Here is a 144179-nt window from a genome sequence, read left to right as displayed (position 1 = left end):
AAAAGACCATGCAGTTGACAGTGTAAACACAGAGAACAAATCACTCACTTTGGGGGTAGGCAGTACATAGGAGACTTTTGGCCTGAAGTTCACATGGAAGACTTAGAAGTTAAGGGTCCCAAAGAGGGAGTGATGGCTTTGTTTCCAACTTTTCTGTCGGACCCTGTTGCAGGGTCAGGCTTATTGCTGACATTTCACCCCCATAAGTTCTTGAATAAACGGAGACATATACTGTGAAAAGTATGAGGTGAACTGGAAAAATCTTTAAAAATAATTCTTAGAACAAAAGTGGCCTTCGTGACCATTTGGTTAGGGTACTTATTACTTTAATGACTTAAATCCTAAAATTAGGCTACATTTTTAGAATGTAGAGGTAGAAACAAGTACCAAAAGTGTACCGTTTGGCCACCCCGCCTTGCTTTTGGCCAACCTCGGATCTCTACACTTCTCACTTCTCATTCTCCCATTAGAACTCTTAGTACTACTACGATTTACTATCTAAAGTGACAGACCTGGAGCTGCCAAGAAAAAGCTTTCTTAAGAAGCAGCCGCATAGCACAGGGAGATTAGCTCGGTGCTTTGTGACCGCCTGGAGGGGTGGGATAGGGAGGGTGGGAGGGAGGGAGACGCAAGAGGGAAGGGATATGGGAACAGATGTACATGTATGAGTGATCCTCTTTGTTATAAAGCAGAAACTAATAAAAAATTAAAAAACAAACAAAAAAAAGAAGTTTTGCTTTTAAGCCACTGATTGTATCTAACACTCAGGTATCAATCGAGAACATTTTATACCTCTCTAGTAGATTAATTCACTTAAGAAAACATGCCAACATAAAAAAAAACACCTACATTACTTAACATAAAAAGACTACTGAACATCTCTACATGCCATTCTAGTATGTCAGAGTACTTATGTAAACCTAAATTAGTAATGTGTTCATTGAACTGATTTGAAAAAGCCTCATATTTAAACTGCATTACCAGTGTTTACCAAAAATAGGTACATGTTGTACTACAAAATTAGCCTAATAAAAAAAAAAACACTCCAGCTTCCTCGCAGAGAGTTACATTGTGCTGATATCCCATAGACAGTACTATAAAAGGATTTCATTTTTGCAATACACTGGGCTCACAGTGAGTATATTAGTACAGAGACCATGGGTTTAATGTTACTGTAAGAATGTCATTAGTGAAACGTATATAAGGCATGTAGAAAACTAACATTAAAGCTCTTAAGGGCAATGATCTAAACTGGCAGCTGCTAGAAAAGGTGCCGCTAGGAATAAAAAATATTAAAGAAATTTAGTTTCAGCACATATTAGTTTTTAATGCTTCCACAATGCAATGAACTACTTCTTATAAGTTTCTACTGCTGGAACTAATGGACCAAAAGAGAATGGACTTTTGCCCCCTTTAGCAACTAGCCCAATCTTGAAAACGGAAGCAGTCGCTTACAATCTTCCACACGGTATTGTTAGGAGTAGACTGAGCAGTCAGCAGGAAGTTCTGGTTGAAGTAGTGTTGTCTGTTTCCATCAAACTTCACAGTTCCACTGGTCACCACAAGAACTGTAGCCTGGGCCTGAGTAGCTTGCTCTTCACCCACACAAAAAAAGAGAAGAGGTTGGATTCTCTCTCTAAGTAAGCAGATTTTCAGGTTTAAACTACACTGCCTAAAATTTAACACTAAAAAAAGTTTCATCAACTTCCTTTACTTTGCACATTATCTTGAGCATGTGCACCCAAAGCCAGAAAACTCAATCATCATTTCAAAGATATTAACATTATTTTCAGTCCAGAAAGATTTTGGGTGCTCTAAAGTTTAAAAATAAAAAGCTTATATCTAGAATAGGACCATCTGGTTGCTGTATTTATAATTATTTCATTGGGTTTCTAAAAGAGTTTTGTCGTATTTCGCTTCTTAAGCTTTCTTTTCAAGAACCATAAAGGAAAAAAAAAATCACACTCAACTACTACTTAAGATGCTTAGGACCCCACCTAGAGGTTAATCTTATAAACTGCATCAATCTACTACCTTGAATCAAATTGTGTCTTGCCAAAAGTCATCCTTTCACATAACAGAGTGAATTTCTATGAAATTTTAATAGGTTGTGAGATAATAAAACACATTAATCAGAGATAAGGTATAATTTTTCTCTGGAGACATTTCAAGGTACAGAAGGCAACAATTTATTTAGGGAAAATAGTCGTTCCTCTCCATTAACAAAAATCATATTAAGGCTCAGTTTGTCACATGACTTTTACTAAGCCATAATCACTCAATCCACCAAAACCTACTAGTGGTCCTCTGGAGAGAGATACATCTAAAGGAAGACCAAAAGTTTGATTTGACAGCTAAATTCTTCATATTTAATTTGCTCAAAAAAGTAATTATTTCTACCACTGAAAGTCGCTAGCTGCTTTTGGTGTTAAAGTTCACTGCTCACTAAAGGAAAACAAAGGAAGTATCTTAAAAGACCATGATCTTACCATGAACTGGCTGGCAATCTAGCATATTGACCTGAAACTCACTAGAAGGCAATGAGTCAAAAAACTTAGTCAGGGCTTCCAGCCCTGTTACAACATTTCCATTCCATACTAAAGTGGCCTTGTCCAGATACAGCCTGTTTAGTGCCTAAAAAGAAAGAAAAAAGAAAAAAAGGGAAAGTTTTTTGTTTCTGGGTAAGTATTTTATAGAAATGGATTGAAAGGTTACAGGTAGTATCTAAACATTTTTATTGTTATTCCTCCATCTCTCCTTCCCTTGCCCCCTCTCATGGGAAGACAGTGTCAACAAGGTATGTGCCTTATAACGTTGGCCTTAAATAGACATTATCCTGCTTTTAATAAACTAGGCAGCTAGCTAAATACTTTTTTTTTCATATTTCACTTTAGCCACACTGAGAAAACTGTGTATCAAACTGGAAGATAGTTTTTTTTTAAAGTTTTGCTCTCTGTATTAAAATAAATTAAATGATCACACGTTTCAAGCTCATGCAGCCCCGAACCAGTTTTAATCTCCCTCCCTTTTCTAATCCTGTGAATTAACAAACTTGTCAATCAGGCCCTACCTGTACACTTCAATCCTAGTGTTTATATACATGTGAGTTATTTAATGTTTGAACCATTTCATGTTGTATGTGTTAGGAAGCATTCGTTTCTCTTACCACTATGGAAATAGCATATTTAGTTCAAAAGAATCAGGAGTACTTGCTAAAGCAGTGTCTTTGATAAGTCAAGTAAGTTAAAGCTCAAATAAGGCAGAATTCAAGAGTTAACTTTTTAGTCCCAGGAGTCAGTCACAAGAATTTAGTGTGTCACAGGACACATTTGCTTAGCTCTAAAATTTAACTTTGATTAAAGGGCCAACACACATCTGGACTCTGGAAATGAACTATGTTTCCTTTTTTTTTGGGGGGGGGCTACTTTGTCTTTGAAGGCACCAAGGCACAATAAACGTCCATTGTTACATCACTTGCCCCTGTCCCTTGTCATCAAACGTCAGTATCAAGAACTTTTTAATCTTCTGCCTTAACAAAATAGTTTTTAGAGATACTAACTTCTGTGCCTACAGCGTAGACAAAGTTCTCTAAAACACAGTCCTATTCTGATAAGAGACCTAGGCAAGGCTCTCGAGCACATACTGAAATAGTTACTTAGAAGATATGGCTCAGGGATAAATCACAATGAAAAAAAGCTGATGAAGCCAGAACTTGCTCTGCTGAAGACTAAAAGTATCCAAGCCATGCAGATTCTGTTTGTGAGTGCCAGCTACAGCTGTGAGCTTTAATTGAAAATTATCAATTAATATATGAATTTAAAGGGGCAAATCAGGGAACAGTCCCTGTAATGCAGACCCCCTTCACTAGCATTAATACTATTTGAACCATATTGTTATACAAGGAAAGGAACAAAATGTAACATATTTAAGTAAATATACGTTGGGTCCCATGATAAGTGCAGTAGTTAAATTAATTCCCATTTACCACCCTAAAAAAAAATGAGGTTAAGAGAGGTTAGCAACTTGCCCAAGGTCACAGAGCTTGGCAAACACAAAGCTGGGGTATGATTCCAGAGTCCACACTTCCATAATGCCATACCAACCCTTCCTTAAGCAATGTGCTTTTAAAGAACACAGCTATCACTTATGCAAGTCAGATGAATGGCTGGATCAGAAAAAAAAAAGAAAGAAAGAACTGGTATTTAATAAAGAGTAGTAGTCTATAACACTCACCTGTCTTCTCTTGTCCATTGTCTCATAGTAAATATTGACAAATTCCTCAGCAGTTTTGCATGCCTGATCTACATAAGTTTTAAAATCCTACAAGAAAAATTTCATTAAAGTGTACATTACCACCCCTCCAATCCCTCACAAACACAAAATCACCAACAAAAGCTGATGATTTATTTCAATCACTTTGTAGCTCCATACACAGTCCACATTTTTCCACATAAATTTGAACATTTTTAACGTTAGGGCTCAAGTTTCCAATTTTCATTCTTTTTAAGGAGGTAACTTTAGGACATATTCATCCTTGATTAGTCAATTTCACTTTTTTTCTTACTTTAAATATAAATTTATAATCTTTGCTTGGCAACTGGTACTTTAGGCTTCCAGTATTTTACAAAACATTTACCTTAATAAAAATTATGCGGTCTGAACCTTAAAAAAAAAAAAGAGACACGGGGCGGGGGGCGGGCGCGGATTGCCACTGAATAAATTAGGAAACAAGCGAGAAGTTATTCAAAAGTAGTTGAATGGGAAAAAAAATAGAATAAGTTCAATGAACTTGTTTGAAAAGCTAGGTACTTAGGAAACGTCCTCACATTACGTAAAAATTCACCGGCGTTTGTACAGGATTTTAAAACCGAAGCAAATAAATGCTGTTGCGGTTTTCTCCTTCAGGAAGATTAAGTACTTTCTTCCCCAGCCATTTACTAGCCCAGCCTATTATTTGAATGAAGAACTAGTTTCGTTTCTGTCTCAGGCAACTGAAAGTTATTTAGATCGAGAAAAGATTAGATTACAAGCCATAAGCAACAGACCCCAACATTCCGGACTCTCGCTAGTTCCCATCTCAGGGTCCTTTCCAGGATCGGAAAAGCGACTTCACGGCCCTGGAGGTGGGGGGTCGGGGGACAGTGGGGGCTGCAGAGAGCGGGCCCCGCCCCCGGCGCCTGGCGGGCCGGACCCTGATTCGCCGCTTGGCCACGTGACCAGCAGCCAGCCCGCCCCAGAACCCCTCCCCTCAGCCGCCCGCGCCCGGGCACCCTGCCGCGGCCGGGGCACTCACCATGGGCGTGGCCATTGGGTAATTGAAAGCAGCGTGTTCCCCCGGGGACGGATTCTCAGCGTCCTGTCCTGTACAGCTCTGTTGGCTGCGGGATGATCAAATACTTAGGAAGACAGAGAAACCCGCCAAACCCACAGAATTCTCTGCCCGCCCATTCTCTCCCGGAAGCAACTCGGTCCGCTGTTAAAAGCACCCCGATGTACCAACCTTAAGTTCAATTCTCTTCAGTTCCGACCCTACCCTCCCGTCCGCTTTAGGTATTCACTCGTTTGATACTTATTAACTTAGTTTGGAAGAAAAAAACACTCTGCTTTTGTAGCTGGACAATTTAAACAAAGTATCCATTTCTCCAACGTGCCCAAGGACAGCAAAAAAAGACCTATTTAAGGCGTCCAATGGGGAGACTTCTTTGCTCCAGGAGGTGGGGCCAGGGCTAGGTGAACACCAGCGAGGAACGCTAGGAGACCTGCCTGACCTGTAGCTAACAGGGAAAAAGGGTGGAGCTTGAGGAAAAGCGTGCAACCTTACTGCGCATGCCTGGTAGACAAAGGGCTTAGAGTTCTGGAACCTTCTGGAAAAATCAATCTTCACCGAATTAAACCCCAGCATCTCAGTCGTAGTCCTAAAATCATTCGCAATTTTGATTTGGCACTATTCTGTGGAAAAGGTTCGTTTAGTTCTATTCTGAAAGGTCTTGCAGACCTCAAATGAAGATTAGTCTCTAGGGCTATTCACCACCTTCCTCAACGCACCCTCTAAAAATATTTAAAATTTTACCGAGTGGTGACCGCAAGCAAGATACTTTTCTAAGCATTTGAACCCCATATTCACTTCTTACAATAACGCTATGAGGTAATCATCTCTGTTATATAGTTAAGACACAGAATGATTAAGTAACCTGCTTAGGGTCACAAACTGGGATTCAAGCTCAAGCAGTTTAACTACCACTACAACCGGACTCGACTCCCCAACGTCCTTCAAAACGGCTCATCTCAAAGTCCCCAACAAATCTGATATCTCGATACTCCTACTACCTGTGGCTGGTGTGTGGCTGCTCACAATTAGGACCATCACCACTTTGTTGGTGTTCTCTTCTGGCTTCTTGAGACAAGTCACTCCTCGATCGTTTCATACCTGAATCTGAATTTTCTGCAGCGGCCTCTCCTCCCGTTTCCCCTGGCTCTAGGCAGCAGCTTCCCAGCATGCCCTGCGCCTTGCTCTGAGCCCCGTTTACTGCGTCACTTCCGGTGGTGTCTTCCGCTTGAAACCTGACTCCTCTGAGGTGGTCTCACTCGCTACTTGTTTGCTACTGAGTCTCAATGCATCGCCGGCACCGCCCTCCACATCTTCTCTGGCCTCCAATTCTAAGTGTTGAATTACCCTAAGCATGTACACCGGAATGCACTACAGGCTTCTCAAACTCGGGGAGTCCAAAATTTAAACGCATTATTTCCTCTGCACTTCCAATCTTCTGTAATCTTTCAGTCATCTATGCTAGAATTCTTGGAATATTTTTTGGTGTCCCCCACCCCCCATCATCATAATTCATTCCTTCATTCAACAAAATATTTATTGAACGCATACTATGGGCCAGGCATTGTGCAAGGTTCTGGATATACAGTGGTGAGCAAAATAGACATGATCTATACCCTCATGAATCTCACGATGTAATTGGGTGTCATAGACAATAAACAAAACAGTGAATTACAGAGGAGTTCCAAGTAACTTGCCCAATTCTGCCCATTCTTTTTTTTTTTTTTTTTTTTTTGCGGTATGTGGGCCTCTCACTGCTGTGGCCTCTCCCATTGCGGAGCACAGGCTCTGGACGCGCAGGCTCAGCGGCCATGGCTCACGGGCCCAGCCTCTCCGTGGCATGTGGGATCCTCCCGGACCAGGGCACGAACCCGTGTCCCCTGCATCGGCAGGCGGACTCTCAACCACTGCGCCACCAGGGAAGCCCTCTGCCCATTCTTTAAAGAAATTCTCTCTCTCTCACTCCCCTCTTTCTCTCTCTCCTCTATACACAAACTTTGACTTTGATTGCTCTATTCTCATTTTTCCAAAATTCTCCTAATCTTCTAAAGACCTATCTTGGTCTGGTCTCAGTTTACCCTTACAGACTTCTCTCCCATTATTCACCAACACTGGCAAAGCTAACTGCTGTTAAACTACTGTTTACCAAAAGTGACTCATGTTTATTGCTTTATAGGTAATTGCCTTTCTTGATTGAGAGCTTAGAATGTGTCTGGATTTATTATGATTTCATTCAATCCTCACAACCCCTGGAGAGGGAAATATTATCTACATTTCTAAGAATTTAAACTGAAGTTCACAGAGGTTAAGTAAGTTGCCCAAGATGACGCAGCTAGTGGAGCTGGGATTTTAACTCACAACTGTCTGACCCCAGAATCTTTGTTCTTAGACACTTTGCTATTCATGCATTTGCTTATACTATGTTTATTTTGGAATGTTTATTCCTTCCATTTACAACTGCCTTTCAGGGACCAGGGCAGGTACAGCCTCCTCCATGAAGCCTTCCCTCATTTCGTGTCCGCAGAATCCCAGAAGATGTGACCTGTTCTTTGGCTATGAGGAGTGGCTATTGGTGTGGGGCAATAGTGCTGGGGGCTAGAGGAGCATTGGGAACACTGCAAAGGGACAACTGAGCTAGAGGTAAAGGGAAGGCTTAGAGTTTTGCACTGAATGTTTGCACAGAATTTTGTTCACTTTTTTTGATGTGCTACAAGGATGGGAGGTTGGGTAAACTGATAACATGAAACCAAGCAGGACCCTGAGGGGCTTTCCTGGGGACAGAACATCCTATGTCTCCTGCCTCTTGTTTGTAGAACAGCTTTAGCATCCTAGGCCTTCCCTGAGTTATTTTTTTAAATATTTATTTATTTGGCCGCATCGGGTCTTAGTTGCGACACGTGGGCTTCTCTCTAGTTGTGGCATGTGGGTTTTCTCACTCTAGTCGTGGCGTGCGGGCTCCAGGGCACGTGGGCTCTGTAGTTGTGGCACATGGGCTCCAGAGCACATGGGCTCTGTAGTTTGCGGCAGGCAGGCTCTCTCACTGAGGTGTGTGAGCTCACTATTTGTGGCGCATGGGCTTAGTTGCCCTGCAGCATGTGGGATCTCAGTTCCCCAACCAGGGATTGAATCTGCGTCCCCTGCATTGGAAGGCGGATTCTTTACCACTGGACCACCAGGGAAGTCCCCCTTCCCTGTGTTCTAAAGAGCAAATTTAATCAGAGAAGTAAAGAAACAAAGGAAAACAGGTAAGACAAAATAATAAGAATGTAGCCATAAAACAAAGTCAAAGACCTTTAGTTCCTCCTTAGGGGCTATAGATAATATCCTGAGTTGTTTTGCAGATACTAAAACCCCCATAAGCTAGAAGAAGTTAACTGCTGACCACAAACATGTAGGCCCCAGACCAGTTGGAACCAGAAGTTTGATGATGTTGGTGTTGACTTCCAAAATACCACTGAGTTACCTCACCACCAACCAATCAGAAGAACGTCCATGAGCTGATCAGGCACCCTGAGACCCTCTCCCTTACCTTGCCTTTAAAAACCCTTCCCTGAAACCTATCCAGCAGCTCGGGCCTTTTGAGCATGAGCTACCCATTGCTGCTTGACCCTGCAGTAAACACTGTACTTTCCTTCACCATGACCTAGTGTCAGTAGATTGACTTTGCTGCATGTCGGGCAAATGGACCCATGTTTGGTTTGGCAACAAACACAAAACGTACTGTTGGGCTCTGGTTGGTCAGAGCAATGAATTTAAACCATATGAAAACTATGTTTGGGGGGACAAATGGGAACCAGGTGAATAAGACACAGAATTGGTCTTCACTAAATAACTGCACATGTGCAAAAAGTGGGGAGAGTGATTAGGAAGGGTGTGAAAGGGCTTTTTTTGGAACATAGAATGGCATCTTGGTTAAATAAGTTGTTGTTGGCACCAGTTGGGTTTAGATCCTGGCCATGCCACTGAGCAGCTCTGTGACCTTGGCCAAATTACTTAACCTCAGTCTCCCAATCTATAAAATGGAAATAATAATATTAATACATATTTCATAACATTGTTGTGAGAATTAGATGAGTCAGTGCCTGGTGTACTTGCCTTGCTCTTGACTGGAGAAGGACTAGTCTAGACCAATCAGGGAAGTGATCTGAGCAGTCAGTCTCTTCTTCTCAGGTCTCTAACTGGCAACCAGACTGTTCACATTAAGTCCCCTGCTCTACCGACTAAGTTAGCCAGGTACCATTGGCCTGTTCACATTAAATAGTGCTTTTAAAAACAACTTTATCGAGATACAATGCATATCGACCATTTAAGGTGTAGAATTTGGTGGTTTTTAGTATATTCACAGAATTGTACAAGCATCACCATGAAATTTTAGAACATTTTCAATGCCCTGAAAAGAAATCACTTTCCCATTAGCAGTCATTTCCCATTCCTCTTTCACCCTAGCTCCTGGCACCACCAATGTACTTTTTACTTCAATAGATTTGCCTATTCTGGATATTTCGTATAAATGGAATCATACGATATGTGGTTCTCTGTGTCGCAGCATAATGTTTTCAAAGTTCATCCATGTTGTAGCATGTACCAGTACTCCATTCCTTTTAATTGCAGAATAATATTCCACTGTTTGGCTATAACATATTTTATTTATTCATTAATCCGTTGATGGGCATTTGGGTGGTTTCCATTTTGGGGATATTATGAATAATTCTTCCATAAACATTTTGTGTGGACATGTTTTCAATTCTCTTGGGTATATACCTAGGAGTGGACTTTCTGGATCATATTGTAATTTATATGTTAGAAAACTAAATTCAACTGAGTAAAATTTTGAAGATCTTGCTGGCTTTATTCAACAATTCATGAATTGTGCAGCATCCAATCCAGCAGATAGAAACAAATTCCGAAGAGCTATATGAAAGGAAAGACTTTTATAGTCGGAAGGGAGCAGGATTAAGGAAGTTATACTAGGTAAAAAAATGAGTTGGTTATTGCAAGGTTACTTTCCTTTAGGGGATGGTAGAGGTCTATCAGGCAGATTACCTAACTAGTGATGATCAGGTGATTCTTGATTGATTGGTTTAATATTCCATTTTTTGGGAGAGCCCAAACTGTAATTAAGTCTTGGCCTGGTGACATGAGGCTTAGCATAAGCAACTCCATTTTGGTCCTGTTGTCTCATTTTTAAACATATGTTTAACGTTTTAAGGAACTGCCAGATTGTTTTCCACAGTGGCTGAATCATATTACAATCCCGCCAGCAATGCATGAGGGTTCCAGTTTCTCCACATCCTCACCAACACTTGTTATTGTCTATCTTTTTAATTACAGACATCCTAGTGAGTTCGAAGTGGTATCTCACTGTGGTTTTGATTTGCATCTCCCTGATGCCTAATGATGCTGAGCATCTTTTCATGAGCTTATTGGTCATTAGTATATCTTCTTTGGTATCTGTACATTCAGATCCTTTGTCTATTTTAAAAATTAGGTTGTTTGTCTTTTTATTATTGAGTTTTAAATATCTTTATATATTCTAGATACAAGTCCCTGATCATATATATGATTTGCAAGTATTTTTTCTCATTCTGTGGATTGTCTTTTCACTACTGTGGAGCTGTAGAGAGGGGTATGGGAATAGGTGAGTAGGTCAAGTTATAACACTACAAACCCTGCTGTCTTTATGGGTGTTCAGCAGGTTTTCTTGAATAAGTATTCCTCAGATTTTGCAAGAGTTTGCTTAATTTCTAGAGTTCTGAAAAATTAATTTTGACAATTTTTGCTAGTGTTTTCATTGCTTTTATGGAGGGGTGGATTTACAGAGATCCTCACGCTGCCATTCCAGAAACCCTGCCTAGAGAGCCTAGATAGCCCTTATGCATATCTTTTTGAAGACATTAATAATAAATAATAAATAAATAAATAATAAAAGTCTGCCTTTTATTATTTATATATTTATATTCTTTACAAGGTTTTAAGTTCCTGTGGCTAACCTTACATGTTTTCCATACATTAAACACTCACTCATACCACTGGTATTGAGTAAAAACCTTACATGGAGTAGGTGGTAAAAAGTGAATGACCAAATGAACTTTCATCCTTTTTTATCCCCATTCTGAATCCATTCCGAAGGAAGTGAAGATGTGACCTAATTTCTTATAAAGGGAACTTTTTCTTCCTGTCATGACAGAAGTGAGAGAATAATCCATTTTCATCTCATTACTTTTCAGTTGCCTCCTTTACGGGACATTCACAAGTCTTATCTTCAGGAGAGAACAAGTCTTTCAACTCTGCTGGAAACTTCTTTTTCTTCAAGTAAGTATTTTCAGAAGCAAAACGTACAATAAGCCTTTTGTATTGGTTGAGCTCTCAGGTTTTGGGAAGTCCCACTATCATTCTGGCTCAACCAGTCTGAAAATTTCTTAGAAAAATGTGAATTATCATTGTCAAGACATCATAATGTAAGCTTCAGACAGGGGCATATGTTTAATTAACAAGATAAGAAACTAAGATCTGCGAGTTTTCTTATCTTACTTGGCTCTATCTGAGAAGTCTCCTTCATACTAAACACCTATGTTTTTTTTCTTACCTTCTCCCTCCCATCTAGTTCCAACCTTTTTTCTGCTCCCATGTATTCAGTAAAAATAAACAAAACAAAAAGTTCTCCCCCTGCCGCAGAAAAAAGGAAAGGAAAGAAAATGTTGCTAGGGGCTTAATGCAGTCACTCAATTTTTCTCTATTCATTTTACCTTTAAGTATATGTTTTCCTGATAACAATATAGATCTACAAAAATTTTTGTTAGTATTTGCTTGACAAAACTTTTTCTCATTATTTTCTTTTCAACCTTTTGGGTCCTTATGTTGAGGTGTGTCTTTTGTAAATTGCATATGGCTGGATATTTTTTTTTGGCTTGATAATCTGTCTTTTAAAATGATGTATATGTCCATGCCACTCTCTCACTTTGTCACAGCTTACCCTTCCCCCTCCCCATATCCTCAAGTCCGCTACCAAATGTAAAATAGATAGCTAGTGGGAAGCAGCCGCATAGCACAGGGAGATCAGCTCGGTGCTTTGTGACCACCTAGAGGGGTGGGATAGGGAGTGTGGGAGGGAGATGCAGAGGGAGGGGATATGGGCATATATGTATATGTATAACTGATTCACTTTGTTATAAAGCAGAAACTAACACACCATTGTAAAGCAATTATACTCCAGTAAAGATGTTAAACAAAAATCTACAAAATAAATAAATAAAAAAAAATAAAATGATGTATAATTTACCTACAGTAATGTTCATAAAGTTTAAGTGTACTGCTTAATGGATTTTACAAAAGTATCCACCCACATAACTAACCACTAACTACATCAAAACAGAATATTTCCAGTGTCCCAGAAGGCTCCTTTCTGTCCCCTCTCAGTCAATATTCCCCAAAGGTAACCACTGTAATGACTTTTATGATTATAGATCATTTTTTCAGTTATTTAACTTCATATAAATTGATTTATATAGCATGTACTCTTTAACATCTGGCTTCTTTCACTCAACATTAGTGTGAGAGCATCCAAGTTCTTTCATTTTAGCAGTAGTTCATTCGTTATTTATAAGAGCTTCAAAATGGAAACAACACAAATATCAGTCAATGGGAGAATGGACAAGTAAACTGATCCGAGGGGAAAAGAGTTCAATATTTCATCATTAAATAATATGCTAGCTTTTAAAAAATGCCCCAATTTAGAGAAGTCCCTTTATATTCTTAGTTTGGTGTGTATGTTTTTTTTTTCTTAAAATAATGATCAGGTGTTGAGTTTTATCAAATACCTGTCCTGCAAGTATTGGCAGCTTTCTCCTTTATTCAGCTAATATAATAAATTGCATTGGTTGACTTTCAAATACTTAAGCAAGATTCATTATTGAGATACACCTCACTTAGTCATGATTCATTTCATACATTGCTGGATTCCTTTTGTTAATATTTTGTTTAGGATTTTTTCATCTATCTTCATGACAGATATTGGCCTGCATTTTTCCTTTCTTGTATCCTTGTTAGGTTTTGGTATCAGTGTTCTGCTGGCCTCATTAAATACAACTGCTTTGGCTTTCTCTTTTGGTGTTTGCATTGTATATATTCCCACCCTTTATACTTTTAACTTTTCTGTATCTGTTATTTAATCTGAGTCTCTTTTAAGCAGCATGTAGTTGCGTTTTTTCTATAAAAGAAAAAGCAGTCTGATAATCTTTGTATTTTAATTGAAGTGTTTAGTCTATTTACATTTAAAGTAATTATTGAAGATAGTTGGGCTTATAGCTACCATAATGCTATTTGTTTTTTATTTGTTCTATCTATTCTTTATTTAGTTTTTCTTTCTTGCCTTTTTATTATTAAAATATTTTTATTACCCTATTTTATCCTTTATTACTTTTTAGTTGTATATTCTTTTATAATTCCTTTCGTGGTTACCCTGCAGATTATAATATGCATCCTTGACTTATTCCAGTCCATCTTAAATTAGTATTTTTACCATCTGCTGAACATGTAAGAACCATATAACAGTTTCACTCCATTTATTGGCCTCTCATCCTTTGTGCTATCTTTGTTACATGTTTCATTTCTATGTATGTAAAAACCCTATGCGAGTTAATTTTTACATAATGTATATTTTATCACAATACAAAACTCCCTACAGGACATTATTAAACAGTTTGTGCTCTTTGCACCTTCCTGAAGTTTCATGCTCCCATCTGTGATCATTTTCGTTCCACCTGAAGTGTCTCCTTTCATATTTCTTGTAGTGTGCATCTGCTGGCAAAAAATCAACTTTTATTTGAAAATCTCTCTTTTTTACTGAGGTGAAATTCTTTTAACACAAAATTAACCATTTAAGAGTGAGCAGTACGGTCACTAGTGTTAACAATACTGTATTATATTCTTAAAAGTTGCTATGAGAGGAGAGCTTTAATGTTTTCACCACCAGCACCACCACAACAAAATAGTAATTACATGAAGTAAAGGATGTGTTAGCTAACCTTATTGTAGTAAACATTTCACAATATACACCTGTATCGAGTCCTCACATTGTACACCGTAAACTTATGCAATGTAATATGTCAATATATCTCAATAAAGCTGAGGGGAAAAGTGAACAATTCAGTGGCATTTAGTATATTCACGATGTTGTGCAACCACCACTTCTATCAGATTTCAAAACATTTTCATCACTCCCAAAAGAAACCTTGTACCCATTAAGTAGTTACTCCTAATTTCCCCCTGTTCCTAGCCCCAAGTAACCACCAGTCTGTTTTCTGTCTCTATGGATTTAAGCTATTCTGGATATTTCATATAAATAAAATCATATAATATTATACAGGACTTTTTGTGTCTGACTTCTTTCACTCAGTATAATGTTTTTGAGGTTCATCCATGTTGTAGCTCTGCTTTTGCTGCATCCCATAAGTTTTGGTATGTTTTGTTTCAACCATATGTGCATCCCATATTTAAGGAGTGTAGCATATAAGGTCCTGCTTGTATTGTTTGCTTGTCAACATCTCCAAGCACTTTTAAAAATATGTATTTTGTGTAATTTTTATAATTATTTCCAGTGGGAAAGTTAGTCTGCTAAAAGCTACTCCCTTACTGCTGTAATTGGAAGTCTTTTTTCCCAGCCAGCTTTTGACTTCAACTGAAGAGGTTAGTCTATTATGTTTATTATGGCTACTGATATATTTGGATTTAATTATACATTCTAACCTCTTACTTTTTACCCAAATCTACAGCTCAGTGTCATCCAGGCCTCAATCTCAAAGTCATATCTGACTCACAACTCTGTCCCACTCCTACCTCCATCCACTGCTACCAAATCAGTTGCTGTTACGTCTATTTTACCTCTTAAATGTTTCTTCCATCCACTCTCCCCTCTCTAGTCTCCTGGCTATTATAGTGTGCAGCATGGTGATGAAGAGCATGGACACTGGCCTCAGTCAGACCTGGGTTTGAATTCTATATCTGCCACTTTCTTGGATGAGTTCATTCCCTCATTCAGTAAATATTTACTGAGCATCGACTCTGTGCCAGGTACTGTTCTAGACTCTAGGGATTCAGCAATGAACAAGACTAACTCCTGCTTTCCTGAAGCTTACATTCCAGTGTGAGGCAGATTATAACTACATGAACAAAACAATAAAAAAGATAATTTCAGATCGTACCCTGATGAAAACAAAACAGTGTAATGGAAAATAAGTGTCATAGGAGGAAGAAATCTTAGAGTCATAAGGGAAGTGTGGCTAGAAAATAGAAGAGGCTCTTGGACTAAGCTCTGGGGCATGCCAAGATTTGGAGGTTTGCAAAAAGAAGAGCAAATGTGTTTATGTTCTTTACTAAATGCCAGGCACTGTCCTAAGTGCATTATGTACAGTAATCCATTCAATCCTGGCCAGAACCCTAGAGGGTATCATTTTGATCTCACCATCATTTTGCTAAAAAGCAAACTGAGGCACAGAGAAGTTAAGTAACTTGCCCAAGGTCATATAGAAAGCAAATGGTAAAACTGGTATTTGGACTTACAGCAGGGGTAGGCTAATGTTTTAGGTAAAAGGCCAGATAGTAAGTATTCTTAGGCTTTGTGGGCTATGCCTTCTCCATTGTCACTACTTATCCTTGCCATTTTATAGTGAAAGCATTCATAGAAAGTACATAACACAATGTGTGTGGATGTGTTCCAATAAAACTTTACTTACAAAGCCAAGCCTGGGGAGGGCTGGATTTGGCCCACAGGCCAGAGTTTGTCAACCCTTGGCCTACAGAATTAATTTGGCATTCAGGTCCCTACCTGCCTCTTTCAACCTTGCCTCCCACTTGCTCTCAATTGTTGGTTCACAGACTGACCCCTGTACACAGAGGGCAAAAAGACATCAAACAAGCGGCAGAGCACTCCAGATTGGTAGATGACAGATGTAATGAGCAAAGGGAACTTACATACTAGGCTTATCTTTGTGGGGGGGGGGGGAGTCCGCAAGATGAGTAGATCTCTGCATCCATCCTCCAGAATCTAAAAAGTTTTTATACAGGCCTTAACTGGGTTTAGTCACGTATACGCTCCAGATGGTCTCAACACATTACTATCTCAAGGCTGTGTCCTTGGGATAGCTTGTAGCGTGGGGAAAGCAAGCAGAATGCACATTCCAAGGATAAGGGCGGGGGTGAGGAGCCTCCAGTTGCCCGAGTCCAGCTTGCAGGTCAACTGGTGATCACATCCTCTCCATGAACTCCTCCAACACCAATCATCCATTTAACACTCCAGCCAAACCAGATGATGCTCTGTTCTCTTTGTTTACGCTAGTTCCTATATCTTAATTGCCCCCCTCTTCAAGTTTTGTCTGTTAAAGCCCTATGTATCTGTATTGATTAGGGTCCTTTGCAAGCATTAGAACTAACTTTGGCTGTGGTATAGACTGCAGGTGCTCATCAATATCAGTGTTCTTTTCTTTCTGGATGCCCATCTAGATTACATTTCCCAGCCCACCTTGCAGTGAAGTGTGGCCATGTAACTGAGTTCTGGCCAATGGAATATGAACAGAATTGACATGTGCTATTTTCCATAAAATCCTCCCATATTTGATCCTGCCAGCTGAATGCAGAGGATGCCTATTTTAGTCAACTCAAGCTGCTATAACAAAATACCATAAACTGAGTGATGTAAACAACAGAAATTTATTTCTCACAGTTCTGGAGCTGGGAAGTCCAAGATCAAGGTGCTGGCTGATTCAGTTCCTGGTGATGTCCCTCTTCCTGGTCTGCAGATGGCCACCTTCTTGCTGTATTCTCACATGGTGGAGAGAGATCATCTCTTTTGTGTCTCTTCTTATAAGGGCACTAATCCCATTCATGAGGGTTCTGCCTTCATGATCTAATTACCTCCCAAAGGCTCCAACTCCAAATACCATCACATTGATGATTAGGGCTTCAACACATGATTTTTAGGGGAGACACAACAATTCAGTCATAGCAACTCCTAAGACCTAGAGGAGAGCAGAACCAAAGAATGGAAGGAGCCTAGGTCCCTGAGTAGCATGGAGAATAGTCCTTCTGCTAACCCACTTTGGATTGGACATGAATAAGAAATAGACTTTTTTTTAAGCCACAAAGATTTAGGAGTTTGTTTATTACTTACCCAAATGAATATACTGGCTAATCAAGGAATATACCTGGAAGGCAATGATTTAGCTCACAGAAGGAAAAAGTAAACAACCAGGTATCAGAAACAAGGCATCTTGCAGGATCTAGATAGAGGGAAATAATGGACCACTTTTCTAGGCACCATTGGCACTATGAATCAGCTCCAACTCTTTCCCATCTTTGCATTGCTCAGCTCAAAATTTAAATTCCTAGGAGGATCCAATTGATTTGGCTTGGACCTCATGCCCACCTCTTGACCAGAGAAGCACAGGATATATTGGTTGGCCGTCCTTCAAATGCTACACACAATGGGGGAAGGGAGTCTTCCAAAGGGAATAACATAGCTGGCGCTTGTAATATCCTGAAAAGTAGCAGTAAACATTAGTCTTTATGTGGGTCATGGAGAATTCTTCATTTCATTTATTGTATTTTTCAATTTCATATTTTTCATTTGATTATTTTTTATAGATTCTAGCTTTCAGGTGAAATTCACTATGTTGTCATTTATTTTCTTGAGTATTTATAGTCCCTGTCATACAACTGCAATAACTGGATCACTATGAGTCTGTTTCCATTGCTTGGGTTTTTTATTTCTCTTCTTGGGCTCATTTCTTGGTATGTCAGTTAACTTTTTACTGACTGCAAGACTTTGTGCCTGCAAAGGTATACTGGCTCTAGATGATCGTGTGTCCCTCCAAAGAGGTTTCACCCCATTTTCTGCGAGGCAGCAGAAGGGCAAATTACCTTAATCCAATCAGCCACTGAAGTGACTTGAGGCTGTTTTACAGCGTTTTCTAGACTCAGCCTACCTCTAGTTTGCCCCATTGCAAGGATGTAGCTCTTTACGGGGTCCCAAATGAGAGCCAGGGGGTGGATGTTTCCTAGGGACCTTCCTCCATGAGAAGTCCTGGACTCCGACCTTTATTTCCTCAGCTCTCTGAAACTTCCCCAAACTCCACTCTACTTTTTGGCCACTCTTCTTGACTTCTAATTTTTTGCCCTGTGCAACTTAATTGGCAATGTCCTGAAAGGAAAAACCTGGGCTGAGTGTCAGGCTCACTTTCCTGTGCTTCTCCTCCCTCCAGATTGTGGCCACTCAAATCCTAGTTGGCTTTGGCAGAACTTAAACTCCAATTTTTGTTGCTTCGGTCCTGTGATATTACCTAAAGCTCTGGTGGCCTCTCTGCCTCTTCAGAGTCATCCTCTACCCAGTGTCTGGTCCAAGAATTGACAAATATCCTAAAGGAAAAAACAACATGTAGGAAGTTGGGCTTGCTTTGAATGAGTTTCCCTTCTTTCTAGAATCTCCCTTGTCAAGTCCTGGTTCTCTGATAGTTTCAAAAAGGATTTTGTTTTTTGGAATTTTACCTGATTTTTCTAGTTACTCTCAGCAACAACATTGGTCTGCTACAAGTTACTCCATCTTGAAGCAGAAGTCCCTTGTATGGTACAATATTTTAATAAGTATTGGGCCTCCAAGAAATTTCTTGTATATTTATCTCATTTATGTGGCCCATAATTGGAAACCAGATGTTTACAACACCTTAAATATGTAATGTTTAATGATGGTGACAATGTTACAGTGTGTGTATCAGTCAGATTTTAGTGCAGGAAAAAAAGCCACTCTAAGTTTAAGCAGGAAGTGATGTCCCTACCTCTTTATTACAAAAATAGAATTATACAGCCTGTTGTATTGAATACATCATATATCATGACATACATACACATGTCAATACACACACAACATTTTTTTCAGTTTGGTCTAAAATATCTCATAGTGAGATGTACTGTATGAATTTAGCCATTCCCCTATTGATGGAAATTCAGGATTTTTTTCACCAGGATTTTTTTTTTTGCCACTAAAAATAACACTGCAATAAATGTCTTTGTGGCAATGGACCCTGATGCTCTTATTTCTGTACAATAGAATTTTCCAAATAAGACTGCCGGGTCAAAGGGTACAAATATTTTAAAACTATAATAGATAGTTAGACTACATTCCAGAAAGTTCATAACAACTTACAGCAATGAATTTAAAACAGAGAATTGAGTACTTACAAAATTGCTGGAAGGTCTAAAGGAGTGGGGTGTAGGCTGGATTTAAAAGAATAGTTACAAAAAAATACTGAACTGAAACCTCAAGGGAGCTCTTACTTCTGAGGTCACCTCTAGAGCCCTGCCAGAATCAAGGACCTGCCATTGTCACCTCTGCAGCTGCTGCAGCTCTCTCTGAATACCCAGGGAGCTTGACAAAGAGCATCCATAACTGCGATCCAGTGATTAGAAACCACATCAAGAAACTGCTGTTACTGCCTTTGCTGGGGGTAACCCCTCTGTTCCTCTTGATATCCAGGAAGCTGGAGAAGAAACACTGCAGAAAATCATTTCTACAGGCAGGACTGCAATTTCTAGCTTGTCAGCAGATTTCCATCTGCCAGACTTTCACATAAGTGCATCTACTGGGTGATATCTAATTCACATGCAAAGCCCTAGCTGGATGGGACTCTGGGGTGGAATGCAAGTGGAATAAACCAATGCATACTGTTAGCCACAGTCTGTAGTTATTATATAGCATTACTAACTAACCAATTCTGCATAATGCTGGGCAAGACACCAATTTGGGCTATTCTCTGTCTACCACTGGACCTTAGAAGTGGGGGAAGATACAAAGAGACACTTTACAAAACAGGAAATGCATTTGACTTACAAAATTATGGCAAAAGAATGTTTAAACAACTCACCAGTAATCCAAAAATGCATATTAAAACTAGATTTTTTTTTGGCCTGTGGAATTAACAAGTATAAATTTGAGACAAGCTGGAGCTGGTGACAGAGTGATAAAAAGAACACTTTATTTTATTCACTATTAGAAAGAGCATAAATTGGCCCAAATATTTTGGAAAATGAATACCATACATGTCAAAAATCATTACTGATATTCATATACTCTGACCCAGTAATTTCACTTCCGGGAATCTATTCTAAGGTAATAATCCTAATATACTGAAAAGAAGTTTATATTATAAGATATTCGTTATAATATCACTTATAATAGAAAAAAATTGGAAACAACCTAAATATATAATAATAGGGGAATGGTTGAGTGAATTTTGGATCGTACACAAAATTAAGCATTCCACAGCCATAAAATAATGTGTAAGTGTAATGATAATAATGTTAGCCAGAAACTTTTATTTTAATCCATCAAGCACTATAGGCACAATGTCTAAGGTCTATGAACTTTTCTAAGACCTGAAAATGTGTTTGACGCGTGATGAATATTATTGGCTTCAAAATATGTAGGTAACTGCAAAATTAAAGTCAATAAATGTTTAAGTAAATGTCAAAAAATGTAACGCATCGATTTTATAAATTACTTCTTTTTGTACTCAGAAACATTTCAATACATTGGGAAAATTGTTGGTTAGATTGCATCAGTTTGTAAGAGTTCCTGAGTATATATAATCTCTGCTAAGAAGTCATAACTAATACATTTCAAAAGCAAAATTAAAAAAAATTACTTCAATTTAGCAAAAAATATATTTAATGTAGGATGTGGGTACATGTTAAAGTATAAATGGAAAGATTTGGGTGAGGCCACCTAAAGCAAGAGTACACGGGGTTTAGCATGGTCTTAAAATGCTCTGCCTAAGAAATGCCATGTTTTGAGTACCTACTGTGTTCCGGGCACTTTATATGCATCATCTTTAATCCCCACAGCAGTGCTGGGTTGTAGCTCTGTTTAATCATCGTTTCTTTCATAGGAGGAAACCTAGGCTTTAGGGAACTTATGCAAGTAGCCCAAAGTCACATGGCTAGGAAAGTCAGAGCTGGAATTTGAAGACAGGTTGGCTTGAGTCCAAATCCTGAGCCCTTAAATTTATGTATGTTATGGCATCAATTTTTTTTAAAAAGCTTACAAAATTGTATATGTGGTTTGATTGTGTTTTTTAGAAAAAAATATAGTATTCATTAAAAACAAAATTTTTCTGATTTTTACTGCTCTGCATTTTCTAAAATATGTTTACAAGTCATGCAACACTTTAATTTAAAAAAAAAAATTGAGGAGTTTGAGAATACTTGTATAATAGTGACATCCTGTGGCTATGTGTGGGTTCACTACAGTCTCAGTTTTAATTTCAGTTTGGGACCTGACTACTAGAGGGCAGCACTGAGCTTCATTCTGGTCAAGATTTCTGGGCTGAATGTGGCCAAAAACTAGGTCAGGATTCTACCTTTCCTCTCAAAACTGGAGAAAAATAAACCCATTTATAATGTCATTTTTTGGCAATTGTACTTAAATATAGTTTAATGTAATTTTATTATATTTAAAAATATTATTCTGGGAAGGGTCTGTAAGCTTCACAAAATTGCCAGGAGTCCACAGCAGGAAAAAGGTCACTAATGACTTTATCTGGCATATTCCAGACAGGCCGCTCCACCAGCTGGGTCCTGGAGAGAAGACCACAAGAAGCGGAGCTGCCACTGACTCATAAAGAAATAGATAGATGGATAAATAAATAGATAAATGAAACACCCTCTAATAGCTTCTCTGTATCCTGAAGCAATATAGCAAAGTTATTAAGCTCGCAGCCCTGGAGCCATGCTACCTGAATTTGAGGCCTGACTCCACCATTTCCTAGCTATGTGATCTTGGCCAAGTCACATAACTTCTCTGGACTTATCTTTTTCTCCATCTCTGAAGTGAGGATAAGAATTGTCTCCCACATCTTAGGGTTCTGAGAGAAATAAATGAAATAATACACTTATAGTGTTAGTTGGGGGGGTGCTTAATAATTAGTAATTATTATATTGCCTGCTACCCAAAGCTATCCTTCCTTTAAGAACCAATATGTATCTTGTTGAGCATCATAAGCAGAGAGAACTTTGTTATCGCTACTGAATTCACAAAAGAACTTTCAGTGGGTTAGGGTTTATATGAAACATTTAAAGAGAGGTGGAAAATTGCACTTCAGAGCTTGCACTGGAATCAGGCAGATCTGGCTTTGAATCTGGCTTAAGCCTGCAAGGTACCTGCTCTGTCTAAGCCTCATTTGTCAAAGATGGAGAAAATAATATTACATGCGTCATAGAGTTTTTGTGATGATTGAAACAAGAGAGCGTCTTTCATGATTGTAGCACAGTGACTGGCATGTAGAGCTCACAGCAACTGTTAAATTTTATTTTCCTCCTTATCTTCAGCAGGGTTATATGTGACATGGCAGCCCTTGTGGCAAAATGTGGACGTTTGCAGTCAGGAAGTCACGTGAGAACCTAGGGAGCAAGGGAGGTGGGGGAAGATGACAGAGAGTGGGAGATTAACTAGGAACATACCATTCTGGACCTATTTTTATAGCCCAGGCCCCAGCCCTGCAGAATTATTCATCCTGTGCCTCAGTCTCAAAAAGAATACATAGATCCCAGGCTAATGTCATGGAAATCCTTTCCCACTTTCCCATGATGTATATAATTGGGGGTTTCCTGTAGTATTTAGTAGAAAAAAAATTATTAAATATTAAAGGGCTGTGTTTCTGTCTTTGCAGCTAAAGTTAAGAGGGAACCTGGACACATGTGTCTGGCTTCACAATCAGTCTTATGGAGAGAGAGGGTGCCATTTTGGATCCTTGTTCTATGGCTCCTTAGGAAGTAAAGATCATCCAGAGATGCTTGAATTCTATAAATTGTTAGGCTTTGATATAGGCAACATAGAATGGGAACTGATATAAGTTTCAATAAAATCCAGTAGAATCCCACTAATATTCTCCAACCAGACAGTGTAGCTGATGTCTCTGACACAGCGATTCTAAAAGGTCCATAGGAATGATCCCTAAGATTGTACTCGTGAATGAACTTAAGGTTTTTGTAAATTTTTAGACTCACAAGGAACCCTAGTGGTTTTGAATCATTATCATTTATCATCATTAATTACACTGTCACTGAAGTCTAGAGATCCAATGAGTATTTTTGAGCCTATGGATAAATCCAATGGCTCCACCCTACAATTTCTTTTTTTTTTAAATTGATTAATTTATTTATTTTTGGCTGCATAGGGTCTTCATTGCTGCGCGTGGGCCCTCTCTAGTTGCGGTGAGTGGGGGCCACTCCTAGCCGTGGTGCGCGGGCCCCTCACCACGGTGGCCTCTCCTGCCTCGGAGCACGGGCTCCAGGCACACAGGCTTTAGCAGTTGCAGCACTTGGGCCCAGTAGTTGTGGCTCGTGGGCTCTAGAGCACAGGCTTAGTAGTTGTGCATGGGCTTAACTGCTCCGCAGCACGTGGGATCCTCCTGGAGCAGGGCTCGAACCCGTGTCGCCAGCATTGGCAGGTGGACTCTGAACCACTGCACCACCAGGGAAGCCCTACAGTTTCTTTTAAGAGGCAGTCGTTAAGGACCTTGACTCTAAAACTAGACCATTTGTTTTCACAATCTGGCTCCACCACATACTAGTTGTATATCCTTGGGCAAGTTACTTGACTTTTCTCTGCCTCCGTTTCCTCATCTATTAAATGTGGATGATAATAATACAAACCCTATAGGACTATTGTGATGATTCAACGATTTAGTATATGTAAAGCCCATAGAGCAGTGACTAACACATAGTGAGCCTCCAATAACTGTTAGCTATAATTATTAACATAGAGAGAGACAAATGTTTGTGGAAGTCAATTAAAAAATATCACTTTAGACGTTTTATCTATATGTTAATTTTCAGCTACTCCTACCTATAAATTTGGAACCTCATGTCTCTTCAGGATTTTGAAGAATTCCTTGAAAGTGGCCCCTTGAGCATCTTAGCCCTTACCAGAACTCTCCTGTGAAGAATCTGCTGTCCCCGTAGGTAGAGAAGGCTAGAGGGCCCTCACTTGCATGAACATTTCTATCACGTCACCTAACATTCCACAACTGGGGATTGTTTCCTTTGGGTAGTCACTAGGATTTCCTGGACCCCCTGTTAAAATGCAAGCAGCCTTGGACGTATAGCACAAGAGATGCATTAGTGGAATGTGGCAAGGATAAGAATGGGTTTTGTTGGAGACAAATGGCCTTGGGTTTGAATTCTGACTCCACCACTTATTCAGAATCCGACTGTCTGGGCTTAAATTCTGGCTCCACTGATTAGTGGCTGTGTGACTTTGGGTCAGTCACTTTAACCTCTCTTTACTTCTGCAATTCAAACAGTACCTATCTTATGGGATCATTGTGCAGATTAAAGGAGATATAGGGATTCCAAGAATGCCTACCATATCATCAGTACTCAATAAATATTATTATTGCCTAACTTATCTGAGTCTTGGTATCCTCATTTACAAAATGGGGGGAATAATAGCTACTTTCATGGTTGTTGTGAATATAAAATGAGATAATGTACATGTAAAAAGGCTTCCCATACTAAAAAACGGCAGCGAAATAATGACCATTGGCAAGAACAGGAGGAGAAACAAGAATTCTCGTATATTGATGGTGGGAATGTAAAGTGGTACAGCCTCTTTGGAAAACAGTTTGACAGTTCCTCAAAAAGCTAAACATAGAGTTATCACATGTCCCAGCAATTCCACGTTTAGGTATATACCCCAAAGAATTGAAAATGTATGTCCACACAAAAACTTGTACACAATGTTCATAGAAGCATTATTCATAATAGCTGAAAAGTGGAAATTACCCAAATGTCTATCCATTCATAAATGAGTGAACAAAATGTGATATATGCAATAAAGCAGAAAATTATTCAGCCATAAAAAGGAATGAAGTAGTGATGCATGCTACAAGATACATGACCTCTGAAAACATTGTGCTAAGTCACAGATTACTACATATTGTGCATGGGCATTTATATGAAATGTCCAGAATAGGCAAATCCATAGAGACAGAAAGTAGATTGGTGGGTGACAAGGGCTGGGAGGAGGGGAAGAATAGGGAATGACAGCTAACTGGATACAGGATTTCTTTGTGGCAGGTCATAAAAATGCTCTGGAATTGGATAGTAGTGATGGTTATACAACCTTGTGATTACATATATCAAAACCCACCAAATTGTACACTTTAAAAGAGTGAATTTTATGGTATGTAAATTATGTCTCAATAAAGCTGTTAGCTTTTTAAATGTCTGCCATATGGTAACCATAATTTAACAGAAATCATTTTTAGCCACCAACCCCTCAGCTCTTACCTTAGGAATACAGAACAGGTCCCTGAATGAATGATGCTCGTGACACAGAGGATTGCTAAGGGGAAGGGGATAGATTTAAAGTATGGGCGTGTGTGCAGAGTTGGGGGGAGGGAGTTGGGAGTCTCTCTTGGAAGGAAAGGCAGTGAAGGCATTTAAGGAGAACAGAAGGAGACAAACTTCACCTACTTCAAATTTTGCAGGGAGTCAGCCTGGATCATCTTTCATATCCTGGACTGGAATCACAACTGATGAATGTTCTGGCATTTAAAGCCGTCCTGGGAAAAGGGTGATGTGTGATTATTGGAGAGAAGAGAAAAAGGAAGAACACAGAGGCAAAATCCGAGGGTATGTGAGTCCAACTTTGAAAGGTAGAAGTAGGCAGTAGTCCGTGGAGGATGCATTTATCCAGAGGACTCTGTTAATCTCTGGGTCAATGCATTTAGGTCAGCACGAACTCTGCTACAGGTGGGATCAATTTAAAGGATTAGAAGTGTCTCTCTAAATCCTAATCCTGGTCTTGGGCTGGGGATGCTGAAGAGTGATTTACAAAAAGGTTTACTCTCCCTCTCAATTATTTACCCCATTAATGGAATTTATCAACAGACTGGAGTCCTTGGCAGGATTATGAACGCATAGAGGATGCCCTGAAATGGACACACAGGGTAACCATGCCAGAGATTTGCAGGTGCAGATGGTCAATTGAAGACATTTGAGTGGTGAATTACATGGTGAGTAGTTGACAGCTCTTGTTTATTAGAAAGATTGTAGAGGGGAAAAAAACATAGCCCACTTGGGAGCTCAATCTTCTGACTGAGATATATCAGTTTCACTGCAATACGTGGCGGGAGAAAAGAAACAAAATAAAAAAAGAAAGAGAGAAAGAAAGAATGAGAGAAAGGGGGAAAAAGAGCTTTCAAGACACTTTAAATAAAGATTTGGGCTCAAAGTTTCTCATCCAATCTTTCATTTAGTTTCTCTCATGATTCTTTTTTATTTCATCCTGATGTTGTCTTACACAGGCTGTTAACTTGATTCAGGCTGTAACTGAAAAGATCTATCATCCATAGAAGTCCTCAGCTTGACAAGCTAGGATGAGGAACCATTTTCCTCAGAGCTATTTGTCATAGTCTTTCTTTGTACATGTTTAAAGAACAGTCATTTCCCTTTTGAAATCAGGCTTCGCATCACATTGTGAAAGCTACCTGAAATAAAATGATGCATCCCTATGCTCCTTTCCATGGAAGCCCGATTCCATGCAGGTGTTCAAACCTGAGTTACCTAGGCAATGGCCCCAGAAGAGCTGTGGGTCAGTAGTATTCTATTTTCAAAATTTCATACCTTCAAACTTTTAGTTATGTCCACATTTCCCATTAATCCCAAAGAAGGCTTCAGCAGGCTTGTTGCGAAGACAGTGTCTTTTACACAAGAGCTTTATAATTTTGTTTTTAAACCCAAATCAGCAGGAAAAAAGAAGGCTTAGGGCATCCTCTCTCCCCCCTCCCTCCCTCACTCCCTCCCTCATTCTCCCTTTCTTTTTCCCTTCCTTCTTTCCTCCCTTCCTCCCTTCCTTCCTTCATCTTCCTCTCTTCTCTGTCTCCTTACTTTATTTTTCAGACTAAGTTTCCTTCTGCAAAATCCTGGGATCAGGGATCAAGACTACATTCTAGAGCAACACAGAACTTTCTGGTTCTCAAGGGAGTCCTAGCAGAGTTAGAAACACCACCCAATGCATGAAATAGAGCCCAGGAAGAATGGAGAGACAAATCTTCAGCTTGGGAGTTGTTTAACAAAGGGCAACAACAACCTAGACAAATAGCAAGAGGTACTCTCTGACGTGTGGCTTGAGGAAGGACCCATGTTGTAAATGTGTAAACCTGAAAAATGCTACACAAAAGGAGCAAAATTTGAATTTGAATTTTTTATTATGATAAGAACACTTAACATGAGATTTGCCCTCTTAACAAATTTTTAAGTGCAAAATACAATATTGTTAAGTATAGGCACTATGTTGTACAGTAAATCTCTAGATCTTTTTCAGCTTGCTGAGCTAAAACTCTATGCTCATTGAACTTGCCATTTCCCTCTCTCCATAGCCCTCAGCAGCCACTAGTCTATTCTCTGCTTCAATGCATTTGACTACGTTAGACATCTCATATAAGCAGAATTACACAATATTTGTCCTGGCTTTTTCACTTAGCATAATATCCTCCAGGTTCATCCATGTAATTGCATATGGCAGGATTTCCTTCTTTTCAAAGGCTTAATAATATTCCATTTTATGTATTTATGACATTTTCTTTTCCATTCATCCATCGACAGACATTTATGTTGTTTCCATATCTTGGCTATCGTGAATAATGCTGCAGTGAACATAGGAGTGCAGATATCTCTTTGAGAGCCTGATTTCAATTCTTTTAGATATGTATATCCAGAAGTCGGATTACTAGATTATATGGTAGTTCTATTCTTAAGGTTTCAAGGAATGTCCATACTGTTTTCCATAGCTGCTACACCATTTTACATTCCCATTAAGAGTTTGCAAGGCCTAAAACAAAAGCCTGTTCAAGAACATGGTAATAGGGCTTCCCTGGTGGCGCAGTGGTTGAGAGTCTGCCTGCCGATGCAGGTGACACGGGTTCATGCCCCGGTACGGGAAAATCCCACGTGCCGTGGAGCGGCTGGGCCCGTGAGCCGTGGCCGCTGAGCCTGCGTGTCCAGAGCCTGTGCTCTGCAACGGGAGAGGCCACAACAGTGAGAGGCCCACGTACTGCAAAAAAACAAACAAAAAAACAAAAACAAAACAAAAAAAAGAACATAGTAATAAAACCTTTCACTTGTGCTCCATGTCTCCTCTTCACTATTTATTCAACAAACACTTGCTGAGTACCTATTATGTTTCAGGCCCTGTGCAGGGCCCTGGAGATACCATGGTGAGCAAAAGCAACCAGGGAACTTACAAGTTTGACCTTACATATGAGCCATGTTGGTGGATATTATTGCTCTCTTCCTCCTGATGTACACAGTTGCTTTTCCTGATAAGATTTCTTGGCCAGGCCCTATAGTCCCCCACTTTTTATTTTGTAGCTACAGGCCTAGCACAGACCAGGTTCTCAATGTATCCTTGCTCATAATGATAAGATAGTGAATGGTTTTAGGAATCCAGATTTTCAGTATAGTATAACTACAGCATGGGAGTGGCACTTCACATTGTAGGTACTTGATAGAGGATTCTAGACCAAAATTTAAAATGATCAGGAACTGGATCTGCCAGATGGAAGTAAGTGCAAACCACTCCAGCAAAATCTGATTAGAACAGCAGAGCCTAGGGAATGTTGAATGAATTCAGAAAGCAGTTTCATAGCGCAGAGGTTTAGAAAAGTCACTGCTTGGAGGAAGTACAGAATCCCAGGATCAATGTACATCAGAGAAGAAAGGGACTTGAAGATCCTCTAGTTCAGCTGAGGGAGAAAAAGAGAGACCTAGAAGGGGGAACAATATCTTCAGAGTCACATGGTGAGTTAGTGGCAGATCTGGGTTCAAGATCCAGGCCTTCCGATTCCCAAAGCAGTCCTCTTTCCAAACAGCAAGGAAGAACTAGTATTTACTGAAGGACAACTGCGTGCTCAGCATTCTATCTTATTTAATCCCTTACCTCAAAAGCATTAAATTATATTTGCCTCCATCTTGCAGATGAAGCAGTTAAGAAGCAGAACTAACGGGCCAAAGGTCGTACTCCCGACTTCTGCTCTCAAAGACTAGGATTAGCTTCATATAGAGTACAATGTGATTGGAGGCCCACACCCCCAGTTGTGCAATACTGCACCCTCAGTGAGGGGTCCCCAGGTTTGGCTGGAACACTGGTGGCAAATTTCTTCTAGTTGGATAATAAATTTCTGTTTGTTCCTCCTAGTTTACTCCATCCCTCCCCCTCATTACTTAATTTATTATTTCATAGGGAACAAAGGGATTTTTTAAAAAACACCAATGAATCATTCAAGCTCTATCTGGGTAGCATAGAAGGTATAATAAGGATGGTCTCAGTGACTTCATAGATTAGGGGCTGTTGGCAGGCAGTGCTTGATCAACTGGGATACAAATCCCCATCCTCCTACTATGTGCCCTCAGGCAAATTACTTACCCTTTCTGAGCCTCAGTTTCATCATCTGTAAATGAGGGTAATAATAGTATCTACCTCAAAGGGCTGCGACGAGTCAAATTTATTTATTTATTTATATTTATTTTACTTAGTTATTACTATCATTAGTTTCTTTTCTTTTCTTTTTTTATTGAAGTATAGTTGATTTACAGTGTTGCACCAATCTCTGCTGTACAGCAAAGTGACTCAGTTATACACATATATTCTTTTTTTATATTCTTTTCCATTATGGTTTACCATAGGAGACTGAATATAGTTCCCTGTGCTATACAGTAGGACCTTGTTGTTTATCCATCCTATATATAATAGTTTGCATCTGCTAATCCCAAACTCCCAGTCCTTCCCTCCCCCATCCCCCTCCCCCTCGGCAACCAGAAGTCTGTTCTCTATGTCTGTGAGTCTGTTTCTGTTTTGCAGATAGGTTCATTTGTACCATATTTTAGATTCCACATATAAGTGATATCATATGGTATTTGTCTTTTTCTTTCTGAGTTAACTTCGCTTCGTATGACAACCTCTAGTTGCATCCATGTTGCTGCAGATGGCATTATTTTGTTCTTTTTTTATGGCTGAGTAGTGCTCCATTTTAACCTGTGTACAAATGATGGGGCATACTATTGTGGTACGTCTGTAAGATCCAGCAGATGTGCCCCTGACTGGTTTCTTGAAGAGTCAGGCTTTCTCATAAAATTAGGGGTGAAAGTCAAGGTGATAACCAACAGACCCAGCCCAGACAGAATTATTGCTGGCAAGCCCAGTCACACAAGAGCCAATTATTAACCCTGAAGAGAGCCATGCCATTATTTTGATCTTTGGTTGGAATTAAAAATTCACTAAGGAGTTTCCTCATTACTATCTCCCCCAAATAGTTAATTCTTCTTATTATATCTAGTGAGGTTATTCTTGGCTTTGGAGCAACTTTACTGTTTTATTAATTCATTTCACACACATTTATCTGGTACCTACTATGTGTTGGCTAGGCATTAGTGTGATGAAGAAGATCCTTAGGAAATCCCAGTACAGTGGGCTCTGTTCCCCATAGAGAGTTGTCCTCGTTGCCTACCGCTTGTAGTTGAAAGTATGAGGTCCTGTAAATACAGAGATAGCAAACAGTTCGGTAGCTTTGTCCCAACACAGACCAGAAATAGGGACAGTTTATAAATCAGAGGAATGCCTTTCCTAATGGGTATAAGTATGAGGCACAGGTGGAAAAACAATGAACTCAACCTGGGGGTGTTAATTAAGGCTGCACAGAGGAGGGAACACTTTATTTGGGTCTTGAAGGTAGAGTTCATCAGGAGAATCTGGAAGTGGAGTATGGGAGGACATTCCAGGCAGAAGGAATGGCATTTTCCAAATCCTATGCTTGGCAGACTATGTGACATATGTCTATAGAACTGCAAAAAATTTACTATAGCATCAGGTGAGAACAGGGAGATGGGGGGTATAGGGAAAGACAAGGGCCAAGTGGAGAAAGGCTTTGCATGCATCATCTCGAAAGAGCTCTCCACATTTACTGACTCCACTTCATTCATCCCCATTCATTTTTGACTCATTGTGGGTCCTTCCACTTGCAGCCTTACTCTCTGAATCCAAATCTAATGGACAGAGACCTTTGTATATTTAGCTCACCTGACTTCTCAACAGTGTGAGATGTGATAAACAACCTTCGTCCTCAAAGTGTCATCTTCCTTGTATTGTAAGATATCACTGTCTCCTGGATTTTGCTGTTTCTCTGGACTTTTCATGGAAGTTTTCATTATAACCTCATTTCTCTCTGCCTGACCTTTAATTGTTGTGGGTTTTCAGGATTTTGTCCTCTGACTTCTTTCTCTACTTTGCAACTCTCTTTTGTTGACCTTATACACTGCCATGTCTTCAATTACCCTCTATCAATTGATTACATTCAAATTTATATCTCTGGCTCAGCTTTCTGTTACAAGATCCAGTACGTCAAATTATCAACTGGATCTTGCTACCTGGATATTCTACAGGCATCATCAGTTCAACGTGTCTAATAGAATACATTATATTTCCCAACCCTTCCTTTAGTGTTCCCTATCTCAGAGACTTATATCATTTTCTAACAAGTTGCTTAGCCCAAAATCATCTTGGAGTCCTCCTTTTCCCCCCTTACCTTCTACATCTTGTCAGTCACTAAGTTATTATTGGCTTTACGTTCTTAATCTCTTTGATGTTTTTCATCTTGGTGGAATTCATCTCCATTCCTCTATGTCTTTACTACCACTCTCTTGGTCTGCCATCATTTCTCATATGGATTACTACAGCAGCCTCCAAACTGGTCTCCCTGCCTCCAGTCTTGCCCCCTTCCAACCCATTCTCCACACTGCTACTTGAGTAATCTTTAGAAAATGAAAATCTTATTATATCATTTCTCTGCTTAAAACTATTATCTACAGGATTAAATCTAAAAACTTATGAACGGCATAGGACTCTTGGTGACCTGGCCCCTGTCTTGGTTGACATCACAGACCTGAGCAGAACAAATGCCTTGGAACTGTGAGAGAATCTAATATATCTTTTTCCTTTTTTTAACCTCTGGGCCTTACTGTATATTGTTCCTTCTGCCTAGAAGGCTCTTAGCAACAACCCCCTTGCAACACCACTCACCTGGCTAACTTTTCTTTCAATACTTAACTCAGAGAGACGTCCTTCCTCCTCCCTCTTCTCCTCCCCTGAAATTTGGGTTTGGGTGATCTCTCTGGTTTCCTCTGTCTGGGCTACCTCAATCATAGCACTTCTTACTCTGCTTTGCCATTATCTATTTACATCTGTGTCTGTCCCCAAGAGGGCAGTGTGGTGGAGAAAAATGGACATATTTGAAACTAGAATAATGATAAAAATATCACTAATATAAAGTTAATGACCTGCTAAACCCTGTTAAATGTGTTTGCTGTATGTTAATCCATGTAATCCTTACAACACTGTGAGATGAGCAACTATTACTGAAGTTGAATCAACAGTACTTGGTGATGGATTGAATGAGGGGCAGAGAAGAAGGAAGAGTCTCAGCTGACTACCAGGTTTCTGACCGGAGCAAGTAGGTGAAGGGTAGATGGAGGCACCATCTCCTGAGATAAGGATTACAGGAAGTAGAGGAAGAGGAGGACTTCTGGTCAGGGTAGGGGAGAGAATCTTTTAATTTAGGGACTGCCATTCCTTTGCCATTCTTTCATAACTGTTATTTCCGGAAGTTTCAGGAATAATGTGAGTAATATACCTTTTCTTCTGATTGACAGGCATTTGGAAACAACAGTGTCCATCTCGGGACAGCAGACTCACCTTCCAGTATTTCTTCATTAGCCTGCTGGAAGCAGGAGGGCTCTGTTCTTGGGACCCTGGCCTTTCTCTCACCTTATGCTCTGGTTTGCGGCTCCCGGAAGACAGCGAGGGCACCATGGCCTTGCATCCTTCAAGCTCCTGTGGTGTTTGTGCCTCCTGGCCCTTACGTCCCTCCCACAGCGGGTATGGGCACCCCCCTACAAGATAGGGGTGGTGGGCCCTTGGACTTGTGATCCGTTGTTCTCAAAGGCCCTGCCCGAGGTTGCCGCTCGGTTAGCCATTGAGCGGATCAACAAGGACCCATCATTTGACCTGGGTTACTCTTTTGAATACGTGATTCTCAACGAAGACTGCCAGGCTTCCAGGGCTCTATCCAGTTTCATTTCCCACCACCAGATGGCCTCAGGATTTATTGGACCTGCCAACCCTGGCTACTGCGAGGCAGTCTCACTCCTGGGAAACAGCTGGGACAAAGGGATTTTCTCTTGGGCCTGTGTGAATTATGAATTAGACAATAAAAATAGCCACCCGACCTTTTCTCGGACACTCCCTTCTCCCATCCGGGTGCTGGTAACCGTCATGAAATATTTCCAGTGGGCTCACGCTGGAGTCATTTCCTCAGATGAAGACATTTGGGTGCATACAGCCCATCGAGTTGCAAGTGCTCTTCGGAGCCGCGGCCTACCTGTAGGGGTCGTCCTGACCACAGGACAAGACAGCCAAAGCATCCAGAAAGCTCTACAGCGGATTCGCCAGGCAGACAGAATTCTCAGTGAGTGCTTTCTCCTGGCTCATCTTTAAATGTGGCTTCAGTGAAAGGATATGACAATGTCCAAAATTTTCCTATCCTCACACCCTAGGATAGCACATCACTCTCCAGTTCTTCATGCATTTGCTCCCTTTCAATCACACTCGGGCCCCAAGACTATCCTGCTTCAACAGAGCCTATTTTATGAACTGAATAAAAGTACAAAGACCTCTGTGGTTACAATGCCCTTGGGTGCCAGTGCCTGCTCTCAGCACCTGGTTGGGGAAGATTAGCCTCAAGAGCAACTGTGGTCACACACCCTCCATGCCCTTAGGACCCCAGCAGTTTCAGATCAGCCAAGAAGTGGTGTTCTTATAGCTCTAGTTTTGCCTGGTCTAGTCACTGAAGGGAGATTTACCTTTGATTCCCTTCTGGATACTTTCCCTCATAGGTGCCCAGTGCCCTTGTGTCATCACATCTCACTTAGAGCCTGTCTTCTCTGGAATCAAAAATGCACACCCACCCCTTCTCACTTTCCACTTCCTGAAAGCAGGGCTTCTCTCTCTGCAGCACACAATGAGCTGATATGGAGGGAGCTAGCTGATAAATAAAAGCATATTAAGGGCTTCCCTGGTGGCGCAGTGGTTGAGAGTCTGCCTGCCGATGCAGGGGACACGGGTTCGTGCCCCGGTCTGGGAGGATCCCACATGCCGCGGAGCAGCTGGGCCTGTGAGCCATGGCCGCTGAGCCTGGTGCGTCCAGAGCCTGTGCTCCACAACGGGAGAGGCCACAACAGAGAGAGGCCCGCGTACCGCAAAAAAAAAAAAAAAAAAAAAGCATATTAAAATGAGAAGCCTGCCTAAATTGTAACCTTTCCCCTCCCAAGAGAAGTTTTATGTTCAAAGATGATTCTTAAAATAAACAAAAAGAAAAACAAAAAACAAAACAAAACAAAACAAACAAAGATGATTCTTGCAGAGATCATGGACCAAGTGTAAAGCAAAGGACTGACCCATTGACCCAGGGCGAGTTGGGTGCATTTTGGGAAAGGGGAGGGCTCTTCCTGGTCCTCTTAAATCAGATGGAAGTCTTTTACATATACATACTACAAGCCTTTGTGACACTTGGTTTTGATTTTTTTTCTCTTCTAATTTTTTAATCTCCACTTTATCTTTTTTCTGGAAAGTAGCAGTGATTTGTGGGAACACTGCTCATCCTCTATTGCAGTCACTCCATCGCTTTAGGACAGATAGCTCAGAAACTACAGTCAAACTGATTACTTCTAGGATTAGTCCTGGTCCCAGTCATTTCCTTAACACAACAATGGACTTGTTAGAGAATGGTCCAGCTTAGGGCTGGCCTATACCCAGAAGCCCATTTTAAGTTTCAAGTGTCTCCAGTATTGGATTTTAATTATGATCATTATGGGAGGATGAGGGCAAGAATTTTTAGTTCCAGGAACTATAGTAGTCTGCTTCCAGCTCCAGTCTACAAGATCCTATAAATGTTAAGCAATCAGTGTGGCTCTGATTACTTCATAATAGAGCTTGATTCTTTCAAAGCAGAGCACAGAATTATTTTTAAAGATATACAACCATTTCCAGGGAGGAATCATGCCAGAAACAGGCTAACATATTTAATATCATAACTTTATAATATGTTACAAATCTTCATGAAGCCCAGTGTCTCCTGCAAGTTTACATTCCATGAGTGTTTCACATCCCACCCATTCTAAATAGTATACTCTTTGAAATGACATTTTGGCCTCTACCATGAAATGTTAAATAAATCCAGGCCCCGAAGCTCTTTGAGTTGTCAGACTGAGAGAAGTTAGGATTGAGTGTTTACCACCCACAATTCTTTTGAGGCAGGGAGGTAGCAAATGTACATATTATTGCCGTACTATTAGAGATGCATTCCTTTAGGTCAATGGTTCTTACTCTGGCTGCACACTGGCAATACCTGTACATCTTTTCAAAATGATTGGGGCCAGAGTACCACCTCCAGACATTCTCATGGTCTGCAGTGAGGCCCCAGCAAAGGTATTTTAAAGAGCTTCCCAGGTGCTTGTAAAATGTAGCCAGAGTCAAGAACCATTGCTTCAAGTTCAAGAAAATGCAAATAAATGTTCCCTACTTTAAGTTACCAGACAATTTTTTGTCTTAATATGACTTTGTTTAATCAGATTGCTTTCTGTATAGCAGTGTGGATCAGCTTGCTAAGGGAATGAAAATTTTAAGATGGGGGTAAGGGGGTAGGAGGCTGGAAGCCTAGAGAGGGAGGTATGTGGTTATGCAGCAAAGAAAGACCCTGGGTAGGGAGAAAAGTAGCAGAAAGTGCAGTAGGGACTCAGAAAGGGAGATAAAAGGGAGTGAAGACAAAGCTCCGCTCTCCAAGATTTTGCCCCGGGTTTTTGACAAAACATAGGCAGACTCAGGTGAGGCGTGCTGGGAACTCAGCGTCATGAATCAGAACGTGGGTAGGTTGGGGCGGATGCAGGGAAACTGAGCCATTGGCTGAGCTGCGACCTGAGTAGGACCTCGGGCACCTGAGTGTGCACTGTCCAAAAGCGTGTGTGGTACTCACACTTGGCACAGCTAGTTTTTGGTATCTGAGGGCACTCCAAGTGATGGGTGGGATATGACAGGAGGACTTGCAGAAGGGGAGTGAGTCTTAAAGTAAGGTAAGCTTGTTGTCCACTTGATCATCCATTGAGACTAGTGCCCCAGCCAGTAGGAGCATGATTCAGAGTATGAATATAAATAGAGTATCAGGACTTTAGCCACGAGGCCTAGGGTTCAGGGCACATCTCCAGTCCAATCAGAGGGTGGGAGATCTGGTGAGAACCTGAGCTAGAAGTTAATGAGTATGGATTGGGCCAACTGAGCAGTAAGGACGGTTACAATACACCGTATCCAGCATCTACTAGATCAAATCTCTAGCTGATTTTCTAGCCCCTTTCAACTGGTAGGACTGAGCCTGTGAAAGTATTCCTAGCTGTTGACTATTGGGACCTAAAAAGCACTGAGGTTTTTGTGGTGACCTCAGCTGAGAAGGGCTGAGGAAGGCAGTGCCTGGCCTCTTCCTTATTTTGCTGGTTATGAGGCTACTTCTTAACACTGTGGACCCCCAAGTAAACCTTCAGAGAAGGACCTTTTGTGATGTACAAAATATAGTGGAAAGGGATCCCTTCCTTTGGAGAGGACTGGCAATATTTGGAAGTAATGGAAATAGCTGGAAGACTGGTTTTGTCTGACCTACTCACGATAACAGTGACCAAAGCCCCATGTGGCAGTGGCGATGGTGGCAGCAGTGAGAGATAGTGGTGGGGAGGGAGGGTAGAGCTGCTATGCCACTTCTCTTCCTTGTAAATTTATGTTTCCAATTGTCACTGGCACATTACTGGAGTCAGAAGGAATGTCTTTCTCAGAAACTGGTCTAAATTTTGCTTACACAACAGCAGGACAATGATAAAATTTAATAGTAAAGATGATCATAACAATAATAATGGTTGTAGGCTCTTGGAAAGGGAAACAGCAGGGGTGTTACTAGAGGCTGCCATTGAGACAATGAAAGCAACCATAATACCACTTTACATGTGAACAGGTCTCTACAGTTTACAAGGTATTTGCATATAGATAATGTCATTTAATCCTCAGGGTTATCCAGGAGCAAAGTATTTTCTTCCAAGTTTTACAACAGCTGTGAATCTCACATAACAAGTAGGTAGGTGTATGCATTATTAACACCAAAGAATGGGGTAAATGAAGTCCCAGAGAAGGGGGGATTCAGGATTCAGCCTCTCCCAGATTGTCAGCTCACTTCTTTTAAGCTTCAGAGGCAATTACCAGTTAACTTTGTTTCTGACAAAGTCATATAGGACAGATATTAATCAAGGACAATGGTCTCAGCTTACAGGCAGGGCTGCTGTGTGTGGTTTTCCCTGCCCAAGGGAATCTAGCTGAGTGGGCATGAGGGCCAAAATTCAGTTCACTCTCTGCTCCTTAAACCATGAGTCCTGTTGCAGATTTTGATCCAATTGCACAAAAGAGCATCACTCACCAGGCAGAACACCTGAGGGATTGCAATTACCCAGAAGTTCTTTTGCTAATTCTCACAAAGACTAGCAGGAGGCCCCACTAAAAAGCTCTTTAGAGAACTTTTCAAATGGCTATTTTGAGCCCTCCTCCCTTCTCCTCACCTTTTTGCCTATCAATGCTTGGCTGATTGTGAAATTCTTTCAATTTGGGTTTACAAGGTTGTTGAACCATTTGGGGATTCCTTTAAATCCTTCCAAATTGGGAATGCTTCATTACAGTATGATGTTCGGTAACTAGGACACAGTCAGAATGTCCTTCTCTTTTTTGTTTTAACATCTTTATTGGAGTATAATTGCTTTACAATGGTGTGTTAGTTTCTGCTTCATAACAAAGTGAATCAGTTATACATATACATATGTTCCCATATCTCTTCCCTCTTGTTCTTCCAAAGTCAGATACTTTATTACTACCTCATTGTCAGGGACCTGGCTGGCCTCTTCCATCTATTGAAGATTCTTGACATAAAAACCCCCAATAATAATAATAACAATGATAATAGCTAATATTTATTGAGAATTTATTATATGCTAGTCATTTTGCAAGGGTTTTATATGGACCATCTCATTCAATTCTTGCAACCTCCCTATAAAGTAAGGCCAATTACTATTTAATGCACTTCACGAATGAGACTTTGGAGGCTGAGAGAGGTTAAATAACTTGCTTAATGTCACACAGCTAGTGAGTGGGAAAACTAGGATACGTCTTCAGGTTGATCTGAAGCAGTGCCTCTCAAACCTAAGTGTGACCGGAATCCCCTGGGGGGCTTGCGTCCCTCCTCCAGAGTCTGACTCAGGAGGGCTGGGTTAGGGTAGCAGAATCTGCATTTCTAACCAGATCAAGGTGGTGCTGATGTTGCTGGTTCAGGGATCATACTTTGAGAATCACTAGTTTAATGAAAGACTTATGCTCTCCTGCCTCCTGTCCACTTGAAGGATGCCCCTAAAGCTTACTCACTTGACATCCTGTGTTCCATGGTGTATAAGTTAGCCCTTCCATTTTTCTCTCTTAACTTTTGGGCCCACTGATGAAATTCTTTTAAGTGCCTCAAGGTAACAAGTATCGCCCCAGTTTTCCTACAGTAGTAAGAATAGTGATACTGTAATACTATGGCCAAGAGCCTTAGTGCTGATAGGGAATTTGGTATACAGTTTGGTATAGATAAATGTAAGTAAATGTAAATGGTGAAAGGACAACTTGCTCTCTTGAATGGGTCCACTATCAGTAATGATATAATTATTGAAGACCCAGCCCAGGAGGAAATCTCTAAACATCTAGGCTTCCTGCGTTTAAGAGGCCTTACCTGCACAGCAGTTTAGGAAAAGCTGAAGAAAACATACGTTGCAAAGTATGGAGAAATATTAAAAACATAAGCTGGGCAGCAATGTGAAGGCAATAAAAGTACTTGTAATAACAGTTTTACTGGGTATGAAAAAACACGATCTGATGCAGATAGAATGGCCATTGAATGTAATATGTGTGTGACAGCATGCTGAGCTACTTGGACCAGTTTGACACTGGTGGCAGGTAAGTAAGTGGTGGTCTCAGAACTTAAGGCCAAAAACATGTGCAGTGTCCTCAGTCGATAGAAATAGCCACACATCGTGTACTACAGTGTTCTTGAAGTGTGGTTTGAGGGCCTCCTGCACTGAATCACACTTTGGGCCGGTGATTGGGAAACATGCAGATTCCAGAGCCTCCCACCCTCTTTTTATGTATCCATTTTATAGAGTGCATGGGGGAGAAATGAGGGGAGGAAGGTGTGACTCTACTTGTTTCAGAGTGTGGCCAGATGGGGCTGAATCCTGGGGGAATGTGAGACTTGGGATAAAGCACACTGTATGCCCCCCTCCTCCTCTGGCCTGCTTACTCTCCCATCTCTCAACACTTGTTAACACAAAATAGGTTAAAATGAAGGTTAGTGGTAGATGTCACAAAAGGATTAAAATGAAAATTAAGGACAATAGAATGGAGGGTTTCTGTGGATTTGGAGCAGTATTGTGGGCTCACAATATGAATATGACTCCTAAGAACTTCTTCAGCAATAGCTAGTGAAACCATTTTCATCTCGCAAGGTGTGAGACTGGGCTCAGGTTCTTCCACCAAGCACTCCATAGCCAGTAATCTGGGAGAAATAAAATTTGCTTTTGGAGAAACATAGTTCCTCCACCTTGAGAAGGTATTGGATAGAGTATTTCAATATAGGAAGAGAGGTAGGAATGGAGTGACTTGGGAATTGGCTTCTCCTAGAGTTAGACATTTCCTGCTGCTAGCATTGAGGGTGAAAGAGAGGGTCCTGAGCAGCCTGCCATAGTGGGTACCACAGTATGAAGACATAGCTTCTAGACAACTCAACTGGGGCTCAGGTGGCTCAGAGAAAGCACTGATATCATATCCTAGTGAGATGGGATCTCAGGAGGATGTATCTCCTGGTCCTTGTTTAGGCTATAGAGTGGCTTGACTGTTAACAATCAGGATGGAAACTTACAAATTAATATTACTCAGTGATCACCTGTTGACCCAGGTCTTGTCAAGGATTTAAGGTTTCTGTCCACTAATCCTTTCCTGACAACTTACAGGTAAAATCCCATTTTAATGAATGTCATTTTGAGATAATAAAGCTATTTAGTAAAATAATCATGTAGAACAGATGCATCTACAAATCCCTATTGACAAAGCACTCAATCTATTAAATTAAGATGGTGCTGTTTGAATTCAGTATTTATGCTTTCTGTTTTAATCATGTTCGATGGCAAAGTCTTACCTTGCAAAAAATAGAGTAGCTTGTGATCATTCCCTCTTGAGGCTTCCATTTCATCATCTGTAAAATAATGGGGGAGTAGGACAGGCTAGATGGTCTCAAAGGGTCTTTCCAGTAATAAAAATTCTGACTCTGCCCAAAATGTCCTCTGTGTGGGCCAATGAAAGGAAAATTAAGGGGAGGGTAAGGTCTTGAGCACAGTTAATGACACTAAACATTAAACACAGGCATGTTATTATCTACCTGCCCAGCAAATATCCCTTCGAATTGTTCCTCCATACTAACAATCCAAAATGCCCATGTCTCGCATCTCAAGGAACCCACAAAAGATACCCAGATACAAAACTTCTCTTTCTGAAATTGTTTCAAACATTCATTGTTCATTGGGTATATAATGTGTACCAGGATACAGAAATAAAATACAGTTTTTGACTTCAAGGAACTCATGGTTACATAGTAGAGGCTGACATAAATAAATAAGGGCAATGAATTTTGTAACTGCCATGACAGAAGTTCAGTTCAGGGTACAGTGGGGCTCTAAACCAGTGTCACAAGTTGGTACCCTAGTAAAAAGAATGGAAGATGGAGATCTGTGTGCAGGAAGCTTATTGGGGGAATGCTTTCAAGGATAACACCTGTGAAGGAGAGGCGGCAGTAGGATTGGAAAAAGAGAAAAATTAAACTGTCATGCAGTCACAACAAAGGTCCCAGCCAGTCCCAGTGGGAACTCTGGAGCTGGGGTGGCCCTTCAGTGTTGTCCAGAATTAAGGAGTGTTGGCCTTTATGCCTCCATATTGACCAGTCATTGGGTACAGGCAGATACAGAGAAAGGGGTGCAATGTGATAATAATTGTTTAATAGCCAGTTTATCGGGGGAGGAGGGGAAAGCCCTGATTTGTAGCATTTGCTAATTTCCATGGTGTTATAACACCCACCATGGCCAATTTCAAGCTACCAACATGAAATTAACTAGTTCATAATATCCCTGAAAATGTAACCATAGTCTCTTGTGAACCAGCACAAGCCAGCTCCCAACACACTACTGTGGTTCTCCTCAGCTGAGGGCAATTCCCTGAGAGGTATCGGCTATTATCTCCAAACATTCCCAGCAGCTAGGAGAATGAATGCTTCATTCCTGAGGGTTGCATCTGACTGGCACACTGCAGCGCCCAATACATGTGGTATATGTTAAAATATTTGCTGTATTTCAACCAACACAAAGCACTTAGTTCTACTTAACATTTCCCATCCAGGGAAGTAAGTTTAATATTCCTTTAAGTTAATTAAATGACTTTTATCTCTGTTGGGTAACCTTGGTCTCATAATCTAATCTCTGTTTTTGTAGAAGATCCCAATACTGACCCGCTTGCCAAGGATACTGTTGGAAGAACTGACCAGCTACCCGAAGCACCTGACTAAACTCAGTTTTTCCCCTCAATGGACATGTTACTGAATTAATTTGACCAAAGTGATTCATGTTTAATGGTGTAGCCAAACTTAGGGAGTTAGGGGCCTTCGGTTCTAGTTTCTCTTTCTAAATCCAATCATTGTCTTGTTGGACCTCTCTGTCACTCCATTTTCCCATCATACAATGTGTGATTATGAACAAGAGAGGCTGAATTCCTTGTGTGGCTCAAGAACTAGCTCCAAAGATATCCCTAGAGTATTCAAAGGAAGGTTTGCACATCAGAATACATGTAGAACCTCTCAGGGTAATTATATTGAAGGAGCTAATGGTCATTTGAAAATTCAAGTTATGGTGTGTGTGTGTGTGTGTGTGTGTTTGGTATCTAAATCAACTTCATAACTTACTAGGTACACCTTAAAAAATAAAGGGTACCATCTCTGGCTCAAAGGGGAAATTTTCTGAGGGTATCTAACAAGTGCAAAGAAGGTTTTTGAAAATAGATGAAGCAATATGTAAATACCAAAGACCAGTCATTGAACGTAGTTTAAGCATACTCAGTTCCTGAGATTAAAGGTTCCATGTAAGCATGTATAATTAATAGTTACCAAAAGCAGTAGGGTCTTTGCCTTTCCTCAAGGAGCTCAGAATACTTGCCAGGCATTATCTAATTAAACTACTCAATGTACCTGTGAAATGCATTGGAATCTACATTTTAAAGATGTGGGCACTGAAGCACAAGTGGGCTTAAACTAAACTCATTTTGCATGCCAAAGGCAAAATTGGGTACAAGACTTTCAGTCTCATGATCTAGCTGCCATTCTTCAACCGTGGCCTCCACTAATCCACTCTATTCTAGCATAGCCTTTCCAAACAACATAGTTTCATAAGTCTAGGAAGAATTAAAGTGAGTGCAAAGTAATTCCAATTATAGGGAAGTTGGATTTTTAAAAATTGAACATATCACCCGTAATATTAGTAGCATTTATAGCAGAGTGTGAGTTAGTACCATTCATTGTCTATAATGGCTTGGTAAGGGTGGGAACAGTTGGTCAACATCTGTTAGAATGTATGTCTGTAGGAGGTAGGCAATAAAAAGCAACAGTGGCTATGGGAATATCACCCATCTTCTCCCTCTAGCCTTCTTATTCTTAGGTATAATAATAGCTACCACTTATTGAGCACTGCGTGCTAAGCCCATTGTATGTATTCCCCCTTCAGTCATCACTACCACCCCATGAAGTACATATTTACTATCTCCATTTTATGAATGAGGCAGAGAGAGGTTAAGTAATTTACTTAAGGGTATACAGCTAGTAACTGGTGATGTTAGGATATAAACCTAGGTTTTCCAACTCCAAAGTCTCTTCATTATGCTACCTCCCACTTGCTATATTTCTTTATTCCAGTCTACTACCAGTCTCTGCAGCCTGTAGACGTGTCTGATTTTTCCCTATTGCCTAATCAGAGTCCCTGAAATACCTCAGCCTTGACTCAGGGTTTCAACATCTTGCTCATCTTAAAGACATAAGATAGATATAATTTACAAATTGGTTATAATACAATTATTTGTTTCTCCCAGTCTGTAGTTTTTGGTACCATATTTTACTAACATATTGCTACCATAACCTCCCTGCTTTGTCGGTTTCAGTAATCATCATGTGTATGCATTCGACCTTGATTGGGGGAGAGACTCAGACTCATCTCTTGGAATGGGCTCATGATCTGAAAATGACTGATGGAACCTATGTCTTTGTTCCCTATGACGCCCTGCCCTACAGTTTACCTTATAAGCATACCCCCTACCAGGTTCTAAGGAACAATCAAAAACTCCGGGAAGCCTATGATGCTGTGTTGACCATTACAGTGGAGTCCCAAGAAAAGACCTTCTATCAAGCCTTTATGGAGGCAGCAGCTAGAGGTGAAATTCCTGAGAAGCTGGAGTCAGATCAAGTAAGTGCAGATTCACAAGTTAATCATGAACAGAAAACCTCAAAAATCAGGAAGGTAAATATTTTTCCTATCAAGTGCCTCTATTCCATAGGAAACTCAGTCAACAGCAGGCAACCACACACAAATTAAAAACACCTTTTGTGTGCAGAAAAAACTTATAAAACAAAGATACATTATTGGAGTTTTTGTTTGTTTGTTTTTTTGTTTTTATCTTCAAGCGACCTGCAATGATAACATATACAGCCATGAAGAAGAAATAAAATGTGTTTAAGAACAGGGAAACAAAACTTTAATATATACTAGTGCCATTCAAGGGAGCCTAGTAAAAAGAAATCTTGTTTCTCACCCGAGTTTGGAACCAATTCAATAGGAGAGCTGGTATATAGGAAGATATTACCATTATTATTGATAAAGCTAGTGCTGGAGAATGTGGCTTCTGTCTATATGCATTTGAGTTTCCCAGTATTGAATCTAGGGGTTGATCAGACTTCTCCATCTAGTTACCAGCATTGCTGGACCCCTATATTTCTGCCCCGTGAGGACATGCCTTTTGTAAAATGTCCAGCCTGAAAGAGCATAGTGGAGCTTACTCCCAAGAGAAAGAATTTAGGAAGGCTTGGGCTACACATGTTTAGTTCTCCTTCCAAACTAACCAGTCAGATTAAGTCACTCCTTTGTGGAAGGAATGAGTAAGGGGTTGAAGAGGTCAGGTGTTTTTTGTTAGTAGAGCTATCTCTATATGAAAGGAATCATTTGGAACTGGGAAGAATTCTTCCCTAATAATATACAAGAAATAATATTTATGTATGTATAGATGAATATATGTATAAACATATTTCAGATCAAATCACAGCCATTTGAGGGCTAGTGGAAGGAAAAGCAGTGGGGACAGGATGAAAGCAAGGAAATGAATGGACAAGAATAAAATGGACCAAAAAATGGACAAAAGACAAAAACAAAGAGGGAAAAATACAAAAGAGACAAGGAATATGAGAGGAAGAGGGGAAGGCCAAAGATAGTTAGATTAGAAAAAATACAGAGAGGGTTCTTATAGGTTAGAGGCCAGATGTAGAAGGCAGTCATTTTCAGAATGGCCCATCAATAAGTTTAAAAATTCTAGCATTTGCTAACATATTGTATTACTTATAATGCTCTGTTATAACTAATACATTAGTTATAATGTATTAGTTATAACGTTCTGGCTGTAACTAAGAGACAGCTCAACACAAAATGGCCCAAGTAATTGTTTTTTTTTTTTCAAAACTGGAAGATATGGGGGCTTTAGGGTCAGTTAATTCAGCTGCTCAGTGAGTGATGTTATCAGTGAACCAGGTTCTTTTCATCTTTCCACTTTATAATCATAGTATGCTAGATTGCCCTCCTGATCTGGTTCTTCTCCTGATCCCAAGATGACTGCTACAGTTCCAGACATCATGTCCAAGTGCAACTGTCTACAGACAAAAATGGGGAATGTCCCTCTCTTGTGTCTCTTTTTAAGAGTGAGGAAATCTTGCCCAAATGCTCCTCAAGCAGACTTCTCCCCACACTTTCCTGGTCACAATCGTGTCCCATACCCATACCCAAACTAATAATTTAGAAAGAGGAGTGAGACCATCGTGACTGACCCTATGGCTGCTGGAAAAGTGTGCAAAAATTGAAATTCCATTAGCAAGGAAGAAGGCTATCAGGTAGGCTGGTGGCTGTGCCCAACACTCACATTCTCCATTATCCTCTCCTTTTTGTATACTATTTATTCCTTTATCCTGTGCACTGCCTCTCTATCTGAATAAATGATTCAGACGAAACTTAGGTTTTCTTATCTCTTTCTGTCCTGAGTATTGATAACAAAGATTTTGCAGATTCTTGTTCTAATAAAAAAAAGTGACCAGCAGAGATATTAACAGTGTTGGCTTTAAACTTTATTGCCACAGGTATGTTTGTAACAAATCTTTCTTTTAGGAGACACACACATGTTTAATTGAAAACAATTCATTGATTTGGTCAAGAAAGGCAAGAATCCCTCAGACTGCTAAGAATGATTGCTCAAACCAGTTGTTTGGTATATTTATAGGCAAGCAATCATATGGTGAATTTTTGTACTTTTTATTCTATGATATGGCATCACATAGATACAAGACTAAGTCATCTTTTCACTTTAATCACAGGATTGAGGGAAATAGAAAGGTGTGTGTGTGTGTGTATCATATGTATGAGCAGATATTTTGATACAAAAATTTCAGACCTTCTACTCTTAATGTTTGATCCAATCTCTGAGCTTGTGGAAAACATAAGGTAATTAAGGTAAAAAAAGATGCCATTAGTGTGGTTGCTAGGCAGCCTGCATGCTACTTTAGACAAGGAAATAGAGAAAGTGAAAACAAAGACCCTAAAGCTTATTTAAAAAAAAAAAAAGCTTTTTTGGATACATTTCCACCCCCACTTTGCAGGTGCCTTGGCTTTACTTTCATAACCAAAGAATGATAGAAGAGTGAGACAATTATTTTCACATCTCTGATAAACAAAACCGCCTTTTTTCCTAAATTACCTTGCTAAAAGGTACGCGGGCCTCTCACTGTTGTGGCCCCTCCCGTTGCGGAGCACAGGCTCAGCGGCCATGGCTCACGGGCCCAGCCGCTCGGTGGCATGTGGGATTACTCAGTTTTGGACATTATTTGTTGACTTCCCATTATAGTTGAGGATTGTTAGCACTTATATACTTCCTTACCCTCCTTCAGACCCTCAATATAGTTATGTCACAATTTTTAGTTAAATTCATATTTTGTGTTTTTAATATTATACCTGTCTAAATATCATTCATAGATGATCCATGTGGTATACTATGGTAATAATTCATTTCAAGTATAACTTTTGATTTTTACTGGAGTTAATAATTGCTTTATTTTTTAATTTGTTTACCTTAATTTGGATTTCTAAGTCTTTCTGTACTGTCTGATAAAGCTGTAGAATCCTCTCAAAACAATTTTATACACAGTAAAATCTGTTAAATACCTTATCAATTTCATTTGTTTTTCCTGTCCTCCTATTCCAATCTAAACTTGTTGTTCCCTAAGGCTGCTGTACAGCTGTTATGATAGTATCTGTCTTTTCATCACCCTGGAAATTCGCTTTCTCTTTCTTCTGTGCCGGATTCACTATTCATGACTCTCATGACTCCCATTTTCTTGTTTACTCTCTCATTTTGGTTGAGCGCATCCTTTAGTAGCTTCTGAGAAAGGTATACAGGAGGTAAACTTTTGAAATTTTGCACTGAGAGTCTTTATTCTAGCTTCATTATTGATTGATAGTTTGATTAAATATGTAAATCTAGGTTAAAAATTATTTTCTATTAGCACTTTGAAGACATGGCACATTGTCTTCTTATTTCCACCGTAGGTGTTGAGAACTCCAAAGTCATTCTTATTCCTGATCCTTTGAAACAACCTGTTTTCACTCCTCCTTATCTCCCCCGGAAACTTTTAAGGTTAACTCTTTATTCCTGAAGTAATGAAATTTCATGATTATGTCTGGGTCTTTGACATGTACTATGCTGTATATTTGGTGGGATGTTTCAATCTAGAAGCTCATTCTGCCTAGAAAATTTTCTTATGTTATTTTTTTTATAATTTCCTCAACAACATTGTCTTTGCTCTTTCTGAAAATATTATTAGTTGGATATAAGATTGCCTGGGTTGATTTTTTAATTGTATTATTAGTTCTCTTGTATCACCCATATCTTTGTTTTTAGCTTTTCTTCCTTGAAGAATTCCTCAATTTTGTGTTCTGACTCTTTTACTGATTAAAAAAAATTTTTTGCTATCATACTTTTAAGTTCCAAGAATTGATTCTAGTTGTTTGATTATTCTATTTTGATAGCATCCTGGTTTTGAATATGGTATTTTCTCATATTTCTCTGAAGATATTCATTATCATTTCTTTGAAGTTTTCTTCTGCTCTTTGTGTTTTCCTCAGTTCCTAATTTTTCATGCTTCTTTGTTTTGGTCTTTCTATTTAATCTTGGAAGCTTTCCTTAAATGTCTGATAATCCTGGCTATCTGTATGTTTTTAAGTGTGAAGCTTTAAAAGGAGGATTTGAAGGTGTATGTACATGGTGGTTATGTTGACCTGTAGGCTTCAGTATAGGGCAATTGGCTTGCCAGCTGTTTTTTTTTTTTTTTTCTTTTTCCCAATACCTGTAGATCTTGCCTCTTGAGCTAGTCACTTTCTTCAGAGAAGAATGTTTCAGTCTCCTTCCTGGGAGTTGTAATCCTGGTTGTCACTATTCTAGGAGCCATGCTGGGGGAAGTAGACTGGGATTCTCATCATTAAGTATGAAGACTTTAACTTCATCACTCTTTTTGTATGGCCCACCTCACTCTCACTATCATTTGGGTCAAGTGTCCCAGCTCTGGAGCTGCTCTGAATCAGTTTAACCTGTTTCTTGCAGAGATCTGGTTCTCCTTTGTAGAAATGGGATGGCAGAAGTCTAACTGCTCCTTACACAGACATTCAAAGCTATCTCTCTTTTTGTGCTCTTCCTAACCTCCACTTCTGTACACAGTGCCTCTAATTCCTAAGCCTTTCCAGGATTCACAGGGAGCAAATCTGCTTGTTGCTTACCAATATTTCCCTCTTCAGATACTTAGATTTAATCACCCTCCACTCTGCTAAATCAGTTACCACTCCTGTAGCAGCTTTCTATCTTCATATTCTGTGTCAAGATTATACTTGTTTTCTAGTGCCATTAGATATGGTGGTTTATTGTTTCTGTTTCTTGTTCTCCTTGTTGTTTGGGAGTGATGTTTGAGAGGAGGAAGAGAGTGAAGGAAAAGAATCTTGATTTTTCTATCTTTAATTGGGAAGTCATGAAAGGAAAAAAAGAAGTTACAAAAGGTATATATGATATTCTTTTATTGGTGGGTTTAATGACAGTCCATGAATTAACTTAGCATTTATTTATTAAGCTCAGATATAACATGGTAGTTAAGAGCATGGGCTCTGAAGGCAGACCGCTGTAAACTTACTTAAGCTCTCTGTATCTTCTTTTCATTATTTTTAGATTGGGAATAATAATAGTACCTACCTCATAGAGTTGTTGTGAGGATTAAATAAGTTAATACACATAAAGAGCTTGCCTGGCACCTAATGATTCCTCAATAAATGTTTTTCATTATTATTGTTAATGTTGTTATTTTTATTATTATGATGGCCTTGGCACTCTGCTGGTGATATAATGGAAAACAAAATAGAAGCAAGATCTTTCCTCCAGTGAAGGGGAACAGTTTTACCATTTCAGGGTGCTAAGGACACTGGGTCCAAAACTGGCACTCTATTACATATTTGTGACAAATTCAAGACTGAGACAAGGGTCTTGAACACTAACTTCCATGATGATATTACCAGAGCCCTGTGTTCCTCTTCTTAAATGCAAACAATAGCAGCTATCATGTAGTCAGTGATTATTCTGCACCAGGTAGTTTACGTAAATGATTCCAATGAATCCTCAGACCAAGCCTACAAATTAGGTATTATCAACTCCATTTTATGGATGATGAAACTGAGGCTCAAGGTAACTTGTCCAAGGTTATACAGCTGGTAAGTGGCAGAGCTGGGATTCCAACCCAAGTCTACTACCTGAAGTAATACAACCTGACCATTTAACCATACATTAACCTTTAAACAAAATTACATCATGTCCCATGTCCAGTGCTTTACTTAAAGTAACATTGCTAAGTGACTACTACTTTGATTTGAATGGGTATTTGATTTGAATGGGTATTTGATTTGAATGGATTGTTTTCCTCTGATATAGGAGGTGATAGGGCTTTATGAGGACCTGTGAAAAGAGAAAAATAAATCAGAATGGAGAGATTGGGGGGGTGGGACATCAGTGAAAAACTTCCTAATTTGGTCTCAGCATGATTGGGCAAGGATTATCACTTTGTACCTTTATATTTTGGCACCAAAAGACTTCTGAAATAAGGTTTTAGTTCCTGCATTCTTCTCTTTCACTGTATTCCCAATGCTTGTTTTCAATGAAATTCTATTGGCTACAAATGCATATTGCTAGAACACACATTTTGGATATTTTTTTCCAAATGTGGCCTTATTTGGCTAAGCAAAATAAATCCTCTGGATTTCTCAGCCAGCCCGGGGGACCTTAATCTCCTACACCAATTGTTTTCCATTACCATAAATATGGGTGCTTGGCAGGGGGATGCTAGGCCGAAGGCAATGTGCTTAGGACTGGAACATTCCAGGATGAGGCCCACTAGACAGGTTGTCAGAAAAGCTTGCCTGCAGCTCACAGTGGCTACAATTGTCTTTGTACTGCATTCTATATAAAATAGGAGTGTTATCTTCATGAGTATCATATCAAACAGATTAGGCTATTAGACATTTTTTGGCTAAGTCCAAGGGTTGAGATCATGCGTTATTGGAGGTACCACCTTTAATAACAAGAAGTCAATTACCCTTTGGCTTCTTGGTCTCTGTATGCACCTGGCTTTTTGTTCAAAGGTGATGTTGCCATTTTGTCCTTCAAGTGGTGCTTTCCAAGCCAGGTGTTTTAATGTACACTTCCAAGGACAAAATTCTTTGGAAACCCATTTTGTGTCTTTTAAGCACAGTAAATCTGAACTGATGATAGTCAACTTGATGACACCATGAACCATTAAACTGAACAAATTCAAATATCACTGCTCCTGACCCAGACCTTGTTCTCTTGGATACAAGCTCCAAAAAAGCCTAGGGTAGAGCTAGCTAAAGTCACTGAATAACAATGAAAGATAAGTTTCAATTATCATTCATTTATTCACAATTCATTCATTCATTCAGGCTCAGGTCTATAGAGCACTCCAAACCAACAGACTGAGTCATCAGTGGTTTCACCATTCTGGCCTGTGATATAACAAGGCCATCTGCCTGACAGAAGGTCTTGCCAATCCTGTCTTGCTTCTTTTTTTTTTTTTTTTTTGCGATACACGGACCTCTCATTGTTGTGGCCTCTCCCGTTGCGGACCACAGACTCCGGATGCGCAGGCTCAGCGGCCATGGCTCACGGGCCCAGCCGCTCCACGGCATGTGGGATCTTCCTGGACCAGGGCACGAACCCATGTCCCCTGCATCAGCAGGCAGACTCTCAACCACTGCGCCACCAGGGAAGCCCCTGTCTTGCTTCTTTAGGACTATAGTCAGAAGCCAAGACAGAGGGTTGTAAAGAGTGTCCTTACTTTCCTTGTCCCATCCTCTATCTCTTTTTCTCATTATTTGCAGCAGTTGCAAATACAGAGCTTTTGTTACCAATGCTAACAGAGTATGCCTTTGGCTTATGGGAAGGGGCAATTGCCATTGCTGAAAGGCACAGCAGGTAAAATGGCAACACAAACCAGCTAGAACACAAATCTAAGGCCTCACAGCAAGAGTGGGGCATAGTGACAGCCCCTCTTTTGCACCCAAATGCTGTTGCTACAGCTATGTTCTTTCCTAGCTTCAAGTCCCCCTACCATACTTTTGTGGCTCTGCACGCACGCACGCGTGCGCACTCATGTGTGTGTGTATGTACACGTGTGTGTGCGGTATGTGGTGGAGGCTGGAGAATCCTGAAGAACAAGCTTCAGGTTTCATTCATCTTGGGGAGTTGCTGTCAGTCAGCTCTAACAGGGGTCAATCCGAGAGCACCAAGGGCAGCATAGGCTGCAGCTGAAAACTCTGTGTGATGGGTCAGCTCAGAGGTGAGGATGATGTTTTTAAGAGTTTTAATCTTTGCTTTTTGTTGTAGGTTAGATGCAGTCCCTTTCCCAGAAGGCTCTGTGCCTTTCAAAACAGAATACTAGCATTCTCCCTGCTCTCAGGGTCTTGCTGCCCTGTGGTTTTTTACTCATTTGTTTTACTAGTATTGATTTTATACTCTACCTTCCAGCCTTCACTTATTGTCATAACCTACCAAAGCCCCAGAAAACAGGCAGACTCTTGCAGCAACCCTAAATACAATTAAATGGATCATCTGAGAATGTCAGGAAGGGGAGTTAGTAAAAAACCCCTGAAGGGACCTCAGTGTGTGCTAGGCAACTAAGTGTGGATGCCTTAGTGGCAGCACATGTCATCCATTCACCATGCCTATATCTATAGTGTGTGTTAAAGCAGGGTGGTGAAGGGAGATCATTGGAATAAAACACAGGAGACTGAGATGTTGATTTCTGCTCTGCTATTAGATGCTCTGTTACTGGGGCAAGGTCTTTGGCCTGAACAACTGGAAGAATGGAGTAGCTTTTAACAAAAATGGGAAAGACTCATAAATGGAGCATGAAGATTTGGGGTAAAGATCAGGAGTTTGGTTCTGGGTACACTGAAACTTAATATTTAAGTAGAGATACCAAGTAAGCAGTTGACTATATGACTCTGGAATTTAGGAAACAGGTCATAACTGGAAGTGTAAACCTGACATTTATGGCATAGAGTGGTATTTAAAGCCATGAGAGCAGAAGAGATCACCAAGCGAGTGAGTGTAGATAGAGAGGAGGACCAAGGACTGAGCTGTGCAGCACGCCAATGTTAAAAGATCAGAGAAATTAAGAAGAAACTATAAACAAACCAAACAAAAAAGTCTGCAAGCTCAATTTGCTCCCTGGACTAGATCAAGATTTAGGAAGTTTCACAGGAGTTTGGACTAGAGGAGACCACAGAGAACATCTATTTCAATCAAGAATGCTAAAATAAACTAAGAACCAAGAGACTTGGGTTCTAGTCCTGATTTTATGCCTAGGTGAGTGACCATGACCACTGCAGGACATCTGATCCTGTCCCAAATATCCATAAGACATTTGGTCCACACCAAAAAGTCCTTGATATTTGGTCTTGACCAAAACGTCCATCAACATTTGGTCCATAAGACATTTGGTCCATGCCAAAAGTTCCTTGATATTTGGTCCTCTCCAAAACCATTTGGCATGGACCAAATATGCTCATGGACATTTTGGGTAGGACCAAATTTCCAGGACCTTTTGGTGTGGACCAAATGTCTTATGGACATTTTGGATAGGACTAAATATGACCAAATCTCAAGGACATTTTGGCATGGACCAAAATCTTATGACTATTTTGGACAGGACCAAGTGTTTGCTAATCGACCTTGACAAATCACTTAACTTCTTTGGGTCTCTCTTTCATATCTAGGAAGTAAGATAGCTAGACCAGATGACTCCCAAGGTTTAGACATTCATGATTCTATATCCTCATTTTAGAGAGGAAGAAACTGAAGTCCAGAGAGAGGGAATAAGTAACTCACCCAACATACTGGCATTAGGAAAAGACCCCAGGCCAGTGTGTCTTCTTCTATACTGTTGGTCTTGAACCCTGTATGAATTTTAGAATCCCTGGGGAGCTTTTCATAATACTGATTACTGGGTTCCTAACCTAAAGTGTCTCATTTTGTTGGCTGGGTTGTGTTTGGCATTAGTATTTCTGACATTCCTCAGGTAATTCTAATGTGAAGCCAGGGTTGAAAACCCTCTGCTCTACATTTACAAGGCATGGCAGTGTTTTGCTAGCTGCTACACCACTCTGCATCTTGACTTGTATTTCTAACACAGAAATGTTTCACTCAATTTTAAACCCTTTTATTCAGATGCAGATTGTTACAGGAGGATAGCTTTCTAGACCTTGTGAAACCAAAGTAACAAGTATCAGCTTTCCATGAAGCTCAGTAAAATGGCATGACCATAGCTTTCTTGAACTCCATCCTAGAAGTGAAATGTTCTGAAAAGCCACGAAGCCATGGCCAGTGTGGGAGGAAGCATGGATGGATCATTTGCTCTTCTTCCCCACCTTTTTGGAAAAAGGATACAAGGTTTGTTCCAAAAATAAACTTACCAGGTTAATGAGCAGGGTATCAGACACAGGACACAAATGCTGTTGCTTTTACCATATTTATATGAGAGGAAGAGTCATGCTGTCCATTGTAGCAGCCTTGTTGCTTTACAGTGGCTTCTCACCAAAACTTTGCCACTTTGCACAGCAATAGGATATGGGATTTCTTGATTAAAACCTACTTTCTCCATACACAACAACATTTGGCTCTGTATTTGTGGGTGTGTGTGTCAGTGTGCATGTCTGCATGTCTGCATGTGTATGAGTTGGGGTATATGTTTAAAACTGTATTCTAGTGTTCACTTTCTCTGGGGAGCATGTGTCTAGGAGAATAGCCATTTTGAACTTGTTCACTTTCTCTGGGGAGCACGTGTCTTGGAGAATAGCCATTCTGAACTAAGTCGGGACAGACCTGGACTGTGGAGGCACATTATTTATAGTCTTACCACATACACCTACCACTCTAGTAGTGCCAACCAAATGATTTTACCAGGCTTCCCTGGTGGTGCAGTGGTTGAGAGTCTGCCTGCCAATGCAGGGGACACGGGTTCGTGCCCCGGTCCGTGAAGATCCCACATGCCGCGGAGCGGCTGGGCCAGTGAGCCATGGCCGCTGAGCCTGCGTGTCCGGAGCCTGTTGCTCCGCAACGGGAGAGGCCACAACAGTGAGAGGCCCGCGTACCGCATGATTTTACCCTGCATAATGCCCTAGTAATTGACCTGGTCAATTTCCTTTGTGTGCCTCTTGTCTATTTCATACTATTTTTTTTTTAGTGCCCTTTATAACTCTAAATCACTATCTTAGTTTAGGAGCATAAAAATATATTGTGTATGACTTGATTTGCTCATAAAATTGTCATATTTGATATATTTAAAGATGTGAAGACCTGGGGGAGAAAAACAGAAAAATTCAGGGGAGAAACCAAGCAAGTCCTGAGAAACAATTGTTTTTTCCCCCCCCCCCGGGTCTTCATAGCTCACCTCCACTCAGACATGCAGCCCTTAATAATGAACACAGGCTTGGAATACACTCTGAGATTGCTCTAGGGTGACTAGGGCTCAAGATAATTGTAATTTTTAAAAATAGGTTTCACCGTTGTTTGGAACCATCTACAATTCAATTTACTTTATCGCACAAGCCATGAATAATGCTATGAAAGAAAATGGACGGGCTAGTGCTGCCAGCCTGGTTCAGCATTCCAGAAACATGAAGTTCTATGGATTCAACCAGTTGATAAGGACAGATTCAAATGGAAATGGAATTTCAGAATATGTAATCCTGGACACCAACTGGAAAGAATGGGAACTCCACAGTACTTACACTGTGGACATGGAAACAGAGCTCCTACGATTCAGAGAAACCCCAATTCACTTCCCTGGTGGCAGGCCCCCTCAAGCAGATGCAAAATGCTGGTTTGCAGAAGGGAAGATCTGCCAAGGAGGTAAGGAATGGAAAATCAATGGTAGTCAATTTGGCTCAGCTTGGGTTACAGGGAACCTCTTTAGGAGAAGGCATATTTTTATATTGGGACACTCATAGAATCAATCATTTGCATTTAGGTGACATAAACATCTTGGCACTCTACATAGTTAATTTAAAATAATAAGGACAATAATATTTGATTTGCAACCTTGAATAACCATCCACAATTTAAAAGCCCCCCCACCTGTTTTTAAAAGGATCCCACTCCCAAAGAGGTTTTTCTAATAAGAGGAAGGCATGATGCTTTTTCTTGGTCTTTTGTAGGCTGTGATCTGTGACTGTTCCCCCTGCTAGAAAATTCACCTGTCCTTCCCTTGATGTATCCAAATCCTTTCAATCAGGTTCCACCACAGAAATACCATTTTCCACCCTCTCCTCTCTGAACTCCTGTTGAACTAAAAGTCTGTACCTCACAGCTTAGCACAAAATTGCTTTTCAGTTGTTTCTTGTGTATTGATTGTGTCTCTTCCTCCCAAATGGACTGCTCCTTGAGGGCAGGGACCAGAGCTAATAATTCTTTTTTTTTTTAATTTTATTTTATTTTTTTGCTTTATAACAAATTTAATCAGTTATACATATACATATGTTTCCATATCCCCTCCCTTTTGCGTCTCCCTCCCACCCTCCCTATCCCACCCCTCCAGGCGGTCACAAAGTACCGAGCTGATCTCCCTGTGCTATGCGGCTGCTTCCCACTAGCTATCTACCTCACGTTTGGTAGTTTATATATGTCCATGCTGCTCTTTCACTTTGTCACAGCTTACCCTTCCCCCTCCCCATATCCTCAAGTCCATTCTCTAGTAGGTCTGTGTCTTTATTCCTGTCTTACCCCTATGTTCTTCATGACATTTTTTTTCTTAAATTCCATATATATGTGTTAGCATACAGTATTTGTCTTTCTCTTTATGACTTACTTCACTCTGTATGACAGACTCTAGGTCTATCCACCTCATTACAAATAGCTCAATTTCATTTCCTTTTATGGCTGAGTAATATTCCATTGTATATATGTGCCACATCTTCTTTATCCATTCATCCGATGATGGACACTTAGGTTGTTTCCATCTCCGGGCTATTGTAAATAGGGCTGCTATGAATATTTTGGTACATGTCTCTTTTTGAATTATGGTTTTCTCAGGGTATATGCCCAGTAGTGGGATTGCTGGGTCATATGGTAGTTCTATTTGTAGTTTTTTAAGGAACCTCCATACCGTTCTCCATAGCGGCTGTACCAATTCACATTCCCACCAGCAGTGCAAGAGTGTTCCCTTTTTTCCACACCCTCTCCAGCATTTATTGTTTCTAGATTTTTTGATGATGGCCATTCTGACTGGTGTGAGATGATATCTCATTGTAGTTTTGATTTGCATCTCTCTAATGAGTAAAGATGTTGAGCATCCTTTCATGTGTTTGTTGGCAGTCTGTATATCTTCTGTGGAGAAATGTCTATTTAGGTCTTCTGCCCATTTTTGGATTGGGTTGTTTGTTTTTTTGTTATTGAGCTGCATGAGCTGCTTATAAATTTTGGAGATTAATCCTTTGTCAGTTGCTTCATTTGCAAATATTTTCTCCCATTCTGAGGGTTGTCTTTTGGTCTTGTTTATGGTTTCCTTTGCTGTGCAAAAGCTTTTAAGTTTCATTAGGTCCCATGTGTTTATTTTTGTCTTTATTTCCATTTCTCTAGGAGGTGGGTCAAAAAGGATCTTGCTGTGATTTATGTCATAGAGTGTTCTGCCTATGTTTTCCTCTAAGAGTTTGATAGTGTCTGGCCTTACATTTAGGTCTTTAATCCATTTTGAGCTTATTTTTGTGTATGGTGTTAGGGAGTGATCTAATCTCATACTTTTACATGTCCCTATCCAGTTTTCCCAGCACCACTTATTGAAGAGACTGTCCTTTCTCCACTGTACATTCCTGCCTCCTTTATCAAAGATAAGGTGACCATATGTCCGTGCGTTTAACTCTGGGCTTTCTATCCTGTTCCATTGATCTATCTTTCTGTTTTTGTGCCAGTACCATACTGTCTTGATTACTGTAGCTTTGTAGTATAGTCTGAAGTCAGGGAGCCTGATTCCTCCAGCTCCATTTTTCGTTCTCAAGATTGCTTTGGCTATTCGGGGTCTTTTGTGTTTCCATACAAATTGTGAAATTTTTTGTTCTAGTTCTGTGAAAAATGCCAGTGGTAGTTTGATAGGGATTGCACTGAACCTGTAGATTGCTTTGGGTAGTAGATTCATTTTCACAATGTTGATTCTTCCAATCCAAGAACATGGTACATCTCTCCATCTATTTGTATCATCTTTAATTTCTTTCATCAGTGTCTTATAATTTTCTGCATACAGGTCTTTGGTCTCCTTAGGTAGGTTTATTCCTAGATATTTTATTCTTTTTGTTGCAATGGTAAATGGGAGTGTTTTCTTGATTTCACTTTCAGATTTTTCATCATCAGTATATAGGAATGCCAGAGATTTCTGTGCATTAATTTTGTATCCTGCAACTTTACCAAATTCATTGATTAACTCTAGTAGTTTTCTGGTAGCATCTTTAGGATTCTCTATGTATAGTATCATGTCATCTGCAAACAGTGACAGCTTTACTTCTTCTTTTCCAAGCTAATAATTCTTATACCCTCCAACCACCCAACACAGTTGTCATCCCATGAATACTTGCATTTGATTGACTGATGGAACTCCTCTAGTTTGTGGAAGAGGGGAAACTCCATCCAATCTCTGAGAGCCAGAGGGGAAATTTGGAAGGATCTATACTATTCCTATGCAAGTGTACCCCACACCCTTCTAAAACCAAATGCATCTATTTGAAATAGACTTCAACTTCTATTTTGTTTTAGCATGACATACCCAGCTACCTCTTTACTTGCCTCATCATATATTTCCCTCTGAAATCTTAGTAATCTATCCAGATACTTAGATTTTACAGAGGACAATTTACATCCTAGTGAAAACATTAATTATCAAAAACAGACTTACCCCTGAAGGACAAGTGTTACGTTTTTCATCTATAACTCACAAGGTCTATGGCCTCAGGTGAATTAAAAAGGTCTTTTATTTTATGAAGCCAACATAATACCCTTCACAGGTGAGCTAACATATTTATTCTCAAGAACTCTATTGCTGTCCAACTTAAATTAAAGTACTCAAAGTTTTCCATTCGTGGACTTTTTTTTCTCCAAGAAACACCCAGGTCAGCCTTAATTCATGTGATTTGTTATTGTCAGAGTGGTGAGTGGTTTTTCTTCAGAACAGTGAAATTGCTTTCTGTGTCCATAAAGTCAACAAGACAGACTGTGCTGGAGAAAAATAGAATTAAGTTAGGTAGATGTAGCTTGATTTTAGAGTCACCAGAAAGCACGAGGAGTCGCTCAGTGGTGCCCTTTATTTACAGCCTCTTTCTGATGCCATTCTTCCTCTTCCTCTTCCTCTCTGCAGGCATAGACCCTGCCTTTGCTGTGATGGTCTGCCTTGCCTTGCTTATAGCCCTGCTGTCTATTAATGGATTTGCTTACTTTATAAGGTACATTTTTTTCTTTTTGTATATAAAACACAAGCCCATTATAGCCTTGTTAATATTGATTTCTGGGAAGTCATGTTTCAGTACAATTGCCTCATTACATGACCCACTGATTTTCTTTTTTCCGTAGTGATTTACCATCCCTACCAGCCCCATTTAGAGTGAAGTGTTTTCACGATGCCAAGAATAACTTCCTCAGCTGTGTTGTCAGTGTTGTCGCCTGTGAGTAGATCTGGCTCTCAACACTATCGTGAAATAAGAGAACTAGTACCTTAGGGCCTGCCTACTCTCTAGCTGTGCTCCCTTTTCCACTGGCAGAGTCTCCTATAAGCACTTCCTTCCTCAAATGGTATGGACTGGGATATTTTAACAAATTCCAAGAATTAGGCAGACTTTGGCTAGAATCTAAGATTTAGGAATAATGGTATTAATTCACAGGACTGCAGTGGGGATTAAATAAACTGAAGCAAGTATTGTACCTAGAACAATACCTGACTCACAGTAGGTGCTCAAGAAACAGTAAATCTCATCTCCTTCCCAAGCACGTGGGACTCTCCTGCTGATTGTTGGGAGCCCAGGATCCTCACTTTGACAGTAATCTCTTTTGCCCAGGGTATCATATTCCAGATTTTTACTGTCCTTCTTCCTTGGACAAAAACTATCCTAGCTGATCATCAACATCATCAAGTCCTTATTTATCTCCCTCAGATCATTTAATACATGAGCAACTACTCTGATGAACTAATTCAGGATCAGGGATAAATGGGTGAAGATGGCTTAATATGACACCTCTTTCTTATAATCTTTGCATTTTAACAGTTGGATCCTCCCCACATTAGGATGATTTGGGAAAAATGAAAAATGAAATCAGCCATACCCCTCCCACTTTACCCTTTCCACCCTGCAAACCACACCTTTGTTATCTCTTTGTGGGTGGTCCTAACAACAATATGACAAGAACTTGGGAGGGATTGGAGTGGAGCTATTCTGGAAAATTCCAAGAAAAAAAGTGTCTAGAGTGTATTAAGTAGCTGCGTAATTTTTTTTTTTTTTTTTTGTGCGGTACGCGGGCCTCTCACTATTGTGGCCTCTCCCATTGCGGAGCACAGGCTCCAGACGCGCAGGCTCAGTGTCCATGGCTCACGGGCCCAGCCGCTCCGCGGCATGTGGGATCTTCCTGGACTGGGGCACGACTCGTGTCCCCTGCATCGGCAGGTGGACTCTCAACCACTGTGCCACCAGGGAAGCCCCAGTAGCTGTGTAAATTTGGACAAGACACTAAATCTCTCTTGGCCAGAATTTTCTCATTTGTAAAATGAAGGAATTGGATTAGATGATCTTTAAGAGCCCTTCCAGCTCTGATGTTCTAATGAGTCTGCAAAATCCTGGATTGAAACTATAACAGGTGTTACTCTTAGTGTTAGAATGTTAGCATCGCTATGAAAAAACACTATTACCCATCTCCCCAGTATTAGGAACTTGATAAAGCCACACAAAGTAGTAGGTAGCTTATGCATTGTTAAAGCACACTTGATAAAGACAGTAGTGTAGTTCAAAGGAAGTTTTTCTTTCAATTTCTATGACTGTGACATATCTCTGCTCAGAACAGAAATTTAATGTCTTTAGCTGCTGCCAAAGAATAAAGTATTTAATTAACATCATGAGATACTTAGTGAAAATAAATGCCCTCCAATCAAAATCTTCCCCCTCTAGGGAGATTTGAAGAGTAATAGGCTCTGGTTCCCCAATGCCAGAAGATGCCATGGCAAGGTGGAAAATGGAGTCACTTAGCTGTTTATTTGTCAGTCCCCCCCACACTCTCCCCCAAATGACTGATCTCACTGGTCTTTCCCATGGAATGGACTGGTTTTTTGGGCTTAGAGTGAGCCTAACCTGCAATTCTCAGGAAGGGAAGGAAAAAAAGAAAAAAAAAGTCATGGGGGGGTTGTTTGGATCTTGTGGGCTGAAGGGCAAAGAAGACTGGAGAGGAAAATGATTGGAGAGGAAAATGAGTTTGAGACAATTGGTACTTCAAGTGGTCACAGAAACCTCAGAGATGGGAGAGAGGCATATCATTTCCCAGAGTCACTTGGGCCTTGGTTCTTCAGTTAACAAAGCACAAAAGATGCCCTGTCTCTGATGCCTTCCTCCCTCTCTCTGCCCACCGTGGCTGCAATCAGAAGAGCTGAGCGGCTGATGAGTTTCTGTAATAGATGGTGATTACTTGCAGGAGAGTGGCTCTCTGTTCCTTCCTTTTCTCTGTGTTTTGATTGTTTAAGTTTTTTTTTTCTTCAGAAAGAAAGACGTGCAAAGAACCCAACCACCCCAAAACAAAGGATTCTTTGAACTCCTCCTTTCTCCCTACTCTGAACCAGATTGCCTCGCCTTTCTATAAAGCTCTCCCGTGCTCTGTAATACTAATGATGATAATGAAAATAATGAGCTCTTATACTTTCATAGTGCTTCGCGCTCTTCGGAGCACTTTCACATATATTATCTCATTTGATTTTCAAAACAACTCTATAATGCGAGTAATGCAAGGACTATTATCTGGCTAGATAGATGAGGACACTGGGGCATGAAGAGGTTAAATTATTTATCCAAGGTAATCTGGCTAATTAATGACAGAATCTGCACTACACCCCAGGTCTCTGGATTGAGAGTCCAGTTTTTTTTTTCTACTAGAGTGTATTCTGTAGCATGATTATTTTTACAGGTGTGCTTGTTTTAAGACAATTCACTGTGCATATGAAATAGATAAGTTAGGGAGTGATGCTTTACTTTGCCAAAAGATTCATGTGCTCTACCCAAGAATTCACTACAGGGCTCTTTTAATTTTCTCTGCAGGGCAGCAGCTCCCACAGTGATAAGGGACATATTTGTTGGCAGACAATTAGAAACACATTAATTGTTTGTTTACAAATCAGTAGAATCACTGAGAAAAACTGTCTGGGTTGCCGGTACTTAAAGCTACAGTGACACTGTAGACTTCTTAGAGCAAGTTGACAAAGCATTTTCATTCAGTGGTTGTTTTCCCCATTCTGGCTGTCGGCTTTAATACATTCCACAGGGTGACCATTAAGGGGTTGTGGAAAAAGTGAAGCCAAACTGTAGCTATCAGAGCCCCCAAGCCAAAACAGAACAAAACAACCACATGGACTAATCCAAGGTTCCCTTCAGGTCCTCAGGTTGCTCAGTTAGCTCAACTGAGGACCCACCTGGCTGTGTGGGTAGGCATCATAAACTCCTATGTGTCTAGTAATTGATTTGTAAGAAATAATTGCATTCACTGCAAATTAATGGGCATGTTTGGAGAGAATCAGGTTTAAACTGTGAGACAAGAATCTTTAAACAAGAGACCAATTCAGTCAAAGGAAAAAAATCTCAGTCAGCCCACTTGTTTGGAATCATGTAGACAAAGCAACCAACTGATTGAATTTTTCCACTTTTCAACCTGTTGCTTTGGCAACATACAGATGCAACTTTGCAAGACAAGTGGTCTTGTGGGCAGAAATCTGGGCCCACAGCCAGACACCAAGGATTCAAGTCCCAGCTCTGCCTCAGGCTATGGGATCTCACATAATTTTCTTAATTTTGTTTTGTTTCTTTAATGTGTTTTTTGTATTTGTAAAATGGAGATTAATAATCCTTGGCCTTGGTATTATCAGAATATATACTATGGCATATGAGAAAAGGTGTTGAGTTCTTTAAAAATATTCAGAGGTGGTGTTTTGAATGTACCCTTGATGTGGAATCACTGTTTTATTAGTCTGAGATACCATCCCCATGCAGCACTTTCCCTTTTGATACCTCTTTAAAAGCATTTTCACTTTTCTCTTTTGGTCTTTCTAACATTGCAAGTTATGAGGACCAGGCTCGTTCTCTCTCTTTGCTGTGGATACTGTGGTAAACATCTATGTGTGGTTATTCTCTCAATTATCTTGTGTGTGTGTGTGTGTATATATATATATATATATATATATATATATATATATATATATTTGTGTGTGTGTGTGTGTGGTACGCGGGCCTCTCACTGTTGTGGCCTCTCCCGTTGTGGAGCACAGGCTCTGGATGCGCAGGCTCAGCGGCCATGGCTCACGGGCCTAGCCGCTCCACAGCATGTGGGATCTTCCCGGACCGGGGCACGAACCCGTGTCCCCTGCATCGGCAGGCGGACTCTCAACCATTGCGCCACCAGGGAAGCCCTATCTTGTATATTTTTTTAACTTCTATCATAGGGCAAATTTACCCCTGGTTTGCAAAACATTCAGCCCCCTGTGACCTTCTGATTGTATGCTTGTTTCAGACGTCGTATAAATAAAATCCAGTTGATTAAAGGACCCAACAGAATTCTACTGACTTTGGAGGATGTGACGTTTATCAATCCCCACTTTGGCAGTAAGGTAAGGAGCATCCCTTTCTCTTACTGCACGGCCCAAGCTGGCATCCACACGCCACAAATAACTATTGGGCAGTTGGCATGTAGCTAGCCTGAACTGAGATGTGCTGTAAGAGTAAAATACACGTTGGACTTAGAAGACAGTATAAATGTAAAATATCTCATTAAAATTTTAAAATATATTAATGACATGTCAAAATGATAATACTTCAGATATATTGGGTTAAATAAAGTATATTACTAAAATTAACCTCATCTGTTTCTTTTTAGGTTTTTTAATGTGACTACTAGAAAACTTAAAAGTACATATGTGGCTCATGTTACATTTCTATTGGATAGTGCTGTCTTAGTTTTGAGAAAGTGATGCAGCGGACTTTGAGCAATAGTGTAGCTTTGCCTTCATATAGCCGTTTTTTGTACATTTGGACTCAACATGTGATTGCTAGTTCCTCAACGGTGGAGGTACATCTTTTTTGTTTTAATGTTAGCTCATAGCACCTGATGTGGTGCTGATAGTGTAATAGGTGCTCTTAAAAGTGGTGAATGAATCAACTAGTGAAAGAAAGGTAAGTGTCACCAGGTGTTCTCTTCTGATTGTGATTGTGTTGTAATTGGCTATTTTCACTGAGTGCCTGCCACTATGTCCTGGCCTTGGGCTAGGCTTTGTAAGAGATGGCATGTAGTCCCTGCCTTCATGGAGATTACAGTCAAGTCAGAGAGACACATCATACCGTACGAGTTGGTAGATGCCATATTGCACAAAGGACACTAGAAATATGGTAGAACTTAAGAGGAGATAGATCAGTGGAGGAAGTCTTCTCAGAGACCCAGCACCGAATCTAGGTCTTAAAGAAGGCGGGAGAGGATTTGTCTAGGTCCCAGGTCACAAACTGGTAACCACTTTTGTCTGACCTTTATGGTTTTAAAAAATTGTAGCCAGAATTTTGGAATTGTGAGATTATACATAGAAACCTGGATTTCTGGGTGTTCTTTATAGGTTGGAAGATCTATCAACTTTGGGCATCATTGTGGCAACTGGCTGAAACTCTTCAGTAGTTGCCATTTTGGGAAGAATTTGCAAAAACGATGTCTGCAGTTTGACACAGTTCCCATCACTCTCTATTGTCTTATACTCAACTTATTTCATCAATTTATATTACCTGCCTCACCCCTATAGGCCTCCTAGGCAGAGAAAACAGCACAAACAAGAGCTTGGAAAAGAAAATGTGTAGGGAAGAGGTTTTTTTTTGTTTTTTTGTTTGTTTTTTGTGGTACGCGGGCCTCTCACTGCTGTGGCCTCTCCCATTGCGGAGCACAGGCTCCGGACGCACAGGCTCATCGGCCGTGGCTCACAGGCCCAGCCATTCCGCGGCATGTGGGATCTTCGCGGACCGGGGCACGAACCCGTGTCCCCTGCATCGGCAGGCGGACTCTCAACCACTGCGCCACCAGGGAAGCCCTAGGGAAGAGTTTTGTCCAATGCAGCTAGTAGTAGGAGACTGTGCCTCTTTGTACCCAGTATATATGGTCAAAATAAAGACATTAGTCTTTGCAAATTCTTGTATGGTGCTGGCAGGGTGTAGGGAGAGGATTCCCACACCTCACATTGTTCTTATGTGCTATTTACTTTTGCTACACCAGCATACCAGATCTGAGAATTAATTATCTCTGTGACAGAACTGATCACTTGCCTAAATGTGACACTAAAAGGTATGCTTTAACTAGTTGGCTGGGTGAGAGTGGATTTACATGATGATACCCTGTGCATTTGGAATCAAATAAAAAGTTCAGCTGTTTGCTTTAAGTCTCAATTACAACCCTAACTCTTACTTGTTTAAATCACCAGATCCTTTTGTAAGGTTGATATCATGTTCCTGGAAATGTGTTGCTGAATGCCAAAATGATCACTGTGGCTGAAAGCTACATTCTGCCCTTATGCCATCAAAACGTATTGATGTTAGTCTCTATTTTTGAAGCCACCAGAGGACACTGGAACTCAGGTGGTGGAATTTGTCTCGATTTGTCATATTCAATATAACTAGATGTTTTGGGTCTAAAGTGTCAAAACAATAAACATAGCTCAGTTTTGGACTGAATTAGCCTCTCCTTTTTATAGGCCTTGCAGTAGTCCAGTAAATATAAAACCTTCTCCACCTATGCCTTCTCTCTTTCCTACTGAGACACAAAATATATTTGGGTTTCATACCAGTTCTCACAAAATCACCATAAATAGCAGAATAGTGCTACCTTCAGATGAGCAAAGTGCCTAAGGTTTTAAAATCTTGTTCATGATAATAGATCTTTTCTTTCACTTGTGCATAAATTCTGACATAAGGTGAGTTAAAAAAAATAGTCATCACCACTTCTCACCATATGAGTGATAAAAATTAATAGCAACAGGGATAGATAGCCTTACAGGGCTGCTTCTTCTTCTTCTTCTTCTTCTTCTTCTTTTTCTTCTTCTTCTTCTTCTTCTTCTCCTTTTTTCTTTGCTACATTGGCCCAGGTGGAAAGGGATGGCATTACCTAGAAGAACATAGCCCTTGGCCTCCAGATCCTTTTTGGCACTTGGCTTGTACCATGGGTTCTGATGGAAGAAGATAAGGGGAGCATATATTTTCCTTAACTGCTGTGTAGTCACAAACTTGCAGCTGGCTGTGTCTAATCAGTCAAGAAGCCAAGCCAAGAATTCCATCCAAATGGAATGTCTGAAAGTGTAAACTCTTGGTGAATAAAAATTTAATTCAGTCTAGAAAAATTGGCAGGTCAGTAGAAGTCAGGTCAGGAAAGGAAGTTTTTAGAAGAAAGTGAAGCTGAAGCTCAAATATATGTGGATTTTGGCAGATTCTCTTGCTTTCTCCTTTGCTCTTCATGGAGAGGTTTATATCTCAATATAGAGATCTAGGTGCTCCTGCTGAGATATGAAAATAAAGAATGAAAGGGAAGTGGATTCCTCTCTGGCCTTACTCTGTTGAGGAGAGTTCAGGTTGATGCAAGGGTTATGTGAAGAGTCAAGTTTTCCACCTTGTCTGAATCTTGAGCTGTTGGGACTTCAACACATTAGGGGCTAAGTATAGTTTATTATTGCCTTGGAGCTTTGTGATAGTCTTGTCTTGGTAGAATGAACTGAACTCAGGGCTAAATCAACTGGTGATCTTCCATTTATCAAAGACTGTTAAGGACAGAGTGTGTGAAACTACTTAAGATTAATTTTTATTGGCAAGCAAAAGTGAAACAAAGCATGATGTGGTACAAAGAACACAAGACCGGAAATATAACATCTACATTCCTCTTCCAGTCCCTGAGTCCCTCTCTAGGTTTCTGTTTCTTCATTGTAAAATGAGAGTGTGGGAGTTGGTGGTAGGGAATGGCCTAGACAATACCAAATGTAACTGCTAACTCTGAATTGCTATAATTTTAAGAAAGGCATATTTAGAGACTTGGAGAAGGATATGAGGAACTTGTTGACTTATTATTTCTTCATATGAAGTACGTCTGTTGGTTCAGTTGAAGATATTAAGTTCAGTTGAAGATGTTCAATTTTAAAAGTTAACACAGATTGGAGATAACCCTTCCTTTTGTCATTCAACTGTACACTTCCTAGCCCTCTCTTATCAGACATATGTGTACTAATTAACAAATAAAGGAATAAGAAATTTGGCCTATTTAAACCTCAGACTTATAAATCATGGGCAGATGATCTTCTCACTCTCCGTGGTAATGGTAATCTTATAGCTTTCTGAGATATCTTCTGTCATTAATCTTGCCTGCACAAAAAAGTAGGCCATTCAAGATGGTATAACATAAAGAGCTAGGCCTAAGAGCCAGAACAGTGGGATTCTGTCCTAATTTTCCTATTGATTTTTTCAAAATGTTAGATTCTCATCTTTTTCTCATTTTTGTCTATAAAATGAGGGTCCCAAATTAAGTTATGACAGGTGTTCTTTCTTGTCCCCCCAAATCCACGGCTCTAATCTTCTCTAGGAGATGGAAATATCTGCAAAGCTTTGCCTTCTAATCTTCTCTAGGAGATGGAAATATCTGCAAAGCTTTGCCTTTCTTTTGTGGTATATGGAGGTGAATTGTGGTATACGGAGGTGAAGCACAGAACCAATCCTAGGATAAAAAAATGCTGGGGATAGGAAAAGTTAATCAATCTCATGTTTATAGAGCTCAACTCATAGAGTTACTCTCTTAGGAATTAAAAAAGAAAAAATACCATGTAAGCATAGTGTCTATACCATAGCTCAATGCTCTGTCCTTAATCATGGTAATTTTGTTCATAAACTTTCTTTTCTAATCCTTTCACAGAGAGGAAGTTGTGCCAATGTAAGCTTCCAGATCACATCGGAGGTCCAAAGTGGAAGGTCCCCAAGGCTCTCCTTTTCTTCAGGGAGCCTAACTCCAGCCACCTATGAAAACTCCAACATAGCGATTTATGAGGTAGGATATCCAACAGCTATCTAATCTGCTGCCTTCTTGGGTTTTAAAATGAGGCAGTGACGTAGGACTTACTTAGTCTTTGTGCCAAAATATTGAGGCTTTTGGTAAGTCTTTCCTTTTGATAAGTCTTTTTGTCCATTATTCCCTTACAGACTTGTTTGGTTGACATTTTTGATGATGATTTTCCTCGGCAACTAATCTACTTACTTCCAACTTCATTGATCTTTCAACACCATGTATTTACTATGAATGCGGAAAAAAGTTCGTGAGGCCCAAACACCTAACCATGTCACTCATTCCAGAAGACATAGATATAATAATAGAAGAAATGACTTCCTGAGTGAAATGTTTGTGATGGGATGTCTAGCGACATGCTTATATAGAGTAAGGCTTGGGGCAAGCTCTTCCCTTCAAATACTGCTTGTTCTTCCTTTACCTGTTATTCTCTGATATTACTGAAATCTTAAAAAAATTATTCATTTCTTTCCTTTTCTCAGCCTGTACTTCCTCTTGCAGTAAAAGGTTACCTTCTGATGTCTAAAATAGAAATCCTTTTTATTTCACTTAAATTTCTGTCTTTCAAGCTTTAAGAGACCACCCCCAACCCCTTGTTCTAAGATACTGGAATTTGGCAACCAGAACAAATCTTGCATCAGTTAGAGAGACGAACTGTTTCTTCTCAGCAGGAAAGAGTTAAGCCGGGGGTAAAAGGGAAACTAGACTGCCTTTCTGTCCCTCCTAAGTAAGGCCTTCCCAGTATGGTTTCCTTGTTTTGTTTGAAGATACTCCCCAAAGCAGCAAACACTCTCAACTTCAATAGTAACTACAAAGAAAGTCCAAAACAGGCCAGAATGAGTTTTTAGGTTGTCCACCATTGGATTTTCCAAGTGAATGCTCTCCTTCATTGGATAAATAATTTATAGCTACATAAAAACGCCAAGGTCAGCATGGCATATATTTTCTCAGTGTACCTGAAGTGTGTTGACTTAAATTTGGAGCAGGAAACCTCTGGATCTTGCCTTGAACTTAATTTAATCAAAGAGGAGATTTGATTCGAATGTAAACTTGAGGTATTGGGGAATTGACAGTTCCACTCTCTCAAAGACCAAAGGCAAGATAATCTCAAGATAATCTTTTGAATGTCAAATGGAATGGGGCTGATGGCTTTACAAATATATTGACATCTCTAAGATTCTGAAGTAAATCTCAATACCTATGGCAGTCTCTTGGTTTTTCATCTGTAAATTGAGGGGTTGAACTAAATTCTTAATCTTGGCTATTCACTAGAATCTCTGTGGGAAACTTAAAAAAATACCTATGCCCAGGCATAGTAACTCTGATTCATTTGGTATGGGGTGGGCCCAGGCATTGGTATTTCTTTTAAAAGTTCCCCTATATGTGCAGCCAGGGTTGAGAATTGCTGAACTAAGAGTAAGGCCTCTTCTGGCTCGGATATGCTATGATTCTCTGATCCTGCGGAAGAATTTATGTGTTTAATTGTGGTATGTTTTATTTGGTGGAGCTGGAAGGTGATAGTGTAGAATTAAGAAGGGAGAAAATAAACATCTGTATGTAATTGTACTTTAAGAATCTGTCAGATATTTCCTCATTTTGGAAGGAAGCAGACAGTTGAGTTAGTTCCCATAATGACTGCTGTTGGTCAGTCAGATCATGGGTGTTTCTGAATTGTGTAGGCCAAAGGAGGGCTTTATCTGCACAAACGGAAGGTGTTAGTGAGAATAATACTACACCATGAGGTCAAGATTAGGCTGATGGCAGGGTGCAAAGGAAGACAGTCGAAGCTAGAAAACTGCCCAGCTAGAGCTAAAGAGGACTCCGGGAGAGAGGAGTAGTCAATCGAATCAACAGACCAAACAAAGAGGTCCAGTGTGCCTTCTGAAACAGCCCTCTATTAGGAGTGTTTTAAAGATTCATTATCTAGTTTCTGTTTAGCATAAACCGAATTTTCATAAGAATTTTTACTGGAAGGTGTGGAAGTTCCAGACAACGTGCCTGGAGTAGCAGATACCTAATAACAGAGGACAGGCTTCTTTAGGACATGCCATAACATTGTAATACATTGACACAGATTCACACTTTGATGGGACACACAGATGCATAGCCTTCAGAACTGTACAGGAAAATCAGCCCTTATCTCAGAGATACTCTGTGAGGTGTAAAAGGAAAGCCAGCTGAGCAGACTGCTGGGGAGAAAGAGCAATGACTGGCCGATGCAATGGGGACGTGTCAGGATCTGTTCTAATAGCCACAGTCTAGGGGAGAGGGGGTGAGGTGGGTAGTGCAAGCCTGACACACTCAGAGAGAACCCACTGAACTGATCCTCCCTCTTTATTCTCTGACTCCTTCTGTCCCTCAACCTCTCCCTGTGTTTTTCTCTTTGTCTCATTTCTGTCTCTCCCCCGCACACCCTCCCCATTCATCTCTCTTTTCCAGAGCCTTTTTTTTTTTTTACTATCTTCCCACCTTCTATATCCCGTATAGCTCTCTCTCCGCTCCTCTCCTTTGCACCAACCATCTTTTCTCTCTCATCTCAGAATTGGATCATCAAAGCTGAAAAGAACCTTAGAAATCATCTAAGTCATCCAGCTCTATCAGTGAGGAAACTGAGGCTCAGGCCAAAGAGGTAGCTACCCTAAGACCACCCCTGAATTTGAGGCAAAGCCAGGTCTAGATCTTAATTCTCTTGACTCTTAGTTAATACAACATGGCCTTAGTGCAAAACTGATGGATTTTAAATTACTTCTAAAAACTTTAGTGGATAGAGTTTGATGTTTCTTCCTCTTAATTAAAAAGTGAATGATGAGTGAAGTATTTTATCATTCTTTCTCTTAAAAGAAAAAACAAAACAAATAGTGCATGTGCACTAAAGATAAAACCGGCCCATATCCTCCCTTTTCCTCATTACTCATAAAGTAGGATACACACAGACTTAATAAACATTTGATTATAAAGTTCATGAGCATTGTTTAAATCTTTAAACAAACACACACAAATCCCCCAAACCAAAGAAAGCCCATGGGAGGAAAGAGCAACAAAGTGGGAGATGGAAGACCTTGGTTCTGTTACTACCTAACCTTCTGACCTTGGGCAAGTCACTTAATCTCTTCAGGCTTCAATTCCTTTAAATATAATGTCCTCAAATTTGGTGATTTGGGAGGAAAAAAAACTCTGCTTAACTACTTGTAAAAGTTAATAAGCAAGAGAGAAAGCGGACCCATATCTGCAATAGGGCAGACTCCAGGAAGAAGGTATTAGGCACTGGCTATAGGCAGCATCAGGGCTGCCAGTACTGATATTCAGGCTGTACACTGCACAAGGGAACCACTTCTAAGAGGGTACTCTTCACATTGTAGACCTATAGTAACTTATATGAGAGTGGTGCAGGAGTGAGCAAAGAGATTCTGGCCTCTCAGCCTAGTTCTGGAATGAGGGGGCGGACCTGACAAAGAGGCCTTACCTGGCAGTCAGGGCTTGGTGGTACGCAGAATACTGAAGCTGCTAGTGGAGTGTTTTCCCTGGTGTCTGGAGTATGTGTGAGTCAACGAGAGTGTGGTACATGCACAGATATATACAGCTGGGGCTGCTGCCCAACATCACAGGGCTGCCACAGGCTGCAAAATAATATTCTCACATTATTTTTTTTACTTGAGGGAAAGCACCCTTTGCTAATTAGCACAAAGGTGCCATAGAGGCTAGCAGTGACCATGGTCCAAGTAATATAATTGCAAAGGTGCTGGGAAGGCTTTACTATATACACATCAGTGTATAACCCACACATGGGCTGACTTTGTAAATTCCCAGTTAGAGTTTATTCTTTCAGCTTAAACCTCAGCCTTTGATCACTCTAAAGGGCAAAATCCTTTAGATTTTGTGGGGCCTTACAATGGGCCTTTCTAACCAGTTCCTAAGTGACTATGATGTAACTGGTCTAGGGCCACACTCAGGGAATTGCTGGGCAAGAGACCAGGAAAGCTGCCTTTGGTACTTTGACCACTCTGCTACAGGCAGGCACTGGTCCTGGACCACCTTTCTGAATTTTGTGGGCGTGAGCCTGGCTGGCACAGTTTTGTTCAGCTGCTGAAGGTCTCTAGAAGCTATTTCCTAGTTAAAGGGTTTTGAGCTCCTTGGCCAGAAGATACCCTCTAACACACAGTACGGCAAGTAACTCAGATGCCTGCAGCTCCCATTATTAGCCTTTGCCTCCGGCTGGTCTCCAGATGTAGTGCCACAGCTGGATATATTCCATAATAAGAGAGTGGCTACACTCTCTTATTCTCGGAATTTGACTGTACAGAGCTCTCTGCTTTATTATCTCTACTTGATGACAAATTGGTGCAGCCTGAAATGGAATCTCCGGGCTATAGGTAATAGACGTGAAAGCACTTTGAAGAGGAGAGAGCGCTGTGCAAATGTAAGGCATTATTATTATTATTACAGAGAAAAGGGAATCTATGTATTGCTTTTTTCAGATTTGGGCTGGACAGAAACTAAATAGGGCTCGGTGACTGATGAATTCTTGAGGCTATGCACGTAGAAGAAAATTATCTATCAGGCACTGGTGTTAAAGTGAAGACAGTAAAATAATTGTTGTTTTTGACTTGACAGCAGCCTTAGAAATAGCTGTTTTGTGCTTAAAAAGTCAGAAATAGACTTCTGAAAGAGTCTAGATTACCCTATTACTATGGTGGTACATTTGTACATCCAAATAAAAAATGTTTAATCGATGTTTAAGCCAATCAGTTTATGATTAAAGCATAACAGGCCCCCAAAATGGCCTGTCCCACAAGAGAAAAATGGATGAAGGTAAATGCAGGAAACATTTGCTGTACTACATCTCCTGCCCTACATCTCTCGACATAGACGCCTCAAGGCAGTGAGAATTGCAACCACTAACCATCACCATTAATCGCAGGAAACCTGGTGCTTCATCACTTAGCTATGAATGAGTGAAATGACCCGGCACTTTCTGCAGTTAGTTAAGGAAGTCGTTGCAGAGAGCAGTATCATTCCTTTTATGGCATCTGCATCCCTGCAATTGTTTCCCTGCTTTAGTTAATTGGAATTTTAAACTTTAACTTCTCTGTGTGACCTCCTTTTTAGCTCCGAATACAGAATGTCCATGGGGTGGAGGGTGAGAGAGGAGGAACAACGTTTGTTTAGGTTGATGGTCTAACTATAAACTCTTCATGTGGAAGGGACATTGCTCTAAAGCTGCTGGCAACTAAGGCTCACCCACAATCTTTATCTTTTCTTTCTAGGGTGATTGGGTGTGGCTGAAAAAGTTCCCCTCTGGAGATTTTGGAGACATTAAATCCATCAAATCAAGTGCAAGTGATATGTTTGAAATGGTATGAGAAACCCTCTCTTATATATATTCCCACTGAAACCACCAATCCTTTCTCCAGAGTAACTAATACCAGCTGTTAGGAAGATCCTTTAAGAGATCAGTGCAGGGAAACTATAGGGTAGCTACTGACTCGTTACGACCATATGATGCAATGGCAAAAGTATGGGCTCTGGAGTCAGAAAGACATGAAGGATTCACTTCTCAGCTTTACCACTTAAGAGATATATTAACTTGGGAAAGTCACCTAAACTCGCTGAGCTTTACTTTCCTTATTTGTAAAAGGAGTATATTAATGTCTGCTTCCCAGGGTTGAGATAATACATGTAAAGCATCTCGCATATTTCCTGACATATAGCTTCTTTGTAAAATGGTAGGTATCTGATTATTATTAAGTACATATCCCATAATCATTCAAAATCTCCGTTTGCCAGGCCTGGAAAAGTCATCTGGTAATTTTTATTTACATAAGAAAAAAGGTGATTTCCCAATCCCACCAATTATATTAAAAAAGTCCCTGGGGGCTTCCCTGGTGGCACAGTGGTTGAGAGTCTGCCTGCCGATGCAGGGGACACGGGTTCGTGCCCCGGTCCGGGAAGATCCCACATGCCGCGGAGCGACTGGGCCCATGAGCCATGGCCGCTGAGCCTGCATATCCGGAGCCTGTGCTCCTCAACGGGAGAGGCCACAACAGTGAGAGGCCCACCTACCGCAAAAAAAAAAAAAAAAAAAAAAAAAGTCCTTGGATAGTTTGTTTAAGGAAGCAGTCTGTACATAAGGCAGAGATGATGATGCTTCCTCTCAAACCATTTAAAATTGACTCCTCCTTGAACTTTGAGTTCATAAAAGATTTATGGAGACTGTCTCTGGTTCCTTCAGACTCATGAAAGTGGGATTTCTAGAAGATAATGATATATTTCTTCACATTTATGAATCAGGCAAGTTCAAATCAATCCAATAGGATTGAATGAGACACCTGCTACATCCAGACTGCTGTACAAGTGAGAAAACAAGGGAAATGGGGAAATGGAAGAGGTGCAGCCCATGAGGGACCCAATGTGCCCCATGGATCAGAATGAGATGTTATGATTTGGTATTTCCCTTACATGTGGTTTTGATGCCTGGAGCTGAAGGAAAAATAATGAGAGATGAATCCAGAAGAGGGGACTAAGGTCAGAGCTAGAATAAGCAGTTCCACACTGGTTTGATTATCTGGGATGCTAAACAGAGAGCTAGATCCAAAGTATGGAGCCAAACAATGCCAAACCTGGGGGAGCTGATAAACTAGAAGTATGGAAATGAGAAGACCCAAGGTAGAGTGTGTCCATGATACCTTTTTTTGGGTAATTTAAAATTCTGACATAATTTCAAACTTGCAGCAAAGCTGCAAGAATAATTCAAGGAACTACTGTATATCCTACCCAGATTAAGCAATTGTTTACATTTTTCCTAGTGCTTTTCATTCTCTATTTATAAATTTATGTACAGACGGCCTTCAGAATCCATGTGTTCTGCACCCCTTGATTTAACCAACTTCAGATTGGTTAAATCTGCAGCTGCAGAACCCACGGATATGGAGGGCCCACTGTACTATTTTATTTTATTTTTGTTTTTTTTAAGTTGACAAGTATTTATTACATTGTTTGATAACAACCAATATTATGTGTTAAATAGTATTTTTTAAAGGATAAAATCATGATTCTCGCACAAATACCAAATGAATACATGTCAAAGGTTTTGTTTAAATCATTAAATATATAAGGGAATCAGGAAGTTACTATAACCACTTCAAGGGAGAATTCAAAGTACTGCTGTATCATTTTATATAAGGGACTTCAACGTCCATGGATTTTGGTATCCTCAGGGGATTGGAATAAATCCCCAGTGGATACTGAGAGATGACTATATATTCTTTTTTTCTCAACCATTTGAGAGTAAGGTGTAGACATCATGCCATTTTACCTCTAAATACTTCAGTGTTTATTTCCTAAAAACAAAGACATTCTTGTATATAACTATGGTATAATCATCAAAATCAGAAAATTTAGCGTTGATACAGTAATATTATCTAAACTACTGCTCATATTTTAATTTTATCTTTAGTCATAATACATTATAGCTAATTTTTCCCCAGGCCAGTTTCCAATCCACGTTTACACATTGTAGTTGGTTGTCATGTTTTTTTAGTTGCCTTTAATCTGAAACAGAGTCTCAGCTTTTTGTTGTTGTTGTTGTTTTTCTTTATTTTGATATTTTTTGAAGAATTCAGCTGAGTTATTTTGTAGATGGTCCCTCAATTTGGGTTTTTTCCATGTTCTTCATGGTTAGATTTAGGTTATGCATCTTCAGCCAGAATGCTACAGAAGTGATGCAGTGTTCTTTTCAGTGCTTTGTATTAGGAAGCACATAATGTTGATTGTCCCATTATTAGTGACATTAACTCTTATTGCTTGGTTTAGGTGGTGTCTACCAGATTTTGCCACTGTAGAGCTACTGTTATTTTTTCCTCATTGTAATTAATACATAATTTGTAGAGAGATACTTTGAGTCTGTATAAATATCCTGTTTTTTTTATCAAATTTTTACCTACTAATTTTAGCATCCATTGATGATTCTCTAACTCTAGCATTCTTTCTATGTTTATTTGTTGGCTCTGTATTGTAAGAAAGAGCCTTACCTTCTCTACCGTTTATTTATTTATTCATACGTTTACACTAGTGGTTTTAATTTTATTCAATTATCTATCATTTATATCTATCTATCTACTTATCATCCATCTAATACCTCCAATTGTAATTGAATGCCACAGAGTTCATTCTATCCTTTCCCTTTCTGTATTTGTAACTCCTTTTCCCAACAGTTAGAAAACTGGCTCCCATTATCCTCATGATATCTTTTTGTGTCCCCTTACTAACTTGTGTTACTATGTCAGGTGCAGATAGCAACTCAATTCTAGGATGAAGGCCAATTTTCCAGAATTTACCATGTGAAAGGCCCTAATTCCTTTCTAGTACTTTTATGAAGCAGGAAGTGGATCTGACGATGCTATCACTGTGAGTCTAGCACTGCTTTGCCTACTATATGCCTTCATGATTTTAAAATTTTGGGACTGAGTATCAGGGCCCAGACTGGAAAACACATCTTGGTGAGCCAGCTATAGAAGGGAGTCATGTACAGTCAGATAGATATTCCTTAAAGGGAAACAGCTGGAGTCAGAAGGCCAACGGACTCATGACTTCCAACATCTTTTAGGGTCCCAACTTCTGCAAAGATGTATTCAGGAAAATCAGGCTGTATCTATCTCCCAGTCTCATGTTCTTTCCCATCATCTGGAACTGAGTGGCATACTCCTTGTACCTTCTAATACCTTGGCTATTTAGTTCCTTGCCATATAATCTCTAATCATCTTCTCTTCTATTTCACTTTGGCCATCCACTACTATCATTATACCTTGGGGTTTGTCATTATCTATAATTGCTACTGAAAGTGCTTCACTTCCAAAATCATAGATTCAAACATCACACTCTCTGACTATAGCCTTCTCTTCTTTCAACTGTGCCTATAGTTTACATTGGATCTTCCTGTCTACTGACCTCTACTTTCTCCCATCCCACAAGCCCTTCTTTTATCTTCTTTCATGCCCACCTTAGATTTCATAGTTGACCATTTGAACACATTCTTATTTCTGTCTTTTTGGACACACTTGTAAAACTCATATTCAGGATGACCCTAACTCTTAACTTTCTTTGTGCCTGCATCTGAACAGCTGAGTATTATGGCAGAAGGTCATGCAACAAGGTATATTGTTTCCATCTTAAAATGTTCCTTAAAATTATCCTTTAAGACCATTATAATACTTAATTAGTTAATTCACTTTCTACAACCTGTATTTCAGAGCTTCTCCATTTTCCTTAAAAGTCCAATGTTCTCTTCCTCTATTTTTACTGTTACCATCCTGGTCCAAGCCACCATCATCACCCACTAGAGCTACTGCAATTGTCTGTTTTTTTTTTTAAAGAGACAGTTTAGTTTTTAGAGCAGTTTTAGGTTCACAGAAAAATTGAGCCTCCCCCACTATCAACATCCTGAACCAGAGTGGTACATTTGTTATCAGCCATGAGCACACATTGACACCTCATTATCACCCAAAGTCCATAGCTTACATTAGGGTTCAGAGGGTAGTACATCCTATGCATTTTGACAAATGCATAATGATGTATCTACCATTATAGTAACATACAGAATAGTTTCAATGCCCTAAAAATCCTCTATGCTCTGCCTATTCACACCTTCCTCCCCCTAAACCCTGGCAACCACTGGCAATTGTCTTTACACATATCCACTTTTATCATTGTCAAATCTTTTCTCCACATTGCAATCTGAATCAAAATCAAACCTGATCTTGTCAGTTCTCTGCTTGAATCTCTTTAATTAGATTCCTATTGTTCTTCTCTTTGTGTGGAGATTTTAAATTACAGATTCAATTTCTTGAATTGTACTATTCAATTCAATTTCTTGAATTGGACTATTCAAACTTTCTATTTTTTCTTATACTTGTTTCAATAAGTTATGGCTTAAAAGGAAGTTGTCCATTCCATATATGTTGTCGAACTTACTGGCATAAAGTTGTACATAATATGCTCATGCAATCTTTTAAGTAGCCTTAGGATCTGTAGTGATGCTCCCATTTTCATTTCTGATATTGATAATTTGTGTTTTCTCTTTCTTGATCAGTTTTGCTGGAAGATTATCAATTTTATTAATCCTTTCCAGAAATCAACTTTTGGCTTTGTTGATTTTTCTCTGTTGTATGTCTGCTTTCTATTTCATTGATTTGTATTCTGGTTATTTCTTTCATTCTAGTTTCTTTGCTTTTAATTTGTTGTTCTTTTTCTAGTTTTTTGAGCTGGAAGTTTTTATAGTTGATTTTAACCTTTCTTAGTTTCCAGTACAGTCACTTAAAGCTAGAAAACTCCCTTTAAGTACTGCTTCAGCTACATCTGAAAGTTTTTCTTTTCTTTTAAAAAACTTTTATTATAGAAAATAACAAACACATACAAAATAAACAGAATGATATAAACAAACTCCATATGCCCGTCACCCAACTTCAACAATTATCAACATTCTACCATTATTATTTCATCTCTACCTCCACCCACCTCTCACATCTCTAACTTGGTTATTATTGTTGTTATTTTGCAGTTCTGTATTTCTGAGGTACAATTACACGCATTGAAATGCTCATATCATAGATATATAATTTTGATGAAGAGATATGCCCATATAATCTAGACTTCTATTATGATATAGAATAGGGATTGGCAAAGTTTTTACATCCTGGCCTGTTTTTTACATCCTGGGAGCTAAGAATGTTTTTTACATTTTTTAAGGGTTGTAAAAAAAGAAAACAAAGATTATGCAACAGAAACTATACATGATCAGCAAAGCCTAAAATATTTACTATATGTACAGAAGAGGATTGCTGACCCCTGATATAAAACATTTCTTTCTCTCAAGAAAGTTCCCTTGTGTTCATTAGTAAATTATTGCGTCCCCCCCAACCAAAGAAGACCACTGTTCTGGGTTTTTGGTCTATCTTGCATTAATTTTGCTTATCCTATAACCTCATATAAGTGGAATCATACAGCATACTGACTGATTCATTCATGTTATCATGTGTATAAATAGCTTGTTCTTTTCATTGCTGAGTAATAGTCAATTGCATGAATATAACACAATGTAATTATCTATTTTCCTGCTGATGGGCATTTAGGCTGGTTCCAATTTTGGCTATTGTGAATAAAACTGATACGAATATGCTTTTTTTTTTTTTTTTTTTTTTTTTTTTGCGGTACGCGGGCCTCTCACTGTTGTGGCCTCTCCTGTTGCGGAGCAACAGGCTCCGGATACGCAGGCTCAGCGGCCATGGCTCACAGGCCCAGCTGCTCCACGGCATGTGGGATCTTCCCGGACCGGGGCACGAACCCGCATCCCCTGCATCGGCAGGCAGACTCTCAACCACTGCACCACCAGGGAAGCCCACGAATATACTTTTTATGTCTTTTTATGGACACATATTTTAATTTCTCTTGTGTAAATACCTAAGAGTTGAATTTCTATGTTAAAATATAGTATATGTTTAACTTTATAAGACACTATCAAACCTTTCCTAGTTTAATTTCCTACACGCAAGTCATGAGAGCTCCCTTTACATCATCACCAATGATGTAGTCTTGTCAGTCTTTTTGGTTTTAGTATTCCAGTGGGTTTCTATGGGTATCTCATTGTGTTTTTTTAATTTTAAATTATGATAAAATGACAGAAATTACCATCTCTCAGTGTTGAGTATATTCACATTTTTTGGCAATAGATTGTCACAGCTTTTCTCTTGCAAAGCTGAAACTCTGTACCCATTAAACAACACTCTCCTTTTCCCCACTCACCCTCAATGCCTGATAACCACCATTCTATTTTCTGTTTCTATGAATTTGACTACTTTAGATACCTCTTTTGGTCACTGGTTTATTTCACTTAGTATAATGTCTCATTGTGTTTCGAAAAGACATTTTTTATTTGCGTATAATTTGATGAATGAATTATCTGTTCAGTGAATTTTGATAATTGCATATATTGCATATATCTGTGTAACCACTCCCCAAAACAAGATACAGAATATGTCTATCACCCAAGAAAGTTATCTTGTTTCCCTTCTCAGTCATTTCTTATATCCCAGAGGCAATCATTGTTCTGATATCTATCATCATGAATTAATATTTTTTCTGTTCTTGGATTTCGTATAAGTGGAATGATAGACTGTATACTCTTTTGTGCCTGACTTTCTTCTCTCAACATAGTATTTTTAAGATTAAATCCACGTTTTAGCAGGTATCCATAGCCGTTCATTTTTTAAAATTTCTGAGTAGTATTTCATTTTATGAATATATCACAATTTTTTTATAATTTTCCTGTTGATGAACATTTGTCTGGGTTTCCAGCTTTTTGGCGTTATGAATAAGACAACTATAAATATTTGTTTAATTATGAAAAAACACATTAAATTTACCATCTTTATTTTTAAATGTACAATTCGTCAGTGTTAAATATACTTGCATTGTTGTTAAACACATCACCAGAACTTTTTCAATTTGCAAATATAAAACTCTGTACCCATTAAATAGCAGCTCACTTTTTCCCCTCCCCCTATTCTGGGTTAACCACCATTCTACTTTCTGTTTCCATGAATATGACTACTTTAGACACCTTATATAAATGGAATAATATAGTATTTGTCTTTTTGTGACTGGCATATTTCACTTAGCATAATGTCTTCAAGGTTCATCCATGTGGTAAAGTGTGAATAGATTTCTTTCCTTTTAAAGGCTGAACAGTATTCCATTTTATGTTATTCATTCATTTCTTGATGGACATTTGGGTTGCTATGAATATGGGTGTGCAAATATCTCTCTGAGATCCTGCTTTCAATTCTTTGGATATATACCCAGGAGTGGAATTTATGGATCATATTATAGTTCTATTTTTAATTTTTTGAGGAACCTCCATACTGTTTTCCATAGCAGTTGCATCATTTTACAATCCTACCAACAGTACACAAGAGTTCTAATTTCTCCACATCCTTGCCAACTCTTGTTATTATCTGGTTATATTTTTAAATTTATAGTAACCACCCTAATGGGTGGGAGATGATATCATATTGTAATTTTGATTTGCATTTCTCTGATGATTAGTATGTTGGGTATTTCTTCATAGGCAACTATAAACATTTTTGTCCAAGTATTGATATTTTTGTGAACATATATTTTCACTTCTCTTTGGTAAATTCTTAAGAATAGACAAACTGAGTCATAGAGTAGATGTACGTATAACTTTATATGAAACATCCAAACAGGTCTCCAAATTGGTTACAATACTTTACACTCCTGTCAGAAATGTACAAAAGTTCCAGTTGCTTTAAATTCTCAGCAACATTTGTCTTTTTGCCTTTCTATGGTGTATAAAATGTTATCTTATTGTGGTTTTAATTTGCATTTTCTTGATGACTAATGTTATTGAGCATCTTTTCATGTGTATATAATTCATTTGTATATCTTCTTTTGTGAATTGTCTGTTCACGTTTTTACCCATTTAAAAAAAATTGAGAGTTTTGCCTTTTAATTGTCAAAATGTAGACGTTCTTTATATAACCTTCCTTTGGTCAGATATATGTTTTACAATATTTTTTCTCAGTCTGTGGATTGTTTGTTTAATGGTTTTGGTGAGCAAAATTTTTAATTTTGAGGAAATCCAATTTATGATTTTATTTTGTGGCTTGAAAATCTTTGCCAGTTCCAATATTTTAGATTTAGGATTATGATCCATTTTGAATTAGTTTTTGTGTATGGACTGAGATAGTGGTCATGGTTAATTTTTTTTTTCCATAGCGATATCCAGTGTTCCAGTAACAATTATTTTAAAAAGGCTTTCCTTTCTCCACTTAATTAACTTTTCAACTTGGTGAAAAATTAACTGACTATATATGTGTGGGTATATTTTTAGACTCTGTACTCTATTTCACTAACTCATTAGTGCACCCTACTGCCAATATCACGCTATCTTGATTATCACAGCTCCATAGTAACTCCTATAGTTAAGTCGTGTAAGCTCCTGCAAATTGTTCTTTTTCAAGATTGTTTTGGATAAGGTAGTTCATTTTAATTTTCAATAAGTTCTTGAATAAACTTGTCCATTACTTCAATAAAACCTTCTGGAATTTTTCATAGGGGGTTATATGAATTTATAAATCAATTTAGGGAAAATTGACATCTTAACAATACTGAACCTTTCAGTCCATTAATGTGGTATAGATCTTCATTTATTTAAGTTTTCTTTAACTTTTCTCATCAGTGTTTTGATGCTATTATACAATATTGAGTAGAAATGGTGAAGGAAGACATCCTTGTCTTGCTCTTGACTCTAGAGGAAAATAATTTAATGTTTTACTCTTGGGTTTGATGTTACCTGAAGGTTTTTTCATACATGTCCCTTTGACTTCTGATTTTCTGTGAATTTTTTTAATCATGAAGAGGTTTTTTTTTTTAATTTTTTTTTATTAGTTTCTGCTTTACAACAAAGTGAATCAGTCATACACATACATCTGTTCCCACATCCCTTCCCTCATGCATCTCCCTCCCTCCCACCCTCCCCATCCCACCCCTCCAGGCGGTCACAAAGCACCGAGCTGATCTCCCTGTGCCATGCGGCCGCCTCCCACCATCTATCTACCCCACGTTTGGTAGTGTATATATGTCCATGCCTCTCTTTCGCTTTGTCACAGCTTACCCTTCCCCCTCCCCATATCCTCAAGTCCATTCTCAAGTAGGTCTGTGTCTTTATTCCTGTTTTACCCCTAGGTTCTTCATGCCATTTTTTTTTTTAAATTCCGTATATGTGTGTTAGCATACGGTATTTGTCTTTCTCTTTCTGACTTACTTCACTCGCTATGACAGACTCTAGGTCTATCCACCTCATTACAAATAGCTCAGTTTCGTTTCTTTTTATGGCTGAGTAATATTCCATTGTATATATGTGCCACATCTTCTTTATCCATTCATCCGATGATGGACACTTAGGTTGTTTCCAGCTCCGGGCTATTGTGAATAGAGCTGCAATGAACATTTTGGTACATGTCTCTTTTTGAATTATGGTTTTCTCAGGGTATATGCCTAGTAGTGGGATTGCTGGGTCATATGGTAGTTCTATTTTTAGTTTTTTAAGGAACCTCCATACTGTTCTCCATAGTGGCTGTACCAATTCACATTCCCACCAGCAGTGCAAGAGTGTTCCCTTTTCTCCACACCCTCTCCAGCATTTATTGTTTCTAGATTTCTTGATGATGGCCATTCTGACTGGTGTGAGATGATATCTCATTGTAGTTTTGATTTGCATTTCTCTGATGATTAATGATGTTGAGCATTCTTTCATGTGTTTGTTGGCAGTCTGTATATCTTCTTTGGAGAAATGCCTATTTAAGTCTTCTGCCCATTTTTGGATTGGGTTGTTTGTTTTTTTGCTATTGAGCTGCATGAGCTGTTTATAAATTTTGGAGATTAATCCCTTGTCAGTTGCTTCATTTGCAAATATTTTCTCCCATTCTGAGGGTTGTCTTTTGGTCTTGTTTATGGTTTCCTTTGCTGTGCAAAAGCTTTGAAGTTTCATTAGGTCCCATTTGTTTATCTTTGTTTTTATTTCCATTTCTCTAGGAGGTGGGTCCAAAAGGATCTTGCTGTGATTTATGTCATAGAGTGTTCTACCTATGTTTTCCTCTAAGAGTTTGATAGTTTCTGGCCTTACATTTAAGTCTTTAATCCATTTTGAGCTTATTTTTGTGTATGGTGTTAGGGAATGATCTAATCTCAAACTTTTACATGTCCTTGTCCAGTTTTCCCAGCACCACTTATTGAAGAGGCTGTCCTTTCTCCACTGTACATTCCTGCCTCCTTTATCAAAGATAAGTTGCCCATATGTGCATGGGTTTATCTCTGAGCTTTCTATCCTGATCCACTGATCTATCTTTCTGTTTTTATGCCAGTACCACACTGTCTTAATTACTGTAGCTTTGTAGTATAGTCTGAAGTCAGGGAGCCTGATTCCTCCAGCTCCGTTTTTCGTTCTCAAGATTGCTTTGGCTATTCGGGGTCTTTTGTTTTTCCAAACAAATTTTGAAATTTTTTGTTCTAGTTCTGTGAAAAATGCCAGTGGTAGTTTCATAGGGATTGCATTGAATCTGTAGATTGCTTTGGGTAGTAGAGTCATTTTCACAATATTGATTCTTCCAATCCAGGAGCATGGTATATCTCTCCATCTATTTGTATCTTCTTTAATTTCTTTCATCAGTGTCTTATAATTTTCTGCATACAGGTCTTTTGTCTCCTTAGGTAGGTTTATTCCTAGATATTTTATTCTTTTTGTTGCAATGGTAAATGGGAGTGTTTTCTTGATTTCATTTTCAGATTTTTCATCATTAGTGTACAGGAATGCCAGAGATTTCTGTACATTAATTTTGTATCCTGCTACTTTACCAAATTCATTGATTAGCTCTAGTAGTTTTTCGGTAGCATCTTTAGGATTCTCTATGTACAGTATCATGTCATCTGCAAACAGTGACAGCTTTACTTCTTCTTTTCTGATTTGGATTCCTTTTATTTCCTTTTCTTCTCTGATTGCTGTGGTTAAAACTTCCAAAACTATGTTGAATAAGAGTGGTGAGAGTGGGCAACCTTGTCTTGTTCCTGATCTTAGTGGAAATGGTTTCAGTTTTTCACCATTGAGGACAATGTTGGCTGTGGGTTTGTCATATATGGCCTTTATTATGTTGAGGAAAGATCCCTCTATGCCTACTTTCTGCAGGGTTTTTATCATAAATAGGTGTTGAATTTTGTCGAAAGCTTTCTCTGCATCTATTGAGATGATCATATGGTTTTTCTCCTTCAACTTGTTAATATGGTGTATCACATTGATTGATTTGCGTATATTGAAGAATCCTTGCATTCCTGGAATAAACCCCACTTGATCATGGTGTATGATCCTTTTAATATGCTGTTGGATTCTGTTTGCTAGTATTTTGTTGAGGATTTTTGCATCTATGTTCATCAGTGATATTGGCCTGTAGTTTTCTTTCTTTGTGACATCCTTGCCTGGTTTTGGTATCAAGGTGATGGTGGCCTCGTAGAATGAGTTTGGGAGTGTTCCTTCCTCTGATATTGTTTGGAAGAGTTTGAGAAGGATAGGTGTTAGCTCTTCTCTAAATGTTTGATAGAATTCGCCTGTGAAGCCATCTGGTCCTGGGCTTTTGTTTGATGGAAGATTTTTAATCACAGTTTCAATTTCAGTGCTTGTGATTGGTCTATTCATATTTTCTATTTCTTCCTGAGTCAGTCTTGGCAGGTTGTGCATTTCTAAGAATTTGTCCATTTCCATGAAGAGGTTTTTGTATATTCTCTGACTGCCTGCATAAGTTTATCTTTAGATTTTAGGAGTTTAATTATGATGTGTCTAGGTGTAGTTGTCTTCATCTTACCTGACCTCTCTAGTATTTATCACATTTTCCTGAAATTCCTTCTGGCATTTACCTCACTTCCCTGAAACTCTTCCTGTGGTGTTCATAATGTTGTTCTAAATAAGCCTTTCTCCACTTCTCTAGCCTCATTTCTAAGTCTTTATGCAGGAAGTTCTTCCTTTTCCCATCTTTTAAATGTTGATATTCACCCCCTCCTTTTCTTTTTATTTTATATGCTTCCCTTGGGTTATCTCACTCACTCCCACTGATTTCATCTACCATTTACATGTTCACAATTCCCAAGTCTATTTATCTAGAACACACTATCTCCTTGGAATAGTTCCACCTTGGTGTTCCACAGGCACCTCATTCTTAATGTGTCTCAAACTGAATTAATCAGCTGTCCCCATCACCCAAAATTTGCTTTCCCACTATCTTAGGTCAGATTCTCTAAAAGCTGAGCCTGAGGTGGAGATTCTTGTTCAAATTACTCATTGAGAGAATGCTCTCAAGAGAAGAGGAGTGAGGATGCAGGATAAGGCAGAAGTAAAAGCTCGGCAAGTATGTGATCTCAGCTTGAGACTAGCTTCAGTATGATTTTATGGGAGAAATACTGGAGCACAAGTTATACCATGAGTTCCACTTTGAGGTGAGGGAGTTGAACTTTTGTACCTTTCCCAGTCAGTCAGTCATTAGCTGAGGTCTGTGGGTGGGCCCCAACCTTTCAAGTAAGATAGCTCCCCTTTGGCTTAGCCTCTAGGACAATCTTCCAGAGAATGGAGCAACTGTGAGTTACCAGCCAACATTTACAGCAGCTACAGGATGCACTGTAAAGGGGATATAGGTGGGGCACCAATATATCCACTACTAAAACATCCCTGAATTTCTTATATTGATGTATATCACTGCCATGTACCCAGGAATCCAAGTAGAAATCTAGAAGCAATAGTGGAGCCCTTTTCTCTCTCATCCCCCATTAAAAAGTAATAATAATAGATAACAATTATTGAGTGACCGTAATATTAATTTCGAATTCTATAGCACGGTTCTCAAAGCTGCACAGGATGTGTCTCCTGTCTAACTCTCCAGCTTTTTATAAATTTATTTATTTATTTATTTATTTATTTATTTATTTATTTATGGCTTCGTTGGGTCTTCGTTGTTGCACACGGGCTTTCTTTAGTTGTGTTGAGCGGGGGCTACTCTTTGTTGTGGTGTGCAGACTTCTCATTGCGGTGGCTTCTCTTGTTGCAGAGCACGGGCTCTAGGTGCACGGGTTTCAGTAGTTGTGGCATGTGGGCTCAATAGTTGTGACACATGGACTCTAGAGTGCAGGCTTAGTAGTTGTGGCTCACGGGCTTAGTTGCTCCATGGCATGTGGAATCTTCCCGGACCAGGGCTCGAACCCTTGTCTCCTGCATTGGCAGGTGGATTCTTAACCACTGTGTCACCAGGGAAGCCTACCTCTCCTGCCTTGTGTCTCATATTCTTTCCTTTGCACTGTGTTCTGGCCACCCTAAACCTGTTGCAATTTCCTCAGCATAACATGCTCTCGCTCTCAACCCCTCCCATCATGTGACCTTCTCATGGTCAGCTCTTACTTGCACTTCATGATGGTCTAGACATTACCTCCTCAGGGAAGCCAGATCTCCCAGGCTGAATTAGATACTTACCATCTGAACTCTACCAGCATCGCGTTCTCCCATAAGAAACCATTTGACAGGGAAATACAGCTGTCAGTTTGTTTGTCTATCACCATTCTTTATATGTGAGCTCTTTCAGGATATTGATTTCATTTTGTTTATCTCTATATCACTAGCATGCAGTCCAATGCCTTGGACATTGTTGATACACACTAAATGCTTCTCACATTAGTGGAAAAAATGAATGGATACAAAGGTAAAATGTAGTCAAAATTCGAAGTGTTTCTTCTGAAACAAATTTTGTAAGCTTTGGCCTGATGTTTATGTAAGCTATTTATTTTAATAGATGCTGCATAGATGAATATTCACGGAAAGACAATCTATTCCACCTCTTACTGTACTAACCTCTTTAGTATTCCTGGGTCACTGAGCTCCACTCCACAGTGTCCCTAAAGAATCAGGAAGAAGGCCCCAGCTCCAATTGAGACAGAACAGCTGTGACTCTCTTCTCTCCCTCTGTTTCCAGATGAAGGACCTACGTCATGAGAATATTAACCCTTTAGTGGGCTTCTTCTATGTTTCGGGGATGTTTGCCATTGTGACAGAATTCTGTTCCCGAAGGAGCCTGGAAGACATACTGACAAATCAGGATGTGAAACTAGATTGGATGTTTAAATCATCACTCCTGCTGGATCTCATCAAGGTTAATGGAAAGACTGAAAATCCAAGATTTTCCCTGTAGTTTAGAACTTCAATATTTTGGGATGTTTCACTTTCCTTGGGTCATTGTGATGCTCCACCTTCCTTCCCTGTGTCTGCCCTCACTTCTTCTCATAGCCCCTTTGTCCATATCTGTTATAAGGTCCTGATACAGAAAGAATTTGCTTGCTCCTCACCTGCTCCCCTGTTTGAGGGCCAGATCTGTGTTTACTCCCTATAGCTATTGAGCACTCTTCTGCCTTAAGCAATCCTTTCTTCCATCCCATTTCTCTGCCTTCCAGATGTGGGAAAGTGCTCATTCCCAGGCTCTTTGGTTCTGCTTAGCCCCATCTCCTGGCTTTCACGTTCTAAAAGGTGGTTCAGTCTAGAACTAGGTGATGGGTCTTTGCATAGGTCCATACCATAGGTATAGATGTGGAACTCAGCATGACCAGAAAGCCAAAAGACCATCGGTTCTATCAGGTAGCACCTCCATTCTCAGAGGCAAGGACTATTAACAGCCAACGGGGTTCACAGATGGGTCCATGGATGGGCTTCAGTGGAGTCTATGAACTCCCTAGAGTGATATGAAAATTGTGTCTATGTGCACTTGTAGTGGGCTGATTTGGATAGCCAATAGTCATTGAGCTTCCTGTATATTAATCACAGTCTTGACCCTTGTATTGTGGCCTAACTCTTTTCAAGGTAGCTTTATAGACATTATCTCATTCCAATTTTCCATAAAAGAAGTGTGATTATCCTCCTTTTACAGAGGCTCAGAGAAACTAAATGAGGTTTTTGTTATATAGTGTCTACCACACATAGTAGATACTCAATAAACATTTACCAGCTGGCTATTAAGTGGAAGAGCTAATAATAGAATCTAAATCTCCTAATTCCTATTCTAATACTCTTTCCACTCACTCTGTAAGCAAAGTCCCATGAGTTAAGGGAGAGTCCTCTAAATGAGTCCTCTCAGACCCGTGATGAATGAAACCCAAGCATTAGACATCTAGGGAGAAATGTCCCCCACTATAGACTCTGCTTGGAAGTACTGGGGACAACAGAATTTCCTAGGGTGCAAGATGTAAAGCATACAAATACAAAGGGGTGTCAGGCGGCAAAATAGAGCCAGATACTTAAAAGGACTCAGCATAAACAGTCCCAAGATGACTGCAGTAGAAAATGGATGTATTTATATGTGAATGATTAAACCCATGTGGTAAAGTCCTGGTAGATCACATTTGAATGTCATATAAGGTTGCCAAGCAAACTGTAGCAGTCAGTATCAGCTTTCTTGCTTTCAGCTTTCTTTTTTATTGTCTATTTTTAATTAAAAATATATAAAAAATAAATTGTATATATTTTATATAAATTATAAAAATAAGACATTTCTAATTATAAAAATAATGCATTCAATTAAATTTAGAAATCAAGTGATATAAATATATTGGGAAAATACTGACAGTTACTCAATCCTCCTTCGTATCTTCCCCCCAAATTAATCACTGTTGACAATTTGGTGATTAGCCTTGCAATTCATTTTTTTGTGTATTTACATACAGTATAGATTTTGTTGTTTAAAATACATACTGTCACATAGTTCTGCAACTTACTCCTTTTCACTTACTTTATGGCTTAGATATGGTTCCCTATCAGTACATACAACTTGATCTTATTATTTTTAATTGTTGCAGAATATTCCATAGGTTGGATGTACCACAATTTGGATGTCCCTTCTTGATATTTATTATACATCCAATTATATAATATAAAGCAGAGTTGCAAGGAGCATTCTTGTGTATGTGCACGTGTGCAAGCATTTCTTTGGAGAAGTAGAATCCCTAGGTCACAGGGTACGCATACTTTCAATTTTGATAGCTATTTCCAAATTACCCACCCAAAAGGCTGTACCAATTTCCATTCCTGCCAGTAGTAGATGAGAGTTTGGCTAGACCTTTTGGGGGAAAATCAGAATCTTCAAATTCTTGGCAATTATATATGTATAGATCTATCCTGTGTTTGAAATGTCAATAAATCTTCCAATAACACACAGTTCTTTATGCCCACAAGATATGATTCTTCAACAAAACGTAAAATTTTAACGCTAGAAGGGACCTGGAAACGATTCTTGTTGTCAAAGTTTTGCTTTGCCTGTGTGTAAGAGAAAAAGGCTGAATTCTAGATCATAATAGCTCATGCCATTAACAATCTCAGAAAGTGGCTCTAAAAGCACAAAATAGTTAAATAAGTTGCTAAATAAATCCTGTTTGTATCATCTGCAGGGCATGAAGTACTTACATCACAGAGAGTTTGCTCATGGGAGGCTGAAGTCTCGGAACTGTGTGGTAGATGGACGTTTTGTACTCAAAGTGACAGATTATGGCTTTAATGACATCTTGGAAACGCTAAGACTCTCCCAAGAGGAACCTTCTGCGGAAGGTAAGCAATGTATTGTACCCTTCTGATGCACACAAGGTAACTCCAAAGTTCAAATGAGAACATGCCCTGAATTAAAGCCTCAGGCTGATTCAACTCCCCACTTTTGTTGAAAAGCAGCCTCATTTCCAAGCCAAAGGAGTTGAATGAAGTCTGCAGGCTGTAATCTCAGCGCAGCCAAGCCTTCCGAACAAAGCCAGTGCAATAATGTTGAGTTCCTGCTGTGGCAGGATTAGGTTATATTGTGTGGAGACCCCAGGTGTCCCTGGAGGAACTTGCTGAGCGCTAGGCACACAGTAGGTGCTCAATAAATACTTGTCAGATTGAATGGAAGGTAATTTGGTAGCTGGACTCCCACAAAGCCCATTCTGGAATGGGATGTCACTAGAGCCTACCCTCACTGTCTCTGTCAGAGAGAAAGAAGCAAGGAGTGGGGGTCGCCCGCAAGTAAATGCTCTGTGGGTTGTGTGGGATGGCTTCAGACCGAACTATGGCCTTCTAGTAAATCAGTAGGCATGCCTGTAATGTCCACTTTGTGTTTTTGTCTTCTATTTAGTGCACCTGTGGCAACACCAAACAATGCCTGTAGAGGTCATAACAGATCAAAGAAATAGAAATCTGAGATGGGGCTTGGGAGTGGGTGATTGAGAACTATGAGGGAATGAATTGATGGAAGGGAGGGAGGAAGATAGAGAAAGAGTAAGAAGGAGAGAAAATGAATAGGGTTAAATACATATAGGAAATTTGCACATTAGAAGTTTTAACTGGTATTGCAAGGGGGAAGAAGAGAAATAATGACACAAAAACACAGAGAAACAGACAACCCAGAAGAGTCACAGAGAGGGAGAGATGCAAAATGACAACGTATACTCATATTCTTAAAATGATCTTTGGTGTTATAAGTTTTAAAATTGCTGACTTTATAGGAGAAATGAAGAGTGGAGGACACAGAGAGACACATGCATGGATAGAGACACAGTCTAGTCATCAGTGGCATCATCTTTGAGCTTTACAAAGCTAGTGGAATATGAAATTTTAGGGAGTCATCTGGTCCAACTTGCTCATTTAACAGATGAGACACCTGAGTCTCAAGATTTGCCCAAATCATGCAGCTACTTAGCAGCAAGCAGTTCCAGGAATTCAGTTCAGATCTTCTGAAGACTAGCTCCTACACCCAGCTAAATTAAAACATTTAATAACAATTTCCTCTTTCTCTGCCCATCCATGCTTTGAAGGACTTGAAGCTCCTGGTAATCACAATAGAAACATGTGCTGTTGTCTTCCTCTGTGTCTCTGTTTCTCTGTCTCTCTCCGTCTCTGTCTCTCTCTTCCTCTATTTCTCTCTGTGGGCCTGTTCTTGTTGACGACTTAGTCGTATGGTTATTATTTGGCTAATCCCAATTTGAAAGCTTGGAGTAGTTGCCTGGTGTTAGCGCTAGGATGTTGGGACGACCGCTGTAGAGTGGGAAGTACTTAGCTTCCTGTCAAAATTACTCATCTATAAAAGATAAAACACAATGTCCAGCTTCCCAGAATTCCATTGAATTCACAGGTTGGCTACTTTCAAACTTAAGAAACTCTGGTTTTAGAGTGAGGAAAGGAGAGCTGCAGTGGGTGTTTTTTATTTTTATTTTATTTTATTTTATTTTTGGTGGACTGTGTCTGTCTCTTTCCCTGTTTCTCCCTCTTAACATTTCATTCCATTCTCATAATTGCAAGGGCAATCTGGATGCTCAATCCATTCTTCGCACACTGCAGCCACAGGGAGTTTCCTAAACTGCAAATCTGATCATGTTACAACTGTGCCAAAGTTCATTGAATGGCTTCCCATTGCTCTTAGGATAAAGTTCTAACTCTCTTACGTGGCTTACAAGCCCTTCATGGTCTGGGCCATGAGGACCTCTTGTGCTTAACCACTCCCTCCTCTGTCTCTATGCTCCAGCAATGCTGACTGCCTTCCAGTTGTGTATTTGCACCAGGCTCTCTCTTACTTCCAGAACTTCACACATGCTGTGCCCATTGCTTGGGACACTCTTCCCTTCCTAATCTGTTACCCACTCATCTGAGTCTGGCTAAATTCTCCTCCTCCCACAGGGCTCAACTTAAATACCACTGATTCAAGAGACTTGCCATGACCCCTTAGGCTTGGCTAAATTCTCCTCTTTATGATCCTTTAAGGTTTTGAACTTTGTTGTAATACCACATTTTGTTGGTATTACATGTTTAATTAGCTGTTTTCTCTCCCTCCCCAAACTGTAAGTTTTGTGAAGGTGAGAAACAGGTTTGCCTCCCTCCGTGCCTTTCACAATACTTGGTGGAGTAAATGTTTGTTGAATCAATGAATGGATGAAATAAAATAAAATAAAGAAATTTGATGCTCCCTACCTTAGATGACAGGGCTAATAGAATCTTATAATTGGAAGGCCCTTGGAGATCATCTGGCTCAATTTCCATTTTATGGTTGGGGAAACTGAGGTTCAGAAAGGTGAGCTGATTAGTGACCAAGTTGAGATTGTGAACCCAGGTCTCTTGACTTCCACCCTGTGTTCTCCTGTACCACACCACACTGGCTCTCCAAGGTTGATTTTATCACCATAGCAGGACTCAAGAGTTAGTAGTAGTTCCAGCAAACACAAAACAAGCCAAAGTGATTTTTCTAGTTTTTTTTTTTTTCTCCTGAGAGTTCAAGTCTAATGGTAGGTAGTGGCTCTTACTTGGCTCTGGAGTGGGAATGGGAAATGGGGGCAGGTTTAAGTGTATTCATTACTGCTCACTCTCAATTACATAAGTATAGTGCAGATAAAGCCTCATTTTAGCCATTAACAACATACATGTAAGTGCTCTCTGAAAATACTATTTGGTAGTGATTGTATTTAATAACCCAGCTTTTTACCAGAGAGTCATGTCCTCTTTTCCCTTCTTGTGCTTTTTTTTTTCCTTCTTGTGCTTTTAAATGTGCAGGGAGAGAGGATGCCAGGAAGAAGCAGCTGCATACCATTTTCCCTCCCCCCAAAACCATATGCCTGAAATCCCATGGTCAGAAATGTATTCCTTTGACTAAAGTATTATTCAATCTTTTTGGCTTTATTTGCAAATATCAGTTCTCCTAGGCGAGGAGACAGAAGGGCAAAACCACTATAGTGAGCGTATCAGAGACTCTCACAGGGGTGGTGGGGCAGGCGAGTTGGGAGACAAATGCTGGGGACACCTGGAGGGCAAAGAGAGATGAGTATGTGATTGGGGGTGAGGCTAGAATTCCCTGTTGCACCATTTTGATCAGAGTTGGCTCAAAGTAAGAATTTCCAGGGTGAGTTTCTCTTTCCTGGGTTTCACTAACAAACCAAAATCATCTCTGACCTTTTATCCTCCTTCCTGCTTCATAGGACCTTGTCCTTTGGGCTCCCTTCCCAATACCCCAAATTTGACAAGATGAAAAGTTAACTAGCGCTTTCCCCATGCCACCTTCACCCTCAGGAGGCACTCTTTTCCAGCCTCCCTATCTGGAAATCAACCTGCTGTTTACTCCACCTCTCTCCCCTCAGAAGAGCATATTGAGCCTATCCCCAGCCCTGTCCCTTCCCTGTCCATTGTGGCCTACCTCTGTATCTCTGTTCCCCATCCTGCTGCTGTTGCCCCTGCCCCCATTTAGGCCCCTTTCACCTCGCCTCTGGCTCTTACTGTAATAGCTTCCTAGCCGGTCTCCCTGATTCCAGCCTCTCTCCTTCTTCAATCCAGTTTGTGCAGGTTGCCAGATTAATCTTCCCGAACACAGCTTTCATCAAATCCCTCTCCAGCTCCAGCACCCCTACTGCCTTTTGTATTCACTCCAAATGCCTTCATTTGGCTCTCAGGGCCTCTCACCTTCTGCCCTCATTCTTCCAGCCACCCTCCCTCCCCCACTTCATCAACCCCATTTCTCATTTCTCATTATTCCTTAACAGAGCCCTTCTCTTCAGCCAAGCTAATCTGCTTACCAGCACCCCCATCCGCAATTTGCTCCTTTCTACCTCTTGTTCTTTTGCACATACTGTTCTTTCTCCCTGCAAAGCCCTTACCCTGTCGTTGGCTCTGGGAAACTGCATCCTTGACCTTCTTAACAAGCTCCTTTAACTTTTCCGGGAAGCCTTCCTGGATTAATTTGATCAGCTCAGTTTTTTTATTAGCTTGAACCTCATGGAATTGCCAATATTGAACCATTTTTGATCTACAGAAATGGAATTTCATATGGTTCAATATGAAGCATTCCCTCCAACTTTTGACTACTCAATTTATATTATTAACTGGTATTTCTTTATATATTGCTTAAGGGGCCCTCGCCCCAAATTTCTGAGTCTCTGCCATAACTGTCTGAAAGCAGAGATAATATCTTTTTTTCCCTGTTCGGGTCTGAAATGCAGCAGAGCACACAGTGGGTGCTCAATATCGGCTTTTAGTAGATTCATTTCCTTACACTATATAGTGGCCCTCATCACTATCTCTGTTGTATTACAGTTAGGGGTACACATGTGTGTCTTGTCCACTGGTCTGTGAACTCTGCAAGGGCAAAGGCAAGGTCTAATTCATCTCTGGCACTGCCCCTGTCCCTAGAACAGTGCCTGGTACATAGTAAATCCTCAATAAATATTTGCAGAACTGAGTTGAAGGAATTGCTGCACCCTTTTGCTCTGCAAGGAACAGAGGAGACTTGGGGTTCCTCTAATCCTCTTAGATAAGACCTGGAGAAAGCAACTTGTGACTCCTCGAGCCCCAGCATAGTCAAATTATCAGACACATATAGATCTCAGCACACAGCAGATCCATGGCAACCAGTCGGGCAGTGCACTCGCCTTTCCCTGGAAGCCTGCCAACTGCTACTTGCAGGCTCAAGAGAGCAAGAAAGTCAGCACCAGATAGTTTTTTTATTTCGAGCTTCTCTGCCCTTCCCCACACCTCCGCTGTGTCTGCCTGCATGGTCCTGGTGTGGGGAAAGTAGTATGCTTTCTCTGAGAGTAATTCCTTAGATTCATAAATTCAGACTCCAGTGGGAGGTGGGCGGGGGAGCGCGGAGGCACTAGCATGCCAGTCTGTCTTAATCAAAATATAAAGCAGTCGATGAAACAGCACCCTTGGAGCCCTGGAGGGCATTGCAAATGCTGTCAGTTAATTCGCCCTGTATTCATTACACAATGCTCTCTTTTCAGAGTTGCTGTGGATGGCCCCTGAACTGTTGAGAGCCCCGAGGGGCAGCAGGCTACGTTCTTTTGCAGGAGACGTCTATAGCTTTGCCATCATCATGCAAGAAGTGATGGTCCGGGGCACCCCATTCTGCATGATGGATCTGCCTGCCAAAGGTAAGCGGGGAGGTGAGAAAAGGGTACCAGGAGCCCACCATGACCCAGATCATCAGGCCAACACAGGCTGCTGCGATTTGCCAGAAGAGAGAACACGATTCCGTGTTTGTGCTAACTGCCCGCTGGTCTGCAAGCAGCCCTTGTTGTGTGCAGGTGGGACTTGGAGCCAGACAGCTTTAGGAATTTGGAAGAAATAACCCTCACCCAAGAAGCTGGTCCTTTTCCAAACTGTGACATAAGCCAAGGGCCTACAGGACTTATGTTAGTCCTTTTTTTAGCAGCCCCCTACTACTCCTTTGAGACACCCCCTGCCAGACATTTCAGTGCCCCCTCAGTGATGCTCCTGGATGTCAAAAGTCCTCCCATTCTTTCCCTGTGACACACCATAGTCTTTCATCCTTATCTCCCATCAGAATCTTCAGCTACCAGGCAAAATTTGAGGGGAAGCAGGATATTTACGTATTCTAAAAGTATGAAATCACTAGATATTTACTAATTACAAATGGAAAAAGTGTAAGTTTATTAGTGGAGGATCCTGCAGACACCACCTTAACCAAGTGATCAAGGTACATCAACATCATGTACCCCTGCCATGATGCACTGAGAAGGGCTCAATACCACCCTCATGGTATTCTTGCCCCAAAATGCATAACCTCAATCTAACCATGAGAAAACATCAGACACACCCCAGCTGAGAGGCATTCTGAAAAATAACTGGCCAGTACTCATCAAAAGTGTCAGAGTTCTGAAAGACAGGGATGGAATGAGGAACCATCACAGATTGGAGGAGACTGAGACATAACAATTAAGTACGATATGGGATCTTGAATTGGATTGTGAAACAGAAAAAGGACATTAGGGGGAAACTGATGAAATTCAAATAGAGACTTTAGGTTAGTAATAGTATTGTACCAATATTAACTTCCTTTGTACTGCAGTTTTATAAGTTGCTAACATTCAGGGACATCCCTGGTGGTCCAGTGGTTAAGACTCTGTGCTTCCACTGCAGGGGGGCGTGGGTTCAGTCCCTGGTCGGGGAATTAAGATCCCACATGCTGCATGGCATGGCCAAAAAAGAAAAAAAAATAATAAGTTGCTAACATTAGGGGGAAACCGAGTGAAGGATATATAGGCAATTATTGTACTATTTTTACAACTTTTCTGGAAGTCTAAATTTGTTTCAAAATAAAAGATTTAAAAACGGCAAAATCAAACCAAACCAAACCTAAAATATTTAGTTGTCTCTTGCCCTACTCGGAGTTTTAGTTCACTCCTCTACTTAGAACCCCACCCCCAACAGTTCCTCATCACAAGTTAAATGAAGCCCAGTCTCCTCACATGAGGTACAAGGCTCTTCACAATCTGGTCCCTAGCCACCTCTCTAGGCTTATCTTCTGTCACTCCCCATACTCCAGCTAAGCCACGTGACTGGCTGTGCCCTGAAATCACCACCTCCCACCTCTGTGCCTCTACACGTGTTGCCCCTACCTTCTCCCCACCTTGCCTCATCCAACTCATGTCACCTCCACTGGGAAACCTTCTCTGACCTTTTCAGTGTGGGTCAGGTGTCCCCTCTGTGTTCTCCTGTGCATATATCTGCTAGAGCACTTATATTGCTGGTCATTGTTTATCCTCCCAATTGAACCATGAACTCCTCGAGGACATAAATCATGCTGGGCCTAAGCAGAGAGGTGACCTATTTCACTCGTTGGTGTTCTCAGAAAGGGACTCCCTCTACCAGAGAGTTGGATGGGGCGGTTGCACTCCAAGGGGTCGACGTCCATGGAATCTATTGCACTGGGGACAGGGTGAGAGATGTGATGGAGAAACCATTACTGGTATGGGCCAACCTGGGTTAACAGAGCAGAAGGTATGGTGTCACAAGGAGCTGAGAAGTCAGAGGCAACAACTGAAATTCTTTCATGGAGGCAAGGGGACACTTATAATGGTATAAAGCAGTACAGTTGGAGTGTTACAGCCAAGGCAGGGGTGGGAAAGACACACTGGTGGTGCAAGCAAGGTTTGGTTCATGATGAGGATGTTAAAGTCAAGGGTGTGGAGAGGGGACTAGGGATAAGAAGTGAGCTGAAGCAACTATACACCAGTAAAAATTAATAAATAATAAAGCTATTCTGAGAAATGTGGAACATTAAATTTGAAAATGGAAGCTCCAACTTCCATGTGCAGTAAAATCTTTCTTCAACCAAAAAAAAAAAAAAAAGAAAGAAAGAAAGAAAGAAATAAGCCGAAGAGATAGTCGGGGCTTGGATTTTATCCTGTGGGTAATAAAAATCCATGAAGGGATTTTAAGCAAAAAAGTGACATGGCCAAATCCATGTTTTCAGAATGCTTTGTTAAAGGCGAGGCTGGAAGCAGAGAGACCATGCAAAGTGCTCAGCCCATAGTCTGATACACAGTTAATGTTCCACTGAAAGTGGGGTTCAAGTACCAGCAGCCAGAAGGATCCCAATGAGGCCCTGAACTATTTACTGGAGTTTTTTTTTTATTATTAGTATTTATTTATTTATTTATTTTTGGCTGTGTTGGGTCTTCATTGCTGTGCGCGGGCTTTCTCTAGTTGCGGCGAGTGGGGACTACTCTTCGTTGCGGTGCATGGGCTTCTCATTGCGGTGGCTTCTCTTGTTGCGGAGCACGGGCTCTAGGCACACGGGCTTCAGTAGTTGTGGCACGTGGGCTTAGTTGCTCCGCGGAATGTGGGATCTTCCCGGACCAGGGATCGAACCCATGTGCCCTGTGTTGGCAGGTGGATTCTTAACCACTGCACCACCAGGGAAGTCCCTTTACTGGAGTTCTTAATTCCCTTACCTTAGGGGCCAGGCAGGACCCATAGCCTGGAACTGGGCTGTGCCTGGGCCTTCAGTGGGGGCTAACTGGGTCTACCGTAGAGATTGAGAGGCTTAGATGATTTGGGGGTGGGTGAAAGGAGCCAGATCATTGAAACAGTGGATAAACAACAAAGTCCTAATATATAGCACAGGGAACTATATTAAATATCCTGTATTAAACCATAATTAAAAAGAATATGAAAAAGAATATATATGTGTATATATATACACACATATACACACATATATATATAAACTGAATCATTTTGCAGTACACCAGAAATTAACACATTGTAAATCAACTATACTTCAATGAAAACATAAATAATATCTAGCAGAAGCAGAATAAAGCTGTGCTTAAATGATACCAATAGCTCAATTGATTAGTTTCTCAGTCCTTCCTCAGTTGATTGATGTAGGCTTTGTTCAGATACAATTTATATTCAGGCCACCTAAGGAGAAAGCAAAAGACATTGCCTTTTTATAATTTCTCCTGACTAACCCTATTCTTGGCTAAAACTCAATTATCTTCACCAAATCTTGGTGCTTTCCCCACAATCTGTAGACCTCTCTCTTCTTGCTTCTGGACAGAAATCATAGAAAGACTTAAGAAGCCTCCTCCTGTCTACAGACCAGTGGTTCCTGCTGAGCACGCCCCTCCAGAATGTCTCCAGCTGATGAAGCAGTGCTGGGCTGAGGCTGCAGAACAGCGACCAACTTTCGATGAAATATTTAACCAGGTAAGGACTCTGTGAATCTTAACACTCACAGCCCAGAAGCCATAGTGAAACCAGCCTACCTAAAATGAACTCCTTGGGTTGTCATCATACTGTGGAACCTCTTGCAAGAGAAAAAGGCATTCGTCTTGGGGAAGAAGCATGGAATTGGCTATTTGAAGGCCTTTGGTGCTGGAGCATCCCCAGCACATCCTCCAAGGGCACAAGGATAGGTTTTTGTGCTCTTTATCTGAACCTCTGTTCCAGACCATCCACAATCTGATCTAACTAACCTTTCAAAGATGGAGTTGAACCACTAGGCACTTGCAAGACAATGGCATTGAGACCATTAGAAGATGGAATAGATGTATCCTGGAGTAGATGGGGATCCTCTTAGAGCACCCTTTGCTTTGGAAATTCCAGAGAACTCTGATTAGTATCCCATTTAAATGAAGCCAGATTGTTTTTGGAGGGTCAGGGAAAATATGGGGTGTTTGAAATGGTGTTCCAGATGGAAGGAAGTACAAATGTGGAGTACAAAAGCAGGGGATTCCTTAGGTTTCTAGGGAATGACTTGAGGCAATGGAGTGCACGAAAAGTGATAAGCTCTCTCCTTAAGATACTGAGTTTCTAAAGAGGTTGACGCTTTCCCTAGAGTTGGGGATTAAAAGGGGAAAATGGGGAGCAGACAGAGAGAGCCCTGCTAAGGGAGCCCTGCTAGGGTGTGGTTCCTCTTTTGGAGCATGCTGTTGAGGGATTTGTTCAAACTACAGGATACCGAAGCTGAGGGTGCTCTCTGGGAGTGCTATGTCAGCTCTGGCGGAGAGGCTTTTGAGCCTGGCTAGGGTACAGCACTGAGATGCTTTGTGAATGGCAGGTATCTGAGGCGGAAAAAAGAAAGACTTGGATTGAAAGCCTGAGGGGCCCTGAATATGAAGTCATCCGTGTCCCCAGGTAACAATGCCTCCATTAGCCCGGCTGAGTTTTTTGAGGACACTCAAACAGGTATTCAATAGTATGGAAAAGGCAAAGGACCATGAAGGTCAAATTTCTGAAAACTTACCATGAGGCAGGAGAAAAAGCATTTGCCCTGGTGTTGATGCTAGAGATGTTATTTCAGAAGGCAGCAGAGAAGCCGGTGATAGATAGAAGGAGTGCACATCATACGACCTTCAAACAAGATTGCTTGGAGCTGCCCTCACTGAAATGCTTCAGTGGAAGTTTGGACTGTCTGAAAGACAAGGGTAGCCTCCCAACTCCCTGCAGCTAATAAAACTGAAATGGGAAGAGGAAGAGAGGGAGGCTCCCTGGGTTAGGCAATGGTGGGGGGCAAAGCATCTGAGCTGGCTACTGTAGGACCTTGGTGGACACGTAGATGTGGACCAGGCTCAGAAGAAAACTCCTAGTGTTAGCCTTGGGGCATTGAGTGCTACATAGAGCACGTGTGGCTCAGCTGTATAAAAGGGTTCATTGGGACAGATTCCTAGGCATGTTCTGAGCAAAATTACCACCAGTCTTCCCTTGTTGTCAGCCCAGCATTTTGCATGGTGAATACAGCAAAAAGGAGGGGTTACTTCCTCGTGATTCCAACGCTATGCCAAGCTCCTTGTCTCTGTAAATGAACAGGGTCCCAGGAGGGCTTATTGAAAATCTGTGGCATGCAGCCACCTCTAAAGGACCAGGGACAAGACCAGTTGAATTTTTACATGACCCTGACTGACATGAAGGCCAAGTGCTAGGAGATACCATTATTCTTGGACCCCATGGTAAGAAATAAGGGTAGATCTTACCATGTCGGTCTTGGGTCATATTTAAGAGGTCAAAGAACCTCCCACTGTCCAAGAACTGGCAACATGGTAGCATTAGAAGATAAGGATGATTTTATAGGTTGATGATCTAGAAGAGTAAAAGAGTACTCCCTGCCCTCTTCCCCTGACCCCACTCACAACTGGCCTGAGCTGAAGACCAAATCCTGCTGCCTTTGAAGTGGCTAACTATTCATGTGCTAGCATCTCAGAACTGAAGGATCCTGCCTGGAGAGCACCTTTGCTTAGACTTGAAAAAACCAGAAGGGTAAGGGAAGAACTACTCAGGGAAAAAGAGCCCTGTGAGTGGGCCAGGGTGACAATAAGGGTAGGTAGTGACTTTTCCTATTTATACTTGGGGTCACCTCTCCTGCCTTTTCATTTTAGAGGAAGGGGTTTATGATAAGGGGGTCCTGTTCCATCATCTCTAAGTTTAAGAAGTAAGAATTCCCTGGCTCCTCTTTCTGTTTACTTCCAGTTTAAAACTTTCAATAAAGGGAAGAAGACTAGTATTATTGACTCTATGCTTCGGATGCTGGAGCAATATTCTAGCAACCTGGAAGATTTGATCCGGGAGCGGACTGAAGAGCTGGAAATTGAAAAACAGAAAACGGAAAAGCTTCTAACACAGATGCTACCACCGTATGTGTGAACACCTGAGGAGTGTGAATGCTTGTAACAATGTGTTCTATTAAAAATAGAAAAAAATTACCCATCAACTAACTGCTCTCTCCCCCTGTCCTGTACACTCTCTACTCCCAGTAGGTTTGAGTCACACCTTCAAATCACAGAAGAATTGGAAAGCCAAGGGAGCAGAGCACACTTTCTAATTTTCCACTGCTTGTGGGCCACGCTAGTCATTTAAGTGTTTGATGCCTCGGTTTTTCCATGTGTCACTTCATGACTTTGCCTGGATGTTGACCAATTAAAAGGAGGCAGATTTTTTAGCTCCTAGAGGAAAGTAGCAGGGTTGTTTTTCTATGTTTTTCCTTCCTTAGGTGAAAGCCTTATGTGTTGCTACAATTTCCAAAATTTCCAAGGCACCTTATCATGTTGTAACATGATCTTCTAGGAGAGAATTGGGGAAGCTAGTCTCATGCAAAGGCAGCTGCCTGGGAACATTTCCCCCTCAGGTGGGGTAGAGTTGGGGTGGGGGGGAACTGAGGAAGGATAGAGAGTTGAAAAAAACTCCACAAAGGTACAGATCAGGGCTCTCTGCTCAATGCTGCATTCCAGCACCTGTCACAGTGCCTGGCACGTTGTAAGCACTCAATATCTATTTGTAAAATAGATGAAAGAGTGAGTGTTTGCATCCAGGTGACATTTTCTTCCTTATCACTTACTTGGTAATGATTTTTGGAGAAGTTGTGTTCGAGCAGATGTTTTGTGTGGCCTGGAGGGAGACCTGTGTCCTCTGAGGAATAGCTGTGTCTATTTTCAGATCAGTTGCTGAATCCCTCAAAAAGGGCTGCACGGTTGAACCTGAGGGCTTTGACTTGGTCACCTTGTACTTCAGCGACATTGTGGGCTTCACCACCATCTCGGCCATGAGTGAGCCCATCGAGGTGGTGGATCTTCTCAATGACCTGTACACACTCTTTGATGCCATCATTGGCAGTCATGATGTATACAAGGTACGTTACTTAGCAGAGAAGTATATTCCAGAGAGAAATTTTGATATGAGGCTCACCTATGTGTACTCCAAAATGGAAGGAAGGATGCAATTGTATTGAATGCTGTTATTTAAGAATTAAAATGTAAATAGTACACTCCTTCCATTGGTCTCCCATTGGAAATGAAGGTCAAATAGAATGCATAGAATTTCACACTTTCTAAAACAACAATCTCAACCCGGCAAGAGCTTGTCAGTCAGATTTCTTTTGAGCTATTTTCTAGAACTGGGACTAAGAAGAGGTTGGGGCCAAAAAGCATTATTGCACTTCAGTTTCTAAGTACCCACAGTGCAGACACGGAAGGGGATACAGAAAGTACTGGTGCCTGGCCCATAGTTGATGACTATGACAGAGTTCATCCTGGTAAAGTTTGTGTACATCTAATACATGCTGTTAAAACTTGGTTTCCTCCTTTGGGTACCGTTTTTATACAGGAGGGAACTCTGGCATTATACATGGCAAAGAGCTATTGGACCTGAGGCTCTCTGGGATTGCTATAGGGTAACCTAAAGCCCACCTAGTGGTCTGAGGTCTTGGGAAGTGATTAATTGTGAGGTTGCAAGCCACTGCTTCCACTTCCCCCCACCCCTCCAGCCTGTCAATTTCCACTCTTCCTTTCAAAGGTTGCAGAAGCTGAGTACAGAACAGATGACTACATTCACTCATTTCGGTGCCATGCTTCTTTACCCTTGATTGTATGTGTTGTCCTGTCTCTAGGCAGAAAATGACTAAAAATCTCATAGCTACATAGGAACATTTCCACGTCTGCAACATAGTTACTTGTTTTATTGATGGAGAAAGATGCCCCAGGCATCCCACACTTTAGACAGCTCCTCTGTCCCAGGAACCCAGGTAGAGCTGGAGAATGAGTAGCTCCATTCATTGGATCCTTCACAGTAGTCTGAAATGTTCCAACTCTCAAATCACACACAGGGCAGTGTGTTTATCTCAGATTAGACAGGGCCCTTTCAGGTCAAGTAGAGAGCCTCGGGGCTAGGCCAAGCTGCCTAAATAGGGCTCAGAAATAGACATCATACCTGTCAATCAGCAGGAGCTGCAAACTAATCAAGAAGCACACATGGAAACCACGGTGGAGGAAAAATCCATGGAATCAGACTACCTGTCTTAACTTGTTGAACTCAAGCAGCCTGAAGAGAAAAACAAATCACTGAAAGCTAATTCAGTTGAAAAAAAAATCAAAGATGACTCAGTGTGGGCAGTAACACAGCCACTGGTTTAATCAATCCAGCTGATACTGTTCAGACAATTGTTGGGGGTCTTAGGAATGAGGTTGTTAGGTATTTTGATACTTCATGGCTGCAGTAGGAAGCTAGTGGGCTGTTTTCAGGACAGAGTAGGGCTATATAAATCCAAAAATGGAATCTAAGTTTTCAGTCATTTTTAATAAAAGCAACACAGTGCAAAGGAAATAAAAATTGCACCAGCAGCGAGTTACCAAAACCGTTTGTGTTTTCAGTTTCCTTACCTGTAAAATTGGAATCACCTCCCCTGGCACTTGACAATCTGAAATGGAAGTAAGAAGGCTGCTGCAAAATTATGAAGTTAGTGATTTGTTTTCAGTTTCAGTTCTCCTACTACCACTCCGTCTCAACCAGACCCCTTTCTATACCTCCTCTTCCCTTTCTGTGTCCTTATGCTGGTTTATACAACCCACAGTTCCCCACAGCAGTCTCACACCAAGGTCAAGTAGTGCCCGTGCTCCCTGCCTTTCTAACTTTCTCATCCATATTCCTGGGGGCTCCTGGATGACCGACTCATTAAAGCTGAAGTGTCAACCACCAGCCAATGATAATGGCCAGCCAGTGAGTTTCTCCCTCCCATATAGTATTTGCATTGTACTGTTGCCTTCCTCTGTGAAGGCAGGCATGCTTATCTGAGAGCAGGGATCCTTTTCTCAAATTGCACCAGGTATAGGAGGCCCTGAATGGAAGCATCCTGAGGTACAAAGTACCATAGGTGCAGAGGATCGCTGTTATTGGCTACATAGGAAGTCATGATGAGGGGCCTATTGCCAATTACGAAATTTCCTCTGGAGCCGAGTCATAGGCACAATCCTTTGACTTGTTTCAAGACACGTCAGTTTGACGATGATGATGTGGTGATAATGATGGCGGTGGTGCTAATGGCTTGCACTTATTATCCACCAGACAGGTTTTAAGTGCTTTGACATATATTATTTAGTACTTAGAAAATTCTAGGAGGTAGGTGCTGTCATTATCCCTATTTTACAGGTAAGGATACTGAAGCACAGAGAGTTTAAATTACGTGACTAAAGCCACACAGTTTGTAAACGGTGCATCTGGAATTCTAAACGAGGCTGTATGCCTTCAGAATTTCATGCTCTTAACTATGGCAATCTGTGAGTTCAGTTCTTTAGGAGAACATAGATTTTAACTGGATCCAAACTTGTACTAGCAGAGTCTGACAGGCACATTTCATAGATGTCCCTTCAGCTTACTTATCTTTTGGATTTACCTGAAAAGTTTCACCTTACTAATCACCTGAAAGAGTGAGTACACTTCTGTGGGGAAGACGAGCACAGATTCATTTGCCTTTATTTACAGGTGTCCAGCTCTAACCGCCCCTGCAAAGCAATTGAGGGCTAGTACAGCTGCTCCTTTGAGAGGTAGCAGTAGGACAGGAGGAGGGAGCTGGTGGGAAAAGACTGAGTTCTCACAGCCAAGGAGACTGCAAAACTAACTCCATCATATTAGCGAGGCAAAGCAGAAGGAACAGAATCTTTCACCTCCTTCCTTTCCTTTTCCCTATACTTTCCTTAAGGCTGTTCTAGCTTATTGACCTGAAATCATCTAGAGGAATGCTTGCTGGGAAAGCACCTTCTCCTAGGATGAATTATTTGGAGCCTGATAATTCTCTAGGGTCAGACAGGAACCTGAGAAGTAACTGCAGAATCTACAGGTATGGGACCTAGACATCAGTATTTTTTTAAGTGAAGCTCCTTAAGTGATTCTAATGTACAAGCAGGCCTGTGAAGCACTGACAGCCTCTCTCTGGCTTCCTCACTTTACAAGAACACTTGGCCTCCATCATACCCTTTAAGCTCTGTGAAAACACACACACACACACACACATTATTTACTTGCTAATTCTGTTTTCCCTGATTTCCAGGTAGAGACCATTGGAGATGCTTACATGGTGGCCTCAGGCCTCCCAAAGAGGAATGGCATGAGACATGCAGCCGAGATTGCAAACATGTCCCTAGATATCCTCAGCTCCGTGGGTACCTTCAAGATGCGACACATGCCAGAGGTGCCAGTCCGTATTCGAATAGGCCTGCACTCAGGTAACAACCAGCAGCTAAAGCAAGAGAAGACATTCCCATGCACCTCAAGGGAAGGCTAGAAATGGGAGGAAGAGGGTAGCTCTCCCCTGGTTATTGGCAGCTGGATTATCCAGGTGTCTAGTGCTACATCATTCCTTTATGTCTCCCCAAGTTTACTCTCTTCCCAGCACCTGCCCTACCCCAGTGGGCAGCAACCCTTCTTCTAGGTACCAAACCCTTCCAGTCTACCTTTCCTGTTAGAGCCAACAGTTCCATGTTTGACTATGATACAAGACCAACCTGCACGTGTGGTATTTAGGATAATTCCTTTAATTCGTTAAAATCTCAACTCCTGGAGTATTTTTCTCCCCCACGCCTCTTCACTTGCTTGAACATCTTCAGGACTCCCCTTCATTGTACCCTTTCCACCTATCTTCACATTCACAGGTATCTTCACAGGTCTCTCACCTACTAGCCTCTTGCTCCCCTCTTTACTCCCTTCCTCTTTATCTTTGCTTTGTTCTTCCAGGTTCCTTTTCTTCTCCCATCATTTTCATCCCTTTCCTACCATATTTTGTAGAAGAATGATTGACATTTATCATGTCATTTCTTCACTATCCATTGCCTCTTTAGCCCCTTTGCAATCTGGCTTTAGCCCTACCACTTTTCCCAGTCCTAGTCTGCCCTTATCTCTGCAGCATTTGATATTCTTGACGATTCTCCCTCAATTGGCTTTTATGACCTCCTCCTCACTCTCTGAATTCTTCTTCTCCATTTCATTTACTGGCTCTCTTAGCAATCCCTGCTCTCTAACTTCTCCCACATTTTCTGCAAAGCTCTGAGCTGTGATCCCCTTGCTCTCTGTATGTCCTGACCTCGAATTCATTTCTCAACCCACTCCAACCTGGCTTTCATTTCTACCATTGTCTGATAATCTCTTCTGGCTTTATCTGTCCCTTAAATATTGATATGCCTCAGGGTTCTGTCTTTCATCCACTGTTTCTCTCCCCTTATATGCTCTTCTGGGTCATCTCATCCATGTCTATAGTTTAACTGCCACTCGTGTGCTGATGACTTCCAACTCTACAACTTCAGCACCAGTCTTCTCCCTTAAGCTTCAGCCCTATATATCAGACTTGCTACTGACATTTCCACTTGAATGTTCCACACAGACCTCAGACTAAACAGATCCAAAACAGAATGATTTTCTTCCCACATAAACAGCCTCCTCTTCCTGTACTTATTTTCTATTTCAGTTGGTGTCACCACCATTCACCTAGTTATTCCAGTTAGTCTTGAGAGTCATCCTCCTTGACTCCTCCCTCACCCTGACCTTCACCATTCAACCAATTACTAAGTCTTAAACGTTTTACCTTTTCAGTATTTCTTGATTCTGTCTTTCTCTTCTTGACTCTCACTACTTAAGTCTAGGCCACCAGCATCTCTTGCCTGGATTACTGCAATAGCATCTTCTTGCTTCCACTCTTGCTTCATTCTATCCATCCTTCTCATGGTCATCACCATGTCTGTGTTTGCTTGCCTGTCCTTCCATTAGACTGTAAGCTCCTTGATGGCAGGAACCAGATCTTCCTCATTTTTGTATCCTGAAGGCTAAGCACATAGCAGGTTTTAAGTATTTTTCTTTTAAAGAAAAGCCTTCATCTCCCATTTGTGCTTCAGTTTCACATCAACAACCCCCCTCAGCACATCTCTTCTTGGATGATTCATTATTACCTCAAATTCTGCATATCTAAAGCTTCAAGTCATCTTTTCCCACAAACCAGTGTAAGCTCATAAGCCCATGCCAATTTCCTCATGGTTGTCAATCAGACAGTCAATACTTCTCCTTTGATAATGTCTCTCTTTTATCACTCCTTTTTGCCCTCCGTCCATCATCACCTCCTTTCCAGTACTTACAACTTTGTGCTTGAATTACTGCTATTACACTTAACGGTTTTCCCTGGTTTTACTTTCTCCCCTTTCGATGCGTTCTATACACTGACCTGAGAAAAAAAAAGAAAAATGATTTTCATCATGTGATTCCCTGCACAAACTTCTCTAATGATTCAAGGTCTGCCATCTTGTACAACCCAATAGCCAACCTTGTCTCTAGTTTCTCCTTAGGCACCTGAACTAAGCAGACTGCTTTCTCTAAGAGCTTCCCAAAATTCCATGCTCAGTCCCAACCACAAACCTTGCCTTACCTTACCTTCTCCATTGGGCCATTTTTGACTGAACCAGGTCTTAATAAGCAACCCCTCCCCCATTTTCTAAACTATTAGAGCACTTCTGCCTGTGCCATTTATCTTGCCTCAGCCATACATTGTCTTGGGTTGTTGCTTAATTGCTTCCAGTTTGGTAGTCTCTTTTCTTCAATTAGATTATAAACTCCTGGAGAACTGAGACCATGCACTACATTTTTTATTCCCCTTGGTGCCTAGCTCAGGGCTTAATGAATGCTTCTTAATGGGTGAGAAATGAATTAAAATGAGAAACAAAATTTTTATTCTTAAAAATTAATGTTCAGAAAGAACTTTTTGAAGCAAAAACACTTAATTATTTTCTTTAATTCAGGAAACAGCAAAAAGATAATGCTGAACACTTTTCACATAGAAACAGAACAGAGACCAGAAAGGTGAAGGTGGAGAAATTTCTAGATCATCTTGAACTAGGTTTTCAGTATGGTTGCTGAGATTTTTTCAAGTAATGTTCACTCTCTGGACACTTAACATGATAGTATTAAAATGCAAGTACAAAACTCATTCTAAGGGCAAATAGAAAATATTCTCAGATTATCTTTATATACTACTCTTCCATGCCTCTAACACAAATGATTGAATGTCAACTCCACTTCTTTTCAGATTTTCCAACTGTCTTAGCAATAATTCTCTTTATAGACACAATTTAGGAGACAGCCCTATGAGATCCCTCCTTCCAACCCTAAGGCACAAGAAAGAGTCACATTTTTTCCCTTGCAACAAACATGTTTGGATCTTGAATCCCTGCCCGGGCTTTTCTGATTGGGTTTAATGCTTATTTGTCCCTGTTGACAGATATAAGCATCTTGGGTGTAACTGTTACTTGGAACAAAGGTATAAATCAGAAGGGTAATCATTTCTTCATCGTTATAAATTTGCTTTCTGGTAGGGCAAAGAGTTCATTACTCACTGTAAGACTTCCTTCAGATGCCCAGAGCTATTTAGTGGCAACTTTATTCTTTTATGCAGCTGCATTCCTTGCCTTGGCAGTGTTCCTCTATTAGCATTGGATGCATACCTGTTGACTATACTCCCAATTGCCTGCTACTCTATAGGGCCGGTTGCTGCTGGAGTGGTGGGCCTCACCATGCCCAGATACTGCTTATTTGGAGACACTGTGAACACAGCTTCTCGGATGGAATCAACAGGGTTACGTGAGTACTTCTAGAGGGATGGATGGGATAGTAACCTCCTGCTACTGACAAAGTGATTCTTCCTCAAGAGAGGAGAAAGAGGGACTTCCCTGGTGGTCCAGTGATTAAGACTCCACGCTCCCAATGCAGGGGGCCCGGGTTCGATCCCTGGTCAGGGAACTAGATCCCACGTGCCGCAACTAAAGATCCCACGTGCCGCAACTAAAGATCCCATGTGCCGCAACTAAAAACCACCCAAGCCACAACTAAGACCCAACACAGCCAAGTAAAAAATAAATAAATAAATATTTTCTTAAAAAAGAGGGGAAAGAGAGCAGAGAGATGTTTTAATGTTTCAAAGAAAAATCAAAGATAACTTGAGATGAAGATTTAACACACATTATTTTGGTCTCTAACGGCAAACCAGCAGGGGGTGATGTTGGATTGAACATGATGTTGTTCTAGCCGTGAAGCTGTAGCTAAGTGACGCTGAAACAGCCAGACAATTTGATCAAAACAGCTCAAAAGAATCCTTTGGGTAAAGGAACAAACTGGCCAACCCGGTGGGTTTGGGAACGTCATATTGAAAAGGAAATAGGTAAGGGACTGACAGTTTTCAGTTTTTCAGCTAGTTTGTGGAGACACACCCAGAGCCACCTGTCTCCCAGCCAGCTGCTGTTTACTGCTCTAGTCCTCTTTTTGAACTCGTCACGACCCCAGGAGTTCTGGCTTCATCAAATAGTGCCCTCAAATTTAGCTAGCAATAATCCCTCAATCTAAGGAGCTTGGAATTCTGAAATGATTAATTTCAATTTGCCTGTATATAAAACTCTTAGCTTCTACCAAAACAGGCATGGTATAAAAGATACCATTTCTCCCTACTTCTTTGAGAAGAAAACTGTACAAACCATTAAGCCATTTGTGTGCTGCTGGCAACTCTTCCTTGGTTATTTCCTGCTACTATTAAGGCAATGTCAGAATCAAAATGTGCTTTACCTATATTATGGTTGAGCAAAGCAATTTGTTCAAGCTAGTATAAAAAAAGCATCAAGAACCACAATAGATTCTATATATAGTTTTCATGGATTTTACATTTAAAAAAACCACTTAAGCCTTTAGCAGCCCTGGCTCTGGCAGCTACTAAGCAAGACAAGCTCTTCTCAAACTTTAGCAATATACGTAAACAAGTCCCTGATGATGGTGGCCTATATCACAGTGGGTGGTGCCCTGTCTGACCCTCCCCCCATCACTCATGTGTGGAAACAGCCTTGCACAATGGGTCCAGTCTTAGTCAATCTAGCCTGTGTAGCCATGATTAAGGAGGCAGCATGGAACTTAGAAGCTGTTGTCAGAATAAATTTTCTGACATCTGGGAAAGTCTTCGAACTCCACAGATATGGCAGAGGCCATGGAAGGAGTCATCCAGGAACTGCTGCACGCATATAACTTTGCTCTGGAAGTGCAACCCAAGATGAAGTGAAATTGATCATGGAAACGCAATGCAGATTTGGCACAGTACTCTGGACTGATGTAAGCTTGTAGAACACTGAAGTCATATTCTGGTCTGCACCAGGGAAACTCCTAGGAAGGAGAAAATGGAGTGAATCATGCACAGCAGTGTATATTAAGCACTGACTATGCAAGGAAGGCATTATGAGGGATACAAAGAAGCATACATATGTGGTCTCTGCACTACAGGAACTGGTTAGAGTGCTTTTCTGGAAGCTAATGACTGTGACTGAAATACCACATTAAGCGCCACTCCTGAGTGAAGATCTGTAAAGAGGTAGACTAACTTCATGAAGATCCGTAAAGAGGTAGACTAACTTCATGAAGATCCGTAAAGAGGTAGACTAACTTCATTGTAGGATATGAGACTAGGACGTGTCATAGGTCTATTTTTTAAAAAAATCAATTTCATCAATACCTCCTTTATGCTCAGTTGAATCTACTGATTCTGGAGTGGAAGTGACTAGTAACCCAGCCCTGGAGTGATCTTCCTTGCCACACAACTGGATGGTGGTTGGAATGAGCCACCTCTCTGTATTGAGCTGTGTGTTCCCCGTCAGTAGGATTATTCTACTGAAATGTTCCCTCACAACAAGATGCTAGTGGAATGTCACACATAGGGCTGGCTAGGGACACACTAGGTGAATTTTAAGGATGGGACAACCTTTTTGGAGCAGAGGTTTTGGGTGACCATGAGGTAGTGCGGAAGATACAAACAATACTGAGCTGTCAAGAGAAGGAAAGTCATTGTAGAACACATCAGAAATTTCTTGCAGTCCTTTTCGGCCATGACTTGCTACTCAGATTGTACTCAGATTCTAAAAGAATTACTTTCTCAAGTGTGTGTGAGACTGTCTTGTACTTTTATTGAACACAACTTGAACAAGGTCTTACTTCATAGGATGACAGTTTTCAGGACAGTTAAGGATCCTACCTCAGTTAAATGATTGTTCTTCACCAAAGAATTAGACTTAATTTCTAAAAAGAAGTTTTAGTCATAGTTCCTCATATAAAGCTCTCATCCTCAGTTGGGATTATTAGTAGGAAAATGATCCATTCATGTGTGTACACAGCTAGAGGCACCCACCCAAAGGACAGCTATAGAAGTAGTCACCACAGAATGTTGGCAGAGGTCTTGGTACATTTCTCTCTGATGTTTTAAGTTCAGCAATACTGAAAGACAGTTGGATGGATGTATATGGAAGAGACACCCTTTTGCCTCTTAAGTAGGATGTGCAAACCTTGGGGGTTCAGATCCAGCAGCAGCCTGTGAGAGTGGCTGCTGAAGCTTAACTTCCCTCAGATGAGGTCACGCTTCAGCTAAGAGCCAAGTAGTGGTTGCTTTTTTCTTCATCTCAAACCTCAAGTTGAATGAACACCTTTCTATCGCATGGTCTTTCATCTGAGATAGTGTCTAGGAGGCTGATAGGTGCTACAGCTAATGTTTTATTTGGTGTTTGGCCTGGTGAGGAAGGCCATCCATCTCCCTCTCCTCCTCCTGTGAAACTCTAACTAAAGCTCTCTCTCTCTCTCTCTCTCTCTCTCTCTCTCTCTCTCTCAGGGACTTTGCTTAGGGTCTAGTTCATTTAGAAGTGGGGGCATTTATTACATTAATATTTTTCTCACTGATTTTACCTGAAAAGATCCAAAGTCATGCCTCTCTTGCTTTTACAGCTTATCGCGTTCACGTCAGTCACAGCATGGTGACAATTCTTCGAACCCTGAGTGAAGGCTATGAAGTGGAGCTTCGAGGAAGGACAGAGCTCAAGGTATAATGTCCTTTTGTTTTTTGAGTCAAACCACTTGGACACACCTGCTCCTGGAGAGGTCATGGTCTGCTGAAAGAGTTTACCTGGGTGTCTGATTATAATTTGGGCAGAAGTTCCAGCTCCATTTCTGGTTCCCAAAAGATTGTTCCTTTTTGCCTCACTTTTCATTCCTTCAAAATATGGCTACAGTGAGAAGGGTCGTTAAAATCCCTCTGCATTTTTCTGACTAGGAGTTGCATTTTTCTCTCTTAAAAAATTGCCCAGAATTTGCATTTCAGTGAGCGGCACTATTATTTACATTTTCTAACTTCCATTTCATTTAGTATGTGGCAGTGCTACAGTGTTGGGGAGTTTGGGTTTTCTGTCCATCTGCTTGGTGGCTCTCCTTTCTGATTTTTCATCCACAACATTGACCCCCTGTTTACGGAGAGGCTTTATGTCTTTCCCCAAGAACCAGTCAGTTCTGATGAAAGACAAACATTTTATAGTGCCTTTTCTCTGTTAGGACTATCACTTGATCTGGGATTCAGGATTATAGTAATATTCATTTTTCTTTTTTCACCATTTCCACTGGATTCTTTTCATCTTCCTCTGGGTACCCCAGGGCCCCTGGTCGTCCCAACTGTAAGAGACTCTAGAGATTTGATAATTTAACTCCATTTTCAGATGAAGAGCCGAGGCCCAAAAAGGTGAAGTAATTTGATCAGGGTCATATAGTCAGTTGATAGCAGAGTCAAGCCATAACCCAGGAAGCCTGACTTCCCATTCAGTAGTCTTTCTATGATACCATTGTCCATGAAAATTATTTCCCCAGTGATTATTCTTGGGCAAAGCAAAATCCGGGCAGTGAGTGATGCACAATTTGTCTCTGTCATTTGCATGCCTACCCCAAATAGTGGCAATTTACATATAAAAGGATTTCAGAAGTCAAAGATTGGAAGGCCTGGTTCTAGTTGATCAATTAATTCCCTTTATGGCTAGTCTTAGGTTGTCCCTTCCAATAGATCCTTAATATCTTCTAGCAAGGGGTATGGGCCACTTATTAGGGGACAGAGGTTTCTTTCCCACCTCTGCAGAGAGCGCAAAGATAGGATGTGGGTGACGATATTACTTAGGCAATGAATCAAATCACCCAAGGCCTTTGTGATCCCTCTATATATTTGGTCATTTCTCAGCAGAAGAGGACAAAGGTGGCTTGGTTTCCTGAAGCACTTGCCTGCCTGTATTACTAGACACAGATTCCCTCATTTAAGAGAGGATTTAAGAGCTGAAGAGTTGCCACTTTTGAAACTGAAAAGGAAAAATATACCCCCATCCCCATGGTTTTTATTACCCCCCAAATACCAGTCAGGAGCAATCACATCTTTGGGTGGTTCACATACAAAAGCAGGACTACTTTAAAAGGCCCCTTTGCAACTTCACAGTTTCTCCTACCCCAGGGAATTTGGGGGAAGAGGCTGGGAGAGGCTTCCCCAAAGGCCATGTCAGGCCTTGGTTATTGGGGTGGCAGGGGCCTCCTGAGGAAAAGAGATTGATGGGGAGATACTGAGAGAGAAGAAGAGAGGGTGCCCCAGGGGAAAGGAAGGGAGAGGAGGGGAGATCTTTTCTGTCTCTGTAACTCTACCTCCCCACCAGAGGCAGGTATTGGCTATTACCTAGTAGGGACTTGGGGACAGAAGATTCCTTGTCCCTTGAGGGCATGCAATACATCCCCAATAAGACCACATCACCAGCACACTTTAGAAATTCTGATTTAACATTTCCACCACCACCACCCCCCCATCCACACTGTGCTGCTGGAAAGCAAGAACCGCTGTAGTGCCTGGGTCAGAAGGACCACATTTGATGGCCAGCCAGGTGTGATTTCAAAGCTGATGGCCAAAAACATCCTCTCCTTCCAGCTGGCTGACGCTTAAAATTCCTCCATCAGAGCCTCTTCTCTTCAGCTCAAGGCTTGGATCCAGTAACAACAACACTCTTCTCCCCTCTACCCCCCATCCCATTTCCTTCACTGGAGTGATGACGCTTTAAGTTGTTTCTTTTAGTGGGATCAAAGATGTGGATTGGATTGGCTGAGAGAGGAGAACACAGAGAAGTTGAGTAATTGAGTGGGAGGGGGATACAAAGAAAGAGACCAAAATGAGGAAGCTTAGAGGCGGACACATTTAGAGACAAGAAGCTCATACTCTCTGGGAAGCTGTTCCCCTGCCCACTCCAACCTCTTCTTGTACTATACTGGCACAGAATCATCAGTGCTTAACTGGCCATTTCTGCTTTTTTCAATATTTTTCTCCTAATGGCCTGGTGATAAGTCATCTTATTACCTCTTCTCTTACATGAATGAGTCCTGTTTCAGTTACTGTTTTCCTAACAAGTTTGAAGCTCCTTGCTGAGACTTTGTATATATCTAGGCTTATCACATATATTTGCCAGGGCCTCTTAGGTAGGTTTACATTCTGAAAAACTTTCCCCAAATGGTTGTTCTTAGTTGGTTTCTGTTGTCCTTGCCAGAGGTGGACATTTACACACCAGCAACTGAGCTAAGAAGTAATGAGGTTGTATTGACAGAGTCATGAAGGTCAGAAGGTCTGGTCCATAATTCTTGTCCCATCAATGACTCAATGTGTGACATTGGACAAGTAACTTCATCTTCTCTGTGCTTCCATTTCTCAACATGGAGGCCTCTTCTGACCTGTGATTATCAGGCAGATCATTAATCACAAGCTTTAAAATTCCCCGCAGTTGCTTTTTGGCCTCTAGACCTGCCCCTTGACTCCAGTGTGTTGGAAAAGTTATATGGTGTAGAGGGAAGAACACTTAAAATTTGGAGTCTAAGGTGTTAACTAGACTTCTTGTTGTGATCATTTCACAATATATACAAATATCGAATCATTATGTTGTACACATGAAACTAATATAATGTTTTATGTCAATTATACCTCAATAAAATATAGCAAAGTCATAGTAAAAAATAAATAAATAAAATTTGTAGTCTAGTAGGGTTGGGTTCAAGTCCCAGCTATGCCTACTTATTGACGAGTCATTTTATCACCATAAACCTCAGGGACCCCATTTGCAGAATGAGGTTAATAATAAACCTACTTTCCACAGTTTTTGTGAGGATTAAATAAGACAGGAGGTGCCAAAGTATCTTAAAAGTGTCAGGCCAAAGTAAAGTGCTATTATTTGGGAGGTCTCTGGGACTGCCTAGGGATTGATACTGAGTCAGAGAGTTCACTTTAGGCTTCAGTTGTTGCATACTTGTTTCCCCCCCCACCTCCCTTCAGCAGACTTTTGAAAGTAGGGTGGGTAAACAGAGAGCTAGGATTCTAAGAATTCTCCTGGATGGGCTCCAAAACCTCAGAGAGCCCCTGGAGCTCCCCAGCATACTCTTTGACTTGGAAGCTTGCCTGAGTCCATAACACTTCCATCCTATTTTGCAACCATTGGTTTTGGCATGCCAGTATGTCCCAGGACTCACCCAAATATCTAGACAATCCTGGCATCTGCAAATCTCCCTTGGGGATTGGCATGCTGTCCTGATAGCCCCTAGAGCTCAAGAAAAATAGTCAACTATGGTTGGGGGTTGGGGTCAAGTTCTGAGAGTATGTTTTACCAAAATGAGGTACAATGACACCTTGAGTATTCCAAGTACTCAAGGAATGAGAGTGCCAGTTAATGGAACAGTCTATTTACTGAGCACCTGTTCTATACGGGACACTGTACTAGGTTCTGTGAGGAAAATAAGGAGCTGAGGAAGCAGAAGAGTTGGGCTTCTGTTTAGGGCCCAAGACATGGCCTGATAATTGTTTTTATTTAATTACACTGTGAGCTCCTTAAGGACAGAGCCATCTCTGTATTCCCGGCCCTGACACCACGAGGGTGGAATAAATGTAAGAATGAGTGATGGGAGCATATTTTTAAGTTGCTCACTTCTTCTGAAAACAGAGTGGCCCCAAACAGTCCAATTATTTGAGGTTTAGGTTTAGGGTGGGTTGGTTGCCTGTTCATGGAGGTCGGGCTGTCGTGGTATTCTCTTCCTACTCACCTCACGGAGGGCTCGTTCAGAGCCTTGAACCAAATATTTGCGAAATGCTTTGAGATTCTCCAATTAAATGTGCTAATTATTATTATGGTTGTTGTTGTGATTGTTAAGGGCTGGATATATGTGATGTAAAATAGGGAATAATGGATTTGATATTTAAAGGGGGCACACCTCATTGGAATTTCTAAGTTAAACTATTTAGAACTGTTCCAAATGAGATCTGCCGAGAGTGAGACCATATTTCAGATTAATGAGTTGGAAACACATCCCATTACTTTTCTCAGTCTTAGTAAACACATTTTTCCCTTACGGATTGGGGAAAATGAGAGGACAGAGAAAAGAGAATTGAAAGCAGGAGAGAGAACCACATTGCTGAGGAGGGTTGATTGGAAAGAGGGGAGGACAGGGCAGAGGCAGAAAATTTGGCTCTTCTGAGGTCATCACGCAGGCCCTGGGGCAATGAACTTGAGGTTTACATTCCCTTCCTCTTCTCAGACCTGTGGTTCTTGACAGTCAACTAATGGGGCTGTAGGTGGAGGCCTCCCTGGGGTCTCTCTCTGTAAGACTCCCTTGGCAGGAAGAAAAGAACATTGCAGAAATGCAGACTTCTCAAAGCAGCCAGGATGCCCTGGGCTTAAGATCAAAGTTGCATGGCATGCTTTCCATTTCTATTCCCTTTTTGGGTTTTGTGAGAGCCATTGGATGATGGAGTGTTGGGGATGGAGGTGGACTCTGAACGTATGTACTCTAGATACAAAAGACAATGGGTTGCCTAATTCCAAAAGATCATGGCAAAAATGACAAATGGAATCTTTGATTGAACGTACAGATGTTTGGTTGCTATGAAGCGAAACATCCACGTATTCCCAAAGATGGAGCTGCGTGGCAGCGGGTAGACAAAACATCTGGATGACAGCTTGAAATGCTGTTTGCTTTTCATCTGGCCACTGTGGCAGCTTATGGAGCTTGTCTGAGCCTTAGGTATATATGGCAAAGAAGCCGTGTAGGAAGGAAGACTCCAGGGAGTGGTGATAAGGGGAAAGCAGAGGCAGTTTCTGAGCCAAACGGAATGTTTGCACCCTATTGACCAGAAGGACTTCTTTAGGAAAATTGGTTATAGCACATTTAAGATTTTCCGTATTTTCTATAATAAGGGCAAAGGCACAGAAGAGACCTTCTGGCTGGTTGGAAAAAAAGGCTTCACGAAGCCCCTTCCCGTGCCTCCACCAGTGGGCAAAGATGGGTAAGTGGAGATCACACTTAGTTAGCATCTTCCCATGCCCCTCTCTGCCACACTCTCTTCGTTAACTATTTTTGTGTCTCTCCTGCCCCGCAGACAAGTGGGCCATGGCCTGCAACCAGTGGAGATCACAGCCTTCCAAAGAAGAAAAGCAGAAAAGCAGCTGGTGAGAAACAAGCCGTAAGGTAATGGCCAGCAGGAAAACAGAGCCCAGGAACTGGCTAAATATTCAAAGCTGGGGCTCCCTTTGGCATGGGTGCCGGTCTCAGCCTACATTCCGTTGGCAGAGTGTGATGGAGTTGGTGAATTTCCAAGCTCCACTGAGTTGCGCAAAAACCTTGTGGGGAGGCCTATTGCAGAGCAAGCTGCATCTGAGGGAGGTCAGCTGCCCCAGCCTTAGAGAGATCTTCACCTCCTCACTGATAACGTATTTGAATGTTAATGAGGCTGGCCTTGTTATCCAGTTATCAGGCAGGTGCACCCATCTGTCTCATTGTGAGCACTTGGGCCTCACGGTGAGCCACCTCTGGTCTTTAGAGACTCACCTCTACTTAAGCCACACAGCAATATTGCAACGACCCCCTTTTCCCAGGATCTATTGGCAACATCATCTTCGAGGGGATGCTTATGTCATTTCCTCTGCAGGCCCTGCCCAATTGCTTCTGAGGTTGGTATTGCCAACCAAAATAAGACTAGCAACTCCTTGACTGCCTGGCTCGGATTCACGACAATTTCCCTCATCCCTCCTCCCCTACTAGAAGGGTATCATTCCTAAGCAGCAACAACAGCCTAATTATCAAGAATTCTCCCCATGTACTTATCTCTGAGGAATCCATTGCTTTATTGGGCTCCTGTCAGTATCTTTTCTTTATCTTGCTTTCTTATTCTCTCTTTCATGGAGACACTGACCCTCAGACCCATTGCTCTCTCCACATATCCTTGGAAATCACACGACTCTAAAGTAAACATTAGGGCATCTCCACACACTCCTGCTCCCTTGTCTTTTTAACATGTTCCAGAATAATCACAATTCCAACAGCAGCTACCAAAGGCATCCACATTCTTCCTATATTTCCACTAGCCTTTGTTGACTTTGTCAGCTCTCGATGACTCTTTTCTCCTAAGAAAACCCAATGCATCCTCATTTCTGTGACTATCACAGGTACCCTCTATGTGTCATAACATTTATGCTTCAGAAAGCTTCTGTACTGAGCATGTGGCTGCCCTGCGGCCCCCTGCACCACCCTCTGCCACCCTGCCACCTGGGACCTGGCTCTGTTCTTTCCTCCTAACCAATACAAGCAGATAATCAACTGGGACACACATTCATCCAATCTCCAAGACATTCTTTCCTGTGGGGAAGGGAACACCCAAGACACACAGCACACAGTCAGTCTCGGTCTCTGCCTCTGTCTCTGTCTCTCTCTCACAGCAGGAAAGGGTTTGGAAGCTCTTGAAGGGTTTTCCCTCTGGCAGGGTGGCACAGGCATTGGAGGTACCGCACAAGAATCTATCCATTCCTAAGAATGTGTTGGAGTTTGCAGCAGAAAACACTGCAGCTGACTCGCCGTCATTTGCTGTGTGCTTGGTAGCGCTTTCCCAGCACTGGAGATGGATGTAGCTGAGGCCATTTACACTCACTCATCTGGATCCCCTTGATAGAGGGCAAGATTCGGTGGGCTGTGCATCTGTGGAACGGATTGAAGTCAATTGGCCCCAAAGTGGATTTGACCTCTGATCCTGGCCTCATCAGCACTTGTGCTTTAAGCAGCATGTTAATTGACCACAATGGCCTTGGCAGGCTGTACAAATCACAGAAGTCCTCAAAAAAGAGCCCCCTCGGGCTTCCCTGGTGGTGCAGTGGTTGAGAGTCCACCGGCCGATACAGGGGACATGGGTTCATGCCCCAGTCCGGGAAGATCCCACGTGCTGCGGAGCGGCTAGGCCCGTGAGCCATGGCCGCTGAGCCTGCGCATCTGGCGCCTGTGCTCTGCAACGGGAGAGGCCACAACAGTGAGAGGCCCGTGTACCGCGAAAAAAAAAAAGAGCCCCCTTAACAAATTTCAGAAGGCTTGACCTAAATCCAAGAGCTCCCAGACATCTCACTTACCTTTCATTAAATGTCCTATGTTGATGCCACCGACTAACACCACCTATTCCAGAATGTTTCCAACTTTCTATGAATTTTCAGGCTGACTCTTAGTGAGATAGACTCAACTTATAAAATACCCACAAGATCTAGGAATGCCTCACACGTGCTGCCACTACCATGGGAGCCATTGAGGAGACACTTGAAACGTTGAGAGAGCATTGTGGTGTCAGACAGGGAGGAAGGAAAGATGCTGTGAAAGGGGGCATAGCTTTGGCGAAGTGACTGCAGGGCTTGCCTTTCAGGCTGCACCCTGCTATCTACCTAGTAGCTCCTTCCTCCTGTCCTCCAATATCTACCACTTCCTAAAACTTCCTAGAGGTTGTTACTTTCCCTTAAATTTCACCAACTGGGGTTCATTTGGGGTTGACAAGCCTCCCCTTCCAACCATAGATATACATTTTGGAGGGTAAGAGGCGATTCATCACTAATATCATAATGAAGGTGAACTGAGCTAGATGCTCAGGAGGACTGAGAAGTTTCATTTTCATCAGGACTAGGAGAAATGAAGAAGTTGGCAGGTTTTTTTTGTTTTTTTTGTTTTTTTTTGGTAGTATGCGGGCCTCTCACTGTTGTGGCCTCTCCCGTTGCGGAGCACAGGCTCCGGACGTGCAGGCTCAGCGGCCATGGCTCACGGGCCCAGCCGCTCGGCGGCATGTAGAATCTTCCGGGACTGGGGCACGAACCCGCGTCCCCTGCATCGGCAGGCAGACTCTCAACCACTGCACCACCAGGGAAGCCCGAAGTTGGCAGTTTTGAAGAATGAAGGATTATAGTGGAAGACTTGGGACAAGACATGAGCAATGGATCCCTAGGAGATGTGTGAAACAAGTATGAGGGTGGAAAAGTCAGTTTAGATTCCTCTACTTTAAAACTTTTGCTTTGGGTTTTCCTTGGACCCAAAGAATGGGAAGAATGAATGCTTTTCCTTCTGCTCTCAGGACCTAGGACCTCAGCCAGAGGGCTAATATAACTCTGCTTCATGTGGGTTAAATCAGCCTTTGTGTACTGGCCTAGAAACCTGACCACCACATATGTAACACAGTTTCTATGCAGCAAGGCATTCCAAACTCCAAGTCATTGACTTATAAATGTTTAGGACACATCTTATTAGGAAGTTGAGAATTACCTATGTATTAATGTGCCTTCTCTTTTTTTGTTAAATCTGTAAAAACCTTGTAAATAGCAACATTATACAATTGTAATTATGGAATCCTGACAAATGTAATAATGTTTATTTGTTCAACGACCCAGGAAAGTTTAGCAATTTGCAAACTGCTGGTGGAGTAGCATGATGTTGCAGGGCTTGGAATCATTCATATTGAAATCCTGTGAAAGGCCTAGGATGGAGAAGGTATACTTACTGTTTTCTCTTTCTCCCACCCAGGAGCAAAGGGCTCCAAGACTGGCATCCTCTCTTGGTGACCCAATGGAAAAGCTCACTCCAGTTCAACAAATTGTTCTGCCTGGGCAAGAAATTAGTGAACGACTATACCTCTGAGTCTGATGACCAATGTCTAGGGTTATTCAAGCCTAATTCCACTGTAAGGGGGCCCCTGGGAAGTAACTTTAATAAGCTTCACTCACTACACAGCTATCACCAAAAGGCCATTTGAATGTATACTACAATGGATGTGAACCCTAAGGAAGGGCAGAGAACCACCTCCAAGTTTAGTCATTCTAAAAGAGCAGACCCTACTTGGACTAAGATAAGAAGCTCTCTATTTTCACACAAAAAAAGTAGGAGGCACTTTGTTTTCTTTTTCATTTCGTTTGAATCTCTAGAAAGTATTTAATGAGCACAATTTATACCTCAGATACTGTGAGACTAGTGCCAGGATAAAACATCTTCCAGCAAACATACATCTGAATCCCAGTGCGCTGTGACCTCAGTTGGCTGGAATGCATAGGGAAGAGGAGGGGGGAGAAGAGTCTGGTTAACTGTCTTGTTTGGATAACTGAGGGCTAAGAAGAAGTTCCTTTGTTTTCTGATTGCTTATTACTCAAAATCTTTCCAGGACTGTCATGGTCTCTTTTCTTGTCTAAGTAAGGAGAATCTAGGCAATACAATTGAATTGTCCTTGCTAGGTGAGTATCTCACTGGGCCTCAGGGTCACATTCTGAACATGACGGAAGAGATGTAAGAGATATTGTTAGGGTAAAAGATATAGCGGTCGTAGATTGACTTGAGCAATTCCCTTACAGTTTGGTACTTTCCCTCCCTTCCCCTGTCCACCCTGCCTTTCAAGCCCCTACCCCTGCCCTTAAACTAAATCCCTTTGAACATTTGCTTTTACTTTATTCTTTTAGTTTTCCTACTTTCAAGGGGTTATTGGCAGTGGATTGCTACAGTCACATGGACCGAAGCAATAAGGCTTAAGTCACAGGCATGTTTAAAATAGTTAAGCAAGCTTTTCCTCTCTTTTATTATAAAAAATAATCTCTTTATTAAAACAGCTGAACCCAAACATATCAGCCAGTAAAGCAGTTAATTCTTTTAGAACAAGCCTTTTTAAAGAAAGAAATGCCTAAGGTATAATTTGATACCTTTCTCACTAATATTTAATTTTTCCATTATCAGCTCACCCTGAATCTGAGCTTAGAGTCACAAGCTCTTCCCAGCATTTTCCCCTCAATCTTCAGTCAAAGCGCCCTTGGACTACTCTCTTCACAGAAGCTCACTTCTCTCAGCCTCAGGGTGGTCTATTTACTATACTAAAGCTGTTCAAGAGGACGCAGAAAAGGCTCAAGTTGCCTTTCAATCTCCTCGAACTGAGTTTCTAATCCCTTTTTCTAGACATGGCAGTGGAGGAGGAGGCATGAAATATCATCTTCTACTGGTGGCAAGGTTCAGTCAAAAGCTGAACTTTTAAGACTTCTAGAAAGAGGCAAAGCCTGAGGGAAGTTTCAAAGAAAGGTACCAACTTAAAACATGACTTTACTTCTACGGGAGGTGGTACTGCCCTCTTATATGAATATGGAAGGATTTTGGGGGGCAAGGTAGGGGGAATGAGGATGCAGCTGTAGGTGCCATGGATCAGGATTCTCCCAGACATTGTGTAGTGCTTTAACCCCAGGGACTGTCTAGCCCCTGGGCTGGCCCTGTAAAGTGAGCACTGACCAGCCAATGTCTTTTAGTGAGCCATAAGATCCACTGAGTGTGATCGCTAGCTCTGTATCGAATCCTACCCCTTAGTTCCCCCTTTGGTATTTCTCTAGTCCAGCATGCCAACCAAGCCTACCTTGTCTAGCCTGCTAGTCCTGTCTTGTTCATGATCACATCTCCCTTTGCTTGATTCTATCATGAACCTCTATCTAAAATCATCCATCCTTTCTTGGATTCTTTTTCATTAAGGCCTTCTGCATTGACCAAAACTAAGCTTTCTTCAATTTGCCTTAGTGTTTTAATTATTTATGGAGAAGAAAAACACTCTCTACTTTCATGTACCATTTGATTTATTTAGTGGAGTATAGCCTGATTCTTATATTTCTCTATTCATCCATCACTAATAACACAGGAGCTTGAGTTGGTGGTTAAGAGGGACCAAAATGATTTTTTCAAAATGATGTTTTCCTAAATAAACTATATTCTTTGTGCAAAACAAAATATTTAGAAAACAACTTAAACAAGGTTTTCAAATAGCTATTTAAATCAGTTTCACCACATCCCTTATATCTGTTTGTTTTCTTGTGATTTGGCTCTACTCAAAATGGATTATTGGAAAAAGAAAGCCAAATGCTGATGAACTTCAAGTTGGGTTCTGCTTACTTGAGGTTGGACTGTACTCTACAAACGTAACGTAACAGAATGGTCATCCCATGGGGGATTATTTAAATCTCTTTAGATTTTTTTTCTTACTGATCTCAACAGCAATACATGTTCATTGTAGAAAATTTAGAAAACACAGAAAGGCACAAAGGAAATTGAAATTGCTCAAAATCCCTTTAAATCATTTATTCTATTTTATCCTTCCTGTTTGGGCTCACTTCATAGATTATTGCATGTTATTATAACATCCAGCCAGCCAAAGAATACCTGAAGTCAGCCTGATTCTCAAATTAGTCCACTTTACTTTTATTTGATTTTATTGCTGGCAGTGTTACTCATATGTCTGGTGGCAGAGGCTGAATCTGTTTAGATTGTGGGCAGCTTTCAGTGATCCACTTATTCCTTATTTCACTGGATGTAGCTAAGCAGGAGGAGATAGCAGATGGCTATCTACCTCATCTGTAACTTGGTTTACTACACAAAACTACTCTACCAAAAAGTGTTGTTCCAAGGACTCCCATTCTGCCTACCTTGTCTTAGACTTAGTATAAACAACTTTATTACCAAGCTACTCATCTCATCACATTCTTGTCCTTAAGCCAAGTGGAATCAACTTGCAAGGAGTGGGAGGTGGCAAACGGCCAAATGGTAATACTTCGTACACTGGGTGGTCACATCTATGTGACATCAAACAATTGGATGTAACTTGAAAACTCAGTTGAATCAAGTAAGCATTAATTAGACAAAAGGCCACAATGGATTGGCCCTTTTATTTTAGCCTCCTCTTCAGCCAAAGCTAGTCGACTTAATCAAGCACATTTCCCACCTGGCTGGTTACTCCTAGCCCATTAAAATAATGGAATCTGTGCAATACGATTCTCTCTTACCCCTTCTCTGGTCCATGCTGTCTTCTCAGCTCAAGATGACTGATAGGTAGACCACAAACATAGACACAAGGTACCTTTTAAAAACCTACAATACATCTGTTATTTATATGTTGTTTGGGTTTCTCTGGAGTGGTTTGTAAAAACTGTGCTATCTTATCTCCTTTCCAGTTTGGATTTGCTGCAGGATAAGCAATAGTGGATCTCTTTCAAAGAGGCACTGAGAACAGAGGTGACTATTAATCTATTTTCTAACTTTGGCTCACTGCAAATTAGAGTGGCTCCAGATGCCACTAAAGATTTTTCAAAGGTGGCCTAATTCCAAGCAAATGAACGTGAGCACATAGAGTTATAGACCTGGCACGGCCCTGGAGACCATCAACCATGTTGAAATGTGGAAAAGTACATTAAGGTCCAGAGAGGAGAAGCTGTCTTCCTAAAGTCACTATCTAGTTAGTAAAAGAGGAACTGCTCTTACCAAGTCAAAAAGAGATCTGAGTTATCAAGGACAACCCTTGACCCTTAGGAACACTCCTTAGAGATCCTGGGGAAAGACCTCTAAGTGTACGTATGGGCATAAGCTTAGCAGGAATACTTTGGTTTGGGGTGTTTTGAGCTAGGTGACTATTGACATCACAGTCCAGAGAGAGAGAGAAAAAAAAATTGCAGATTCCTTGGTCACTAAATCACCTTTATCATGCAGACAGGATCTCATCCAGAGCCATACATGTTCCTAAGTTGATTTGGCCCGAGCAGGTGAAAAACAATCCTCCAATTCTGCCCAGCCTTATGGATTCATTTGTTACTTGAAAGCACATGGTCTTAGTCCTATTTATAGAATTAAAGTCTCAGAAATACCTGAGAAGAGGCCTGACTTCAGAGGACATCTTAGGAATATTTTCACTGTGCCCATCATCCAAATAAGAGCTCCAGTATATGGGGAGGGAAGTCAGAGGAGAACCAAGCCTGCAAACTTCAAAGCGAGATAAGAACCAATTCTGATTACTATTGTTGACAACACCTTTCTCCTCCAGAGCCATGAAATCTGAGTTGTGGGTACAGTTCTGTACCCAGTGGGAATAGTCTGGCCAGGGAGGAACTTTGCCCCTGCACTCACTGGCTGCAGCTACCTCAGGGTGATTGAGCCCAGCATGGGAAGTAGTCCCAGGTGAATTTCTCATGACCATGCTTTTCTGGAATGAGAGATCAAAGGAAAAGCAATTGCTCCAAGCAAATGCTTAGAATCCTCTAGGGGACTAGCTGATGGAGGTAGGTTCTTTATAAGTGGCAGTATATTACCTTAATTGGGACATATTTGATGTGACTAAGAAGCAAGACTTGCTTGTTCTTTTGGGTATCCCTTGGTCCAGGAGCAATCTAGGGTCAGATTAAATTCAGTTGGATGGTTGTGAGTCTGCAGAACCTGTCTCATAGGTCAGACTTGGGTTGACTTGGTCTCTTGTCCTCAAAGGACAAATATTAACATGAAATATCCTTATTTATGCCTATAAAGTGCAACACTATTTTAATGGTTTGTAGTGACAGTGTTCCAAAAGGGTGTCAAAAGATGGTTATGTTACTCCAGAGAAGTAAATTTTTTCTCTCTCTGGGTATATCTCTATCTATATTTCAGTGTACCTTTCTGGGATTAAAGCTCAGATCTTATAATCTTCTCTATCCCCTTTCTACAGTTTATGCTCTAGCCCAAACCTAGTGCTTGCTTTTTCCCCTGACCTTTTCTGATTCCATGCCTTTATTCATGCTTTTCCCTCTACCTGAAATTCCCTCTGAATACCACCATAGGAGGCCAATCCTTCAAAGTCTAGTCAAATATCACTTTCTCCAAAAAGCCTTCCTTTTTCCCACTAGTGATATGTCCCTATTTCTGAAGTCTTGTAATAATTGTACCTATACTTCTTTAATGGTTATATAATATTAACTTGTTTTCTAGCTATTTGTATATTTGTCTTGTTGTCTCTGCTATACTTCATTCTAGAGAGAAAAAAAATAAATGTTACAAGCTTCTTGATGGCAGGAACCATGTTCAATTCATCTTTGTACTCTGCACAGTGCCTGACATATATAAAAGGCACTCAATAAATATTTGGTGAATGAATAAATGAATGTTTCTATGCCTCTCTGTATATCTTCCCTCTGTGCATTTTCATCTCTTTTCCTTTTTTATTTAATGTTTTTCCGGTGTTTCCATCCATCTCTCTATCTCTCACCACCCTTCTCTGTCTGTATCTCTATATAAATTTATATATATATATATATATATATATATATATATATATAATTTAGTTAACCATTATACAAAAATGTATTTTGTATTTGTTGTGTTTATTAGGTTGAGGTTAAATATCTTGCTTTTCATTTGAAAAGCAGTACTGTTTTTATATTCCCCTCATAAAATTTCCAAGAGGTAAATTAAGTCACATTTCTATTATGCCATTGTTGCTTAACCTTTTTTTATCTTGATAGCCACTGTCTTTTGATAGCAAAAATGGTCTCCATTCATGCATTGAAAATAATCCAATTATTGTTTACTATGGTTTTCTCTTAAGGCATTGAGAGGAGCCAATTTTAGGAATTATAATACTTAGCCAAGAAAAATGGAGACTAAAGAACTAAGGGGGAGCATGATAGCTGTTTTGATGTATGTGAAAGGCTACAATGAAGAGCAGGATTTCACTTTGTTTTAGGTGGTCTCAGGAGACAGAATCTGAATCAAATGATGGAAGCTTGAAACATAAGGTCAATATAAGGAAGAATTTCCTAGAAATCAGAGCAGTCCAAAAATGAATGTTTGAGTCTCAAAGATAGTGAGTTCTCTGTTATTAGGGGTATTCAGATAGAGGCTGAATGACCATGTGGTGGGGAGAGAGTAGATGATATTTCTAGGATTGTAGGGGGGGTTGCAATAAATGATCTTTGAAGATCTCTTCCTACTTTGAGAGTCTCTTGGTCTATGATTCCCTAACATGCCTACTTAAAATAGACTAGGGTGGTTTTCAAATTTTAAGAGCATATAAAAACAGATCAATTCAAATTAAAAACAGAAGAAAAAGTTACAGGAAATAGAACTAGAAAGTTCAGACAACCCTATGATAAATCACTGTCTTTGACCACTAAGCTTTACTCTGAGTTTCTTGGCAGTTAAGGTAAAAATGGAAGAAAACAACAAAATTGAGTCACATGGTTCTCTGTCGAGAAAAAAAAAAAAAAAAGCCTGTGAGTTCATCTGCCCAGGTTTTTATTCCTGCCACTGAATTCTAAGAGGAATTTATCATGTAATTCCTTGTACAATAGGTAGTGTTTATTATAATGGACAATGTGGTTTTACAAAAGATACAGGTATAATCTTCAAATGGAAATGTCTTTTCTTCCCCTTCGAAAAAAGGGGATGTGTGTAAACTGTCAAATCTTAAGCCAGTAAGAGCCATTTTCTGTTGGAACACTAAGGTATTATGGTTAAGGTAAGTTGCTTTCTGTTGATCTGCTTCAATATGGAGACCCAGAACAGAGAACCTAGAAGAATGGACAGTTGACACGATCCTTATCTGTTCTCAAGTGTCTCCTGTATCAAGTGGTCCTTTGGATCACAGACAATTCATTGTTGAATTCTCTGAGGGATCTCTCAAGGAGGATTGAGATTAGGGGCCTAAGGATTTGTGGTCTTTGCCAATTACTTGCTGGCAAAGGACAATAGAGATATGCATCCTGGTCCTACCTACCCAGTAGGGATGCCGTGAGGATGGAAGAAGAGAAAATTGATGTCAAAGCACTGGAGAAAGTTACAATATCTAACCAAATGTCAGGGATGAGGGATAGTGTTATTGCCACCAGACTGCATCTCACTAGGGCCAAGGCTTCTGGCAGGGCTTTGGTAGTTAACTACTGGGAAAAGCCAATTTGTGAGATCTGCTATGAAGTGTCATTGCATATCGACAGGGGCAAGGCATTCAACCTCACAGAAAGATGATTTTGTGAAATTAATGAAGCTTTGATACAGTAAGGACCCTCGTTGTCCAGTATCAGAGTAGGTCTTATTCAAAGACATAGTCTAGCAACCAAAAGTAATTTCAAAACAATTCAAATTCTTGTGCTAATCAAAAACCATGAAGGAGATTCAGAGCAACTCGTTAAATACCCCTTTCTTTCTTTCTTTTTTTTTTTTTTTGCATCATATTCCACAGGTCTCCAGTGTCTCTATCTTCAATTTATCCACCCCACTCCCAACTTTCCCTGGACCTCCAGGCAGAGCAATTCTCTTTCCTCAGTATTTTCCTCTGTCCAAGCACTTTATTATGTATATTGGTTTAGAATGAAGCCTAAATCCTTTCCCCCTGCCTCTCATATATTCTTGCTCTCTCTTCTTGATTGTGTATAGCAAAAGGCCAAAGGTCAATTTTGCTAAACATAGGAGGGAGAGGTTGGAATGGTGAGAATCTGAGAAAATAAAACTCAACTTCTCCTTGATGCACTGGGAGAGGCAGAAGATTGTTAACATCTACACATGAATAATTTTTCACTCCATCACACCATGACATGGAAATTTAGTCGGCTCTTCATTATGGACAGATGGATCATCAGAATAACTCACTTTAACTCTCTTTTGTTATTAACCCAATTTCTCTTGTTTTTCACTCCAACTTATAGAATAGATTTTCCCACAAGAGTTGGAAACAAAGACCTTTGGAAACAATAGTTGATTATCACAAGACCTTCTTGTGGATGAGGTGAGAAAATGTAGCAAGCCTGGTGGAAAGGCTGGGGTTCCTCTTGGACTGGTTGTATACATCATTCTAAGAGATGTCATCTTCAGCATGTAGAAGGAGCAAGGAGGAATTGGCTAAACTTCCCCATGTTTCCTATGTCTTCCCTTGGTAGTGCAGCTTCAATATTTGACTTGTGTTATGAAATCCCCAAGCATTAGGAACACCTCTTCAAACAAAAATCCAACCCCAAATTCTAAAGCCAAATGTAAATATTTTGGTAACTGATTGCACCAGTCATTCTTCCCTATTGGCAAAGATTCTGGCTAAGAGAAAGAAAATTGAGTTGAAAGCACCTTAAAGGTGTGGAGAAAACATCTTCATCCTCTCATTTATGGCTCTAAAACACTGGCAATAGAGTTAAAGAAATGCCAGGTTCTGTACATTTTAGAAAGGTAAAGAAGTATAGATTATGTATAGATTTCTTCAAGATTCTTCCCAGATTAACAATGTAAATCACTTTAGTAGTCACTCTAACCTTGCTATTTCATGTAAGTCATGGGATGGTGATACCAGATGGGATATGCATTCTGATTTCATACCAGTATTGGCACAATGTCTAAAGCACTTAGCAAAGGCTCTGGCATGTATGAATGAAAAAGCAGGTCAAGCTTAACGGTGATGAAAATGATATCTATCCTTAATCATCTACCCAAATATCTCGCCTACAGACCCCCCAATATTCAGTTTTTATGCGTTGTTTTTCTTTATGGTGCCAATAAATAGATTCATATAACTTCAAAGGTGGAAGGGACCTCAAAGATCATTTAGTTCAACTTCTTATTTCACAGACTGGTAAACTATTCCCAGAGAAGAAAGTACCCTCTTAGTTTGCACAGCTGGTTAGTGGCAGAGCTGGGACTAGTACTTCCTTTCTCCTTGTTTCAGGTGCATAGTTACTGTTAAATTCAAACACTAGCTGTTGGCAAAATATCCACTATTGAAAAGGCACCAAGTGTCCTCAATAACTTCTGCACTTCACTTCAATATATTCTGACCCCTTTCCATTATGAAGCAGACGAATCATTAGTGATTAATTAGGTCTTCATATGGCACTATCATTTCTAGCCTGCTCCATGATCTTGCATTTTCTCCCTTCGTCTTTGGCACCGATTGAAAAAGCTACACAAACTATTTTTTGGACGAGCTCAGTTGGTTAGTTATATCACATCAGTAGAAAGGAAAGGCCTCAACTTTTGATTATTTAGTCTACACTCTTAAGAATTTCCTGACTTATACTTTCTAAATGGACTTAGTCTTTAGACCTTACAAGGAAGTAAATCATACTTATGTGAATAATGTATTTATTCAGTGTTCTCCTTCCCCATGGGAGAGAGGCTTGAATTTGCCAATCTATGGATCAGTTTAGGATCACATGTCAACCAATTAGTTTCCAAATCCACTAACCCAAATCTTCTGACTGTGAAAGGTTACAACTAGAACAAGAATCTGCTAAGAGCTGCCAGATCTCCCACGTAACAGTTTTTCAGACTAACTTGTTAAAATAATGCCTTCATGATATTAGGTTACCTGATTTTAAAATTCCACCTTGTATTTGTGCCAGTGAGTTCTAATTCACTTAATTATGACACTCACCAGAGTGGTATTACCTATCCTGGGAAAGACAGAATTGAATGTATTCAAAGTCAGTTGTAGGCAATGGCGACAGTAACTTCAATGGAACTGCAGTTCTGGACCTGTCCTTTTTTTTTTTTTTTTTTTTTTGCGGTACGCGGGCCTCTCACTGTTGTGGCCTCTCCCGTTGTGGAGCACAGGCTCCGGACGTGCAGGCTCAGCGGCCATGGCTCACAGGCCCAGCCACTCCGCGGCATGTGGGATCTTCCCCGACTGGGGCACAAACCCGTGTCCCCTGCATCAGCAGGCGGACTCTCAACCACTGCGCCACCAGGGAAGCCCTGACCTGTCCTTCTTGTCCCTTATAAATATAAACTTAACTTCCAGAAGCATGATTCAATATATTGAATATTAACCAGTAAACAGACTATTACCCAGAGGTCTAATATACCATTTGCTTACCTGACTGCAATAGAACAATTTGGAATAGGCAGTTGTCTAGATTCTGTCCAAGGTGTTACTCATTAAAGTGACTCATTGGTTAATCTGCATCCTGTGAGATCAGCTGGATATTCATACAGCCCGGTGACCCTGAGAATGTGCTTGGAAGTTTCTCCAGTCATTTTTTTCTTTTATCATAGTGTCAAAGAGGTACCGGCAAATGGGCAATAGTTGGAGTTTCTTTTCTGCTTCTTTTCCAATCCCATCTCTGAGCCAAGGAATCAATGCAAGGATGTCACATATGGCAAAGAGATCTGGGAAAATACTCTGTTCATCAGGTCTGCAGAAGCAGCCAAACCAGATAAATGATCTCCAAAGTGGATTTTTGTTTGTGGTAGGGGTGCTGAAGTGATCTGGATTGTCAGTTTATGAGCAATCAAGTAACTGTGGAATTTCCAATGCATATTTCTGCTTTAGCTCATCATCTTTGGAGTAAAACATCAACTGTGGCTATTAACTCCAGGCATCATTAGCTTTCTGAAGAGCCAGATAAGCTGTCGTTTTCAGATCAGAAAATTGCTAATCTATTCCTTTTAGCAGAAAGTCTCATCATAATCAAAAGCACTATCACTGTGTACCTACTATGTGGCAGAAACTGTACATACGTGATCCTCACAACAGTCCTGGGAGGCAGGTGCAATTAACTCCAATTTTCAAATGAAGAAACAGGCTCAGAGGGGGTAAGCAAATGCCCAAGGCCACAAAGGTGGTAAGTGGCAAGTGGAATCAAAACCAGATTCACATTCTACTGTACTCAAATGAAGTAAAATTATCCAAAGAGACCAAAATAACAGTTTCACGGCAGACTTTGCAAGGCAGTGGACTTTTGGAATTCTGAATTCTAGGAATTTATTTCCCACTTGAGGGAACAGTTTCCTAGCTTTGAGGCGTGGTTCGACAGATACTTGATGGATGAGGCAGCTACTGGAGAACACATAGGGGTGGGGGGCAAGCATATTCAGTAACCAGAGGTAGAGTGTGTGCTCCCTGTGTTTTGCCTGGCTGGGTAGGTAGAAATGAGTTCCTTCAGAATGCGAAACAAAATAAGCAAACACAAACCATTAAATCACGTTGCTCTTAACTGAAATTTCAGCCTGTTAGAGAGGTTTTGTTTTAAAGCATTAGTCAGAAGAAAAACAATCTACTGAATCAAAAATTTTAAAAAGTTTTGTATCACTAAAACCATCAATGCTTCAAGACGGTCTACCTTTGCTTACAGAAGGGGCCTCTGATGGATACTGAATACTGGAATTTGGATGAAACCAAACCAGGAACCAAATGCCAGGACTAGCCACACTCATTTGCTAAGCTGTACTTCACCAACTGAAGCCAAATATTCTCACTGAACTGTGACCTGAACCAAAGTTTGTTGTTATTGTTTTTCTTTTCTTAACAAACAGTGAATTGATTCAAACTGGAACCAATGCTGTATATTTTCTGAAGTGATTGAACCCAAACTAACACTGAACTTCAAAGTACATAATCTTAATATTAAACCTGAATTTAATTGATATACCTGTTAGTCCAGTCAGTTTCAGTCCTTGACTGATGATGCCACTGAAATCTTAGAGTTAGAGCCCTACTCTGTGTTTAGAGAGCTCAGCTCTGCTTTGACTGAGCAACTCGGTCAACACCCCTGTGTCACATTACCCCTAAACTCACCCACGTTCTGAGAGAGCATGAGCAATAGAATAAGGTGGAATTGTCTGCTTTCAAATACAATAGGATGCATGTGAATGTCACTATAAGATATGAAACACACAGGGCTATTTCTTAAACACACCGTGTATACTCTTGCCTCAGTCTTTGCACATGCCTGGAAGACTTTACCTCCACATACTTTGCTCTCTCCTTTTTTTCAGGTCTCTACTCAAATGTGACCTTAATGTAGAACGCTTTCTATGATTACCTCATCAAAAATAGCACCCATCATACTTTTCTTCTTCATCTTTTTTTATAGCATCCGACACCACTTGAAAAATTATACTTTTATTTTTAGTTGTTTATTCTCTCCCACCACTAGAATGTAAGCTCCATGAGAACAAAGACTGTTTTGTTCACTGCCCTATCCCCAGTTCTTTCAATAGTGCCTAGAAGGTGGTAGGTGTTCAATAAACATTTGGGGGAAAAAAGAAAAATATGACAAAAGATAATATGGCATAGTCCAATGAACATAACTCTGGGAGTCAGAAGCCCTCAGATATAGTCCAAGCTCTGTCATTAACTTGTGGTCTGGGACAAATCATGTTTCCTCTCTGGTAGAGTGGGACTATTTGATTCTTCTTTACCTAGTTCATGGGGATGTTGTGAGATTCAAAAGAAATGATATAGATGGTAGTCCTTGGAAAAGCAGAGGGTACTAGACTTGTGTATGTTTCCCTTCAGACTCTTGAGGTCAGGTCTTCTGCAAGAAGCCATTTTCACTTGTTTAACCTCTGGCAATTGTCATGTTGTCTTCTTATATTCCTAAACTAAGGTAAGTTCCAGGGGACAAAAAGCAAATAAGCTACTAGTCAGTGGGCCTGGCCAGCCTTACTCCTTGGCAGAGTGTGCCTAAAGGCCAAAAGGCCAGTCTAACTGAAGCCAGAATCCAAACTGATTCTCTTTGCCAAAACTTGCACTGGTCCTGGGAATGAGCTGCACATTTGAAACAGGGACTCAGAGCAATGACCTATTTGGTTCAGTCACCTCATGTGCCAGGCTGGAGGCCCCTTAATCCTTCAGGATTTGGTCAATCATCAGTCTTTCAAATGGCCTAGGACAACCAGGCGCAAGGAAGTAAGAAGTTGACTTCTTTCCTGGCGTCCTGTTCTGCCCTCCTCTGGCTTGCCATGGACATACACTGAACAAGTCATCAGAAGTCACCAGATACCTTGGTGTCCTGGCAGATATTCACCGGCTCCAAGCCCAAATCCAATACAGCTGAACAACAAGCTGTTGATGAAGTCTCTGAATTAAATTTATGTGAAAGGTGCTATGGTCTGTACATACAAAGATTCTTATTCAGTTTCCATCCATCACCTGGGCATGCCTTTAGGGATCGCAGGCTGGCATGGTTACTTTGATGAAGAACGAAAACAAATCTGCTTTCCCCCAAAGTTTCAAATGAATCGACTGCACAGCCATTAGCTAATACCCCAAATGAGACTTACTACTTCATGCTGCAAGAGATTTTGAAGGCGGTGGAGTGGACAGAGTGGGTAAAAGCTGAGGTTGCCTTGTGAATAAAAGAGAAAAAGGCACATATAAAGAGTTTTCTGGTCCCTAAGGCCTCTGAGTCTAAGATAACTTGAGGGTAGGTTCTGAGATAGGGGAAAGGGGACAGGAAATAGACTTCTTTATTTTCCCTGCTCACAACCCACCGCATTCCAGCTCTGCCTCAGCCACTCATCCCTTTGGTCTTTTGTTTCTGGGGGTGGTGGGAGTAGGGTGGTGATGATGAAACAAGTCCATTAGTGCCCCTCAACTGCAACTCATAGCCCCTGCCCAGCCTGGGAGGGGCCCTCATTGCTTTGCTTCCAGCTGGCCACACCCATCCCTGGCTCAGGGATCTAAGTACTCTTGGCACCTCTCCCTCACAGGTGCCTGCCCTCCTTCTTCAACCAGTTTAAGTTGGCACCAAAATTACATTCACAGATTAAGTTACTTTAAGTATTTTAAATTACAAAAGACAAACATACTTGTTGACAAATTTTCAACCAATACCAACGTGTATAAACTAGAATGGGAAAGGTCCCCTTTAATCCCCCAATTTCCACCCCAGGGGTAAATGCCATAAGTGGCTTGGTACGTTTAGTTCCAGACAATTTTCTATGTACTCTATGTTCAGGCAATTCAAGCAGATCATTAAAATTTCCAGGGAAATTCAATTTTGAATTCTGGTAATGCCAGATGCTACAGACCACAGGATAATTAGGGAAGGTGAAAAAGTCCTGGGTAGCATGGCATGGCTCTTTGAGACCCCTGCTGGTGGGTGGCAATGCATGTGTTGGATAACTAGTTGGCTGTCCATTAACGAGGTGCTTGCTGAGACATACGTGGGACACCTATACCTCAGGAAGCTGTACTGAAGCAGCCTGGAACCTAGGCTGAGAATTCTTAGCTTACCCGGCAAACTCTGGGTTGTGGTTGAAGCCAAACATCCATGCCAGCCTGAGAGATAAGATGTCTTCTTGGTGAAGGTGAAATATTGATGAAATATTGATTTTTTAAATGGGTGCCTCTTACACTGCTGCTTGCTCTGCTCTGGCCCCTCTCCCAGAAACAAAAAGCCTTAGTCAACTTAGTCAATGGAAAGCTCTTAGTAGAAGAGCCTCAGATGCAACCAAGAAAAGTGACATACATACACGATGGGTTCATGGTTAGGGGTTAACTAAGCCAGTTTACTGTGGAAGGGATGAAGATGTGTGTGTCAGAGATTTTTGGAATATCTAAGATCTTTACATTTAGTCCTTCATTCAGAGCACCCTCCAGTCTTTCATTGTTAAGCACTTTTCCCTGCCACCTCCTCACAGCCTCACAGATGTCATAAGCTGTTGTCCTCTTTGGGTCACCAGTGAAGAAGCAGGGAAAGGGTGGAGGTCAGGTACTTAACCTGTGATAAGGACTACAGAAAACCCAGCAATGGGAGAAAGAACTAGTGGAAGCCAAGAGTTGCACACCCTGATGTCTGCTTCTCAGAACTGTGTTCAGTAGAGTCAGATTTTTAGCCTGCTTGTAAGTGTTCACTCGTTCACTCCCCACTTCATTTTACCAAGGACCTGAGGAAGTTAGGAATCTCAGCTGTTCTATCTTACATTAAAAGTGCTGCACAGGGGCTCCCCTGGTGGCGCAGTGGTTGGGAGTCCGCCTGCCGATGCAGGGGGGTGCGAGTTTGTGCCCCGGTCCGGGAAGATCCCACATGCCGCGGAGTGGCTGGGCCCGTGAGCCATGGCCGCTGAGCCTGTGCGTCCGGAGCCTGTGCTCCGCAGCGGGAGAGGCCACAACAGCGAGAGGCCAGCGTACCGCAAAAAAAAAAAAAAAAAGTGCTGCACAATGGGAAGTGACGCCTCTTTCTCCAATGTGGATAGCCTCCAAGCAGCCCGGTAGGGTTGGGCTTAGGGTGTGTAAAGCTCAGGAGATTAGAAAACTCACTGTTTTAAGAAATATGTTGCCTTGTTCAGGTAGGTCCTAGTCTAATCAGAAGGTCTAAAGATCACTGCAGTTTGCAGCTGATAATATATAGATCCACAGAACGGCAGAGCTAGAAGGGGCCAAACATAATATAATCTCCCTAATTTTACCCTAGACCTGGGAACACCAAGGCACACGAAGGCACATGGTCTCATCAGACCACAGGCATGTCATCCATCCCCTCCTGTGGCTACCACTGGCCTATCAGAGATCAGAGGGCTTTGAGTCATTAGAAAGGGTCCTTCTCTTGCCTTGCAGCTTTCAGGTTTCCATTCCTCTAGGAGCGTTGTATTTGTCTTCCTTCCCAGCTCTATCATGAGAAGAAATTACTTTTATTCAGACTAGAACATTGAGGTGGGAGGATGATAATGGTCGTAAAAACCCTGAGACACTTTCTAACCACACCCTTTGCTATCATCAAATTCCCCTTTGGGGTGTCCCCGGTGGAACATATTATTTCGTTTAATCTTGCCAGTTGCTAGGAAGATGAGCCTAAGGGTGTGTGAGGTTCACATCACGAGGCAATTAATTTATTAATAATACTGTGGCTACCTTCAGTTCCATTAACAAACAGGCCTGGTGTGTGTGCCTTCCCCGAGGCATCTCGTTAAGCATTTGATAGAGCAGTGATTAGCATTAGCGTCACTAATACCTGACACTGGCTGTGTTCCTGGCATCTGCCCTTTCAGGGCAGGAAGCAAAGTCGAGAAAATAAGCAGAAAGCAGAGAAAATAAGGCGAGTGAGGGGCTAGATATATTACTGGAAACAGGATGGGTAGCTTACACCAGTGCTCCCCAGAATTTAGAATTTCATAGAAGAGTACAAATCATTTAATTTGGAAATGGCATAGGGTGGTCAGCTTTTATTTTTTTAAAAACGAAAAACCTCTATAAGCAAAATTTTCCACCACTTCATTAATCAATGACACTTTAACTCCAAAAAGGTAGGAAGGACAGAATAAATTTAGATAAATTTAATTCATAAAAAAACCCCCTGCATTGTCCTGATTCATCTAATTTCAACACAGACCACAGTTATAGACTAGAACTGGTCCATACATTGGCTTTTGGACAGTTCTGCTCTATATGAGAGCCAACAATCTCGGCCTTATGGAGGCACTTACTTACTGGTCTGGAGTGACACTGGTTAGTTTTCCAGAAGAATAGACAGGTATGAGGAAGGGTAGGAAAGTTCTGGACCGAAAAAGGCAGGAAGATGGAAGGTTCTATTCACTGTCCTTCTGGGGCATGAGGGTGTGCTAAAAGCAGGAATGTCCTATGGGTAGACAAATCGAGGGTTTTCCAGTAACAAACTGGTATAGTTCCTGGATACAGCAAGGTAGCACAAGCAGACTTCCCACAGCATGGTCTTTTACCCACCCCTCCAAATGTACACACACTTAGGAGGCCCCCGCTTTTCCAAATACTGGATGACTGCATTATGTATTGATAGGGTGAAAGAGCCTTCTACTTAGAGTCCAGACACTCAAATTCCAGTCCTGGTTCTAATACTAGTCAGCTGTATGATTTCTGGCAAGTTCCCCCCTCTCCCTGAGCCTTGATTTCCTCACGGGGATAATGAGGGAGTTGGACTAGACATGTCTATAGGCCCATGTAACTCTGTCATCCTCCCCACACTACCCCACCCCTTACCCAAGCTGGTCTCTGTTTATTCCATGGCTGCTGCTTCATTTGGGGTTGATGGAGTCTTTCCTGGTAGCTCATCCCTCTTTTACCAGCAAGTTTATTATCTGGTCCTTGCTGGATTGGTGGTGGAGGCTTCCTCACCCTGTTCTTACTCTTCTCCTGCCCCATTACCAGTTCAGCAAGGTCGGCTAAGGACTGCGTTTCCCCTACTGCTGTGCATTATATCACCAAAGAGTGCTTCATGCTGGGGTCTATTAGCTGAGAACCCAAGGTCACTTCACTAATTGTCCATGGCTCTCTGGCTATATGCTTTTTCTCTAATAGGCCAATTTGTCCATTTGTGATAGACAAGATTGCCTTTGGTCCAGAAACCCTTTTAGAGTGGATGACTCTATGATCCGGAGGCTGCTTGTAAACCTAATTGCTGTCCTCCATTAGATATTGCTGGAGCTGCGCTATCAAGACCAAAAGAAGTAGAGAAAGGGGGAGTTCAAACAGAGGAAAGAGGAAGGAAAAAATGTGGTTGAAGCAGAAGGGTCCACTCTTCCAAGCATTATTTTCCCCCTCACTGTATACTCCCACCAAGGGGCACTGACATACCTGAATTTTCACCCCAGCTCTGTCACTTATTAGTTGCATGATCTCTGGGCAATTTTCTTAACCCCTCTGAGCTTCAGTTTCCCATAATTGTAAAGTTGGGAGGATGTTTATACAGATTAGATGAGAATATATATATAAAGTAGCACTCAATAAATGGTAGTTCTTGCAATTCCTTAAAGCAGCTCTGTGGAGCTCTCTATTGCTATTTAATGAAACCCTTACTGCCCTGCTGGGCAGAGCTGGCTAGTCTCCCTAGCTAGGCATGCCTATCAGAAAACAGGCCAGTCTCTTCAGAGAGGTGAAATATATACACCCAGGCTGACAGTGACAGGCAGGGAGCCATCTTCAGCTTACGTATCAGAGAAGAGCTCACTGTAAGATGCTCTAGGCCTCACTGCATCCTGGGGAAGCCAGACTGAACGCTTCTGGAACCACTTCGGGGATCACGAATCTTCACTAGGGCAAAGTGAAGATTGAAAGGGTATCTATTTCCTACCTATGTCTGGCATATGGTGTTTTAAAAATTAATTAATTTCACATTGAGGTTTAATTGATATATATTATGTCAGTTTCAGGTATACAACATAACCATAATGATTCAGTATTTGTATGTATTCTGAAATGATCACCACAGTAAGTCTAGTTACCATCCATCACCATACGCAGTTACAGAATTTTCTTTTTCTTGTGATGAGAACTTTTAAGATCTATTCTCTTAGCAACTTTCAAATACGGCATATGGTATTTTTAATCCTGACAGCACTGTAAGATAAGCATTACATCTGCACTTTACCATTAGAGAAAGAGGCACAGATTAGTTTCATATGTTACTGTGGCCTTGGTGATGCCATGCTCTACCTATTACGTTAGCTTTGAGGTAAGGTTCATGTCCACAGCTAGCTAGTTACATCCATCCTTCTATGTGTGTGGGTTAGGAGGTAAGGTACTTCCCTAGGGGTCAAACACCAAGATGAAAAAGGAGGCACAAAACCACAGACATAAACACGGGCGGCGACAATCTTATGTGTTCACCAAGTTCTGTTTAATTTTCCTCTTTCTGGGCTCACAGGAAGGTTACATCTCCCACCCTTCCTTGCAGTTAGATGGGACTGTGTTTTGGTCAGTGGTATGTGGAAGAAGTGATGTAAACTACTCCCTAGGCTGGCCCTTAAAATATTTCACGGGAACCTTCAGCCCTCTCTTCCCCTGCCGCAAAGAGCTTGGAGCTCCATGTTGAGATGGAAAGAGCTTGGATCCCCATGTTGCCCAAGTTGGAGGAGAGCCCCTGATGACTCTCATCAGATTTTATGTCCATGTGAAATAAACTTTAGTTGTGCCAAGTCACTGAGATGTAAGAGTCTATTTGTTATTGTCGCATAGCTGATCTTATCCTGACTAATGTATATATCAGTCATATATAGTTAGAAATATATGCATACTCAAAAGAGTAGGTAAAGAAAGAGATGACAGGGGAAATGGTTTGGCCTGTCACACATGGGGGAATAGACGAATGACAACACGGATGGGAGTAACACAGGTTGGGGAGGCAGTGCAGGGGGTTTGTGAAGATTAAAACAACCTGAGGATGCCTAGCCCTCTAAGCTTCTTGTTTCAGGTAAGAAGAAACCTTATCTTCAGCTCTTGCTGAAGCTGCTCCCCCATCCAGAAAGACAGAGCAATGCTGGGAGAGAACATTCACAATATCTTAGATTAGGCTCACATGTTAATCACATCCTGGTTGAGCAGAAGCTGATATTCAGCAACCCCTTGAGCTAAAAGCCATTTTGCAGATCATTTAGTGTATTTTCCCTTAAATCTTCCTTAGAAGAAAGGAATTTTCCTGTTTTATGTCCTTAGACAAAAAGAAGTCTCATCTGGCTGGGTACCATGGGCCAACCCATTCAGGTTGTCCTCTTGATCAGAGGCCCCAAATGTTACACTGGAGAGTGGTCTCTACATGCCATGTCAGGTATGCACATCTAGCCCCTGAACTGCCAAAGATCTACGCTGGAGCAGCTGTCCATGTCTTCCTCTAAGCCTGGGCCATTGCCTGCCAGCAATCCAGGCTGTTGCTTTAAAGTTCCCCTAAAGCCCACATGCTACAGTTTAAGAGCATTTCCTTTCGTGCTGTTGTCAGTAGAAATGGGGAATGCCTATTACCCATTCTGGCTAATTGCCTCCACCCAGCTTAGCTTCTCCCCTAGGATGCTGAGTTAACTGCCTTTCATTAACCTAGGAAAACTTCCCTTTTTGGAAAGCCTCCCTTGGTGAGTATTCCGAGCCTGACAGCAGCTGTATTCCTTCCAATGTCTATGGAAGTCATTGAAGATTTTACAACTTCTCCATGAAGTCTGAAGAGGAAGTGAATTCTCAGCTAGGTTGGGCCATCCACAGTCTCCCAGGGGACTGTAGAGTGGCTTGAGGAAAACCTCATTCTGGCCTATTACAACAGTGCTGCCTTGCCAAAGTACACAAGGCCAGCCACTGCGCTCTGCCTCGAGCTGAGCCAGAGCAATGGAGGGCAGAGTGCAAGGACAGCAGGGCTTCCCTGACCTGACAAGTCAGGTGGCCAGTCCTCAGGCCAGTCAGCTCTGTGCCATGCAGGAGTCACTGCAGCCAAGCGAGCACACTGGCTTCCACGCAGCCATGCTGAATGCAGTGCAGACTTCCAAGAACTGCCTTTAGTTTCTGATCCTAAAAGAGGTACTGAAATGAAATATAAAGAAAGGATGAAAGAATGAGAGAGGGAGGTAGGAAGGGGGGAAGGAGAAATGAAATGAAATTAAAGGAAGCAAACCTTGCCTCGGAGTGTTTCTGGGCCATGACAATGAGCCATGTTGAGATTATATCTGCACATAGCTAGACAACCAGAATGTGTGTGCCTGGTAAATTCAGAGCTCTGGAATTATGGTGGGAACTTAAGAACCAGGAGGCCCTCCCTGCCCTAGTGTGCCTTCTCCTGCTATCTAAACATACCCAAAAGGACTTTCAGACAATTCCAAGAAAGCATAGCAGATGTGAAGTAATAGAGTCCAGGTGGATGTACAGAAGTGCTTAGATAATTTCCCTCATGCAACTTAGCACCCCAACCCAGGCATGGACCACTGGATTTCTTAAGTCACACTGTTTTTCCTATCGGCCCAAACTGCTACCTGGCTCCACCTTGGAGCCAGCCATAGTCTTCCTCTGGCAGCAGCTTTGTGGAGCTCTGATACCTCATTAAGTTTGCTGGAGAAACACAAAACACCAGCAACCCAGTATCCATTACACTCAGTACAGCAGGGGCGACTTTAAGGCCTACATTATGAGGAACTGTGTTGTTTCTGGTGTCACTGAAAGGAAGTAGCAGGTACATCTTCAATGGATAGAGATGAAATAAGCACATTCTCTGAAGACCTGAGGGCAGGGGTACTGGAACAGATGTGATTTTTTTTTCTTCTAGATCTCTTTCAGTTCCAAAATCCTGTAATGAGTACTATCATTTAAAAACTTTTATTTAGAAAAATTTAAACTTGGCTTCCTTGAACCCTTGCCCTCCATGATAAGGGCATAGTTCTGTTTAGCTTCCCTGTAATAGTCAGCCTGTTTGAGAATGCTGTGTGTGTGTGTGTGTGCACGTGTGCGTGCGTACACGTGCTCATGTCTCTATAAGTGTGTGTCTATTTCTTTCCAAAGACAAAAGATTCCTGAAGAGTTATAGAGACCCACCTAAAGGTGTCCCCCATCCCAATCACCCTCAACCCACCCGCTTAGATAGGCTCGAACTCTAGGGATTCCTGAAGCCAGTGTACCCCCCAGCACACACTTGAAATATCTCTTTATGTTGCCTTCCACCTTTTACAAGCGCTGTCAACAAAGCCATCAGGGCTGAAAGGTGTCTGAAATAAGCAAGTAAGCAAAATGGCCTAAAGGAAAGCGGGCAATGAGGTGTAGGGCATTGCTCCTCTTGGATTAAAGTTGGTTTTCCTCTGGGTCTTTAAGAAGGAGGGCATTGAGGTGACAAGGTCATAGCATGAGAAGGGACTTTGAGAAATAGAGTCACATTTAAACCACCACAGACAGATGCCACAGCACCCTTATTTTTTAAATTTCTTGACAAATTCCCTTAATTATTGTTTGTAAGTGCTCCCTTTTGGTTGACTTCTATTCCTTGTGCTACTTACTTCTCGGTTTGTGGGTGATGATGTACGTAGTAATGAGTCGGCTGTCCTGGGTGAGGCACTATGTGGTATACAAAGGAGGAAATCTTCCAAGATGTGGTCACCCTCTCTGCTTAATAGAGAATCTGGGTGCAGTTCGGACAGCTCAGAGCCTCAGTCTGAGGGAATGACAGGCCAGGCGAACAAGAACTATAGCAAAGGGATCCCACTGAGATGTGTGACACTTGCCCAAGAAATGTTCAGAACCGTCTTTGCGCTCGCTATTTCTGAGTAGTCCTACAGGAGTCCTCAAGAGTCAGAGCACTTCTTTGTTTCCTGGGTACTTCAGAGATTCCTGGCACAACTAAAGAAAACCAATCGAGAAAGCAGCTTCTTTCTCCAGCTTGTCTGTAGAGGGGTTATTTTCAGCTCTCTGCACGTAGCTTGGGGCTCCCTTTCTATTAATGCTCTGCATCTCAGAGGAAATATGGATTCTTGTTTGAATGATAGGCCACGTGTTTCCACTTAGCATGTGGCAGTCAACTATTATTCTCATGCCATCTTACTGATGGTGGAAGTTGTGTGGATTGGGACCTGTTAGTGACGTTTCAGAGGAGGGGTGACAGAAGCATTAGTTTGTCTAGCAGCATCCAAGCTGGGACACAGTGTGAAAAATAAAAGAAAGTGCAAATATATAGACACATGCATACACATCCACACATCCACAAGGTTCTGGGCTTTTCTAACCTCCTCTCCCTAGCACCCCTCCCATACACACACACATAAACAGCCATGGAAGCAAAGCTTGGCCTCCCAGATGTACCCAAATAAGAGCTATAGGGCTCATATCTGGAATAGCAAACATCAGGATTAAGGAAATTAGAATCTTCTCCTCTCCCACAGATGTTCCTCCAGGCAAGGTCATCCCTAGATAAAAATAGGGCTATTAGGTTCCTCTTCTTAATGTTCTCCATGCCCTGTGCCCAACTTGCTTGGCCTCACCGCCACATCCCATTAAAGCACTCACCTGTCCTCCACCTGCCTTCTGTCTGGTGGCTCCTGCAGAGGCTGGCCTCTCCTCCAGTTCTTCGTGGCCAGCATAGCTGTGCAGATCAGAGTGGCAACCTGGATGGAAAAGGTCAGCAAAAGCTGAGAGGGCTGTTCGTGCTTCTGTGCCCTGTCCAGACTCTCCTCTGCGGTCAATCACCTGTGGTGCCTTCAGTGAGGGAGGCACTATGGGTTGTGCAAAGGAGGAGACAGGTTCTGAGCTCAGGAATCTCACAACAGAGCTGAGGAGGAAGAGGCTAACATATTCACTGGAGACTGAAAAACTGGAT

At 41.0% G+C, this 144179-nt stretch overlaps 2 protein-coding genes across 4 annotated transcripts in view; one reads left to right on the top strand and one right to left on the bottom strand.

Moving 5' to 3' along the window:
• The window catches only part of NXT2 (nuclear transport factor 2 like export factor 2), a 7283-nt gene extending 812 nt beyond the window's left edge, over positions 1-6471 (bottom strand). The window contains exons 1-5 of one of the 3 annotated variants that reach the window (XM_082608950.1): positions 6328-6471; positions 5294-5378; positions 4234-4320; positions 2490-2634; positions 1-1595 (exon numbers count right to left, since the gene is read on the bottom strand). The exon at positions 1-1595 is cut by the window's left edge and continues 812 nt beyond it. In XM_082608950.1, the coding sequence (XP_082465076.1) occupies positions 1414-1595; positions 2490-2634; positions 4234-4320; positions 5294-5378; positions 6328-6425 (597 nt within the window). In that variant the 5' untranslated portion in view covers positions 6426-6471 and the 3' untranslated portion in view covers positions 1-1413. Of the gene's footprint in view, positions 1596-2489; positions 2635-4233; positions 4321-5045; positions 5242-5293; positions 5379-5500; positions 5661-6327 lie in introns of those variants that run through there. The other 2 variants (XM_082608951.1, XM_082608952.1) reach the window with 2 other exon arrangements.
• A 26421-nt stretch (positions 6472-32892) lies between these two features.
• Positions 32893-117812, top strand: GUCY2F (guanylate cyclase 2F, retinal; the record flags this gene model as incomplete). Its single annotated transcript, XM_082609314.1, has 19 exons — positions 32893-32958; positions 33141-33891; positions 43782-44083; positions 55034-55388; positions 58876-58960; positions 63267-63363; positions 67671-67802; positions 73082-73171; positions 87389-87565; positions 89847-90003; positions 95181-95330; positions 98768-98916; positions 101176-101339; positions 102139-102331; positions 105521-105695; positions 108988-109086; positions 112249-112343; positions 117543-117631; positions 117725-117812. The coding sequence occupies 19 exons, from the start codon at positions 32893-32895 to the stop codon at positions 117810-117812; spliced, it is 3414 nt and encodes a 1137-aa protein (XP_082465440.1).
• Positions 117813-144179: the final 26367 nt, after the last annotated feature.

This window comes from Mesoplodon mirus (genome assembly GCF_964341445.2).
Source record: "Mesoplodon mirus genome assembly, chromosome: X".
NCBI lineage: Eukaryota > Metazoa > Chordata > Mammalia > Artiodactyla > Ziphiidae > Mesoplodon > Mesoplodon mirus.
Note: the sequence above shows the minus strand (reverse complement) of the source record. Positions and strands in the feature narration are given on the sequence as shown.